At 32.1% G+C, this 144,179-nt stretch overlaps 21 protein-coding genes across 21 annotated transcripts in view; 11 read left to right on the forward strand and 10 right to left on the reverse strand.

Annotated features, from left to right (window-relative positions):
• TRIADDRAFT_26628 (uncharacterized protein) overlaps nucleotides 1-1,769 on the reverse strand; it is a gene marked incomplete at both ends in the record, with an annotated part of 3,921 nt that extends 2,152 nt beyond the window's left edge. Inside the window, 5 exons of the mRNA XM_002113637.1 lie at nucleotides 61-144; nucleotides 308-361; nucleotides 662-740; nucleotides 1,202-1,305; nucleotides 1,617-1,769. Of these exons, the coding sequence (XP_002113673.1) occupies nucleotides 61-144; nucleotides 308-361; nucleotides 662-740; nucleotides 1,202-1,305; nucleotides 1,617-1,769 (474 nt within the window). The remainder of the gene's footprint in view (nucleotides 1-60; nucleotides 145-307; nucleotides 362-661; nucleotides 741-1,201; nucleotides 1,306-1,616) is intronic.
• A 13,155-nt stretch (nucleotides 1,770-14,924) lies between these two features.
• Nucleotides 14,925-16,561, reverse strand: TRIADDRAFT_63312 (expressed hypothetical protein; the record flags this gene model as incomplete). Its single annotated transcript, XM_002113638.1, has 5 exons — nucleotides 14,925-15,209; nucleotides 15,314-15,397; nucleotides 15,488-15,674; nucleotides 15,750-16,113; nucleotides 16,349-16,561. 5 exons carry the CDS (start codon nucleotides 16,559-16,561, stop codon nucleotides 15,008-15,010), a joined length of 1,050 nt encoding a protein of 349 aa, XP_002113674.1. The 3' UTR covers nucleotides 14,925-15,007.
• Nucleotides 16,562-18,414: 1,853 nt separating this feature from the next.
• Nucleotides 18,415-21,435, forward strand: TRIADDRAFT_57341 (uncharacterized protein; the record flags this gene model as incomplete). Its single annotated transcript, XM_002113277.1, has 10 exons — nucleotides 18,415-18,526; nucleotides 19,208-19,302; nucleotides 19,502-19,573; nucleotides 19,707-19,753; nucleotides 19,869-19,906; nucleotides 20,214-20,278; nucleotides 20,413-20,589; nucleotides 20,668-20,793; nucleotides 20,934-20,993; nucleotides 21,316-21,435. The coding sequence occupies 10 exons, from the start codon at nucleotides 18,415-18,417 to the stop codon at nucleotides 21,433-21,435; spliced, it is 912 nt and encodes a 303-aa protein (XP_002113313.1).
• A 1,483-nt stretch (nucleotides 21,436-22,918) lies between these two features.
• On the reverse strand, nucleotides 22,919-25,569 carry TRIADDRAFT_50388 (uncharacterized protein; the record flags this gene model as incomplete). Its single annotated transcript, XM_002113639.1, has 10 exons — nucleotides 22,919-23,089; nucleotides 23,177-23,228; nucleotides 23,321-23,420; nucleotides 23,843-23,933; nucleotides 24,182-24,272; nucleotides 24,354-24,432; nucleotides 24,568-24,611; nucleotides 24,778-24,861; nucleotides 25,019-25,109; nucleotides 25,509-25,569. 10 exons carry the CDS (start codon nucleotides 25,567-25,569, stop codon nucleotides 22,919-22,921), a joined length of 864 nt encoding a protein of 287 aa, XP_002113675.1.
• Nucleotides 25,570-29,753: 4,184 nt separating this feature from the next.
• TRIADDRAFT_57343 (uncharacterized protein) lies at nucleotides 29,754-30,401 on the forward strand (the record flags this gene model as incomplete). The annotated part of the gene is made up of 1 exon (XM_002113278.1): nucleotides 29,754-30,401. One exon carries the CDS (start codon nucleotides 29,754-29,756, stop codon nucleotides 30,399-30,401), a length of 648 nt encoding a protein of 215 aa, XP_002113314.1.
• An 863-nt stretch (nucleotides 30,402-31,264) lies between these two features.
• Nucleotides 31,265-35,198, forward strand: TRIADDRAFT_57344 (uncharacterized protein; the record flags this gene model as incomplete). Its single annotated transcript, XM_002113279.1, has 10 exons — nucleotides 31,265-31,280; nucleotides 31,871-31,951; nucleotides 32,215-32,308; nucleotides 32,765-33,013; nucleotides 33,193-33,480; nucleotides 33,637-33,814; nucleotides 34,155-34,259; nucleotides 34,369-34,488; nucleotides 34,640-34,810; nucleotides 35,124-35,198. The coding sequence occupies 10 exons, from the start codon at nucleotides 31,265-31,267 to the stop codon at nucleotides 35,196-35,198; spliced, it is 1,377 nt and encodes a 458-aa protein (XP_002113315.1).
• A 3,647-nt stretch (nucleotides 35,199-38,845) lies between these two features.
• On the forward strand, nucleotides 38,846-39,478 carry TRIADDRAFT_26453 (uncharacterized protein; the record flags this gene model as incomplete). Its single annotated transcript, XM_002113280.1, has 1 exon — nucleotides 38,846-39,478. A coding segment is annotated over one exon (633 nt), but the record flags the coding sequence as incomplete, so codon positions are not given.
• Nucleotides 39,479-40,989: 1,511 nt separating this feature from the next.
• Nucleotides 40,990-43,000, reverse strand: TRIADDRAFT_57346 (uncharacterized protein; the record flags this gene model as incomplete). The annotated part of the gene is made up of 5 exons (XM_002113640.1): nucleotides 40,990-41,102; nucleotides 41,453-41,571; nucleotides 41,940-42,012; nucleotides 42,175-42,255; nucleotides 42,952-43,000. The coding sequence occupies 5 exons, from the start codon at nucleotides 42,998-43,000 to the stop codon at nucleotides 40,990-40,992; spliced, it is 435 nt and encodes a 144-aa protein (XP_002113676.1).
• A 1,513-nt stretch (nucleotides 43,001-44,513) lies between these two features.
• On the forward strand, nucleotides 44,514-45,152 carry TRIADDRAFT_27271 (uncharacterized protein; the record flags this gene model as incomplete). Its single annotated transcript, XM_002113281.1, has 1 exon — nucleotides 44,514-45,152. A coding segment is annotated over one exon (639 nt), but the record flags the coding sequence as incomplete, so codon positions are not given.
• Nucleotides 45,153-48,977: 3,825 nt separating this feature from the next.
• TRIADDRAFT_57348 (uncharacterized protein) lies at nucleotides 48,978-52,999 on the reverse strand (the record flags this gene model as incomplete). The annotated part of the gene is made up of 13 exons (XM_002113641.1): nucleotides 48,978-49,070; nucleotides 49,310-49,441; nucleotides 49,522-49,602; nucleotides 49,758-49,857; nucleotides 49,961-50,064; nucleotides 50,190-50,338; nucleotides 50,498-50,582; nucleotides 50,667-50,774; nucleotides 50,854-50,934; nucleotides 51,139-51,202; nucleotides 51,863-51,901; nucleotides 52,319-52,380; nucleotides 52,886-52,999. 13 exons carry the CDS (start codon nucleotides 52,997-52,999, stop codon nucleotides 48,978-48,980), a joined length of 1,212 nt encoding a protein of 403 aa, XP_002113677.1.
• A 1,149-nt stretch (nucleotides 53,000-54,148) lies between these two features.
• TRIADDRAFT_63313 (expressed hypothetical protein) lies at nucleotides 54,149-57,261 on the forward strand (the record flags this gene model as incomplete). Its single annotated transcript, XM_002113282.1, has 10 exons — nucleotides 54,149-54,202; nucleotides 55,693-55,776; nucleotides 55,883-55,938; nucleotides 56,024-56,109; nucleotides 56,210-56,267; nucleotides 56,387-56,465; nucleotides 56,558-56,674; nucleotides 56,803-56,931; nucleotides 57,015-57,110; nucleotides 57,199-57,261. The coding sequence occupies 10 exons, from the start codon at nucleotides 54,149-54,151 to the stop codon at nucleotides 57,259-57,261; spliced, it is 822 nt and encodes a 273-aa protein (XP_002113318.1).
• Nucleotides 57,262-59,265: 2,004 nt separating this feature from the next.
• Nucleotides 59,266-62,321, forward strand: TRIADDRAFT_57350 (uncharacterized protein; the record flags this gene model as incomplete). Its single annotated transcript, XM_002113283.1, has 9 exons — nucleotides 59,266-59,280; nucleotides 59,490-59,588; nucleotides 59,936-60,043; nucleotides 60,590-60,688; nucleotides 60,999-61,085; nucleotides 61,172-61,240; nucleotides 61,336-61,434; nucleotides 61,535-61,633; nucleotides 62,289-62,321. 9 exons carry the CDS (start codon nucleotides 59,266-59,268, stop codon nucleotides 62,319-62,321), a joined length of 708 nt encoding a protein of 235 aa, XP_002113319.1.
• Nucleotides 62,322-63,941: 1,620 nt separating this feature from the next.
• TRIADDRAFT_57351 (uncharacterized protein) lies at nucleotides 63,942-67,127 on the reverse strand (the record flags this gene model as incomplete). Its single annotated transcript, XM_002113642.1, has 15 exons — nucleotides 63,942-64,054; nucleotides 64,110-64,191; nucleotides 64,292-64,349; nucleotides 64,465-64,510; nucleotides 64,625-64,655; nucleotides 64,732-64,808; nucleotides 65,031-65,118; nucleotides 65,194-65,284; nucleotides 65,493-65,598; nucleotides 65,789-65,843; nucleotides 65,953-66,003; nucleotides 66,145-66,231; nucleotides 66,339-66,375; nucleotides 66,469-66,543; nucleotides 67,063-67,127. 15 exons carry the CDS (start codon nucleotides 67,125-67,127, stop codon nucleotides 63,942-63,944), a joined length of 1,062 nt encoding a protein of 353 aa, XP_002113678.1.
• Nucleotides 67,128-69,592: 2,465 nt separating this feature from the next.
• TRIADDRAFT_64000 (expressed hypothetical protein) lies at nucleotides 69,593-72,229 on the forward strand (the record flags this gene model as incomplete). The annotated part of the gene is made up of 10 exons (XM_002113284.1): nucleotides 69,593-69,666; nucleotides 69,922-70,187; nucleotides 70,320-70,402; nucleotides 70,654-70,789; nucleotides 70,933-71,117; nucleotides 71,242-71,318; nucleotides 71,417-71,552; nucleotides 71,638-71,735; nucleotides 71,818-71,929; nucleotides 72,044-72,229. The coding sequence occupies 10 exons, from the start codon at nucleotides 69,593-69,595 to the stop codon at nucleotides 72,176-72,178; spliced, it is 1,302 nt and encodes a 433-aa protein (XP_002113320.1). The 3' UTR covers nucleotides 72,179-72,229.
• A 1,837-nt stretch (nucleotides 72,230-74,066) lies between these two features.
• Nucleotides 74,067-77,663, reverse strand: TRIADDRAFT_57353 (uncharacterized protein; the record flags this gene model as incomplete). The annotated part of the gene is made up of 9 exons (XM_002113643.1): nucleotides 74,067-74,165; nucleotides 75,002-75,277; nucleotides 75,367-75,495; nucleotides 75,570-75,629; nucleotides 75,712-75,734; nucleotides 76,109-76,211; nucleotides 76,359-76,466; nucleotides 76,970-77,136; nucleotides 77,603-77,663. 9 exons carry the CDS (start codon nucleotides 77,661-77,663, stop codon nucleotides 74,067-74,069), a joined length of 1,026 nt encoding a protein of 341 aa, XP_002113679.1.
• Nucleotides 77,664-89,297: 11,634 nt separating this feature from the next.
• TRIADDRAFT_57354 (uncharacterized protein) lies at nucleotides 89,298-90,836 on the reverse strand (the record flags this gene model as incomplete). The annotated part of the gene is made up of 4 exons (XM_002113644.1): nucleotides 89,298-89,630; nucleotides 89,782-89,857; nucleotides 90,268-90,319; nucleotides 90,761-90,836. The coding sequence occupies 4 exons, from the start codon at nucleotides 90,834-90,836 to the stop codon at nucleotides 89,298-89,300; spliced, it is 537 nt and encodes a 178-aa protein (XP_002113680.1).
• Nucleotides 90,837-96,799: 5,963 nt separating this feature from the next.
• On the forward strand, nucleotides 96,800-98,490 carry TRIADDRAFT_57355 (uncharacterized protein; the record flags this gene model as incomplete). The annotated part of the gene is made up of 3 exons (XM_002113285.1): nucleotides 96,800-96,814; nucleotides 97,507-97,594; nucleotides 98,054-98,490. 3 exons carry the CDS (start codon nucleotides 96,800-96,802, stop codon nucleotides 98,488-98,490), a joined length of 540 nt encoding a protein of 179 aa, XP_002113321.1.
• A 5,589-nt stretch (nucleotides 98,491-104,079) lies between these two features.
• TRIADDRAFT_57356 (uncharacterized protein) lies at nucleotides 104,080-107,375 on the forward strand (the record flags this gene model as incomplete). Its single annotated transcript, XM_002113286.1, has 6 exons — nucleotides 104,080-104,178; nucleotides 104,757-104,839; nucleotides 104,943-105,087; nucleotides 105,458-105,850; nucleotides 106,243-106,411; nucleotides 107,197-107,375. 6 exons carry the CDS (start codon nucleotides 104,080-104,082, stop codon nucleotides 107,373-107,375), a joined length of 1,068 nt encoding a protein of 355 aa, XP_002113322.1.
• A 327-nt stretch (nucleotides 107,376-107,702) lies between these two features.
• Nucleotides 107,703-112,957, forward strand: TRIADDRAFT_57357 (uncharacterized protein; the record flags this gene model as incomplete). Its single annotated transcript, XM_002113287.1, has 13 exons — nucleotides 107,703-107,825; nucleotides 108,196-108,262; nucleotides 108,677-108,837; nucleotides 109,278-109,440; nucleotides 109,905-110,085; nucleotides 110,209-110,431; nucleotides 111,024-111,104; nucleotides 111,226-111,393; nucleotides 111,605-111,776; nucleotides 111,930-112,080; nucleotides 112,257-112,426; nucleotides 112,613-112,739; nucleotides 112,843-112,957. The coding sequence occupies 13 exons, from the start codon at nucleotides 107,703-107,705 to the stop codon at nucleotides 112,955-112,957; spliced, it is 1,902 nt and encodes a 633-aa protein (XP_002113323.1).
• A 1,321-nt stretch (nucleotides 112,958-114,278) lies between these two features.
• TRIADDRAFT_27324 (uncharacterized protein) lies at nucleotides 114,279-118,777 on the reverse strand (the record flags this gene model as incomplete). The annotated part of the gene is made up of 24 exons (XM_002113645.1): nucleotides 114,279-114,346; nucleotides 114,446-114,650; nucleotides 114,729-114,839; nucleotides 114,909-114,995; nucleotides 115,079-115,132; nucleotides 115,247-115,435; nucleotides 115,507-115,635; nucleotides 115,721-115,768; nucleotides 115,850-115,922; nucleotides 116,002-116,090; nucleotides 116,164-116,244; nucleotides 116,326-116,390; nucleotides 116,504-116,619; nucleotides 116,723-116,795; nucleotides 116,864-116,936; nucleotides 117,027-117,094; nucleotides 117,171-117,233; nucleotides 117,346-117,389; nucleotides 117,467-117,522; nucleotides 117,605-117,676; nucleotides 117,801-117,875; nucleotides 117,963-118,157; nucleotides 118,306-118,468; nucleotides 118,674-118,777. The coding sequence occupies 24 exons, from the start codon at nucleotides 118,775-118,777 to the stop codon at nucleotides 114,279-114,281; spliced, it is 2,301 nt and encodes a 766-aa protein (XP_002113681.1).
• A 3,819-nt stretch (nucleotides 118,778-122,596) lies between these two features.
• On the reverse strand, nucleotides 122,597-133,913 carry TRIADDRAFT_57359 (uncharacterized protein; the record flags this gene model as incomplete). The annotated part of the gene is made up of 25 exons (XM_002113646.1): nucleotides 122,597-122,680; nucleotides 123,192-123,229; nucleotides 123,395-123,470; nucleotides 123,630-123,716; nucleotides 123,983-124,068; nucleotides 124,207-124,291; nucleotides 124,413-124,479; nucleotides 124,631-124,694; nucleotides 124,877-125,036; nucleotides 125,255-125,360; nucleotides 125,535-125,638; nucleotides 125,756-125,867; nucleotides 126,071-126,138; nucleotides 126,278-126,401; nucleotides 126,526-126,682; nucleotides 127,056-127,161; nucleotides 127,345-127,416; nucleotides 128,123-128,335; nucleotides 128,517-128,587; nucleotides 128,852-128,932; nucleotides 129,095-129,169; nucleotides 129,295-129,639; nucleotides 130,347-130,766; nucleotides 131,653-131,740; nucleotides 133,851-133,913. 25 exons carry the CDS (start codon nucleotides 133,911-133,913, stop codon nucleotides 122,597-122,599), a joined length of 2,952 nt encoding a protein of 983 aa, XP_002113682.1.
• Between the last annotated feature and the right edge of the window lie 10,266 nt (nucleotides 133,914-144,179).

Consider the following 144,179-nt stretch of genomic DNA (forward strand, 5'->3'; position numbering starts at 1 on the left):
AATAGTTACAAATATACTTAGATTTCCATTAAGAAACATCTGAAGTATTACAGAATATACCTGGCCAAAACGTTGCGTAAAGATTCCAAATTTATAATTATGAATCAAATTGTGCTCCTCATACTTTGTTATTAGATCAGACGACTGTAAGGAAAAGGTAAATTTGTTGATTAAACAAAATTATTAACAAATGGCCACAATCGATATTTTTAAAAATTGTATAAGTGCAAAGAATAGAATCGTCAAGATATTCTAATGTTCAATCCACATCAATAAATACTGAATTTATAACGAAAATCTTGGTTACCCATGGCGAGATGATAACGTCAAAATCAGTATTCGAAATTTCCTCGCATATCATCTATATTATAAATAAAGTTTACAATAAAGTTACCAAAGTAAGCTCCACTCCGCACATATTAAAGTTTTGATATTATAAATTTTAGATCTCAAATCATATATTAAACATTACTTAATGTATGTTATATGCAGCACTGGATGTTATTTTGAATAGTATCGACACTTAATCAAAGGCTATCCTATTCACGCTTTTCAGTCTAGAAATAGCGTTTCGATGCTAAACTTGATGTTGGAAGGTATTAAATAGTACTATGGTGCATAGTGAGTATTTAAAATTCGATTTCGTAATGAATTGCCTTACCTTAGCTACTTCAGAAGGGGAAGGATAAGATACAAACATATTACACGGCAGTAATTGATGAATAAATAAATTTTTCGATCTATATTTGAAAATTAGAAGACATTAATTTTATTAGCAGAAATAGAAATACAAGATTAATGTGGATTAGAAGACTATATTAATTAGTATTATAAACTGAAACCAGTAATAAGGAATTTAAAATAGCTACTAGTGACTTAATACTATGGGCCTACCGTCAGGTTTGCCCTTCTGACTCCTACCTATAGTACGACGCTAAAATACTCTATCGTCAGGAGATTTACAGTAAGCAACTAGTTTCTCTTAGATAAAATTGAACCCAAACTATTTTGAAAAATCCGACAATTTACAGTACTGTTACAATAGCCTCAGTTATCGATAGATAGATGATATTATAAAATTATATATATAACGTTATGGATAGCGATATTATTAATAAATACTAAAAATATGCCACCTTACAAAAATATGATAAGTATCTACCCGCGAAAATCACTTCCTGACAGTTGGATTACTACAAACCGTAATAGCGCGCGAATACATTCACAGTCTTCAATAGTGTCCATCTTTAGAGATAGTAATACGAATCCTAAATTTTTGTCGTCTGTATAATAGTTATGATGTTCCTAGAAATTTTAATATTTATGATTTGAAACAATTTAATATGGTCTAAGTAGAGAAGATATAGATTAAAAATATGGAATCTATAATAATTAAAATTTATGAGAAATCAAATTATATTATTTGAGATATATACCGTATAAATGTTGCATGTAGAGATAGATAAGTGATGCACATAAATCATATGAATATATATCTACTTAATATTTATATAACTCTATTAATATGCTATATCTGCAATGTAGTCGCTAAATCTTCTATTGTAGAACCTTTACATTCAATAAACTAATATTGACGTATTCAAAAATAAAGTTACCTTTCCTTTGTAATGCTTGCGATAGGTTAAGGCTTCTTCGTCACGTTCATGTTTCAAGTATTCTTCGGAAAGCTGTAAATTATGCTCGTCAATATCGTAACCATTGATACCAGAATCGATCCAGTAAGTTGATTCTGTAGTTGGATATATCATAGGATAAGGTGGACCGCCTTGTAGCACCTGAAATAAAGTTATGAATAGTATGAAAAACAACATCAATTAATAATAAATTGAGCAAATAAATGACTATTAGAAATTCTGTTATTAATAGATATATTTTATTATTCTTCTATTATTCGTAATCTTACTTCATCTATAGATGATCTTTTCTCCAGCTAAGAACACAGTCAACCAAATAGAAATATGAAAAAAGTAAGAAAAATAATTACTTTGAGCAATAAAATGAATAGAAAACAATCGAAGAATTTTAAATTTATAAGCCACCCTTTCGCTAAATTTGTATCATTAAGAGTGTATTTGACTTAACTTGATGTCTTAAAACTAAAACTGTAACTCGGTAATGCTCTGAAACTTTATACTATCAATTACAGAGACAAGAATAGCTATGCATGATAAAATGAAACGTATAAGATAGGACGACTTTGTTTTTAATTCAATGAACTTTATAGAGGCTTTTATGGGATAAATTTTCGAAAAGAATTATCTACTAAGGAATTTGGAAAATTATGTACTACGAATGCATTACTTAAGAATGATTATAGTATAATTAAGCAATAAAACTATAGTTATAACTGGTACATCCATGCATTTAAATATTAAAATTTTCGGTGTAAATTTTTCGAAATGAAGTTATATAAAGAATTAAAAAAATAAAATGTACTACAAATCTATCGTTTACGAACCACTGTAACATATTTAGTCAATAAAGGTATATATATAACCTAAAATATTCGTTTATTTAAATGATGATTTTTTTCTGAGCTTCTTTACTAATGGTAATACATAAGAGTTAAGATACTGTATATAGGTAGCAATAAGTAGGCAAGCATCAGGATATTGTAACATGTACTAATTTTTCCTACGCAGCACTGTTACCTTTCGTGTCGTCGTCTTAGCAAATTGACGATGGCTGTGATCGCTCATTTCATTGTTCTAGATAGAAATTAAGAGTCTCATATTTTAGAAGAAAGATATAAATAGGGAAAATTTAAAAGCAGAAATGATCAGAGACAATAATGGATGAAGAAATTAGAACTAAATGCATTTATAAATATACGTCTTAATAGATGTGGAAATTTAATCATGAAATAAAGACCTGCAAACGCTGAATTTGGCTAAAATTACATTATCCATCTATATTTATAGTCCGTTTGGGCATATTTATTAAGTTACTTCGATATTATTTCCTCACATAATAGGATATTTAATATGTATTCGATTGTAATCAATATGATTTAATATAGGTTTCATTTTAGTGATTTGCCGTAACCAAAAATTAAATGCAAGGTAGCGAGAGGAAATAAGTTAAAAGACAATTGGAGAAATCCAAATTAGTAATTATGGTATATCACTGCAATTATCTAACACAGAGTTAGAAATATCTTAAAACAGCGTAAAAGAGGATTCTGTTAAGACAGAATCCTTACAATGATAATATACAAGTATGCTATAGGAGGCTCAAGAAGAAATGATACTAATAAAACCTATAGCACTTCCCAATGCTCTCATTGTAATGAATGATTTCCTGGTATTACGGAAATAATAATTCTGAGTAGCTAAAAATGAAGTGATGGACGTTGTCTAATTATGACTATTAAATTTAATAATATTAGCAAAAGACAAAAGAGTTACTAGCTATAGGAAGGATAATAGGAGAAGAAAGCGATAGATATATAGCTGTGAAAAGATTTCAGTATGAATGGAAATGCATCATGATCGAGCAAAGGGAGATTGCCTTAAAGTAATCTTAAAGTTGAACTTCTAACCTAATCTAGCTGAATTTGTTTATTAGAGTTATTATAGCGTTACCATTTTACTCCTTCAAGTAAGCGAATGTTGATATAATGGGATTATGGATATAAATTTACCCAAACAAAGAGTTATTAGAGTGGTTATAGTAGTCATATCGATAGGAAGATATTTTACGAGCATCCAGTAACACCAAAATGGATGCAAGCATGAAGTAAAGAATACGTCCAAATTCTTCATTAAAATACTAATTACTAAGAAATATACGTAGAATATATATTTTATGATCAAATATACTATCAGAAATTGAAATTAGAGTTTCAATTTTAAGATAAAATTGAAGGATTAAGTTAACTTTTAATGGAAACGATCTTGCAATACATGAAAAAGGCAGCTAAAATTCCGAAATAGTAATATGATTACCTGAAGTTGTTTGACGATATCGATAAACTCGTTGCTAGTACTCTAAAAGTTTAAAAAAATGTCATGAAAATAAATATCCACGTCGATATATCAAATCATAGAATATAATAAACAGGGTGAAGAAACAAACAGAAAAAGCAACCATTAAAATAGCTATAATCTGAGGCAGATACCATGAATAAAATTAATAGCTATTACGATAAGTGTTTCAAGCATAACGTCAATAATTTAATGTCACTCCCTAAGGAATAGATCCGTGAAATACGAATTGAAATTGTAAAGGAAGATAGTAGGGAACCTGATGGTGATTGAGCCAACGACGGATGTAGCCATAAGTACGCGATAAGTTATATAAATTTGCAGGCATGTTATCGATTATCAAGACAAGAGTTTTTTATTTGAACTTATTTAGTGAGCCAGAAGTTGACAGTCAAGGTGACAATAATTTATACATCAATAACTTCAAAAATGAATGTATTACCTAATACCTTCTTCTTTTTATATGCAATTATGGTAGAATGGCGCAATGCTGGTATTTACCGTCGTTAAATATTCTATGCTATTATTCTATCACTATGGTATCGACAAATAGGTTTTACTTTCAACAATTTGGAACAACTGCACCTTTATAAATTGCTTTGGGCTAACAGTCAATCATGATCTAATTCCATTACTTACTTGGGAACGTCCAATAACGGGCATGCTTAAAAGCTTCTTTGATCGTTCAATCTGTTATAGAATAAGAATTCGACATTGAGAGTTAATAAAATTGATTTAATCGGTTAGATAATAAGAGTTCTTCACTTGGCAATTTCATCGTTTATCAGTGATAATTGTCATCAATATTAGCTTGCACGATGAAATTCTTTGAGTATAAAATAATGATCGAACTAAATTAGAAATTAAATTAAAAGAAACTAGGAAGAAAAATAGGAAATTTAATTATCTTTTCAAGGTTGTCTTGATTTTCATATAAACAAAGTACTGTAGTAAAAAACAATCTACTACCATTTACTAGAAAGAGATAAATTGAAATGGGAATAAACTGTGCTGCATCATAATAAAGTTGACTAATAATGTAATCTAGTCCGATTTGAATGTTTAATATATTGTAAGGCTAATAATAGATTGACTCTGTCATATTGGAATGATTTCCTAAAATAAAAATAAAATGGAAATCAAGAAGATACTCTAATTAAGAAACTATATCTTCCAATATCAATGCACTCTTAACTTTATATTTTTGTTTCAGAGTACAACCGAATATAATTTAAATGTAACAATGTTTTACAATATTAAAAGATGATCCATTCTTTTATTTAGAATGACTTTTCTTAATTATATAAGATGGAAATTAAGAAAAGACACTGAGATATTATATATCCTATATCATCGAATTAAGTAACCGAGATAGTACTGTAGGATTAAAAAAGTAAAACGATTTGGCACAAATGGCTATTAAGGGAATAGATCACTAGTAACCCAATAATATGAACAAGGTGACCGCAATACAGGACTTTCCCCTTCTTTTAAGTTATAAGTAGGTTTTGGCTTTTCCTATTAACTCTTTAAGTTTTAAAATAATGCACTAGTTCACTCATAGTAGAGTCGATCTTAGAAACATGATCAATAATTGACAATAACGTTTTGTCAAGCAATTTTTCCATGTGGTATATCTTTAGCATAGTTATGACGATAGTTTAAAGAGTATTTTTAGGACAATAGCGTTCTGGAGTTGTACTTATTGTAATTCTTGAAAAAATATTCTACTTAACAATTGCCTATTCTACTTGGCTACTATAGACGTAATGAGATTGAAAATGAATCATTTATAATGGTCTTGAAGCTTGACAAAAACAAGTCATTGTCCTTTCGGAATTATTAATGATATCCGGATGTTGGAATTGCATTTCATCTTGCTTGGATATTCATACACTAATACTACTGATTCTACGTATTCATTCTTGGTTTTATCATCACTCTTTTCAAGATTAATTATTGCATGTTAAAAGTCAATATCAACGTTAACCTATTTATTATCTTATCCGAGAATGATTCTAGCTATTGCTTAGAGAGAATCTTTTGCCATAAAACAGCATATCAAGTTTTCCATAAGCATGTAAGATTGTTGGATAAGGGTGGTTAATCTGTTAAATTGATGTAACCATGATAAAACTATACTCTACGCGTATAGAATTGTACTATGTCTAAGTTAATTGGTTACTAATATATCCAACTGAATTTGACACTATAGATTATCTTTAATACGCTGCTCTATATTCTAGATATTATAGGTAGACCGATAAATTATTTATATTTTGGAAGATGTTTTTTTAATACCACAGTTTGTACGAAATTATTCTAAATCGTCATATTCTATTTTTGCTGATAATAATCATTGTTAGGTATGGTATTCGTATTAAGGATGGAAAATGATATTGCACATAGATTATTAAAATAGAAAGATTACATCGTACAAAATACCCCCAAAATAGAACGGATTAAAGCTGATTACAGATTAAATTTTGTACTATATTGGATACAGTACTATATACCAAGTGCATGTTATGTCGGTCAATTGCTTCTGATGATATGCTACTAGTAATAAATTCCAAATAATCCTACTACTAGATATACAGAGGGTTAAAAATTCTATTTCTTGCTTTCTCATTCGCTTGCTATGGTGTGTATTAAAATCGAATCTACTTTTTCAATTCATTACTCTACCTTTAAAGTACTGCCTACGCCATCTTTTTGACTTCATCCTTGCTACAATACGATTTTTATAGTCATTTTATGTGTCGTTAAGATAGTAGTATTAGCATATTCTAAAATAAATATAATAATTATTTATAAATTGTAATCCAAATTGCGTACTATAAGCCATTATTAACAAGAAGTTCAATATTCATTTGCTGTTTGTATAAGAACTTGATCGTATGTAGATTAGTTTACTATTCCAATATTTTGTCAATATCAGTTATACTGTCAATCTGTTATTATAAATCGCTAAGATCGTTCTATTTCTTGGTACTTAGGGGCTAGGCTTTTACATTATAAAATACCTATTCTTTCCTATTATGTGTCCAATGCAATTCGGTAAACTAAAAACGAGGGTATACTGTATAAATCATTATTGATATGCTTGATCCAGTTAATTTTTCAACCATTATCTATTCAACACCTGCTAAGCAGGTGACTTTAAAATAATTAATCTATTTCATATGAAAGATGGCCGACAGTAGAAGTTAGTTGACGACTTTGCAGTAGATGATTGACTATAGCAATAACCCGAATCGTAGAATTAATGAGAGCACGCGATATTTGCCCTATTCGAAGAAGTGCTGATAAGTTTATTGGGTAATTCCTATACTATTTGAAATTGGATTTTCAGTATCCAATTCAAGAATATGACTAAATTAGCAACTTTAGAATATTAATAGCTTTACGATTAGCCGTAGATGTATTTCGATTGTAAAGAAGTCGAAATAAAAAATTGGCAATGTTATTTACGATGAAATATTGATAGATTTTGTGTTTTAGCCTTTTAGCTTTAATCATTGTGAAATCAAAAAATTCGTTATATTCGAATAGACTTTTTCAATCTAGTCTATAAAGGAGTAAGCAATCGAAAATATCGTTGCGCGGTAATGGCTATGTCGTGATAAGTTACTTACTTTTACACTGTTGTTTCGAAGAGACATCTTTATGATAACACAATTTTCCTGATCTTTCTTCTTTTAACGTCGATAAGGATAAACAGGCTAACACAATTACTGGTATAGCAGCTTGACCGGCTTTGTAATACTTGGTTAGATGAATAATGATTAGAAGAAAAGGCTCTTGTTCTTTTTAAAGTTGATCACCTTACAATTGGTAATATTACCACCAAGTTATTGGAGTTTGTGCTGTGCTACCTGCGTACCAAGAAAGGAAATGAATTTAGAGAAATTATCAACTAAAACTTGTAGATTGGAGCTTCATCAAGCGTTCTTATCTAATACAGAGATGACTAAATTAAAAGATATTTATCCGTCGGGGTTAGGAAAAAAAATAACAAAATTGTTGGAATTTAGAACAACATCTGGCACATGCTCAACGTATCCATTTCTAATAAGAATAAATGAGTTGGAAAATATCCAAGATAAAATCTTAATAAATTGAAATCGTTGTTGTAATAGCCTGTATAAATTTAAATACTATCAAAGGCCAATCTCATATGCTGTTTATGATTAATATAATCAATATTAGGAATAATGATTGTAAAATATGTTCAATAATAAAAGGTATATGATTTTTCTTTCATTGATATACTATAAGTGGTGTTTCTCAATTTCCTTATTTATTTTATTCTTTCTTAAATAGATGATATTATAACTATGTACGATACGTTAATATTTATCGCTATTTGCATTTAGACGATCGTAAAGTAAATAACTATTAAGAATGGAAAGGCTAAAATATGGAGATATTAGTACTATACTGTTGATTGATCCATAGAAATACAATCATTTCTTGCGTATAAATAAATTTTGTATTTATTCAGTTTAATTTAGCACTTTAAATTTCCAAGTCGGTATATGGTAAATAGGGTACGAGAGTGTGAATAATGACTCGATTCTCAATACATAAAGGATAGACTATGTCATCATTAACTTTTTCATTGCTTACGCTAGTAACTATATTTTGTAAACTATTACGCTAGGAAGCAGGTAGATTGCTCTTGGATATCTTTTGATCTTAATTGCCTTATAAAATCGGAGACGATGTTTAATTCGAGTTTTTTTTATGAACGTTTCCAATGTCCCAATACAAAATTTAAATTGACATCAGTTTTAAATTGATTATTGGACTACAATAACTATAGACTGTCTATATATTAGCAATGCAATGATAGAAAATCTTATAGTAGAGGAGCTACTAGTATTGGTCAACTTTAATCACATTTAGCCAATTCTGCCAGTTAATTAATTTTTCGTACTGGAATGGCACTATAAAGCACGCCAGAAGCTATTTAGCGCTTTGTCTTATCAAAAATTTTCGATTTTAGCAATTATGTAAACTACTGCTAACACCAATACCTCTCATAGCATTAATTTAGCAGATATTTATCGCTATCGTGACGCTAAAGCATAACACCAATGTCATATGCGTCTGTTACTTGTTAACTATAAGACAGAAAGAATATAAATTTTTAATATAAGTGAATACTTCAACCCATGCTATATTCAGATATGGATATATTTCCATTTCTATGTATTATCTAGAAGTTATGGTCGATTTGGGATACTAGATGAATCTAAAATTTAGTTTTTATCTTTCTGTTGATCAAGCGAGTAAAAATATCTTTCATGCTGCGTCATTAAGATCAGAATAGCAAGTTTGTTATAGTATACAATTGGAGACCAACGCTAGCTATTTTAAAAATAATATGATGACTCCTAACCTACTACTAGCTTAGTATTGAAATAAATAACGATAGCGTAGTAAGCACTGCTTCTATGGATAAAGCAAGTCTGTTATAGTATGGAACTGGAAACCAACGATAGCTATTTTAAAAAATAAAGGGATGACTCTCAAGTAATTAATACCTTAGTATTAAAATAAATAACGTTACTATAGTAAGTATTTTCTATGGATGAAGTAAGTCTGCTATATTAACAATTGGAGACCAATGCTAGCTATTTTAAAGAATAAAGCGATGACTTCCAAGCAATTATTACCTTAATATTGAAACAAATAATTAGCATAATAAGTTCGTACTGCTTCTATGGATAAAACAAGTTGGTTATAGTATACAATTGGAGACTAGCGATAGCTATCTTAAAAAATAAAGCAAGGATTCCCAAGCATTTAAAAGCTAGTACTGAAATAACTATAGCATAGTGATACTGCTTTTTGATAAATATTATATCTGAAATCAACTGAGAATCCGTTAAAGAGTACAATTAGTTTTATTAGCAATGTACAATATTATTGTACATTAGTATCTTTTCAAGCAAAAATACCTATTATTAGATATAGTTATATTCCTTTAATACAATATCGAAGATACAAAGACTTTAAAAGTATGCTCATCTATGCATGCACGGACTGTAAATAAGCGACCCCGAATACGGGAAAACAAATGATATTTTTCGATTGTAGTTCTATTGAATTGATCTCGTGGCAAGTTGTTTTGATGTATTTGGGGGTAGAATGAGTATGAATATTAAAATTGATGCCAAAATGTGATTCTCCGATGCTATTTATATTTAACAAGAGAAAAAATAATTCTCCTTACATGACAGCCACAGTACAATACAGTCTCTATCTTTCTACTACAAGGTACCAGACCAAGTATCATAATAATTTTAGTTTGAACACTTTGAGAAAGACTACTACAAATAACAGAGACAATGAGTTTATTACTTTTTGATATACCAAGGTAATAGCCGAATCAGCCAACGATCTATCTATTTATTAATCGGTCATGTTATCGTTGACTAGTAATTATCTTTAATGGAAGGTGGAAGTATGATGATTATAAATTAATGAAACAAGTATACTGCATAGAGATAGTCTATCCATCGAATCAATACTGGTTTAGAATAGTGATCGATGTATAAATAAAATGAACCATATTTAACTCCTTCATTCAAGTCATCATTGCAGGTTAAACACTAGAGTTCCTGTACTTGTGAGACTCAAATTGAAACACTCGATGAAAAAACAAAAAAGTGCTTTCTATCTTTAAATAGGACTTGACAGGCACTTATAGTGTCTCCTAATGTTGATTTTAATGATGTATTCCTGTCCGTAGTGTATATGAAATGTAATAGAGGAAAATAGTAATAAACTTGTCATACAGCATTGTACATGTTGTAGCTTATATAATTCATTAAATACGGGAACATGAGTTGACATGGCTAACATGAATAGACCAATTTTACAACTGTAGCTTTGGTAACTTTATCAATAAACAGATAACTGAGTAAAAATGCGTGAAAATTAAAACTTGGAGAAATTCTATATAGGTACGCTATTAGAGATTGAAAAAAGAAGTATGGAGTAGCTCAATAACGATCTAAAATTAGTTAGCAGGGAAAATATGAAAGATTATTGCGTGTAATTACGATATCTTCGGAAAAAAAAAACTGGAGAAGAGTGCCAGAACAATATACCACTGTTCTGTCTTGATAGCATAATAAATGCTAATTTTTACATTGTTGTAACTATTAAGTCTTCTCATTTCAGGTATCAATGTAACTAGTAGGCTGTGAAAATTATTCAATCTTTCCGGTTACACTATAAAAATAAACAAGGATTCAAAATATATACATTTACTATGCTATTATAATTCTCCTGTTTAGATATAATTACGATAATTCACGTGTGAAGGAATCGAGGTATACCAAGCTTTGAAGTTAAAAAAGAATTTCTAGTTTAGTCGAAGTAAATAAATACAACCAGGAATCTGTTTATTACAATTTAATGCAATAATTCTAAACGATAAGATTTACTATGTGAATCATTTGGCGCTTAAAAAAATTTTAGAATTAAGATTAAAGATGCTTAATGCAATTGATGTAGACTAGACAGTGAATACTATATTTATGGCAGTTTAACGCAACGTTCTATGCGCTAAGATTTACTATGTCGATCATTTGACACTGGAAAATGTTTCAAAATAAGAATAATGATGAAGAGAAGGTCTTTTTATTCGAAGTAAACATGACTTTAACGTCATAATCCTATTTATTTATGAGATTAGTAACGTTATCGGCGGCTTGCTAATGAAATTAATCATGAACAGCATAAGCTTATCCAGTACAGTACTGTATAAAATAAAGCAATTATCGTGTATTTGAAAAATTTTAAATGCAATCTAATAGCAACCCTTGTCAGGAAGGATACAGTTCCTTCATTTTATAAAAAATTAATGGTGAATTAAGGCAGGAGCAGTTGCTTACTTACTAGTGTGATATCATACGGCAATCATTTCGAAGTCAAAATCATAAATTTTTCGTACCGTAGTCATCAGCAAAATAAACTGTTTAAAACTTTGTAGAGAAGACTTTAAAGAGATTGTAACACCGATCAAAGCTCTATACCTTACTATATAACGGATTGATGTTTATCGATTACTTTTTTCCATCAATGAGTAGGAGAAATTAGGAAAAATCTTGAAAGTTAAAAATCTTGATCAAGGAACTATGTTTCTAAATTAATTTAAACACTGAACAGCTTGTTTGCAACGTGCTTTTCTTAGATAAATCTGTAGTCGAAATGTGGGAAGGTATTGAAAAATTTAAACTTACACAAGGAGATATTTCGATTATAAACTACTACTTTATAAAAGAGAAATTTAGTTTCACTCGTTTACTGCATGCTGTTCTTAGTTGATCAACAATCGGTGTTTGGCTTAGAGTCGTTGTGTCAGATATACAGCAAATGTTGTTATGATATTTTGATAATAGTAAAAAAATAAGATTAATTGTAGTATTATGTAGCTACTCGGTTCAAGTCGAAATTTTCAGCCCATAACTAAAATGTACCCCATGGTGAATCATGTTTTGGAAAGATCTGGTCTTAATTTAAATGCCAAATATGAAAATTTAGAAATGAGCAAATAAAAATGATCGAGTAATAGTAATTGAATGCATGTTTGGTACACAAATTACCATGATTAAATACTTATTGTTTGAAGAAAAATATCAACGTTGACCACGCTAGTGTAGTTAAGAAATTAAAATAAACCGCACGATACTACCATAGATTATAGAGATCAATTTTGCATTAGAGTAAATTCATATCGAGTATAATTTCTGATTGAATCATGATAATTTTAGACACTTGCTATTGACTTACATTTATGTGAGATGTCTAGAATAAATCGATGTGTTTAGTTCACGGAACCTGAATTAGAATTGTAGTTTTCGCCGCCAGTAATTAGTGACCATCAGTTATCTTGTATCGATCGATTTGGAGTCTCCAATGGATGTTTCCGTAAATGAAATGGAATATTGGATAATCTTTACCCTACGAAAGGTACAGATACGCTTCACTATAGCCACTACAGTATGTCTCTAAAAAATCGACTCATAAAATAATCGATTTAGAGGCGAAATTCTTATAGCTGAATTAATTTCTCTTTGCTTATTGTATTGCAAACCTTTGCTAATGAAGATCCAAGAGGGTTGCACCGATCCAGTTGGACTATCCCTAAACTGTATACCAAATATACACATATATGCGAGTATTTACTGTACTGGTCGGCAGTAATCAATAATGAATGGCCTAATTTCAAATGAAATATTCGGACAGCACTCTTCTCATTATATCGTCAATGATGGTGATAAGTCTTAATACTACAGTAGTTCTTTATACATATATATATATATATTTTTCTCCCATACGCGATGGTGACTTTGTTTTTTACTAAATATAACAGTATTTTTTTCAAATGCTGCGGCCAACATCTGTTAAGTTTTAATGAGAGGTCACATGATGCGATTTATGGCCATAATTCTGATATTAATCTGTTATTATAAATTAAGCTATGCAGTATCTGGTGGAGAGTGCCATGGCTATACTATAGGAATTCCCATATTTATTCATAGGAAATTTGACATGGTATCCTATGTGCTATGGGTGTAAATTACAGAGGATAGACATACTATTTGTAGGAATATTTACAATTAACTTGTGGATTATAGTGTTAATATTATTTATCGTATCCTTATTAGTTATCTTCGATAACAGTAGTAATACTGCCCTATTGCATTTGAGTATTTAGATAGTTTAGTAAACTGATATGTATAGATAGTGAATATTGTATGTCGTATAATCGCCTTTACTTTGAACTAATTTTGGAGTAAATAAGTTATTTATGAATTATAATAAGAATAAGAGTAGTCAGGCGATAGGTAGAAATTTGAAACAAAACTCATGAGCGTGCAGTCAATTACTCAGTAGTATTACGATTGATAGAATTGATTATTTCGAGAACAATATTTGATTTCACTAGATATATTCTGAGTAGATTTGTTATTGTGATGCAAAAGTCCAATTTTTTAAAAGCATCTTATGGTATCAAACCGAGTGATTGCAATATAACGTAGTTGATTTCTAAATCGAAAAACTTTATATTAGAGAAACATGTAGAACAAATCCGTCATTGTATAGTTGTAGTTAGAGTTAGTCAAGGTAACTCTAGTAAGAATTACTCATATCGATTGCTTGAAATGTAGAGCATTCCTTTATACAAGAATATGTGTGTACAATACCGTTGACTAAACAAATTTACTACGGTAATGCAAACACTGTGATTGATCATAGTTTAGATCGAATACTGACTTGCAATCAAGTATATCCACACATTATTTAAGTCCAATATAGAATTAATAAATAAAAAACAATGATGTGTATAGCTAGGGATATATATAAAATCGTCCATCTAGAGCTCGCTTATTTCGCCTACCGTGCTAGTTTACGCTGTAATACTGTACTAGTAATAGTCTTTGAATATGCACCATATTTGTATTGACGGTTACATCTTCTGAACAAATTGCATTTATAACTTTTGGCTCTTACCTGGGTTAACATTTGTAACAGAAGGAGCTGCACATCAATAAAGGGTAGATCGAATATTATTATAAACATGAATAAAACCAATATACTGTAAGCTACTTGTAACTTGGGAAGTGTGTCATCTCAATTTATCCTGATTCTCCACTGTAATACTGTCGTCTTACATCTACAGCCTAACTTACCCGCTCCCATAATAACAATAAATTTGTTTGCAATCTAGCTCCTTAAAACTAGTTACTAGAGGATAATTTAGGCACGATTGCAATATGTACATCCTCCCAACGTCGAGATTGACTACAAATAAAACTATCAGGCGAAGGTGCAGTGTTGCGTTTACATTATACTATCATAATGCTACCGAGAAAAGACACGTAAACCATTTTAAACAATACGTATTTTATTTTTCTTTCATATAGATTGTGAATGCTTCGGTTTAAAACAAAATAACATCATCAGTTATTTCAAATTTATTTTTTGCCAGACTTTTTGCCACCCTTTGCTGGCTTTTTGACAATTTTTCTTTTCTTCTCCAAAAGCTCCTGCCTGGCCTTTTTATTTGATGCTAGATATGCCTGTCTCTTAGTCGCTGCAGAATGAGGGTTTAGACGTAGCATAACTTTCACATTCTTCAGAGGGTTCTTCTTAAGTATTGCACGTTTCGGTTTAGACCTATAAATAGTACAAGTCCGAGAAATGATATAAGATAATGATCATCATCACAACCTTTATAGACTATAAAGTAACCTAAATCACAGTTTACTGTAAGAACATACTTTGCGGGTCTTATGCTGCTTTGTACTTCGTTGGAATTAATGATTCTTGCTATGTCGCTAGTTGTCATAATTGAACGCGGTAAGCTATAGAACGAAAATAGAAAAATGTTTAAAATACGATAACTTCATGCTAAATGTAGCTGTTCTCAAAAATATCAAGCAGTAATAACTGACTTATAATTCGATTTTTCTTCAGACAATTTTCTCCATGTACCAAAAACTGAGTCTAATTTTTTAAATGCACTTTCACCCCATACACAAAATCTACCCATGTGGCCGCCTGGTGCTAGTGATAACAAATTTAATCGAGAAATTTGGGCTAGTTCTACTCCAGGAACGTTACGGAAAGCTTTAACGATTCCTGTTAAAAAAATTACGCATAATTAGATTTTTAAAGTCCATGCTTTTAACTGGGCAATCGTTTAGGAAATTTTACCGTTATCGGCGTTATAAATGATCAATGGGCCTCGGCGTTGAACGTAGCGACGGTTTCTCAACTTGCCTTTGCCAGTTCGTAGCGTACGCGAGGCTTTTACCTTTTCGACATCTTGATAGGCATTTACTCGTTTCAAGAAAGCAACGGCAGCTGAAGTTTTAGTGATAGATTCGACTGAGTCGGATACAACAAGTGGCACTTCTTGGATGTTCTCGATACGGTGACCACGCGCCATAACAAGTGCAGGTAATGAAGATGCAGCAAGTGCAGAGGCACAAGCGTATCTCCTCTGGGATAAATTGCTTTTTCTAGTCCATCGGCGCCAGACTCGTGTAGGTGCAAACATACGACCACCACGGCACATCTTTTTATCAGTCAAGGTTTATCACATTCACAATAACTATCATGTCCTATCAAAAAGCTAGTTCCACTATCGTAAGCACTCTTACTTTTCAGATATAATTAAATCATGCGATAATGTCGTCAAGTAGATCAATCTCCATTTCTCGTAATCATGCATTTCACATAACTGGATATCATTTAAGTAAGAAATTATAAACCAACATACTAACGTAAAAATTAATATTACGCAAAGATACGTTGCCATAAGCGGCTTGACCAGATCTGTGGGTACCACCACCGCGAACACGAGGAATCCTAGCAACAGCTCTTCCTGTACCCCAAGATTCAGCGCTGGTCTGATGTCCAGCTTTTGTAGAAACGGCATAAGGTTGTCTCTTATTTTTGGCCATGTTGGTATGGACAAACTGGACCAAATCTGGTCTGATTGGTGCTTTAAGCACAGCTGGCATAGGGACAGAAGTAGAAACTTCTCCCTGATCCGAGTAAACATTTACTAATGGTCTTGCAGCCTGAAAAAAAACCACATATTAGGTACCATATTAACGTACATCCGCGTCTATACGGTCTGAAGCAAAGTTGATGAAGAAACACTAGTCTATAAATCAAGACAGCTAAACTAATAAGCGTTAGGAGCTAATAATTGAGACAGTTTAGCTTAGCTGATTGCAACTACGGTAAGTATCAACTACCAATCCATACACATTCAACGATGCGGAGGGCATAGCGTTGCTATTTTCACACATTAAGAGTCAACGACGTGGTAAAATGCATTACTCAAGTTCAACCTCTATCAGGATATTTACATCTATAGCGAAATATCAACCTGTCCTACTGATCAAGATACATTTCAACCTTGCAAAGCAATGGCTAATGCAGCAAGCATAATAATAAGCGAACAGATAAAATCCATTACGCAAATTACAATTTCTATACAAGATATCTTATGCTGTCCATTTAGGGTAAACGAAAATCCAGTATAGTACTACCGGAATGGCCGGTATAACATCCCGATCAACTAGCATTGAATACAAGGGATCTATTCGGAAATAACACTCTTTTTCACATGCTTAGCATCGTTAACTACGCAGATTCCTCAGCTTCAAATAACTGTCAAGCAATTGTACTCTATTTTAACACAGTGATGGAGGAGTAGTCCCTTCTTGGCCATTGAGACCGTTGAAAGTCAGTTCTACGGAGGGTGTAAAAGAGTTGAGTAACAACTTTGGGCGAACACTAACATTAACATGACTATTTTTTGTAATGAGGCTTTTAAGCTAACGAAGTTAGTACACATTACTTAGAATAAGATAGAATGTGTAGTCTAGTATCCATGGACAACATATTAACTATCTAATGAAGACTATCGAAGTGTATCATTTTTAGAAATTGTCCTGTCAAGATGACCACTAGCACGAGCATCACTGTCCGACTTGCTAGCCCATTTCATTATCGATCAAATTTTATCAATAACCAAAGTAATGCTAATTTTAATTGGATGCAAAGAATCACAACGAACAAGAGATCAAGTTATCCAAGAAATAAGATCATTTTGAGCAATAGACAAGAATATATCGTGAAAATTACTCACCATTGATGCAGTCGATGCGCGAAAAGAAGATGGCTAGAAGAGATCACGACGAAAAGGGAGAATCCCGCAAGGAATGATGGGATGAATAAGCACATGGATGGCGGCTTGATGCTACAGTGTTTTGGTACAGTACAGTACAGTGTACTGTACGGTCCTAACGTGACAAAGTGTGTCCACCCGCCCTCCATCCAATAATAAATCTGTATTGGAGGTGGGTTAACTCTTACGATACGTTGGATAATAAAGTACAGTATAGAAATTTATAATTGATAGAGACATTATAGTATATACAGTATAGAAAATTTGAAAATCTGTTATTTCATCAAGGTGGCCGACCTTTCTGCACACGTACTGTAGTGCACAGTACTTGCTGTAAATGTACTGTACTTTTCCAGTCCAGTACCATGTACTGGACTGGACCGTACCGCACCGTACTATACCGTACCGTTCCACACCGAAATGTAAAATCCGACCCGGTCCGGTCCGGTCTGTAGAAGGTTCGGTTCCGGGGTACCGTACTGTATAGTGTACAGTACAGTACCATGACTGTGCGGTGGATGTTAGTACTGTACGAACTGTACTGTACGTACGCCATTTTGGAACAGCGAGATCGCGGTCGTGAACTTGACAAGGGCTATTGGTGTTGTTGGATGCCATATTGAATAATAAACAGTCAATCGAAATTATAAATGTATCTTCCATCTTGGTGTTAGGATGCCTATTGCTACTCATAAAACGATAGTCTATAAGACTCCAGAATTGACTACAACAACGTATGAAGCTATAAAGTCTTATATTGCACGAAAAAATAGTCAAGAAGGCACAGGTAATTTTGAAAGTCTACACGTATTTACTCTGTAATGTATGTATACAGGTTCGGCTGTGTAATCTTCATATCAAAATAAATTATTTCCCAGAAGATATTAGTTCTGTCCTTGTTGAAATACGCATCTATTACAATATGGAGAGAGTGTTCGATATCGCTATAGATTGTAATTACTGTAGGTTAAACTGTGGATATAGTAATTTTGTGTCTAAAAGTGATCGATGATATATCTATTTTGCAGTCCACTTTTCCATATTTCTTTATGCTACACGTAATGAACCGATGAAATTTATCTTCTCTATTAATGAAATGCAAAGTAAACAGAATGCTGCAGTAGTACTGGTATTATTTTCATCAAATGATCATCCAAGTAATTCATAGAATACGACCCTAAATTCATAATCAATTCATGTTCAGTTGCTCTACTTGCCAGTTGTGTACTTTTACTTGTTTACAAATACGCGCGTTTATACCGTCTATCCAAGCCTCAAAAATTCAAATTTGTCATCATCCTTATTACTAACAGATCCCGCACTCGTAATACTCGCGTAGTCCAGACAGTACTTGTACAATTTTGACTTTATGTACTTGCATATCAGTCGTATCCACTGAAAACTACTCACACATATATAATTATCAATGAGGCACTAAATCTTTCAAAAACTATTCCATTGTTATTAGATGGTAATAAGGAGGAACAAAAGGTAAGCCATCAACACTCCAACGTAGAAGCTAGTTCATCAAACAAGCTAGATGCGACCGTGATTCAACAACAGGTAATGGTATCTTCTACCTAGCGCTAGTGACTGTTGGTCTAATAACCCATTGAAAAGTTATAATATTGTAAATTGAAATAAGACCACATTTGAAACTTCTTCCTCATTAGTTGTAAATGTAATGTTCGTAAGCCCATAATTATATTGTCAAAGATATTGAAAGTTATTTAAATTTGATCTAATTGGTAATGTCCATCAGCTTCAGGCTTTGGAAGTGAAATTGGAGGTATTGAAAGGCAAAAAGCATAATCTATTTCTGGAATTAAAAAAGGTTATTCATTATGGAATCATAAGACTTCCTTTCTTACTGCGTTTACATTAGATAAAAATATTTCTTTTCGTCTCAAATATTATTTTATAAGGTATTTGCAAACTTATTATATACCGTAATCTATTTTTGATAGGTATTACATGGAGAAGATAATAATAGGAGAAATGTTAAAGAACAAGTGTAAGAATAATTAATATGTAGTTTTAATAACGTGTTTACGTATCGCATTTCATAGATCAACATTGATATAACTTACTTTTATTTTAATGGATTATATCCTCAATGAAACGCTTAGTAATGCTGATACAAATCCTTCGAAGCCTGCTGCTACATGTAAGAATCTGTGGATAACTCGTTCGTTTAAGATTTTGAGAATTGATACATTGCCTGATCATAATAACCTCGTCTTCGATTGATATCGTAGTAGTTTTTATACTAGCTGGAAGTAGCCCGGCTTCTATCAATTTAAATACCAATATATCGAAGTACTTTCTTTTAGTAGTAATGCCGTGGTTGCTAAGTAAAGCATTAAGAAATGATTGCTTTATTAGGCATAAATATGATAAATGCATTAAAAACCACAACAAGGTGAAGGTTATTATATAGTTTACCGTGACATATTGAAAATCTTCTTTTTCAGCAACTGAAGCGGAAGGCAACAGTAAGCCAAGTTCTGCAGACAGCGCCCATGGAGAAATTTCTGCGGTATCTACCTTATATACTATTAACGATTTACTATCTCGTGTACTTCACTAATGAGTGCTACTCTTTACGCTTTTACTAATAAATTTATGTTTAATGAACTAGTATAAATCGTAATGAATAACAATTTCTTACAGATCGAAACCATCACTACTACTGTAAAGCGTGAACGTGATGACTCTACTAATAATGATGTAACTCCATCGCATAAACAGATGAAGTATTCTATGCTGCAACAAAATTATCCTTATAGCCCCTTTTACATGCAAAACTATCGGCATTTTAACCATAATAAAAATTACCGTTCTCCACAGGTTATTAACACTAGCAAAAAATTATTATAGAGTTACTTGGTTCAGATTCCGATAACATACTCTTTCATAAACTATTAGAAAAATCCAGAGGAGCAGTCATTTACGAGACCAATACATGTCCACCCACACCTTGCTCATGGAATATCTCCATTCCATCTTCAACAAAGATTTGCAACCAACCCTCAACAACTTCTTCCTCAACAGGTTTTATATTTAGTAAATTGTATTGCGATTACATTTCCGATAGTTTTATGATAAATACGCTGTCGCTTCGGTATGGGCATAGGGAATGAGGTATCACAATAATACTGAATGGTTAAAAATAACTCTTGTTGATATTGTAGCCGTCTCCAATGTTTTTTCCTGGTCAAATGCATCCTCTACTAATGCCACAGATGGGACTAGTACGTAAAATTTTATTCACCTAATTCTTCTATGTTATGCGTTGGTATGATTATCAACGCTGTTATAGTTTCATGGATTTAATGTGAATGTAATAGCCATTATGGTAATAACAAATAAAATTAACAATATTATTCCTTTTGCAGCCGCCCAGAGAAATGCCTAATTTGCGTAAGTAATCAGTGGTATCAACACAAATTTACTGTATTCGATAACTACTTAGCCTGTAATCGTAAATACGTACATGAATGTTGTATGGGATTACGTATTTGTTAATGTACGGTTGTGTTATTTCTTACAATATGAATATTTTCCGACATGTAGCCGTCTATCCAGCAGTCTCTAGTTATCAACCAGTGCGAACAACTCCTCCGACCACCCAACATGACACCACCGTCAGTAGATGGCAGTCGTGATAAGCCCCCTTTCTACTCCATAATTTAAAATTTAGCCCATACTGTAATTATTTGACTATGATTACATGAATTGGGTAAATTTAACTGCAATTCTTTGTACTGTATATAGTGTTCTTATTTGTCAGAATAAATTAAATTTCGGCACTCAGCTCTGAATATCTCAAGGCGATGTTACCGTAGCGGTTGCTCTATCTCCGTATTCTTTATTCATTAAATCGTATCGAAATACTCAAATAATTAATTCCTACGATTAATAAAATTATTTGCGATCAGTATTTATGCTCATTCCTTCTTTCGTAAATGGATTGCTATTAAAAAAATCGTTAATTCTCAAGATTAGTAAAGTACTAAGTTTCAGGTATTGTAATTATTGAATTAAATTTATAATAGTAGACCCACATTAATTGTTAATATGCAAACAGTTTAAGTAAGTAGTGCAAAATTAAGAAAGAGGTACAGTTCTTTAGCAAAGTGCTCTTGTAGCATGATTAGGTGAATACTCGCAGCATGTTCGTGTAGCTTGATAATCTTACCATTAGAAATAGTATTTGAATAGACTTGATATTATTAAGAGCGAATTTCGATCACAAAATTTGCATGAAATTCCTTAAAAACGTACACAACGATATAAAGTATTTACAGTTGATGAAAGTTTATGCTTTAGTGCAACTTTATTTTTCCTATAATTTACTTCCGTAGCATTGATAGTTGTAAAAATTCGAGAATCTACTTCCAGAAGAATCTTGTCTTTTAGACTAGTAGAATTCGCAATAATTACATAGGTTAAGCAAACGCAATAAGATCTTATTTAATATGTTTTCAAGTATTATAGATTCTCGAATTGAAATGTTAATAGCAAAAATTGTTGACAAATCGAGTTGAATAATCTCCGGTGAATTGTAGATGAACTTTGATTGATGTCTTAGAAACAATTTCGTAAAAGATAATCCGATTAAATATTGTAAAATATATAACAATTATCGTACGATTAAATTGGAAATTCACTGAAAATTGTATCTTTAGTCAGCAATAGTTTGAATCGCCAGAGCAACACGCAAATCGATGTGTACTTGCAAGCTAAAGTTGGCATAATAATAAACTGTGATAAAGTTCATTATCCATTAGCATCCAAAGTGGAAAGTGCTATAAATATTGGCTTGTCTTAAAGTGTATTTACTATCATTCTAAAGTACATACGCGTATATGCTTAATAAATTTTCTGTACTATGATGTGATGGCATAAGAAAAATTAAAATATTTGTTATTGCCATCTTGATATATCTTGCTTAACAGTGCTGCGTCAGAAATTTTTAATATAAATTATACAGTAATAGCGGCATTATCACCCAATTTGTTGTGATAGTTTACATTTAAAATTTTTAAGCAATAAGATACGTTTTGTATGAAACATAGAAGTTAACCGTAGTCTTATTATAGAATTTGTAATCATTTTAAATTTCTGGTATGGTGGCATATCATGCATTTATAAGCGTTAAGTTAGTTCAAAGAATTCATAACTGAGGAACGCTATCAATACCACGATATTTGAAATAAGCCTTATTCATTTGTTCTAAAAGTATAAATGTTAGCACCGTGTGAGGACCTAATCTTGCGTAGTAAGGGGTAAAACCCTTCCACAGCGAAAAAAATCCTTCATTGCGAAGCACTTTCATAAATATATCCTAAGGAAAATTTATAGAGAATTCATGTAAGTATTCAGTTACTAGTTAATGATAGTAGCGAGCATCTCTTGACGACATCACACATACCAAGGCCCCATTAAACTCCGGCTTTCCATCGATTACTTTCATATTTTGGAGTCTAGAATAAAGTATTACAAGAAAAATGAATATTTCAAAGTGCTTAGATATATATTATAAACCATTTAATTCTTTCTGTGACAAGAGGATGACCTTGTCTTAATAATATCTACGGGCATAGAAGCAGCAGTTGTAGCAAGACCACTGATCATACTGGCAACAAAGTGACAACCAATACCATCCTTAAGGTATCCTGGTAAAAAAATTATGGAGTTATTTAAAAATTAATCATAACTCATAGGCAAAAGGTTAGGTTACTTTCTGTAGAAAAAGCAATACAAGTTCAGAAATACGAGTTCATGCGAGGTGATCTTAGGTCAAGGCTACAATGTACGGTAATTACTACAAAGGCTATATTCGTCACTCATCAGTTTTCTGTCACTAATTATAATTATGAGTGATGACTTATTAGATGCATCTTCATTCTCAGTTTGGTCTATCAATATAAGCCATTAACATTTTCTCTATATATCAGAATTCTATCTTGCAATAGTTTCCTCGTTAAACTAAATAGTAAGGAGTTAGATGATCAAGATAAAGATCTTACTTCTACTAGCGCTAATACTAAGCAAGCAGAATGTTGCATATTAGAAAATTTTCGCCTAGTAATAGTACCTGAGTTTAGTAAAGTTTGCTTTGCTTGCGAGTATGTGGCCAGTTGTGCAGCATTTACAACCATGGCTCTTCCAATTGTAGGTAGGCAACCCTAAAAAGTAATTAACAGACAATTAATTCATAACTGTCACACCATACCTACATAAACGCTTGGTCGTGTATTAGTAACTCCAATACAGATTAGCATTTGGTTTTGCACACCGGGTATACATGCATTATATCACAGAACAGCTAATCGCAAATTCGAATGCCGGTACAACATTTCCTATTGCATCTGTAGTAAGCCATACAAATATACAATTTGAAAGAATTTTTATAGTCTGATCGTATTATCCTTACTCTCCATAGGGTTAAAATGCCTTCCTCTCGTGTAATGCGGATCAAGGCGTTAAAAACATTCGTATAACCGCGCCGTTCTGCAGCTGGTAAACTTTTATGCAAAGTATTCATCAAATTATTAAAAATATTCATATCAAAAGGTAATTTGACTTTTTTCTACAGTGCACAGTACCTGCCGTCACCAGTCATGCGAATTAGCGCGAGCTCAGCCGGAGTTCCTATAAAAGCGCCAACAGCTCCAGCTGTTATCCCTATAGCAGATTAATCGATTAAAAAATATAATGTTATTTATATTTGATATGGTGAAGTCTAATGTTTTACAATATGCTTTTTCAGCATAATTCGATTGATAACAAGATTGACTTGTTTAAAGATTGCAATACTACCTATGGCACATTTATTAATAAATGTAGGCTGCCGGCCTTGTTTCCTGCGTTATAACAAATTTTGCTCATCAGTACGTACCAAAATGATGAATTTTATTTGTGTTCGAAAGTACAATAAAAGTAGGTATACATAATTTCAGAAGCCGCATGCAGTCAATGAAGCTTTTACTAATTAATAATTAATAAGTTTATTTGATTGGTGTTCATTACCCAACAAATCGCTCAAAAAGTGTTGAATAGACGCCAAGTCGAGTAGTGGTATACGTAGCTTGACGAAGTAAGCCAGCTGACAAACTAAATATTTCAATATTTAAGAATTATACGTTGAAAAGTCCGTTGCAATTAGATAGTATGCACTACTACTCTCCTATCGAGACGCATCATGTATTAATAAATATACCATTGTACTAAGGTGCTAAAAGTTTTCAATGACAGTGATTTTTAAACAAACCCATTATATAACGTAGTTATTCCTTCATTTCGAACTATTTTTATAATGACATCCAGTGAAGATTTATAGGCCTTCGTTTTTTCACCGACACCTATTAATTAATAAAAATTTGAAGTTTTTTTCAGGGAAATGCAACTGTGAAAGGATTACAGATAACTTATCCTGATAGTAGTTGTGGACTAATATCATATCTACCGTAGAATATAATATGTTAGCATCTGACTACCTAATATACTACATTTGTTGGTATAATGACTTCAGCTAATTGTAGTAGTACAGTAAGTTGCAAATTTTGGGATACGTAGGCGAACCAACAGTAATAGCTGGAGACTACTACTCGGTCATTACAGTTGATAATGGAATGATACCGTACATGTAGGATTATAGTGCACGTATATACAGATGCGCATATGTTCCTTTAATAGGAATAGTATATATATATATATACATTAATTAATTAAAATGATGTAATAGTTAGGTTTACGCTTACTGCTTAATTGCATGCGGTTCTTGACCAAGTCCAAGGGTTGAACGAAGAGAGTAGCTCCCATTCTGAAAGTGAATAGAACAAATAATAATCAAATAATTTCATGGCATTGAAATATATATGATACCATTAGCCGTGAACCGAAATTTTATAGCTTCAATGAGGGCAAATTTAACGGAAAGTATAGAGAACCATGCACTTTGCTTCATATCAAAGATAAATATCTAATCAGTACCTAACTATAAAAACTTGTATAGTACTGTATTATAATTACCGCATTATATTCTAATTTCAATACTGCGTGATTGAGCTTTACTTAGCGGATAACAATGACCACAGCAAAAGTTCTACGCATGCTGTATCATGGATTACTACAGTAAATTAGTTAATACATAATGCAAACCATGTAACTTTACAAGAAATGCGCAAGGTCAATTATTCGACAACTTTACTCATATGAGTTAGGAGTATTCTAGAGTTGTTGTTTCGAAGACTGGCTATAATTAATTAATTATAAGACACCATGACCGGTCAAGCGTGTCGCTTTATAGCGTGCTCTTGTGTGAACTTGGCCAATCCTAGGATTGCTAATTTGCTATGCATAAGTTGAGTATGAATGTAACGCTTCTAATCAAGAGGGTATTATTGTACTAAATGTTCCATGGGTGAAAGATTTATTAAATAAGCAGCCTTGACCATCATAAGAGTTCTATTTTTTGTAAGTGAAGCTTTTGCGTGTGCCGCTCGCCAAGAACATACTGTAGGTAATGCTGTATACGCGTCTCTGCAGATTACCCTTGAACAGATAAAGCACTAAAGAAATTGGACAATTTAGTAAAAAAATTTAAGCTTAGGAATGATGCAATCAACACAACTGGATCATTGCATAGGTAGGTAGTAGCAACTAGCAACTGCAAGGCAATGTTTTGCATCGATTGCCGAACAGAACAGTACTATTGCAGTCAGCTACGTATTCAGGAAACGTATCCAGTTTTGGTCGATTTGCTACGATCTACAGCGCTACTACTAGGCACCTTGTCACTACAATACTGATGCTACACTACAGACAATTCACTGTCGCCTATACATACCCTGCTCCACCACCAAATGCAAATTTAATGGCCTTTGGTACTGAAGGGGGAGAAGTATTTTTCGATGTGTTGGGTGCCATGATCGTGATTTCAAGCCAGCTGCAATTGAAATTTGGTAGTATAGGTAGTTGTAGTCTTTAATCAGGTCTTTTTGGTAGCTTCAGAATTTATTGTAAGAATTTCCAACAGACTGCATGAACGATTGAAAGGGTGTGTGGAGATTTACGATTTAATATTAATTGCTGCGGTAAGTCAACAGAAGACACAACGATAACCTAACCTAAATTCTGCATTGCCCAGCCAGAATTTTTTTAATTGACCTTGCCTTGGCTCTACCCTATCATCTTGATCATCAAAGGACGTCGTAGACGTACAGCGCTTGCTCAGTTATACAGTACATGCTGTACCGTAGAATGTACACTAGAGACCCTGTATTGTGTTCGTGTTCTGTACAGTGTACATACAGTACAGTACAGTACTGTACACTGTACAGTATGCAGCAGCGTTTGGCGAAAGGGGTCACGCTGGTACGGGGGTTAATATTAGTTAACCGGTATGGAGCAAATTATTCGGTGGGACAAACTGGTTTTTACCACTTGCATTAGTGTACTTTGGCACATCATGCGTTCATGCTATAGTGTACATCAGAGTCCTGCACAAGTGTAGCATGGAATTAGATCCCTTGCATTTTCTCTATAGAAGAAACTGTTAAAATGGAAATTTCTTATAATGAGAACTCTCCTTTACAACGATTGAGGTTACATAATACTAAAACAAAGTTAGCTAAATACAACCATCAAGACCTCAACTTCTTCACTGTGCTAAAACTAAATCGACTTTAACCATCTACATGACACAAATGTAAAACATCATCATCAACAAGATTTGTAAGAAATTTCCATTTGAACAGCTTTTACTATAGAGAAAATGCAAGGGATCATCAACCAGATTTGTAAGAAATTTCCATTTAAACAGCTTTTACTATAGAGAAAATGCAAGAGATCCAATTCGATCGATACACACTACTGTCGCGCAAATGGTACAGTACAGTACACTCAGTGAGTACAGTACAGTACAGTACAGTACAGTAGTGTGTACTGTACTGTACTGTACTGTACTGTGCTGTACCGTATGATGTACTGTACTGTACTGTACTGTATACTGTAGTGAATACTGTAGTACGTAGACAGATCACTCTTGGACGGACTGACTTTTAACATTTCCTTGCGATACTACTTTAGTATGCAGACGGCCGGTTTTAAATGAACTGATTTTTTTCCAAGTTGAAAATATTACGTTGAATCTTATTATCCGCTACTATGTTTGCATGTTGATCCCTAAGTTCTGCTTGGAAACAGACTGTTGATGTTATTGATTTAGAAATAAATTAGTACCACTGATTTTAGAAATTGTACACAGTACTGTATACTGTGGGGAACAAATGCGCATAGTTCGATTTTAATGCTGGCGAAGCGAGTACTTCAATTCGTAAATAAAGAGTCTCTATGTCTCCAGTAGAACAATTAGAGTACAGTTAGTGTGGACTAACACGATATCAAAGTTCATCTTATGAGTTATGGAGTTGCTTAAATTGAATAATCGTATGTAAATCTGCAATCTCTGTATTCACATAACCAACTTTCGAAGTAACAGAAATTCACTCACCACTTACTTATTCTGTATACATTGTAGTATTCTACAACTGTACATTTCATAGTAGAATTTGACTATAATACTATGACGACTAATAAGAGAATAGCATACAGTCTTAGCCAATTAACGAATTCATTATGATTTGGTTGGCATTACTTAATAGATTACCATGGGTTGATTGCTATGCAGTATCCATTTGCAAGTCATTGATAGAGCGATTTTTAAAATAAAACTATTTATACTCGTATGTACCATAATGTGTTACAGTGTCTTACAGCACCGTGGTACACTGTCTACAAGATTTACAAATCAACGATTAGATGTTACGCTTGCAATCGAACCAATGTTGTAATCAAACTCAATAAATATAATAATTATAATTATATATCCTTAAAGATATTGTTTTCAATTTCCGATTCATATTTTGTACGCGTTGCACGCGATTAATTGAATATTCATGAATTTTCCTTAATTAATTATTTATTTATCGGATAGTTATTTATATCAACTTATTTTGATACAGTAGGTTGGACCAACCGTTGGAGTATCACTGACCTTAATGCGATTCTGTCTTAATTAAATATGTAGTAATTATTTTTATCTTATTGTTTAATCTGTCTTTCAACCGTATACATTATACAGTAGGTATATTACTGATAATACAGTTGCTGTATGCCATACAGCGTACTGAATGTTATTCTACAAACTATGGTATATATATATCGTTACTAGGATGTTCCGTTTTTGGACATAATAATCTACGCCTATTTAAAAAAAAATGATTTAGTTATTAACATATAGCAAATTTGAGTTACAATGTACTCAAGCAACGTGTACAAATAATCAGCGTTTTAGCATGAAACTCAGTATGATCCCAAAGTGCCGATAGCCCACTAGAATTATCGTCAGATGAATCGTGACCGTTATCCATGTCTAGCCATTTTTTACTACCAACAATATGTAAAGGCGACAGTAATTGAATAACGAATGCAACCATGGAAACAGAGACTAAATTAGTACATGCACCTGTCATATAAATCCTTAAATTTGTATACAAAACTGTAGCATAGGATATTCAGTATCGGCAATACCACATTTATAAATATTTATTTCGTACAAAATTGTATTCTTACTAGTATAATTACGGTACCATATACAACTTGCGTATTAGGTATTAAAATTGTTAATGTTTATTCATAAAAATTTTCATTCGTATACACTGGCATGTACGCTGTAAAGAGTCATCCGGTTAAATAATAAACCGATTCGCTATAACGTAAAATCAGAAATCAGATACAGACGACTGAAATTTCAGTATAATCTGATTATGGAGAGAAAATTACCTTCTCTATCGTAGAAATGCCAAATTTACACTACCGACGTAATATTTGATGGTACACAAGAACTAATATTGGTGTAGTGAAGATTTATATATCTTACTTAAATTTTTCGATTATTACTGCCCAAATTACTTTTGGACTCTATTTAAAATAATCACGGAAAGATGACAGGCGGTTCTAAAAAAAGTTCCATCAGCGTAACTTCGAATAATGAGTCTATGCTTGTCTTCAATAAAGATATTTATAAAAGTCACGATGCCATTATTATAACTGACGAAGCCAGGAAAGTAATGTCCAAAGGATTAGACGAAGAACGCACTGAGAAAGAGTTACGTGCTCTTAGAGATGTTGTTGCTGGAATGAAATTAATTCACAAAGGAATGCAAATTATACAAGAGAGCTTATGTAGAGTTATAACTTACGAGAGACACAGCGCTGAAGAAGTTCTATATCGACAACCTTGGGAACAGTTTATGTCTTGCTATTACATATTATCAGGAACTGTTAGAATGCTGTACGAACAGCCAACAATGAACGTTAGATGTGGCCTAATCCATCAACATTTCACTGGAGAATATATTGGTTCGTTAGCATTAATAGAAGATGATCCTATCGGAACTGGTGCACCCTTACCGATGCGTATGGTCATTGTAGATGCATGTGAATTACTACGGATTGATCAGAGGCAATTTAAGTTGACATTGGAAGCAATACAAGAACGACATAAAAAGAAAAAAATTGAGTTTATGAATAATACAAGCGTCGTAAAGTCTTTGCCTGAAGCTGATATGTTGAGGATTATACCTCTATAACTGTAGTACTGAATACTCGTGNATAGAAGCACTAAATTTTATTTAAACTTGAGAATTCTTTGGCTAACAGCCGTACACTTAGCTTAATCAGACGTATCAATGGAACTAACTAGTAGTATATTACAGGCGCTTTTAATTTAAGGATTATTTATTATTTACAGTATCTACGATTCTATTAAGTACCTTACCGGTATATATGAAACTTAAATTGATATAGATTACGTATTGGTCAAAATTTATTTAGTATCATTAATACGAAGGTATAGATAATATGAAGAATGAGAAAGCAAATCATTGCGTTAGTTGTCAGTTTAAATTATGTAAATTGGAGGAATACCCTATTATTAAATGTGTAGTGTTAAGAAAATGTAGTGCCTTTTAGGTTTATCAGTACTTATAAATTTAATTTCATTCCACGAATGGAGTTAAGCGTCTAGTGCTACAATCTTAGAAATAATTACTGAAATAGCAACCGCTAGCAATTTGGGTTTCCAAGTCTTTTAAAACCTACAATAAATGCAACTAAAATTTAACTGATTTTTGATATGCTATAATATCCTAGATTTGACTTTACACTTCTCCAATGATTAGTTTTTGCTTAAGTCCTGTTTTTAGCTTAACTTTTAATTGTTAGGATTCCATGACTGTTTGATCCTAAATATTATAAAGATACTAACTATTGTCCTTATGTATGTATATATTGTATGCACATTTATAATAGCTAGATGTATACTCTAATAATATAACACTGTTTTGCTATTATTTCTATGTAAAGATCATTTCACATAGAATAGTGGTTATAAAATAATGGATTTTACATGTGAATGAAATTAATTTCAAAAACATACATAAACATATAACAAATGAATTATCGTAGAAGTAAGACATAAAATTTAACATTTTATTTGAGAAAAGTGAATATCGATAGCAGTAAACTTTAAGATTACTATTACAGTGCCGAGTTATCATCCTATAATACTAACTAATCAAATTTGATCTGGTAAATCAGTCACAGACTAACTCTTAACTATGATACAATCTATTAACCTAATAGGCATACCCGCCGGACAAACTCATACTGCACGAAGGTCAAAAAAATGTTCACCTATATTTTTTAATAAAAGGTACCAATAAGAGGACAATATGTGCCATTTATTTTTATCAGTCAATTTTTCTGATTGATTCTAGAGCTCTAGTAATTATTCGTTCCCTTTCATCTTATCTTAAATAAAAGACAAAAATCTAGCGTGGTCCTTATATTTGCTGCTATCGTTCTAAATATATTATATCATTATTATTCAATAATTATAAATTATTTAATTTGTAAGCGGTTTATTCTTACTATTGGATTGCAGTATCAACAGTATCGAATAATTTGCGATGATTCGGTCATATGAAATGTTATAGTACTTACACTTTACAGCTTGTAAATTATCTGATTCTGATGCCATGCTGTCTACTTAATGTAGGACGATGCACAAAGTATAAGAAAGTATTCGTCGAACGGAAACAGCAACATGAAATTATAAAATTAGGAATGATTCAAGAAGGTATAGTCATATTGATGGTAGTTTAATTATAGCATATATAAAACTTTGTTGTATAATTTCAGTCAGTTTTTGCTTAGATTACGAATACGATATTTAAATAAAGTTTAATTACAAGGAAAATCGCGTTGGCATGATTATAATAAAATATATTCCTTCATTGCGGTTATACTTTCCAATTTATCATTCCATAACGATCTTCACTGATTTAATGTCCTTCTTATTGAATGCATTCAAAATTTTATATAATTTATGAAACACTCTAGGTCATTTTTTTGGTGAGTGTTCCATATTAGAAAATTCTGCTAGTTGTTACTCGGTTTTAAGTGATGGCTTCTCTACTTGCTATTTGATAAGCCTGTAAGTAGCAAGGGTATATATTAGAGGTTAAAAGTAGCTCAATGCTATGTATTTAGACGCTTACGAGACTTTTATACCTTAGAGAATAGCATCTATTAGTATTTTGATACTATATACGGTGCATGCACTCGTAGATTGAATTGCCTTCGATTGCGATGCCATATTGTAGCTTTTAAATATTTTTATCAAGACGCCTATGTTAGCTGTTTTTGTGAGGGATTGCTCTACAAAATTTTCCTCTTAGTCCGTTTATACCGCACTCAACAAAAATCAGGAGTTATTGGTAGTACATGGAGGGAGTTTTTGTGTAGTATTCCCTACTTCTGCATGCTAGTTTTTATAGATTTAAATTAAAAATATCAAATACATATCCTCTTACTTTTCGCTTAAAATTAGCTAAAATGCCATTTCGTTACGAACTTAGAAAAATGTTTTAATTTAACCCTTGATTGATAGGGATGATATTCAAGCCTACGGCGGTGAAAACTTTCTACAGTTAGTAAGAAAAAAAAGAGATGACATTCCAAGTAACGTGAACATGTTGGATATTGTTAGAAGAAGTGAAGTTTGGGAACGTTTTAAGTCTGATATAGTGATAGAAATGATAGATACTAATCAGCAGAATCGTCAAGAGTCGAAAAGATACGCATTCGAATTTAAGGATACAAGGACTGCATGCACAAAAATACAAATTTTACCAAGCCGGTAACTTATTTTCCTAATATTTGCTACAAAATATTTTGATAAAATAAAAGACAGATATATGTCTTTATAATGAAATTACATGATAAGCCATCGCAGATCGTTACTTGCATTGCCTAAATTCATCTAACGATTTCTCGCATATCGAATTACTTATTATAAAGTTACATTTTAATAAATAGATATTCAAGAAAGAGTAATCGCCCTCTTATTTCACGTAATGGGCCTTTTAATGGATCTACTTCATCCAAAAAAGATCAAAATTGTAATTCTGACTTGAGCTCCATGCAGTCAAATCGTCGCGATATTGATTTAGCATCGACATCATTAACTAAACGAAGTTTAAGTCAGCCTTCTGTAACATTAAATCTTCAAGCAAATAGCCATAATAGTATTTTCTCTGGTCGTAAATCAGCGAGCACAAATGATATTAGAAAATTGGAAAATTTTTCAGAAGATAGTTCGGCTAGGTAATCGATTTTTACTTAAAATATAGATACATTTCATTTTATTTAGATAATACATTTATTTCCCCATAATTTGGGGGAATTTTCTGCATTATTAATGGTTATGATAGTATTAACAGAAATGTCAATAAAATTAAAATTTTATTTTACCCATACCAGTAGACACATTGTGGAAGCTAACGAGGAGAGTAAAAAGCAGTTATCTTATGCAGAAGATCGTATAGAAGATTTAAAAATTGGTCTCAGAAAGAAGTCAGCTGATGTTACGCGAGATAGATTGCTGTTGAATAATGCTTTAGATGAACTAGAAAGTGCATCCGTAAGCTCCACACCACCGGTAAAGCACTCTATCTTGAAAGATCGAGTTAGATAGATACTGCTTATGCACGTAGAATGAGTTATGCTACTGGGAATGACTTTTGCTATGCTAGTCTAATTTATACTGTATATGGGGTATATCAGTAGGAACTAATTCCACGATAGAGCTGTGTTGTATGCTACCAATAAAGTACGTTTACATTTAAATGATTTATATAGATGCAATGTAAATTGAGGGGTAATTTCAGGGTATTAAATTATTTAATTGGAAATATAGCATAGTGCTTTCTTGATTTACTACAAGTTCTTACAAGTGATTAAATAGCTAATGCATCGATTTATTATACGGATAAATTTAGGTCAATCCACAATCAAGTCACGGCCAAAGACGCAAAAATATCTTCGAAGATGGGCCGCCAAGTCACGTACAATTCTTGGAAGCAACGGCTCACATCCGAGATGCAGTAAGACACACGTTAGATAAATTATCACTGGTTATTTATTTATAATACACTTTATTCAAATTAAGTCTTTCGTCATATTATAAATTTATAAAACAATTTTACTTTACAGAATCAAGCCTTAAGGGTATCTACTGCCAATATTAATTCAGCATGTACTAGCTTCGCTCACGAATTAATTTTCGATTCTATTACAAAGAAATTTGTTCGTAAGGATAGCATTAAAGATAAGGTACAATTTAGCAAATTTAGTTGATTATATTATTGCTTTACGATTTTAAGAGCATTTCCATACTTTCTGATTTATTCCTTTAATAGCATGCATAAGGATCGTTGTTGTGAAAATTTCATGCTCAATTACTAATGATTTTCCTATCTTTCAGAAAAAAATAACTTGGCCAACTCGACCACAAACTGCAGATGGTATAACTAGAAAAAATAGCGGTAGAAATTCCGTCTTGCCGCAATCTCTGCGTCGACAGTTGATTATCAGAAGGAAAAAAAGAGTTTCAGAATCAGAATCTATACGACCGCATACAACCCCAGGAACTACCGTACGACATGGTATAGGATCATTATCTTTAAGCGAAGACTCTAGTAGTTCGGATAGTTGTTTCACTCCAGATGAAAGTGAAATTAAACGTATGACAAGAAGAAGATAGAAAATAGATAATTTTAATATAAAAATTCATGTAGCACTTTATCGAAATTTACTTGACAAAAATTATTGATACTTCACAATGGGAAGTACAAGCATAATTTGAGTATTACCTGATGGAATATTGACTAGTAAATTTCATTAGTTATTATTGTATCTATTACTCATATTATGAAAAGATAGATATTTTATTTTATTTTTATGATTAGTGGCTTTTTAGGCGTAAACCATTGGTCAATGGTATAGATCAAGATCAATGTGGGAAGAGTAATCATAACTATTAAATTTTTCAATGCACTTATAGTGATATATAATAAATATACAGTATAATTAGCCTTTTCTCAAATTGAACAGAGTATGTTAGAAATTATTAACTATATACAGATTTAATAGTTTTTAGGTAGCTGCAGATCAGGACACTGTATAAATTGCTATAAGATTATCAACGGATGATATATGTTGAGTTGCTTAAGGGTTAATATCTATGATAATTATTATCATGTTACTGCATCGTTTCAACGTCCTATGACATTATTGCCTTTGCTGCTTGATTAAAATCGAAAATTATGCAATAAATAATAAGTTATGATACTAATTTACCGATGATCATCGTTTAATTCTCGTAGTTGTTTAAAAATGAACCCGTTCGCCCATAGTGTAAACTTTAGAGATTCAAGTATTCAATGAAATCAGTAATTTATAATTTCAATGGGCCAGATGAAAGATAAACTAACGATTGTTTATCACCTTCTATACAGTACAGTATAGTAACCGTTTCCAAGTAAATTATAAGGTTGGATTAATTAGTTGTTTTACTACAGTAATAGCAAAATCCGCTCAGGCGCTGTTATATCTGTTAAATGTTCCACATACCTCTGAGAAGACCTAAAGAGTGCAATAGCATGAGATCATTGGCATGTAATGGAGGTCGTATACAGTGTTTGATATTCCACGTAAAGGAATGCTACCTTACGTTTCCTTACAACTGCTGCAGTTATGTAGCTAATATCGTACATCATGCTATCGTGTACTGTTACGTGAGTTACAAATAATTAGTATAAGGAATTCTGACAGTAAGCTACCCGTTATCAATGCTTATCGCGAAATCTTTATCGCATGTCAATAACCACTATCTAATATATTTATCATTATCGTTATCACAAATTGATTACAGTATCACATTTTTAAAAATTGATTAACCGTAAATACAGTATTATCATTGATTACTGTAATTATTATCTTTTTCCCAGTTAGATAATTTTAATTTTATTATACTGTACAGTACAGTATCAATAAAAATTCAAATTATCAGATATTTATAGAGCTTCACGATCGCATGTGCACTATTGTGCAGTATAATTTGCACAGTGAGCAGCATAATTTGGAGTCATATTAGGTAAAAAAGCGATATTTTTTCGGATGTTTCTATACACCGACTAGTCAGATACAGATAACTATACTATACAGTACAGTATAGTCGGTTTACGACTACAAATCTATCAATATAAGCTTCGTGTCAATGTATGGATTGGAATGGAATGTGGCATATCGCAATCTTTTCGAAAACTGATCAACTAGGTTGCTTACTGCTGTGCGTATTTACAGTATAATTGTACTAATTAATTAACAATAATGCTTTGTTTGGAGTTTTACATCACAACTATAAAAGTTACAAATGCAATCGGTCTCACTTGTACTGTTTTGCATATTGAAACTTTGCTATTTGCTGTTCTGCTGTACCTGTACTACTCTACAGTACAGTAGATACGGATGGATCATTTAATTAAGGTTAATTCATTAAAAAGACGCGCACGTTGCGTTTGTGATGAAAATTGACTGTTTACAACTATACAGTATATCGTCGCTAGTAGTTTCGAATAAGGCGACACCAAATATTGCGCCTCTTATCTAATCTACAACAGTTGTCATTGCATCCGTCACGCAATTTACTCGAAAAATATTTGCCAAAAAAACATTTTTGATTGTTGACGTAATTTCATCGGCTACTTGCTGAAATAGCACCTACTTACAAACATAAAGATTGCACTCTACAGCACCGTACTTACTGTTTAGTCAATTACTTGTACTGCAAGATTATTAACGTGTCTTATTGCGCTACATTTACTTATTTACGTTATTATTTTGGTTATTTACATTTTGATTTTATTTACCTGAAGTTCTACGTATAATTATAAATAATCAGTCAGCATACCCGTCGCGTTGCTGACTTAATTCGGTACATAGGTTATGGTTCATGTGCTCCCAGGCTTGCAATCGCCGATGCAAAACCATTTTACTAACATTACTGCGCGGTTCGTATAACATTTTAACATTTTACAGCCGCTTTTTTTGCATTTTCTGCCGCCACTCATTTGTATTTGAATCTACGGATTTTAGGCAAAAACGTTATGATCTTTATATAAAACTACTAACTAATAATTTTCTATCCACTGATGGAAATAAGTAGCTAGACAAGGTATTTTTCTACTTTTATTCAAGGTATTCTCTGGCGAACATAGACTTCATAGTACTAGAAATGTGCCGACATTTAGTAGTCCATGAATATGGACATAGAAAGAACTTTTCTTCCTCTACTGGACAGTACAGGATGCGCATTAGCCCCTACCTGGGGCTAATGCTGATGACAGGCGAACGCATCTGCTAAATGCAAGAGCTGGTTACTGCTAACAGGAGCTAGTCGAGCTCAAGGTGGATATGGACAGATGGACAACCCGAAATTTCCTGCCAGATCATTCGTTGTTTCGTACAGTACCTGTACAGTACTGTACTGTACTGTACCGTACATCGATAGTGGTAGAAGAAAATCTTTTCTTTTTACAGTAACAGCACAGTACAGTACTGTACTGTAATGATTCGTACTTCGTACTGTAAAGTGCACAGTAAAGTGTACAGTACTGTACTGTACTGTACGCTACACAATCTCTACTCACAGTCCATTTCATTACTACTGTACTGTACACTGTACCGGAACGGCCCGCATGGGCCGCTTCTGTACCGTACGTGGACGGTATACTGTTACTTTACAACACAGTACTAAACGTACTGTGTTAGGGACTTGTGTGCTCCCTCTTTGAAACGTTGAAGTAGAATAGGCTGATTTTGCTGTAGTCAAGGCTGTAGCAAAAGGAGACGACGAAGCCTTTAGCGCTTTCTGTAGGGATTTGAGAGTTTTTGATTACATTGGCATTGGTAACCTGAGGAAAGGGGAAATCAAGTTTATTTTATGCATTCTTGACCTTAGATGCCCATTCTTGCCTAAACTTTATTTAAATGTCTAGTGACTGAATGCATGTGGCTGTGAAGTTGTATGATACATATGCATAAAACATGGCTATGAGATTATTAGGTCAAATTGTAAGTTTTTCGAGATAATCTCCTTGATTATAGTAAATAATTATAATTATCACTCGCAGTTCCATCTTGATTTACTGGTTAATTGATTATTACACAAGATGCAGTATTATAGCTAGTCGTAATAACTTATCGTTTCATTCGTAGCACAGACTAGAGTGCATGCAGTAAGCATCCAGATTTATTAAAACTGTGCAACATAAATTTGTAGAAATGATTTACAACATGAAGTATTATATGACGCCTTAGATGCAGTGATGAGCTGGTTAAAGTTAATCACATGTCAATACTTATTGCTAATACTTTGTAGCTCTACAATGTATATGCTTGGGTGAGCACTGATTTCAGTTATTCTGCTATTTAGGTTAATCAGATAGTAATTGCTAGTAAATTTCAAATTGGTACGGTCTTGCCAAGCAAGGTCAATTCTGGGCTACTGCATTCTTCTGCCTTCTTACAAGGTCGTGCACTACTAAATAAGAAGAATATCTTTAAGAAGCTAAAACATGGTAAGGTCAGGATTAGTGGCCGTGATAGCACTGGTAGAAAGAGTGTTGGCTACCGTGGTGGTGGCCATAAACGCTTATACCGTTTGATAGATTTCGTACGGGCTCCACTCCTTGAAAATGCCAGCAAATCCACTCGTGTCACCGAAGATGTAATAAAAAGTAAAGTCTTAGCTATTGAGTATGACCCTAATAGATCTGCTCGAATTGCATTAATTGCAGACACGAAGAGAAAGTACATACTTGCTCCAATTGGTTTGCAGGCTGGAGATGTTATTACTGCATCTCGAGGTCGTCCGGCCAGCTTAGCTGATATTCAACGTGGCGATTGTTACCCATTGCAACATTTACCTATTGGTACAATTGTGCATAATATTGAATTAACCCCTGGTAAAGGTGGTCAATTGGTTCGTTCTGCAGGGACTTCTGCACAAATTATAAGAAAGGAATCCGGTGAAGTAAGACGCTTGAATGCCCATGGAACTTATGTTACTAGATCTGGAAAGGTTGTTGTTTTGCGTATGCCTTCAGGAACGAATGTACCTATCAATGCTTTTTGCATGGGTACCGTTGGTAGACTTTCGAATGAGAATCATAAACATCGAATTCTTGGCAAAGCTGGTAGAGCCAGATGGTTAGGCCGGAGACCGAGGATGAAGAAAAAGTTCGTTGTCAAAGTTCGCTAGTTCTGAAAGAAGGTTACGCGGAGGTGTTATGTTACCCACTTTATTAGTACTTGGCATTATTAATTGCTCTTATCCCTTTGCTCTTTGCAAAACGACGTCTGATTGCATAGTATGTTGTGAAAATTTTACGATAATTCTGAACTGTAAACATTTTATGCGAAAGCTTTTCAAGGTCGTTATAGTTGAAATTTATTCAGTGGGAGATTACCGTAACTAACTGAATTTTCTTATAAGACACAATATTGCAGTCCACAGTTCAATTAATGGACGGAACTGTATAACAACAATTGTTTCTGATGGATGTAAATACGAAAGAAACCACAGTGTGTATAAGAATAATATATGCGCAGTTCGCGTGCAAATGCACGCTTGCAATAAATCAATGTACACAACATTTTATTGAACGTTACATCACTGAATGTCCATGTAATTTTATATAAGTGTTACTAATAACGAAAGGAGAAAATGCATGTTGTACCGTCAAAGTGGCTGTCTTTACAATGTTTGTATGATCGTATACCCTGCAGATAATTTCTTTAAAAAATTTGCTTTGCGATATAGTGTCTGGTCTTTTTTTCAAGTTTCAGTAATAGGACTGACTGGGCAGGTTTAGCACAGTTTGATTTGGAACTTTGAAATTTTACATAATATTAATTTTTAATTGGGTGACTGCAATTATCATATCATAGACGATACACAGCTGAGTGTTGTAGTTGGTCGTGAAACAAAGTGAAGAGAAAGTATGATCACGTTTGCTGTGAATTCAAGAGTATTTTAGACATTTATAGTTATTACGGTGTTTTGTTAGAACTACTTTGCAATAGAATATCTAAATACTTGATACTACTCGCATTCTACAGCATGCAGAGTTCTAAGACAATCGTACACATAATACTAATTGATAGAAACTAAGAACTATTTCCTGCCAGATTGAAAGAATTTACGTAAGGATAGATCGAGTTCTTACTTTTATGCTGTAGTTATGAATGAATTGCTGTAAAAGCATATCTTTTGCCACAAAATGCTTGCACAGTATATCAAAGTATTGGAGGTAAATTGAAAATCGTAAAATGGTGAAATAGCCGACGTTATTTATGATTCTCTTGGGCTTGGTTCCTTAAAGCAGAATTAGTTAGCAGAAATATACAGCGACATAGTTACTCTGCCTGAGCTAAGAAATGAAGTCGTACATCAGCTTTGGGTCCATTGCATTGATTCGCAATTATTTATTGTAAAATAGCGCTGTAGATTATTCTATCTCGTAATAAAATTTTAAATTACTGCATATATACAATTTTTGATAATCATAATTTACTGTGTATATAAAATGCCTTACATAAACTCCAGTTCAATGGACAGTATAGCTTGGCTAGTCAGGTACTAATAGTACGTTACAATATTAGAAACGTTTTCTAGTAGTCTTCGCTATTGCGTAACTGTTATTGAGAACATCAACATTATAAGTCAGATTATATTGTACTGCACACTTGATGGGGAATACATAAATATTTCTATGATTGATTATAGCAACCATAATAACGCTCGTTGGTTATCTGAATAGGAATATCATACGGTGGTGGGATGTCTTGACTAATCGATGTTGGGATCCTTCGAGAAAATTCATCTAGTAGAAACATAGTAGAACATATATATCATTATTCTGTTGGTTCGACTGCATTCATGAAAGAATGGTAACAGTTAATTCTACCCGGTTTATGACTTGCGTTATTCCATTGATCATTGCTATGGACTAGTTCAAATCAAAATATTCTCTCTACAGTACTGTGCGTACACTTACAGCATATAACTATACATAATCAATTCAATTTTATTACACCAGTGATATAAAGACTTGATAAAAGTAATGAAAATCTACGGTATTGTACCTTTCTAGCAATTAGATCAATTTTTAGTTTGCAGAAATGTAAGTACTATTTGTAGTATAGATTCTGTAAATTCTGAAATGCTTCTCACCTTTGATTGTGTAAATTGAGTCCAGCGAAGGGGTATTGTACAAATTTAAACCAACATAGCTAGCTATAAATAAGACGAATGATACACATACATAGATTGGTCCAGTGATTGCCCAATGCCTGATGTAAAAATAAGATGACTTTTAATACGTACCCATTCGTAGTACTGTATTATAGCTCATCGTTTACTCTCTACTGTTCATATCTTTCGATTTTTATATATTGGACTACTTCCTTACAGTCTTTAATGAATTATAAGTACGATACAAAACGACTTTTGCAGATAGCTATTGGATTTTGTAGTCAATATTCTAGGAATAAAGGTGATGTAACGTACAATATAGTACGTAAATGAAGTAAATCAATTATAACTACTTTACAAATTCTAGGATGAAAGTAGTTACGTAAACTGTTCGTCCATGCTACTAGACTGTACTATACCAGTACTGTATATTGTATCGGCTTGCTATGCTCACTGCCGTGCTTACTTCTGTGGCCGGTAAGTCAATCCAACTTCTGTTAGCCATTCATCTGGAATGACGGCCCACAAAGTGTAGGTACCTTCAGTCAAGTCACAATATTTATGATTGATTACTAGTTGTAATAATTGCATAGTAGAGCACCATATCATTGTAAAATCCCATTGGAGAATTACTAGACTTGAGTGATGCTTTTAACTTTATTAAAATGTTATTACAATATGCAGTGTACAATAGAGCTCACCCAACAAGACATAAGTTGTAACATATAAGACGAAACCATAAATGGCCCGCGATGGAGTTGGCGATGGATGATGCTCGGGTGCTATTTTGATGTCCATTTTAAATTATTAATTGATAATAATTATTCAATCGACATGCTAATCACTCTACTGTACTGGAAAACATTTATCTTGTTACTAACTTGCATACATCTACAGACAAGAGCTAGAAATCAACATGAATCGGTCCATTATCATTGTCTGATTATCGTTAAAAATTAATACCGCTAATCAATTAATCAATACGGTACTGTAAATAAAAGAAGCTAAAATATTCTGAGTTTCATTTAAGAGCTAGTTGACGATAATGATGATAATTAATTAATTTACAGGCACACTGTCTGGTGGCCACTTATTGATTGAATTTTTGAAGGACTTTGACTCCGTATCCTGACCAGTATTTAATGCACTACAGTACTAGGCTGATCAGAATCAGACAGTATGTTGTTGTAGCGACATTATACCGTACTGTACTGTACTCGCTAAATCCACTTTTGACTATACGGTACAGTACGCACAGGGTATGGTGAGCTTACAGTCAGTACACCACTGACCTTCAACAATGTCTGCCTGCCCCTACGTTCAAGGTTACAAGTTTTGTAGCGTAGAACAGAAATACTGTCGTGCCTTTTTTGGTCTGTCAGTCTGGATAAAACGTCAATGTCAAACAGCAGTCACATATTGACAAGTTACAAACACCAAATATTCAAAAGAGACCCATTTGATAAACGGGACTGTACCGCCAAGAGACCACTTAAAAAGGAAAAGACGCAGTGCCGCCGCTGCCATAGTACATGTACTGAAGCGCGATGATCTACACCGTATGGACAAGTAGAAAATAGCTGCAACTCTATTGACTGTACCGTATCGTGGAGTGTACAGTACATTGTACTGTACGTACAATAAAGCACTGTAATCGATGCAGCCAGAGTAGCGGATGTTCAACATCGTTGACTGATGGCTGAAATAGTTAAGGGCGGACCCTTATACGGTAAACAGTGTCCGGCGCGACGAAAAAACCACTTCGTCTGCTTTTAAGTCATTTTTTATAACACTAGACTTAAAATATCGACGTCAAGTTAATATCATTAATATAATTGTAATTAAATTTAAATCCAGTCGTCCACAAGGGACTACACATCAATTTTATCTAGTTGAAGTGAATCCCACCCACAACACTACATTCCAATCATGTATTGTTATGCAATTTAAGACGTTGCAGTAAAAATAACAGAAAAATATGTACGTCAATACTTACACTGATAACTATTTACGCTTGACTGCTTAATACTACAGTCTATACGATACAGCGCTATCTCCGTATCAAACTCGTTCCGTACAGATTGCAGAAACAACTTTTTTTTTAATTGACAATGGGATACGTGCTTTGATAGGATAAATCCTTATTACGCAAGCGTGAAAGCAAGTGTGTTGATTTAAGTAGATTATCGGGCCGTGGAGTCAGCAGTCAATTTTTTCCAATGTTACTGTTCAACGCTAGGGGTAAGTCTATAAATGTCGATTAGTCTATTATTTTGTTGCAATCTTCCCTTTCTCATCGTTTTTACTGTTCTTTACTCCGGCTGTATGCTTTTCCAATAAATAATCCCATTTTCTTTCCTTGTTGTTAGCTTTTGTTAGTCCATGTTCAATAGTTAATTAGGAGTTAGAAGATTCGTCAAAAGATATCTCGTACGGTTTTGTCGTTTTCTGTCTTATCTAACACCAACTTGTTATTTATTTCTCCCTGGTTGTATCGGTTTACTCGTTTTTTTTTCTCTGTGCTAGTCTGTTTGACGGTGAGCTAGACGCTGTTGTTGGAAATGATTTATTTTTTAAGATAAACTCTAGGATAGACGAATACGTCTTAATAAGCTACTGTATTGTATTGTATGGTAGACGATGTTATATAAGATTAGTATGCGCAAGGAAAGAAAATTGAACGAGTAGAATGGTTGAATACTTTTTCTTCTTTTTCTAGAAACGCCTTTTTGCCCCCGTTTAGTACTGTACGTACGGTCGTAGATTGGAAGAAAGAATAAAACTTTGAGCGCGTTAACTTGATATAGTGTTGTAAAAAATGTTTCACTGCTATGGTAATAGCAAAATTCCCGATGGATATGGTAATTGTCCAGTACCAGGATTTGCCTATCCTGCAAATCGACCTGTAGTCAGATTGTTATTAGACAATTATCGGCAGGTTTCACATCGAACCATGCTGGTGCCACAGCCTCCGCGTATCGGGCATTATCCTTACAAATTCGCACCTAATCCTTACATTTCGTCCGACGACAGCACGTTGATGCCGAGTAATATTCCTTGTCCACCAGCGGCCACTGTACGAACTAATGTTATAAGGGTTCCTGGAACACGCGTCGCCGAGAATTCACTACAGAATAGCGTAGCATTATCAACTGAAATTGAAGATGAAAACGTCGCTGCTTTTAATGTTGGTGGCGAGAAGCGTTTATGTTGGAATAGCTTAATGGAAACAGTGTTGAAGAATTTCTCCGCTCATGAAATCAATAAGAAAAAGTCTGATTTAAGAATTTATACTGGATTTTGTAGTAGTAAACAACTTGAAACGTTACAACTGATCGGAGTGTTGCCTCTAAGTCAAACACATTGTTCTCTAATCAGTAAAAGTGATGCTGCTCGTTTATGTAGCGTTCTTTTGCGTCCTCCTGACAAAAATTGTAATTCCGATCAAACCAGTCGTTCTCGTGGTATTGACGTCAGCCATGATTGTTTCGGTGGTTGTTCGGGCACTTTTATAACTGAAAGATATACTCATGTTAATGCAAAATGTATCCAATGCAGTCAATGCGGTTGTATTTTCTCTCCACAGCAATTTGTCAGTCATAATCACAAAGGCTATGAAAACAGACTATGTCATTGGGGATTCGATAGCTCGGAGTGGCGCACTTATTTACAGTTGGCTGATGAAGATCCTACCGAGGAATTACAAAAGGAATGGGATAGCATCCTATCTATAAAATTCAATAATAGTACCGTCAATTATAAACGTATTGCGTCTGATGCTAGTGAAGGACCCCAGACCAAGAAATCACACGTCGAAGAGACGGCCGAAAATGATACACACAAAGATGTGAGCGACGTCGACGACAATGTTTATTGTAAAGATTTGTCTGAAAAGGAAGTAGATAGTCCTTCCTCGTCTATTGCCCGTCCACAATTTACGGGTAAAGTTGTCACTGAAGTCGTCGATAAATCAGAAGTACCGGCAGTTGATACGATTATGTCTAGGGATTCATCTGAGAAGAATTTACCATTGGTAGCCAGTGCCGGATTAGTAGACAACGATAATGCCAACCTGATCGGATTGGCTAATGTTTGCTCTGAAGTAGTGAAGAACAAGGGAAACGATAACAACGAGGATATAAAGCACGATGACGATTTGTCAGATACTGATTCTACGGTTCTGTCGAAAGCCTTGAGACGAGCCCAAAGAAAAATCGCAAAATTACAAATGTCATTAGAAAAAGCAAACGTTTCGTTAGAGAAAGCGAATATGGAAAAATTTAAGTTACAAGAAGAGGTTACACTCATAAATGATGGAAGAAAAGTAAGTCAATATGACCCTTAGATTACGTTGATTGTGGTTTTTATCTTTATAACATTTTTTATTTAAGTTGTAGTCCCTTTTGAAGTCATTGATCTTTTTTTGTCTTGTTTGCGACTACGTTGCAATTTTGTGCGTAGTTAAGGTTCATTTAATAATATCAATTTTTTCTGATTAAAATTTAGGCCTACCGACACAAGCGACGTTAGTTCGTGGTTTATTAAAAATACGTACGATAGCCAATATCGTACAAAATGAAACTTTAAACAGTAACTAAAATATTGTTAGTTTCTAGTAAAACGTAGCATTCGATATATTTTGTACATAACAAAATTATGATTTATGGTGAAAGAGGACTAATTTTTGATCACTATCCGTTTCTTTTTGTTACAATGGCGACTTAATTTCTAATTTTTTTTGAATGATCGCTAGAGAAATTGGTTTTATAAGACGGGTCAAGAATAGACACTGTAGGGTTTACTGTACCGCTTTAGTGCAGCGATACATTTAACGATAACATTTTACTGTACTTCGTAGTACGTATACGATGGATCGTAGCATCGTAGTAAACTGTATAACGTTGATGCAGTACTTTTATTTGTTGTAATGGACTATGATTCACCTTTATATCCATATAGTATACTAGTAGTGCACGTATTTCATAGAAGTAGACTTAGTAAAATCATTTTGTAGCTGTTGCTGGATACTTCTGTATTTGTATTTTATATGCGACACTGCTTTGATTGATTTTAATGTTTTTCGTAATCAGATTTTTCTTTCTTTGATTAGAAAGATAGTTACGAGTTTTTTTGTACAGTAAATAGATAGATGAAATATATATAGAAGCATAGTGTTGAAATCATCATAAATGACGAATGAGCTTTTTTGAGAAATTAATTTTATAAGCTGGATGCTTCAAAAAGTCAGTACTGTAACAGTATTAAATTACGGTAGATTCGTAACAATTTGACACATTTTGTTAGTCTTGTTCAAGTATTTTACAACCGTGATTAAGATGTACTCCTGTCCAAACTTTCAAATTGATAACTTTTTTTATTCGTTAATACTAGATATTGTAGCAACGTTTGTAAACGGTAGAAAGTTCCTCAATGCAGGAAGTTCTATATCCGTTGTTGAGCTAGTCGTGTAGTTTAATTAACCGGTTTCCCAGTGACCGGTACGCTATTCTGTGGCGTAAAAATATATATATATATATATATATGGTTAAAACAGTGCTGTCTTGCCGAATTTAATGAATTTATTATGCTGACTCTAGTAATAAAGTAAAATGAATAACTCACACATACAGTGTACATACGTATATTTTTATTTCATATTATTACTATGCGTACCTAAACAGTACAGTACTATATTTGATTTATTAATTGCACTATGTAACTATATCTGCCGATTTTTAGATTGTCTATGATTTTTGGTCTTCCTTTTTATTACTTTATGCCAAATAGCGATTGCCGATCATGGTACACATATTTGGGTGTCTGTCTAGACTAGAGCAAGTAAATCTTCATGGATTCAAAGTTGGAAGTTTCACGTTTGTAGTGCCGTAGTAGTTTACTAGTTTTTAGCATTCCTTTGCCATTACGCCCGCATGAGTAATTGTTAATACTGATTTGTTACATTGAGCCAATTAACGGGCAAACAATGGCGGACGATTGGTAGTATTGTTTGAGGATTAGCAAAACAGTGTAATAAATTGAGTACTCACAGTGTCACGAGTTACTAGTTAAGGCTGAATTGAAACAATGGCTACCGATTGAGCTAGAAATGATTTTTAGTCATTTGCACATTCCACTCCGCACGCCATATTATTATAATAGACCATGTAGCTATACATCCCTTTAATTAATTAATCTTGATAATGTAAAACAAGAGCGAACTGTTCTCAGGAATGACATAGAGTACGTATTTTCGTCCCCGGGGGTTCATAAAACTACAATGCTTGATCGGTTCTTCTTCTATGGACTACTAGCGCGTACCTAGTATTTTGGATTGTACTCTAGTACATAGCCTATGGTTCTGTACATTGTACGGCTTCGATACTTAGTCTACAGAATACGATCAAGTACGTTAAGTGACTAAAGCAAAAAAAATGAGAGCCCTCTTTTTTATTCTCTGGCCAAGTGCAGAGCGAAGTTCTAAAACATGTTCATTGTCCATCTAAGAAAATAAGAGCAAGTTATATAGATAAACTTTGAAGTGTGCCGCCCACTACAGTTACTACAGTACGGTACTGTACTTCCTAATACTGTACTGTATGTTTCCGCGCTGGGCGTTAATTTACTTGAATAGGTTTTATCATTAGTGTAACCCCCTGCTCTAATAATTATAGTTACTAATTTGCTAATGCAACATATTACAACGTAGCCCATCGCATATGTACTGTACTATCTCAGGCTATGCTATTAACTTAAAAAATGTTATCAGTATTCTTAATTAATTATGTAATTATATAATTATTTAAGATAAGATAACATACTATACAGTACAGAAGAGTACAGTACAGTAGAGTACTGATAATTATTATAATTAAAATAATTAATTAAAGAACAGGCCGCCGCAGTAGCGCTCGCTTCAATTCAAGGCATGCTCAAGGACTTGCTGCAATACAGCCTAGCACTATTTAATTTGAATAAAATCCTGAGGCGTTCAAGCAGTTGTTACGAGCGTGTCTATGAGTACGACGGCAACTTGGAATCTACGCTATATCATGGTTCTTAAACTGAGAAAAGAAACAGGCAATTTTCTCACATGGTACCATACCAAAAAATCATCAGTCGGACATCTGTTGTACGCGTGATTAGAAATTCTACCTATGCTATAGTTAATTATTTATTTATTCAATGACTGAATTTGTCGATAATTATAACTACTGTATTTTAACTAGGGCAGTTGGACTGATTGCTGATGAAAGATAGTTTCTGAGCAGCCTTTCCAATGTATTAACATGCCAGAACAGTTATTATAATTATTTGAGACAAGGTTGCAATGAGAAATGCACATATCGTGCATAAACTCTACATAAAAAGTTAAAACCCTTTTCTTTAGACTTTGTAGCATATTAAGATATACGGTATTTCAATACATAGATGCGTATGATCATCTCAGCAGAACAGGAAAATTAATCTAAAAAATTTAAATACGACAGACTATATTTTTTATTAATTATATTTGATATAAATTTGCAGTAAAGTTTGTATTCACTTTCGATGTATGTATCATACGATCACGATCGATCAAGACAGAGTTATCGGCGTCCTGAAAATGATAGAGAGATATCGTTAGTTCTTGTACTATACCTTACCTTATTAAACTGAAAATATATAGGTACTAATACGAGTATAGACATGTAATTAGATTTATTTTTCATTATTCGCGCCCATAGCTTCATGCAGGAATTTACTAGCTGTTATAAGTCGTGTCCTCTAAGCGATTAAAAAGCTAAAAGCTATCATTCTACATTCTAAATATGATGAATTACAAAACACGAGCATTACTTCATTCCAGTTCGAGAGTGTAATTTCTTTTACAATTTCAAAAGTATCCCAGTCATGTAAATAAACTACGCCTTTACAGGACAAGGTTACGACTACTTCCAGTTCATCTTCATAATCGATCATTAATAGTGCCTACAATTTCAAACATTGTTTACCACACAGTCATAGAATTTTTGTATATGACAGTGAAATGTTGGACAAGTATAAGTTACCTCATCGTTTTCATTAAAATTTACAGCTCCTAAGTGATAAACCTGCTTTATGGTTCTTCCTGATGACGTTGTATGACTAACCTACCCATGCAATGAGATAGCGTTATGTAGATATATTGTTATGCATGCTTTGAAAATTAATAAAATCTTTCCAAGTAAAACAATCTATAGCATAATATTGATTAAAATTAAATTTCAACGGTACAACTGAGGTTTCAATAACAAAGTAACCTAACCTGAGGTGCTTCGACATTGAGGATTTGCTTCATATTAATCTTTCCACACTCTACTAATTCATTATGGTCATTCATAGGAAAATGATGTACTTTATAAAATCTGATTTGGAAGAAAGATATCATTAAATGTATAACCGTAGTTATGAATTGTGAAACCTATTTGCAATAGAACTATATATATAACCCGATAATCTTTATCTTACGTGGCTCTGTCGGATTCAACGTGTAGTAAATGGTCATTAAATGAAAAATATGCACAGTCATTGTATAATTGAATATTTTTTGTATAGAAGATACCATTTTCAGCCTACATATATAGCAATAAACATAAAATGTAACATTTATCGTATATCCGAGTAGTTGTGCTATGTGATCTAATATATAGGAATGATATGATTGTGATAACTAAAACATTAATTTATTGTTTCTAACCAGTTTGTTATAGCAGAATGATCGAACTTCGTATTGATAAAGTTTCATATTAGGTGTTCGATTAACATAATGCCATGGGATCCCACCAAATGTAACTGTATGATCTTCAGACGTCTTTAGTTGAAATAAAGTTTCTAGAGTTTCTATTACTGTTTAACAAATTAACCAGTGCTTCAATTTTACATTCTGTGCATAAAATAACGTTTCAAGCATATCATATGTATACTTAATGATCTACAACATTTTTCTTATTAAGACATTAAACCTTCGCTGGCTTTAAGTAATTTTACATATTTGAACTAGCCTACCAGTTGTTATTGGAATACCCAAGGGAAATTTTCCAACAATTTCATTATTCAAACGATCGCCTAGCAATACAACCTCAGTGGCATTCTATCGATGGCGAGTACAGAATTTTTAATAAATATGAAAGAAAGGATCAATATTAAATAAAGTAGCATTTAAGTTACACTATACCATTTCTATTATTTTGTTAAAGTCATAATACGTGGTTACCAAAGACCGATGACGAACTATAAGCATACTTTCACAAATGTTGACATTGGTAATATTATGTCCAAACACCTACCATAAAATTGTATAGCATACCAGTAGATCAATATCTCTATATGCCTTAGTAACAAATTGTACGACAATGCAACACCTGTTTATCAATCTTCAACCGAGATACTAATTTTATCGGCCCTATTTCTAATATAATGAGGTGCATAAATATTGAGCTCCCCTATTCAAATGAATAAGTGTAATTATGATTATTATTAATAAACTCCGCTAAATTGTTTAAGCAAAAAAGAATTTGTTGGAAATCTTTAAAGTTAACAATTACACATCGGTTATGTTTCAAAGTATTGTTATTATTTCATTCTTCACTAATATACTTTTAGTAGAATGAGTCTTAATATATAAAATAAAATTAAAAATTACAAACCGTCGCCTGATTTCTTGCACTTTTTATAACTACTCTTTTATTTTCAGTTTCCCAACATAGTTTCCTGAATTAGATTTAAGCATGATTAAACAGGCTGAAGTTAACTCAATTTAAATACATATACTTATGTATAGCGTATTACAAGAACTTGGGAGCAGAGCCTAAGAAATAATTTTCCAATAATTTTCCGGTTGTTATTTCATATCTAAGTAAGTAGTTTCTGTTAGTAAGAGCAATCAGACTTTGTTTGTGGCTGCATAAATCATCTGGATTTATAATCTAAAGAAAAAATAATACATTTTAGCTGAGAGAAGATTAACTAAGAAGTCTAATAGATCGTAAAGCAGTATTACTTTTGGCGTCATTAATCGAATTGTCTACGAACTCACACAACGTGTGCAATTTTAAATTCACTATATTTAGTATAGAATATAAGTATAATCTTATAGCTGTATAACTGTGAAGATATCCGTATAGATATTTTTATCGTAAAATACGTACATTGTACGGGCATTCATAGGATAGAGCATCCACGATTCGACCATAACTCGGATTAAGTACGTACATAAGTTTTGGTTTCCCATCTATGAAATTGTGACTGGTAAAGGTAAATTATCAAAAAATTAATGATGTATGAACGCAAACATGATAATCTTGGAGTAGGTCAATTATCAGAGAAGATTTCGAGAAATTTTTAAGGGTGTATCTGCTAGCCCATACCTACCAGTCATACGCTTTTCGATAACTGTCATTGAATAGGATCCTATCGTAAGCACGTAAAGACGTTAAAAATATTACAAAATACAAGATCCAGACAACGCATACTGGTACTTCGAAGTTAGAGCCTTGCTTTATCTAAGTTATCTTACAGTAGACATCTCATATACGCCCGCCCTTTATTAATGATCTACTCATGATCGCTTTTTTGGCGCTGTAACGTATTCGGAACCCAGTATTAAACTGACGATATGTATATCTAGATCATTCTTATATATATATAGTTTAGATCAAATTAAAATCTGACTTGCAATTTCCTGGAAAATGAGAATAGAGCTTAACAGTTGTATGGTATAATTATAATTGAATGTTAATATGAATTTATAATTGGAATAAGGTTAATTTTATCTAACAGCTATGTCTTTTAAGCGAGTATGATTATACAGTATATACGATAACATACCTCTCGTAAGAGAACGGACTAGAAGCCTTTAATGTAGCGACCTTCTTAAAGTTGTTTCTAGGCTATATTATTATGATGGAAATTTTGGTTAGTTTATAATTATTCATGCAAGATGCAGGTAAATGTATGGAGAGAGGAGGAAAAAATGACTGAACTATATTGTATAACCGAAATTAATTACTACTGTTTGTGATTTGAAAAATGAGCCAATCATATAATTAGTAATTACATGGGCAGCATAACTGAGAAAGAATCTGCAAGGAATTGGGCACAAATAGCTACCCTGAAACAGGGATTAAATCTATATGCTACTTAAATCACTACGCTATAGTGCATGAGTACATAGTAAACTATAGTGTGTTGAAATCTCTCAAGGTGAACACTCTACAGTAGAGATCCTTGGAGACTCTACTCTACAGCATACAGTACAGTATACTGCTGCTGAAGGAATCAATTTTGTAAATAAAATAACTGTTAAGTGCTAGTGAAAGATTTTATAGAATGGATCGCTACACCATGTAGACATCCGGTAGAATCCTGTAAATGTACAATATGAGATGTACTTACACTAGTGATTACAGAGGTTAACATCTTGCAGGCTAATCTACAATTGCTGCCATATAGCTGCCTTCGAATAACATACAAGGAAACATTTAAATGTTTTTTAAGCTTTTCATTCATTTCCAGCTCTCAGAGTGTCATCAGGTGCATCGAATTGGGAACAACTCTTACGCTAGTAATAATATCAATGGAAAGTTTGATACTTTTCGAATTAAAACATTCATACTGTATTTGTAGTCCTACGCATATTGTATATCACCGTCGTGTTAAATACAATACGTGTAATAGAACTGACATTATATCTCTTTAACCTCATTCGTTATCACTATCACTGCTTTTGATGAACTAGATAAGCAAACTTTAATTTTTGCACCATGTCAACATCAAAATCTGCAGTATTCTTACAGTACTGTATACTGTAATTTACAGTACAATAGATGCCCGTGTACTGTACACTGTACTGTAGCCCTAAACTATTTTGCATACAGTACAGTACTGTTCATAAACTGTCAACGGTAAGTACAGTGTACAGTACAAGAGATGCTCCATGTACTGTACACTGTAGTCCTAAACCATTTTGCATACTGTACAGTACAATAGATGCCCCGTGTACTGTACTGTACACGGTAGCCCTAAACCATTTTGCATACTGTACTGTACTGTACTGTACAGTGTACACTGTACAGTACCATTTCATCGTCATGACTAGTCACGACAGTGAACAGTGTGACACTTCAATTCAAGTTCTGACCGTGGACTGTTATGCATCTCTATTCATAAGCATCGTACTGTACAGTACTGTACTGTGCCGCAACCCCCAAGTTTCCTAAGCTTTCTCACCATGCCGTGCGAATAAGAGTCATCAGTCTGATAATTAGAATAAAATACAATCTTTATTGATGTTATGGAGTGCTCAGTACAGTCAGTACACAGTCATAGTCTGTTACAAAGAGTACATAGAGTAGTACAGTACTGTACAGTACAGTACAGTACAGTAGACAGACACCTACAGTACAGTACTGTACTATACACCTTAGTACTGTACCGTACAGTATTCTTACTGTACCATACAATATATCACATGACCGCGTCAACCTTGGGATACATGGGTGCGCTATTGGGTGGTAAAAATGTTGAACCCCCATGCAACACCGGCACATACTGTACTATACTGTACTGCACTGTTGCGCTATATGTTGCAGTGGCAGCGCTGTGCTTATTATTGATGCTTCTAACAAGGATTGACAGGCAGAAAGATTAGTGGCAGCCATGTTCGTTGCTGGAAGAAGACTACAGAGCAGCTTATTGCTCAGCTCTCGTCTGGTAAGTTATTATTGCTGCTAAAGAACGTCCTTTTTTGAGTCAGTAGAACCAGAACTATTATATTAGATGTAATTAAAATGAAAACGAATGCCAATGAAGGAAGATTGAAGTTAAATCACCACTATTCTACACAAAGTGTTCATGGGGACCATCGGTAAATCGTTATCTGTTACCAAGATTGGGCTATTCGTCAAGTTGAACCCACTGATACAAAAGTGAATACTGTACAGTGAAGAAATAGATTAAAAGACAGTTTACACCATTTGTTTATATTCAGATAACTTAAGCTACAATTTAGTTGTCTTTAATTACAAATTTTTCCTAACAGCTTAAAATTGGTGTGTAGTGAAGTGTAATATGGTATCCGTTTACAAGTACCGTACTAAAAGATACAGGAAATGACTGACAATACGGACAGCGTTGCCATCGACAATGGAACGTATGTGACCGCTCTGATATCGAGTACTTTCTGCCCGTCTACTATATACGAATATACTGTATAGTTTTGCCGAGCATTGAAATGGGAACATTGGAAGATAGTAAAGCCATTAATGTAGCCCTATCGATATGCGTGTATGCTATTAAAAGTGTACTGTAAACGAATACCAATGAGTAAGAATTTATTAATAAATAGTCACTACCCACTTTTATAAGTAAGACAGTAAATTATACATGAATGATACAGTATATTATTGCTGTAAAAGGGAGCAATCTGACACAAATCTACACATACAGGGCTACCTGAGCCAGTCCAATAGACGCCTGAAGTTATCCCGCATGTTGCTCTACTTTAGACAAAATAGAAGGTGATAAGTGATAGCTTTTCCAGTAAGGCACTCGTACAGGGTCTTGATCTGAATAAATATGTTTCAACAAGTAATTGATATCTACAGAAAGGATGATCATTGACCAATTAAGGAATCTAAAGATGACGATCTATCACACTGTAACATGACTAAGCTAAGTCCTTGTGGGAATCATAATAAGTGTTGTTTCTGCGCTATCATGTTGTCGGTGCTGCGTCGGTCAATACGATGCAATCAGTGCAATGAATTTTCAAATTAATTTCGGTGGTAATATGCCAGCTACCTTAACGAGTATCAGTCAATGGATCGAATAGTTTTGGCCTTATCTTGTTCTATTATCGGCGTGATATATTACTGATAGCTCTTAATCTCTCGAATCTATCTGCTTTTCTTAGTAAGTACGCGTATTTATTGACAGGTTTATCTGAGGTAATTTTGTAGGGGCACATTAACGGAGACTCCAGTATACGTATATAAATATGTTATTTAAAGATTATATGAATTTCTTCTATATTGCACATTTTCACTAGTATCTCTAGTCATAAAATAATATATATTAAAATCCTTAAGTTCTACGATCAATATCGATCGGTTGAAACTAAATTATAAATTGTAGCTGAATTGTATCTACCATTAATAACCTTCGTGATGAACTTACTGATTACATTATATTCTGTATCAAAGGGAATAAGATGCGCTCAAGCAGCAGCAGCCGCCGAAAGTTCACGAAAACCTGAACGAATGAAAAAATTTTCTATCTATAGATGGGTAAAATCATTATTATGTTAATAGTGTCAACGATGCTGAATTATGCTAGCGTCGCTAAGTGTTTAAAAATCCTGTAGTATAGTAAATTCTATTTTACATGTACTAGAGTCCAGATGATAATACCAGACCAAAAATGCAAGAATATAATGTGGATCTAAGCACGTATGTTCTTGTTCTAATACAGAATACACAGTGCGAAAGTTTATCTCGATTGAACCTATCCTAAAATCTACTATTTTAAAAATAGGTGCGGACCAATGGTATTGGATGGATTAATCAAGATTAAAAATGAAATTGATCCAACCCTGACTTTTAGACGATCATGTCGTGAAGGTAGGCTCGTATTAGCTTGATTGTTTAATAATAGCTCTATTTATACCGAAATATCTAGTCGGTATCTGAATTATGCAGTTTTTATTATTTTGGTATTTAGGTATATGTGGATCTTGTTCCATGAATATTGGCGGTATTAATACGTTAGCTTGCTTAAGGTAACATCTCAATTTGCAGTTTGGCTTTAAAAATTATTCTTTTTCATTTACTGAAATAGCTGGTAGTTAACTGATGCTAGTCTACTGTATGATACTATGAGAGTCTTATTCTTTTGCAGCAAAATTGATCCTGATTTATCTAAACCCGTAAAAATCTATCCACTACCTCATATGTATGTGGTAAAAGATTTAGTTGTGGTAAGTATAGTGTAAATTGATTTTATACTTTATTTGCTTTTCTGAAATGGTTATTAGAAATTTAAAGTTATTTTTTGTATTTACGTTTTAAGGATATGAATAACTTTTATGATCAATATCGAGGAATAGAGCCCTATTTAAAGAGAAAGAAAGATACGACAATTGGACAAGAACAGCTGCACCAATCTGTTGAGGATAGAAAAAAACTGGTTAGGAAATAACTCAGCCATATCGTATAAATCTGGTTCTACTCGTATCTATGCCTTGAATGCTGTACTAATGATTTCAAAGTTTGGTGATAGTAATAAGTATATGTAAATTTTTTTAAATAATGTAGGATGGTTTATATGAATGTATCTTATGCGCTTGCTGCAGCACATCTTGCCCCAGTTACTGGTGGCATCCAGATAAGTATCTAGGACCTGCTGTGCTGATGCAAGCGTATCGCTGGATGATTGATAGCAGGGTATGATTGAGAACGCTTTCATCATAAGATTTTATTGGCTATTAATTGCAATAGTTCACAGGCACGTAATTTCATATTTAAAGGATGAATTCACTCAAGAACGCCTAGAGAAACTGGACAACGCTTTCTCCGTTTACAAATGCCATACTATAATGAATTGCACAAAAACCTGCCCAAAGGTATTCATAATTGGTGATCCTATTCATGCTTGTACCTATTTTGCAATTTTCAGCATGATTATAAACTCTCGGTTACTGATACGTATAGGGTTTAAATCCAGGATTAGCCATTGGAGAAATAAAGAAGAAGCTTGCGACCTATAGATCATAATATCGCTAATGTTATTTGTCGTTATAAGTTCTAGGTTGCATTTGTTTGCTATTGTGGCCTGACTGGATATTATCCTGGGATAATCGATACAGTGTACTCATATTAACATTTACTCTTATGTTGTCATCCGGGGCCTGATTTGCTTTCTAGCTTTTTCAATTTTATTTACCGATGACAATCAAATTATGCAGTCAATATGCGTTTTGTATAGGCGTTAGTTAATGACTATTTTAGTAAAATGTAACTTATTATACTCTTATATGTATGTTTTGCTCCAAGGCATTTATATTCATAAACAAATTTTGAACGCTAATCTGTATCAATGTTGTAATTTCTGCATAACTGCTATATTTGCATCTGTACTTTTTATTAGCTACAAAATATAGATCTGAGAGCTTGTCTTGTCGTCTACTGAACTATACTGTATTCAATGCACCCTTCACGGTGGAATGTTGACTGTGTGGGTTAATTTATCCTGGTAAATATACATTTGGCTCATTTTACTTCGGGTTAAGATAGGGTTATTTAATTAAAATGGCTACATTTTGAGCCAATATTAGTATTACATAACCAGCTTCAACATAAGAAATTATCAATTCTACAGTGTTTTAAGATGTAACGCGATTAGTGCATGTCCGATATTAACATACGACCCGAACCGGACGAGATTCTAGTGAATAATATTTGTTGACTGTTGTGAAATGGAAACATTTGATTAGCATGAATGCATGATCTTCTTCATATAGTCAAAACTGCATAGTGATATGTATATAAACGATGCATACTATGCTGATTCCTACAATTTACGATTATGTAACCTTGCGAATAACAAAATATATATATTTCATGTCCTGTTGAGTGTATCATACATAGCAGATCTACAAATGATGTGAAGATTGGTCTGAGACATAGTATTGTCGACATATAGTATTCGTATGTATATATGTAATAATTAGTTAGAATACTTTGAATAATTGGCTCTATCTTAAAACGTTGATTCGGAGGAAGACGCAAACTCCAAAGGATATTTTAAGAAACTTCAAAGCTAATTGGAAATGATAATTTAAGCTAACTTTTGCTAATCAGTATTGTAAATTCATAATCTGTTAATATCCGAAATATGAACAAACCATCAAAAATTTACTAATGGATTAACTCAATTATATACCGATTAGCAAGTGCTAAATTAATCTTTTATTTCTAGACCAAACAATGCTCATATAGCTTACAGTATTTAGATCTCTTTGGGTTTTAATCATATTGAAAGCATTGCAGTCTTTAGAATTCGTATTAAAATTTACAATTATTATCGACGATAGCTTCATTGATGATTTAAAATCAATGAATGATGATTGTAATATATTATAAATATCGAAATGCACTAAATATATGAGACTATATAATATATACGAGCTTACGCTGAAGTATGCGTATTCGTAGGTGTATGAAAGATACGTAAATTAACTTGATTCGAAGCTATTACACATTGAGTTTCTACACGTATAGTGTAAATAAAAAATTAATCAATACTCTGCAAGGTGGATTGAAACGAATAACTTGTTTATTTATTGTACATACATTTATTTATTTATTTATTTATAATTATATTTTTTGACTTTGTGACCTACTGTATTACCATAGAATGGCGTGATCAGTAATAGTACTAAACTGATATGGAAATAAGCACAATTGGTATATAAGATTATAATGCAGGGTGTCGACAGACTTCAACTGTGGCCACAGGTAGAAGTAATGAATATGCAATCTTAGCGAATAGCTTGATTCTGAGAAATCAGCTTTTTATTTATTCTAGTGTACTGGTATAGATATTATATTATTTAATTTTATTACCGGAAGAGTATATCAATACCTTTATATAGTTTATTCTTATTTTAAGATTTAAAGTCTATTATAAAGTCTATTATGTTATTTGACCTGTGATTGCACTTTTTGAGCAGCGCTTAGTAGATTTCTTTATTCTAGAGTTTGATCCAATTTTCCGAGATGTTTGAGATAGAGGTAAGCAATGTTTAATTTATCTCTGTTAAGGTTTTATTCTCCATAATAAAGATTACTGATAGCGCTAGCTGTGTTAATTAGTCAGCCTATATACTTACCAATTAGTGGAAAAATCATTTAATGAATCTTAATCCTAATATGCATTATCATATCTTGGTATTTTACGACGGTATGATGTTAGTCAATCAAACTGTATTGATTATAAATAGGTTTCAGCCACAAATATCTTAAAAGCTGCCCGTTGTGGCCGTCGTGATGTTCTTGCAGACCTTGTTAATAAACGATTAGATATAGACTTTCCAGATAAGGTATGGATTAGGACTAACAATATATCTTTGCGGTTAGATTTGGCTGTGCTATTTAATTTACATAAATAGAATGATAAAATTATGTATTTCATTCATGATCACAATTTTAATTCATTATGTTACCTTCTAGGTGATTGAGTAGTCGGTTACTCATTTACGATATCTCTCTTTGATATTCACTAGATTAAGCATAAATTTTAATAGCAAGTAGTTTTCATTCAAATTTAGCAATTGATAGTAGCAATTGATGATAGCTGTAGAATAATTCGTTTACTTTCATTTGTAATAGAAATAGATATACTTTATTTGATGCTAGCTTATGAAATCTGGCTTTATTCATTCCGCAGAGTGATTATAGTAAAAGTGCGCTACATAAAGCAGCAGAAGGTGGAGATATCGATGCTGTAAAGCTACTTATTAGTTATGGTGCCGATTTAAACTATCGAGATACATTGGTAAGAGAATGCTATAACCGTGGATGCTGTAAGCACGTGCTTGTAAATGAACTTATAGAGTTAACAAATGACTTCATGGCAGATAAAATAGGTTATCTTTACATATTTTATGTAGCTATACTTTTCAATTATTAGGACTAGTATGGGGCGTTGTCCGCTTGAATTTTTTATATAGCTTCTATCAAACTATTATGCATACTTGTATGATCAAAGCCGACATAATTTTTCGTTCATTACACAGCACTTGTAACTAAGTAATGATTAGTGAAATAGTTGCCTTAATCCAGTAATAAATTTCAGCCTTTGCGGATCTGTTCAGTATCTTAGAGATTCTTGCATAAGTTGTAATATTTAATTAGACAGGAATAACAGTTCTACTCTAAAACTTGATTCTCATCATTTAAAAATACGTAACTACAATTTCAAGTAAGAGAAGAGCAAATTAATTTTTGATATAATACTTGCAAATTTCTAAATTTAAGTTGTTATATACATTACATATTCACATAATACCTAGCGTATTTAGAATCCTGTTTCCAATTTCAGTTTCGTGCAACACCTTTACTTTTGGCTGCTTCATCAGGAAAACTTGATGTTTTAGAACTTTTAGTCAAGCGAGGTGGCGACGTCGATATCAAAGATGCAGTACGTATTACTTCCAATTTATAAAAAATATTGTGTAGATATTTTTTTTACTTTAAGTTCATGTCTGGATATAAGCGACTATTTGGTAAACGATTTGCTATAAGGAATTTGTATGACCAATTAAATTATTAATGTATCTAGGATGACAGTAACTTATTATTATAGTTTGCATAAACTAATTTAACTACAAAATTCTGCGCGAAAAGTGTATTTATAATACAGTCTGCTAGCCAACGTAGAAGTTTAAATTGTTATATTTGCAATTTAAACTTGCTTTGACTATTATATTACTGTTATTGATTCTATGTAGTGGCGTCGTTCTCCTTGGCACTGGGCTGCTGTAAACGGCCATACACACATTATTAATTGGCTATTCAAGTACTATAGTAATTTAAAAGTGAGCTTGATGAGATATCTACGACCAGCAGTAAACTCGCTATATATCGATAAAGTAGATATCAACTTTAATTTTATGATTACTAGAAACGCCAAAATATAAATGAGCAGAAGGTGATTGAATACATTGCAGATGAGATAAACTCGAGGGATTGGGTAAGAATTAATATGATATAACATGATTGTTTATTTTGGTAGTTAGTCTTTTCTGAGGTATTACAGCTAGTTAGAATATTCTGTCTTTACTGTAGAAAAAACGAACTTCACTACACCTTGCGGTACAAGGCGCCCACGAGGATGCTTCGAAAGTTTTACTCCAATATGGTGCAGAAGTCAATTGCTATGATTTGGTAAAATCGATAAGACTTCTATATAATATTTTGCATAACTTAGTGATTTATATTGCAATGCAATTTAGTATTGTTGAAATCTAACATTTTAATGATTTAGGAACGTAACACTCCTTTGCATATTGCTGCTCGGAAAGGATATAATGAAATAGTTAAGCAATTACTTCAATACAAGGCTGACGAAACGCTAACCGATAGGGTAATTCATGCCACACTTTATAATTTTAATTATGACTTCAATATTGACTAACAAGACTTTATTAGGCTGGAAAAACTGTTATGGAAATTGCTGAAGAGAGAAATGATATAGATATAATTAGAATATTGAATTTGGCCAGGACAACTGGATTGGCAGTCCCACAGTAAAGTTTGGTAAGTAATAATCATCTTGATAGTTCTTATCAAAGTTTATTTATTGTGGTTATGATACTAATTGGCATGACTAATCTTGGGTTTAACTTAGCAAATATAAATTTGCTTTAAATCGATAAATTAGCAACTTCTTATGATAATGTAAATTCTTACATTTATTTATACTAGATAGAGAATCAAACTACAGTTTATAAATGGTATTTAAACCGCTTAAAGTGATGAAAATATTGGGAAGATTGCTATGGATATTTCGATATTCTCAATTGAAAAGAAACTATTTTAAGTTATAGCTATCGCCAATTTTACGATCGCTATCTACATAATTTTGCAACGTAGAATTTTATGCTGTTATTGGGATAAGATACAAATGTCTGCACTTGGTTGCTTATAGCAAGCATTCGTTATTATACCAAATATGATTATCTTCCATCTTTATTTTCGTAACATATAAAGTTAAATTAAAATTGTTGATATACTGCAAGGTATGCATCGGTATCTTTATTGGTAGAGATTGAGCTGATTGAGCTTAAGCAAAAATTAAGATTATAAAGGTGCTAGCGGCTAAAAATAAAATCTGTCAGATTCTATTCAAAATAGACTGAAATACACGGATGTGGAAATTACATTGTATTTTTAATTATAATTAGTATTTGTTGGTGAATATTTTGTGGTTTCTAATTAGTTTGCGTTTAAGATTGTCATAAGGCAAATCCAAATTTCACTGTATATTTACATTGATAATTTAATTGCGATTAAAGCAAAACTATTTACAAAAATATAAGTGAACGTAGTCAATTTTTGCTTGCCAAGCAAGTACTAACACTTATTATTAACATGTTCCATTTTTTCGATTATTGCTAATAATTGCAATTAGTTTATGATTTTTAGCTCTATAATAAAAGCTGTATTGATATACAATTTATGATCAAGCTTAGAATCTTACTTAAACATAACCATCAAGAAAGAATTGCTCTCGTAAAGTAATCGGAATCTACGCAGTACAGTATACCAGGATGCAGTATTCTGGGCTTTCCTTGCTCCAAAGATTACTTACGACATGTTACTGTTAATCCCGAAGCCAAGTAAGCGTACATATACTCTTGTTTATTTCTTTACGTACTTACGCAGAGCGTTGAAAAATAATAATTTTAAAGACTTAACATAAAGGAAACAGTAAGTGTAAAACTAATTTAAAAGTTCATTATCGGGTCGGTTGTAGTTTATAGACTAACTTCGAAAACCCTCTTACACTTTAATTAAACGTACAATTATTTTCCGAAACTACATCAATGAATACAAGGTTATTGGCTCAATACATCTTAATGATATCTACGTCTAATCGGTGCCAATAGATTTTATATATCAACATCACATTAATTCTTGATCTATAACATACCGAAATTGGCCTCAACCATAACAATTCGTAATTAAAGAATAATTTTATTTAATTAATTGATATCATTTTAACTATTTCGTATTGACGGTTTAACCTTAAAAACACATAAGCAATAATATTTTGATAGATAGTAAGTGAATTTGATAAGTGCTTGATAGAAATTTAAATGTCAACTTGATTTAACATAAATAGTCACAACAGTAATTTGAAGACTTCGTTCTGGTAGGAATTGAAAGAGCTGATAATTAATAACGTCAGCATGCAATAGAAGGGAAATCTGTAGTATATTGTCAGTCTCAGAGATGATTCTTACATAATATAGAATTATTTTTTTCAATATTCTATGTACAGTGATACCTCCTTTATCAGTACGTATTCACATCGTCGAAATAAAAAATACGTAAAGGTCAAAATAGTATTAAATATGAGCTATGCTCTGGTGGTTAGTACTGGAGCATCCCGAACACGTCTGTAATGATTCATGCATTAGCATGTCGCATGAATTGCAAAAGTAATTTTGACATCTATTACAGCGAAAGGCCTAAGATAAAAGAAATCTATGTTAATGTGAGTGCGAACGTAAAATAGTAGACATGATTTAGTTATACCAAATCGGCGAGACTTTGCGTGCAGGCATGACAGTATCTAAAAGAAAGTTGATATCTTTGAGTTAAGTATGCTCACTTATTGAATTTATATATATACGGTATATTTATATGTACGTTTACGAAATAAAGCATTACAAGGGTTTCTCTGCATCCTTCTTATCAAGAGCTACTTCCTCAAAATCTTCCAATGGGAATAAATGTTGGTAGGATCTTGCTAAGTGTGGCGCTGAAACTAAGCTTAGTCCTAATAAATTGCAGATAATCGTTACTATGTTATTTAGATTTATCGTGCAACTTACGCATATTCCTAGTTTTAGTTGTTATGTTCATTTTACCACATATCTGACATTCTATCGGTAATTCACAATATTTTGCTTTACACTATAATAAATTTGATTGATTGATTAGTTTTGCCAATGCATAAAAAGATACTAAATTATCGAAATACAATCATTCATTAATATATTTTACTTGAACTTACCTGCGGACAAAAATAGCCGGTAGTGCTGAAACTTTTAACAACTCTACTATCTAAATGGCTATAGCAAATTAAAAAATTGATAAAAAATTCTATTGGTGCAACCAGTGTTCGTACCTACTCGGAAAGATAGGTGCTCAAATCCATGAGCAATATGAAATTGGTCATAAACTTACCATTGGCACATTGACGGGTGACTGTTAGTTCTGTATTCTGGAAATCCTGTACGGAACAACGATGATAAAGGGTAAACTTAAAAACAATAATGCCTTTTCGTTCAAGGGTAACATTTTATTTTTATATTCAAAAGCATACACGAATGAAAGGATACATTACCCATTCGAATTAACGAAGAACCTAACTTTCCCTGTAAAAGATAATGTTTCATATTCAATCTAGACGCTCAAATACAATACTGTAACAAATACAACATATTTATTTACCGTTGCAACTGGAGGTATAACATAATGAGTAAGAAGCTCTTTATAATGATGCTCGTCAAGTATAACTCGATAAGAGCCTACAACATAAAGTACCACAATAGTAATTGAAAATATTAATTTGTAGATATCATTGTATTATTTGCTCTCTAGCAATTGACTGTTTTTGGCTTAAAATATCCAGTTATTGACGAAGTGAATTGCATATTAAAAGCATATTAAAAATGGACGCGAAACCTAAAGTACCAAGGTACTAAAATTTCATAGCTTTTATTTATAGGATCGGTCAGTTGGATACTTACCCCCTGTTTCAGAAGCCAATTTTTTCAATATATACATTTCTGCTGACAGTCCAATAGCTGAACATCTAATGTTATCTTCGACTAAGTTCTGTATTAAGTATAAATAAGGGGTATTTTCGAAATTTTGGACAAAGCTGAAAGTAAATATATACAAGTAGCTAACCTTAACTGTAGCATGGATATCACTAGGGTCGCAAGAGGTTAAGCTTGCATAAATAACTAAAATTTCACGACTCGCATGACTAGGTACATGCCTGTAGAAATGCAAATAAATTATTAACTCCAGGTATTAATTGTTATGAGCAGAGGTTAGAGGAAAAAGTTAATATATGCTAATTGGTAAGATGGATACATTGGTATAGATCAATAGAGTACAATAAGATTGATGAATTAATATTATTTTGAGTAAATAGTGCTATTATCACGAGTAAACTGAAAAAACCTAGTAATTGATATACATACCTTAACGTTTGAGAAGCTAACTCAAGAGCATTCTGCAGCGAAGGCTCTCCAATGCATGGTTTACATGCAGCTTGTCGTAAAGCCGCAATATGGCGTCTAGGATTTCCTAAGTTAGAAATGGAAAATATTAGCATAAAAGTTATTTATGATTATAAGTTACACCATATCAGATTTTGTATTTAATACGTATATTTATGAAACAACGGACTTGCATGTATACTTCAGCACGACTACAGTACGCTGCATGGTAAATTGTAATTTATTGCTAATTTTAGTGGATAAAAATTTTAATTTACCTCCTATATCTGTCAATTTCTCAGCTCTTTTATTTCTTGTAATTATGACTCCTAGCTAAAAGTGATGATTTATATCATGAAAGTTACCAAGCGTACTAACATGGTCTATTTCTAGGTACCTAGCGTATCCTAATGGCAAACATTATTTTATTATCTGAAATAACCTGAGAAATCGGATTTTGATCGAAATATTCCGTTATGAAATCATCTAGAAGCTATGAATTAGGATGTAGGTAATTTTGAGTTAATATTATAACTTTAGTATTACGCGCACGTGTCTGAGCTGATATCTACATGATGAAACAGCAGTGGAAGTGGATGATTTGATTCACAAGCTATATAGTAGTAATCTTTACCTTCACTGTAGCTACTAGTCGATTAGGCTTTAAATCTATAATGGATATAGCTGATGACATATCAACAATGATATACATATGACGCATCTAGAAAGTAATAAGAATGTTCAGAATGTGCGACATCTAAAATGAAATGATCGACTATATTTACAGCCCAAATTTGTTCATCGCCTATATATTATGTTAGTTCTTACCAAGCCGAGTCGTACATTAGCCTTTCTATCAGCCACTCTGTTAATGAAGATGTTAATATTATTATCATTGCAATACTATTTCATTTAATCGGTTCAAAACTAAACCAAGTTGTATAGACACCCTGCTTACCTTCGCTTACGAGCTCGTTGGAGTTCATCGACAGTGCTCTTAAGAGATCCTTGTTCATCTTCAACAAGAACTTCCCTAAAATCGTTATAACCCAGCAAAAGAATAATCAGTCATAACAGTTACCATATATAGTCTAAGCCATTAATTTCAATGCTATCGTATTCGACACATTTGCTATTGGAAATCATGATGGACTCGATTACAGAAAGAGACCAGTACATCACTGCGAGAGCATTATGCCCTTCAGGTAGTAATAATACTGTCAACAAACAGATGGACATGATTGGCAAATATAGAATAGAGCAATAATAGACTACAGTTTAGTATAGAATAACGAATTTGATAAACCGATTGTTGTTTCCTTTTTCTGGATCTACGAATGCACGCTACCTATATTAATATTTGTGCATACTGCAGTACGTCGGGGGAAATCGCAGCAGTAGTTGCACCAATGCTAAGATTTGACTCTCCATTGATGACAAGTAATACTGCACGTTTATAGAAATAGTCAAGGTAAAATGTATCATCGATGCTATCCTTTGAACAGTTACGTATGCCTATAATTTATTTATTACAAGTATTGCTATTGCCTACCAGGTACGCTCGAATGAACTTTCCCATCGATAGCCAGATTCTACATCGTCGGCATCATCAGCCATTTTGCAAGGTCTTGCTTACTACTGTACAGTACTGTACCGTAGAGTTCAGAAAAAAAACACTATGGTACAGTACAGACTAGAAGGAAAGCGATTTTCTTGGAGTGGTCCGTCCGACTGTACTCTCCTTTTTGAACTCTATGCAGTTTGAAAGGGATTTGTCTCGGGGATATCGAGTGTGTTGTCTCCTATGCTAGAGCTAAATGATAGTGAACGATTAGGAGACAAGCTGGCGCATTTTTTTGCTCTAAACGCATCAAGGACTACAGTACTAGAAGAAGACTACTTGTCGTCCTCGTATACAGTAGTAGACCAGTCCAGTTTTGCAGGTAAACGCACTGGACGTCGTACACCGAAAAACACGCGCTGAAAAACTCCAAACGGACATGATATTAATTTCCCGGAATGGGCCAATTGACCGCATTCAATTGATTTTACGCTGTACAGGATTGTATGCTGTAAAATAGTCAATCCACCCTCGTAATATCAAAACTTGACTGCATTCCATTCATTTTACGGTGTATAGGATTGAACGCTATAAAGTATTCAATTCATCCTCGTCATATTAAATCGAGATATCATCTACTGGACATTGTACAGCGGTCCACGTCAAATTGTCCCAGACCCTATTTTATTTATTCTTTTACAGTACTGTATACTATTGTACTAGGGAGTTCGAAGACTATGACTAGTAGTCCTTCAAGTCCCTGACTGTACTGGCCACTTTTCCATTTCGAAGGTGGCAGTCCTGGGCTTTGATTATGGAAATTTGGAAGACTATGACTATTACTATTAGTCTTCAAAGTCCCTGGGTTTTGATCATGGACATTTGGAAGACTATGACTATTATTATTAGTCTTCAAAGTCCCTGATTGCACTGGTAACTTTTCCATTTCGAGGGTGGCCGTCTGGGCTTTAACCACCATGCAAATCGCCAAGTAGCAATGCGGTACAGTACAGTACTGTATTTAGTCTGCACAAAAGTGATGTCACTCTTAGCTCGAATAGACTACATTACTAGCTGCACTAAAAGGTGACATCATTTTGTACAGTACCAACCGTACCGTACACGTACTGTAAAGTGCACGGTCCATTGAACCACGACGCAACCCTCAAGGATGACAACGACACCAGTCGAAATGTATAGTAGAGATTCTGATACATGCCTTCATGACCTATACTAAACGCTTCAAATTAAAAATGGTCGTATTTAAGGGTGCACCGGTGGGCCAGTGGCACCCGCATTTTGGATGGATTACGCCCAGGGTAGGTCGGGGATTACGCCAGGGTATTAGGTAAGGCGTCGGTGATTAGGCCAGGGTATAGGCAAAGACTAGTTGATTAAGACTGGAGACTACTGTCATTGTACCGTTGGTTAACCGTAGGGTGGTGGCGGCCATTAAGGTTTCTCGAAGTCTAGCAAGGAAAGCGCTTTAAGGTATGTTGTAGTCGACTAACATTGTAATTTAAAGCGTTGATCTTATTAGTATGTTACTTATGCTTTCAAGAGTAGATTTTCTGCCCTGATAGGCTACCGTAACATGCATTTTTTTCAACATAATCTTCGATCGACTTGTTGCCGTCATTGAGTTGAGTTAACCGCATGTCTATCACCGTCAGCTAGTCGTAGCGCTACTGGGTGGTGGCAAAGCAGCGTAGTGGCCGAGACTAAAAGCCAATTTATTTGCCAATTTATTCTTGACTACAATAATATTGCGCTCAGTCTTGCTTAGACAATGTAATGTAGAAAGAAATCAACAAATTGGCTGTGATTGAGACTGCAAGGGCATTTCTACGGTGTCTTTTCACCATTTTTCACTGTAGAAAGCAATTCGACTCATTGCAACCGCGATAGTAACTTAGTAACTAGACTGCTGTAAAAAGGAGGAGTACAGGAGTAGTAATGGCGCTTGTATTTTCTCGACATACTGCAGCGCTACATCATTTTTGTACAGTTATACTATAAAGAAAAACGAAATAGGGCACACGAGTAGGCAATCATTCGATATAGAGTTATAATGGATTGGATGATTTTTAACCCGTGTTACATCATGAAGTTGAAGGATCACTATGGAAAATGATGCAAAGAAAGTTCTAGCATCATGTCCAAATTGTCAAAAAAGTGATCAGGACGATAGATCGCAGCTCGTGATGATAGACTTTTGCCCCCTAAATAAATACATATATATATATATATACCGTACTAAACTATTTCCATCTAGCCTACTGCATGTTAGCATCCTACTCCTTCATGGGGTGCTTTCAATTCTTCTGTTGAAAGGGTGACATGATAAAGCCCTGATGAATTATAAATGATCGTAGTAAAGCATGCTACAAGCTACGTCCTAAATTTCACGGAATCGTCAATACTAGCTTGAATTGACGTACTTCATGTAGTTATTCGCACCCTTGCAAGTGGAGTAAAATGCCTACTGATACTAACAAGAATTTAATTGACTACTTTCAGAATGATCGGCGGTATTTTCATTTATAATCACAAGGGTGAAGTTTTAATATCCAAAATCTATCGCGATGATATTGGGTAAGTTTCAGAGCAATGATAAAAATAGCTGCTCCATCTGTGATTGGCAATTTAATTTAATATCATTTTAAAATCGTGATTTTTGGTCTTGCGAATTTGTACTATAAAAGCGAATTATTATCATATAGAATGATAGAAATTCACCCTGTTGTTACTATACACGGATTTTACAGTTATGATGGCATTGATTCGTCATTTCTGTGCCCGATACCTTGGATCAGTAATAGTGATAATATATTTTTCCTTCCTTTTCAGGCGATCCGTCATTGATGCATTCCGCGTCAATGTCATTCATGCTCGTCAACAAGTACGTAAACCAGTCACCAACATCGCTAGAACCAGTTTCTTCCATACTAAACGTGGAAATGTTTGGGTAGCTGCAGTATCCAGGCAAAATTGCAATGCTGCTATGGTTTTTGAAATGATTAACCATTTGTGCAACAGTTTTGTCTCTTACTTCGGTAAAATTAATGAAGATTCAATCAAGAATAACTTTGTATTAATATACGAATTGTTGGATGGTAAGCCTGAATCATACACTTCGTTAAATTATTTTTGGAAATAGTTTTAAGATTATTACCTATTAATAGCTGTAGCAATAATATCTTTAGCTTTAAATTTGTAATTTCCACCTTGGTAATGCTATTTTTTAGAAATGGTCGATTTTGGCTATCCTCAAAAGACTGATGTTGGAATCTTGAAAACTTTCATCACACAACAAGGAATTAAATCAACTGTAAGATATAATACTGTAACTTTCGCTTCTAAAATCATACCTATACATTGTCAGACATGAAAATCTAGTGGTACTTAAAATTAAGAAATGTCAATTTCTTGCAACTAATCTAAAATTAACGTTATCGAATTCTTTGCCCAAGATAACTACGGAAAATATATTACAATTCACTTTAGTTAATAGTACGTTTGGGTAAACTTATTTATACAACATTAAATGTAATTGTTACCTCATTGCTGGATGTTTTATAGACGAGAGAAGAACAAAATCAACTTACTAGCCAGGTCACTGGTCAAATTGGTTGGCGTCGTGAAGGCATCAAGTATAGAAGAAACGAATTGTTGCTTGACGTTTTGGAAAATGTCAATTTATTAATGTCCGCACAAGGTTATGATTGTGTCCAATTGACTTATAGACTATTGTATCGTAATTATTGGATAGTTACCATATTGAATATAACAACACACAAATAATGCTGAAGAGTTAAACATATTGTATTTGAAAGATTTTGTTATCGTAATGTTGTGTAGGTCAAGTACTAAGTGTTCATGTATCCGGACGAGTCATCATGAAAAGTTATTTATCAGGAATGCCAGAGTGTAAATTTGGCATGAATGATAAAGTCTCTGTGGAAGGCCCAGCAGGTGATGCCAATGCTGAGCGAAGAAAGATAACGAAGCCTACAATTGCTATAGATGATTGCAATTTTCATCAGGTTTGAATCAATTTATTGCTCTGATACTTTGTGTCCGACGACTTCCATTATGAGTAAAGCAGTATTATCTGATGTAATGAATACCAATGAATTTTTTTAATTTTATATAATCGTCATTTGATAGTGTGTTAGACTTAGTAAGTACGAGACGGAACGGAGCATTAGTTTTATACCGCCCGATGGAGAGTTCGAGTTGATGAAGTGAGTATAAAGTTATAAAAAATTCTTTTCTAGCGGTTGATTGTCCATCCCATAAATCATTTTTTTTTTGAATCTAAACAAATATTATTTTGGTGTAGATATCGTACCACAAAAGATATTAGCTTGCCTTTCCGTATTATTCCCTTGGTTAGAGAAGTGGGTAGAACAAAGCTGGAAGTGAAAGTAGTATTGAAATCGAATTATAAGCCTCAACTTTTTGGCCAAAAAATTGAGGTTTGCAATTACATGATCAGGAAAGGGTGTAATTTATATGACATAGCGACACCTCGTAACAGATAGTTATACGCACATTTTATAGGTAAGAATCCCTACACCAAAGTCTTGTTCTGGTGTGCAGCTTTTATATCAGAAAGGAAAAGCAAAGTATAAATCGAGTGAGAACGCTATCTTATGGAAGTAAGTCTTTCAATTAGTAATATTTTATGATTCAAAGTTCAAATTCTCATGAATACAAATTTCATTCGCTATGCAAAAAAAGGATAAAGCGAATGGCTGGCATGAAAGAAAGTCAAATTAGTGCAGAAATTGAACTACTACCTTCGTCAGATAAGAAAAAGTGGAATAGACCTCCTATCTCCATGAATTTTGAGGTGATATCTTGTACTAGTAATTATTAAATAGTCATTATCTTATTATTTATAATTTAAATGGTGTTTTCGACTCTCCTATTCTATTATTGTTACACGGTATAATTTCTTTTGTAGGTTCCATTTGCTTGTTCTGGATTGAAAGTGCGCTATTTGAAAGTATTCGAACCTAAGATAGGTTATAGTGATCAAGATACTATCAAATGGGTGCGCTATATTAGTAAGAGTGGCTCTTACGAAACTAGAACATAAAGTCTACCGTAATCGATAATATAGCGAATAAATTTATGTTGTGCAAATTCTATTATTGGATTGCATGGCTTAGCACGAATGTATTAGTTATTCTATCGTTAAGTATTCTAAGTCACTTTCTTTGTTGATATTTCTTGGATTTATGTTTGCATTTAGTCAATTTCGATATGTTTAGATAAATCAAAAATACCATTTAGTTATGGAGATGTACAGATATTAATTTACCAGCCCTTGTTATTGTGACGTATCTGAATAATTGGAAAGACATCACATTTGGTTATTAGTACCTTATACTGTAGTGTAATGATAAGTAAGCTATTTCATAGAAAGCTAAAATGATATATGACGATTTAACCGAATGATGATATTTCTTTTTGCCGTAGTTTTACGTAACTAGCTGTTCACTAAATTGATTCAAATATTCTTGATATATAATTATATTTAACTGGCTGATTTACTAATTAGAACTATCTAAATAGTGAATATTCGATTTAGTTCAATGATCAATAATTTTACTATTGTAGTGATCCCAAATCAGCTGTAAGGTTTTCCATTTAACATGGTTAGATCGTGTTGGTAATTTGTAGTCTATTTTCAACTGTAAAATTAGCCGTGACGCTAAAAAATAAAATTAAGACTGGTCGTTACCATTGGATTCGAGAGTGCGTACTGTAATAGGTTAAGATATCATTAGATATTAATAATAACTCAGAAAATAATCATCAAGGACAAATTTAGCTGTTTTCCCTTATTATAGTAAGTTTAAGTAGTTTTATTTAATGTAAGCTAGCATGCTAAATTAATGGCTACATAACCATTACAACATACAAAACTTGATGAAGACATAAAATGGAAGATCAACAACTATAATACAGGCTGTTATAATATTGGCGCCAATAAAAAAATCATACAAGCTAAATTTCGACCCTAAAAGAAAGCTATTAATAAAAGTAAAAATAATATCAACCAAGCATGTCTAAAAATTAATTACTGCAGAATACGCGTATTTATCACTACTACAATTCTGTATTATTACTGTAAAATAAACATAAATGTAGGACTGTCAGCTAGCCATAAGTTATAGTATTTGTGAGAGAAAATGTTACAGCCATTAAATAATAATCAAAACAAGTCAAGGTGATCTACAATTGCAATCAATCAGAAGATGTCATTTATGAATTCAGATACCGGAACAATGGTGACCACGAAAATTGTACAGGTAGAACTGGGAAATACATATAGTTTACTTAATAATCACAATACCTTAATTCTATTTTTAATTATGCTATCTCCAGTAAAGACCTGTTTCGATGTTGTTGATAGAATAACACTAATAAAATTAAATAAACGTAATATCGACAGAAAGAGTGCAAGAAACAACGATAACATTTTTTAGTAACGGTAATTCTATTATAACCCATTACACAGATTAATTAGTACATGATTAAGGATCGGATTGAATATTCTTATACCAGTCAAGTTAAATGAGCTGTTAGATAGTGATGCTATATTTTTGTTAGCCTTGACTGCCATATTATTGGATGGTTAACTGATGTTACTGTTATCGTCATATGAGCATAGAATATGATTAAGGGCATTCTGGGATTATGATTACTTCTTATTGCAGTGTTATATTTAATAAGTTAGCTATATTTTCCAACCTTGTTTCAGTTTTAAGTTTCCCTTCACTAATTGATATTTTCTATACTAGAGTGCGTTTTTCTTCTCATTGCTTAAGGCAATGGGATATTATGTAATGGTTTAAGGTTGAGTATGGATGCATTTACGAATAGCTTTTAATATCACACTACGGATGTTGCGGATATAGAAATTAAGTATGATATCCTTCCAATCGTTTTAATAAGTATCCGCGATGACTTGAAAGCATTCAAGCCCCAACTAAATGGCCGGAAAATGAAGTTCTTTGTTGAACGGTGATTGAATGACCAGAAATATTTTCAACATAAATGCCAACTGTGTGGCCAGCCTATTAGGAGTAAGAAATATATAACTTAATTTAACAAATCAATTGGAACAGATGTTATACCACTATAAGGGCAAAAGTCATGACGGAAATAAGATAAAGGCAATCAGCCTTTTCTATATTGTGTACTTTTTCTTTTCAGAATCCTAAGAACATAGTATGAGAAGGGTGTAGAAAGGAAGACTAGTCACAAATGCTATAATGTTACAGATCAATACGGATACGTTAAGTGTATAAATGAGTTGTTCTTCGGAGGCAAATCTTATAAATCTGAGATCACGTGTAAATATGATAATATTACCTGATGGTAACAATATTAAGCAAGACTGAACACTTTATCAAGACAATTTGATAAATCTCCATTTATAAATATATAATTAATAGAAGTAAAAGATTTACTCGTTGATAATTTCCATTCAGACAAATATACAGTACTTGAAAACTAAAGAGAAATTGTTATTAGTACAGTTAATATCTTAAGCCTATCGTCTATTAGAAGGTTTTATATGATTAGCTTGGGTAGGCTAGTTCTCTAGGTCAGTCATTAATTTATATTGATATAAAATAGTGAAGTTTGGATAGCAATTAAAGTTGTCGTTTGATATTTGAAAAATGTTAAAATTTAGGAATACTCACAACTCATTGAGATTGGTGAGAATATGTTTAAATATAGTCGTATGATCTTATGATGTAAAATTTTAATTTAGATCTCAGTGACTTGTGACTATTCGGTACGAATGCTTGTAAAACTTAAATTTTTGGTAAATACTAAATGATAATTTTAATTGTGAGTACAATAATAGAATTAATATAGCTACTTCCACTAATGGGATGGTTACCTCAACGTATAAAATTCCGTCGGCATAAAGTGTAAACTGTCGGCTGTTAGGAGATATGCCGGATACGTATTTGATTGACCTATTACGTGTGCAAGAGAAGTCGATGCAGATATAAGCAGTAACATGTTCGTTCCTGGTGAGAATAGTTGATGGTGAAATTGAATGATGTAGATGAACCAATCCAGAGAAACGATAAATAGCTGAGTATGGAGCAATAAATAAGCCTTTTTTCACATCGACTCCATTCCCTCGCATGAAAGCACCACGATGTGATGGCTATTTAGTAAAGGAATAGGCATTAAAAATTAGGATATAATTTAATATTCTGCATAAATTAATTACAATAACGTATAGAATAGACTTACTTGAACATAGTTAGTTAATAGCTTTCGCGTGCCATGGTCAATATTAATGGAAGAATGTAATTCCATATGGAAAGCAGATGGAATAACAGCAATAGGCGCTTTACTGAAACTTAAATGATCTTGTGCTTTCTAAACGCAATTTAAAAAGTACTATTAACATGTATTACAATGTTTCTGTTAATATTTTAGAGTTTGAATCTTACCTTGGTTATATATGTGAAAATATTAACGCTGGATTGATTTCTTTTAACGCACAAGCCACACTGGACAATTTAAAATGTTATAAAAGTTAGAATAAACTTACTATGGCATCGTGATAATATTCCAATCACAATTAAGAATTACCTTTTCAGTTGCTGTAAAATATTCTGTATTGACAGGGTCAATTATTTATAACATTTGAAGAAAAGGTGAATATGAGATTTATAATAAAGGAAATTATATTAATCAACTCTAATAATTTTTTTTGCTACCAAATATTGGAGTATAAATTAGTTTATTCTGCTATGATTAATTAATAATATATTCGTTTGGATCTTACATCAATAATATCAGATTTTGGACTACAGCAGTGTAGAACAATTTGCGAGTAATATCAATTTGATCAAATTTAGATCGGTATAAATAGTGATATAATGCGATAGTAGATATGTAAATGCCTTGACTATACTAATAAATTAGTTTAATTTGTTTTGAGTTGGGTACGAATACGAGCAAAAAAATAAGTAACTGAGATACTAACCTTCGAAGACTTCACGTATGACTGCAATGACATCGGCTTTCGCTATATTTTTTCCAGGTAATCCCGGTGGTCCTGGTGGTCCACCAGCTCCCTTAGGACCAGCCTATTGATCAATTTAGCCAATATATGTACTTGTTAAGAGTGATACCACGAAAAGTATTATCTAATATACCACCATAATATTCTTGGAGTATTACAATAGTTTATTTTTATGTATATACAAGTTTTGAGTTGACTTGAATTTACTTACAGGACATGTAATCGGGCAATCTTGCAATTTTTTGCGTTCTTCTTCTTTTGCTTTTTCCAAAAAGTCTTTCCATGCGCTAAATGGGCTCTTGGTAGGTGCTTTTGAGCTCTAAAAGCCATGAAATAACGATAATTAATATATGATTGGTATTCTATCGTTAGTAGATATACTGATTACGGGTGATAAGATTGAATATCGGTACTATATAGCATGATAGTCTTTTACTCTCTATGCATTCATTTACCACCTGTGCATAGTCTTTACAATTCTATCTATTTAGGTCTATATTGTTACTGTATGTAATGTAGATATCCTCCAAATTTGGAGTTTAATAAGGATTGCATGCATAAATTGATGGTCTTTTGTTATTTCATGGTGTATTACCCAGCTGTAAAGCTTTATTATTGTGTCTATCTTATATTGGATGTTTTATTCTCCTTTCTATATCTGTTTCTCAATACAAGCCGTCGAGTTATTATGAAATCGTTAAAGCTCTCTTTTGAGGGCTAAAAACCTTAAGTATATCGACCGAAGATTAATAATAATGCAGGATTGCCATCATATGGACTACTCAAAATTACTAGCAGTCATTTTTCGTAACCTATGGCTACCACAATGATTATAATTTTGGTACATGTTCCGTCAATATTTTTACAGTGTCTGTTATCCCCTAATGCATCTATGCTTTTTTTAATATCTACTCTAGGTTTATGGAATAAAGGGCAGTAAAAAAAATCTAGAGCTCTCCAATAAAAGCCAGCTGCCATTGGCCTGTTGCCTGGATATGAATCAATATTAGCGTCATATGATAGCTATCATCATCATCAGTAATCTATACACGTCGACAATCTATATGGAGCTTTCTATCGTCTACTTTAGAAATAGTTTATAATGAGCTATTATAATAGGAGAAAAAGCTATTTTTATAGAGCATAAAGATAATTCAAGTTAATGAGGATTTAAAGGCATGAATAGCTACCGCTATTTGTGTTGAAGATATTATTTATAGTAGTTGTTATGATGTAAAAGGAATAAAGTATGGACTTATGTGGAAAAATTTTTTCTCTATTATTCTTAATCATTACAATCATGATGAGGACCTTTTACTTTGCCATTTCATCATTATTATCGTCATGAAGAGTTCACCTATTCTAGTGGGCACAATAGACGACAACTATAGGTTATAAGTTAATAAATTGTCTTGTTGATCTGCCCCATACCGATTATGATTGTTCGTATCTTACCGTAGGCAAAATTTGCTAAAATAAAATTTGGATAACAATCGTCATTGACTCTAACCGCCATGTCTGTAGTGACAATAGATAGCAAAGGAATAATGAATAATCACAGCTTTTGACTTGAGGATAATCAATAGACTCGAAAGCCACAAAGGTGTGATATATTGCCAATGACAGACAACATGAAAAATATTAACATGCAATGGTGTCCTGATAACGAGGCAGATCGTCAAAATCAAATAGGATAAATTCCACTTGATCGTGATATCAGTGAAGAAAAAAATGTGTTCAACTGATTCGACGTTCAGCCTTAGCCTTTTATACTTATTATTTTAAAAATTGAAAATGTATTACAAATAGAATAATTAGAAAAGAAAAAAATTGATTATCGAACGATTGAAATTCGATAATTATTTGAATGCCTATCGGTTTGCTGTAATTAACATGGGTAGATCCATTTTAAATGGAGATAAATTGGATATGAGTCTATGATTGAGGATTAATCCGTGAGAGATTAGCACTTCAATATAGAATATTAGCAATAATGGAATTCAAGCAGTTGGATTAGAAAGAGCGATTCATAACGGTTAGAAAGCTGATTTAAAAATGCTTTCACTGAAATCCTGTTGTTGCAAGTATCGATATCGGTTAATTATTACTTAATGAAAGTGATGATGATGGATTTTAAAGCTAAGATATTGTAATGAAAGATTTTATAATCATAGTTAAAAAGGTATTAAAATTGACTAGATATCATTTGAATGCATTAAAATCAATTAGAAAACAAAGCAGTTACTCGATAGTAAATGATTCCTCAGGTAGTTACTAGGTAGTAAATTCCTACAAAAGTGATTAATGTGATTGATGAAAGGAGAATTAATAATGGTAATAGCTCCAGCGAATCTACTGTTAGAAAACTAAAAAACGAAATTCCAATTTTGCTTGACATATTTATGTATTACTGAACAAGTAAGCGTTAGTTGAATTAAAGATGAAGAGATTTACAGTGTTATACTACTATAAAATGGAATTAAGCTGATGAATGTAGCAAATTTATCAGGATATTATTGGAATGTGATGGAGGAGGAGACTTGGTTGATATCACGTGGGAAAGTCAAGGATTAAACGTGGGTAAATGGCGAAGGATGAACTTGAGCTAGAAATGCGATAGACAAGTAATTGACGAAAAGACTTTGATAGAAGCTAAATCCATTCCTGAACTAGTTATCCTTGGGGAAACTACCGACACACTAGTCAGTTTGGAAACTTTACTTTACGTACAGTAAGGTAATATAGTATTTTAATGTTATACTGAAAGGATGAAAAATTAGTCAAATATCATTTTTTATTCTATAAAGATAGATGATATCTCATAAATGGAGATAGTCGAAAATTGTAATCAGGTAGAAATGATTCAATTTTCAACTGTCAAATAAAAAACTAAAGAGAATGAATTGAAGTGTAAAACTACGAATTTATCTATCGTTTTTCCCTTAAGGGGTTCGATGGTGAAGCCTAGGTGAAAATCACCTCATGGATAATTGTAGCCATTTCTCAATGCATCGATACAATCCAGCTAAGAAAATAAAACTATGAATGCTAACATGGTAATTATGGATAATTTGTAATCAATTAGGCACACATACAAAGAAAATCCTTTTTCAAGGTGATTGAAAATTAAAACAATTATTAGTGAATTATCTTTATTCATTTGTAGTTCTATTGACTATTGCCATTGTCCAATTTTGATCAAATTGACATATTGTGATGACTGTGTTATGTAATGTAGTCATAATTGACGTCTTTTCCCCTTCGCCTCGTTGCCTTGTATCAAAAATTGATTAATTTCTAATTTAAGAGATAGGATGATGAGCATCGATTGGAGAAAAATTGTTTCATCATCTTATTCTGATGGCACACCAACGCATTGAATAGAATGAGATCAATGCATGTCTAGGTTGAACAGTGATAAAATTCATTTTCCATAGCTGAGAGAAAGTGATTACAAAAAATTAAAATAAAAAAAAAGGAAAGAAAGAAAGAATGAAATGTCATTCTTGTCCATATTTGTTCTAGTCATGATGGCACAGTAGAGCATAATGAAAATGATGATCAACATCGGGTAAAAGACATTTCACGCTTTAGTGAATCAATCTCAATTTATTTTAGGTCTAAATTCGACGTTATAAACTAAAAATAAATCTGGAAAAAGTCCTAGGATTGAACTGGTGTAATTATTATCACCGATTGAGATGATAAAATTATTCTATAATGAAACTTTGATATATTTTTACGGACATTAAATACAAGTAGTCTGTTCTATCTTCACTTCCGTTTAACATTCTAAAACCGTGTACCATTGTTGGAGCTTTCTGTAAATTTACTCATCCTTGTCATTATCAATGGTAATAATTTATTGACCACGTTGTAAAGTTGAATGAGAGTAGGCAACATACAAATAAGAGGAATTTCTACGCAATATAAATTTAATCAAACCCCGTCATTCTGGGAAATTGTTGTTGTTGTTTTTGTTGCTTTTATTATTATATTATTATATTTTTTTTCGTCGACGGAGAAAATGTAGAGTATTACAAATAGTGAACATAATAGCAGAAATAGTTGATCTTGATATCATCTATTGCTTACATGAGTGGTACAATGATCTCAATGTAATTTTAGACTTGTTCATGAAGTTGATTCAACAAACATTCTTCCGGGGGATACAGCATGTACAGTATTATTGTAAGACTGAAAATAAATTTATTTCAAAAATTGGCTATTTACCTCAGTCGTTGCTTTCTTGCCTTGATTTAAAAATCGCTGAAACGGGTCTTGATCTGCCATGACGCAGTTTGATACCAACATTGCAATAACCATGATATAAATCTTTTGCACTAATGCCATCTTTTAATCTTTTACTTGTTAACGATTGATAATGTCGAAAGAAAGACAATAATTTTTCAAAGTCCCAATGATGACTATAGATATACTTTTGCAGTCCAGTAGTTTAGTTGTGAATTCAACCTTGTAGACAACAGATAAAATAATAAAATATCGGATCATTATATTGCAAATATAAGGGTAAATACAAATATATATATATATTTATATTTATATATTGGTGTAGTAAATTAGATTCGATCTGAATATGTAGATTAGTAAGTGGATAAATTGTTTCAATTTTATCATTTTATTTGAGATATAGCAATTAGCTATAATGTAGATAAATTGGTTAAGAACATGAAAATTGTATTAGAAATGGCTGTCCTGCCTACTTGTTAAACTGCAAATACTTTATTATGTATTCACGATAATTTAATACAGGCGGTTAATTGCGAAGATGGCAATCATTTAAGAAAACTAAATCAGACGGCAAAAATATTCATTTCAATTTTTCGATTGTATGCAATACTAAAATTTTAGGACGGTAAATAGGATATAATTCTAGCAACAATATGTTAACAACTTATTAAATTGAGGGAATACCGAGCAAATTACCATGGTAATTAATGGAGCGTGAAAGTATAACAAAGTTTGGATGATAAGATAATTAGCTAATAAGAAGAAAAAAGAGGGATTTCAGCCCCGAAAAGAAGATTTGAATAATAATTTGGTTGTTAGGACCATGAATTACATTAATTTACGTAGTACAGGAAGATACTCTATGAGCATTACCGATATTCAATTTAAGAAGGAAGAAGTAATGTAATAGTTAGCAAACGACTGGAAGAAGGATAGTCTAATTCTCAATATTAAACTACAGATTATTCATCCTCGGCCTTTGAATAAAAAGTAGAAAGTACGGTAGAGATTGCAATTTAGTAAAGCCAATTAAAGCCATAATAACATTGAATAAAGTGAAATTATGCCATGTTGGTAATCATAACAAGTGTGATAATTATCTTTATTGACTTCTAATTTCAATGTGGAGACTTTACTGTTTGTTCATGAGTCGTTAGAGGCCAATGGAAGTGAAATTTTACCGATATTACTGGACTACTAAGCTAGTAACAGTACTCTAACGCTGAGTAAATAGTATTAGGCCAGATACTAAGATCTCTTCCTATCTACTCACTTATATAGCTATTTAAAATACTTTCAATTCTACCATTAAATTCGATCTGCGTTTTGAATTAAGAAATACATTTAAGATCGTTATTGGCCTATAGACGATAGACTAAATACGATGGGTAAAATTATCTTGAAAAGACTCCTAATAGCGATTAATCTCAAGGATAGAATTGACGGATAAAATTCATCATTGATATTTGAATCATTGGCCGGTAGATTGCTAAAAAAGAAAACGTTGTAGTAGTGTAGGGAATAATTTCATTGAAGCGATTTTCAATCGTTATGCTGATATTAAATATCGAGTTTGAGGATGTGGCTAAATTGGGACTTTGGAAGTAGGGCATTTAGTCATTGTTCATCAATATTCATGGAAAAAAAATAGATAATGTTTGATGGATTATGTTAAAAAGATAAATACTAATAGTCTTTCATGTCTGTCGAGAAATGTTTTTACCTATTGATTAGCTATCGTTCAAACCTTTAGGTTCAATTTCTTTCAACTCGATCGGTTGTATTTCAATTTTTCTTCTGTGATCCAAGATAAGAATAAAAAGGAAAACCAGTAGGAAAAAACAATTTTTTATTTTTGAATTGAATTGTTTTCTTCTTGATAGGACTAATTTTAGTTGTAATTGATCAAGTTGTCGATGGATTGGATGCAATTTCCACGTTAATACTATGTTGGTGAGATATAACTGTTTCCTTTTGGAGATGGAAGGGTAGGCGATCAATGTGTAATTTGTTCTTTTTAATAATTTGAGTTGAAATAGACGTCAAAGGATCGCTGAGTCGTCGAAATCTTTATTCAAGACAAATGATGCAAATAGCAATAGTGACGAAAAAGTATTGACCGATTGATACTATGACTGTCTTTGTATATGCTTTCCTTTCTCCTTTCTTATATCATGATTGTAGGCAAATTGAACTGGCGCTATACGGGGCGCAGTCAATAAGAAGAAAGCTTTGACAAGCCCTACCATTATTAATGACTGTAATTTGAACAAAACATGAGCAATAGTAGCATGCATCCTCCTGAATCAATAGTATCGTATGGACATTTTGATACATTAGTTATGTATATCGTGCCTGTCGCCATCATGATTATGCAAGCTGGACACGCGCCCGCAACCCTTGATTTCATTGTATCTATCTAATGCACATCCATGTCTACGCTCTATGATCATCCTATACAGCTATATGCAGAATCTATTTTTAAATACAGTAGAGAGGGAATAAAAAATAGAGATGTATTGATTGATTATCTCTAGCTATAAAGCGAGAGAGGTTAGACTAGTGCAAATTTGCATCTACACCATCTCTCTGACGCTTGCATACGACAAAAGCTATTGAATCGTATCGACTTTTACCTTAGCATTAAGACAATCTCATGCAATTTAACTCAAGTCTATGAGTAGGTATTGTCTTCCACGATAGACTAGACTATTCTAATAAATCTTTCTTAAGACGATGATTGATTTATTAATAAAATGGGCTGGCGGTCGCCATGAGTAACCTTTTCAATCATACAGGTGATAAAAAAAGGAATTCAATCTGTAATATTAGCACATAATTAGACTCTTCGTCTTGTCAAAGAAGCTAGGCGGGGGGCAAACTGGCCGCTTTCACGACAATTAGGATTGTTAGTTAAATTCTTTCTTTCAACATCAACAATACAACCTGTATAACTTTAGCAAACAGTTGGCTGCCTTATTCTCTAAATAAAAATTCAAAAGATTGCCTTAGAATGATCTCGATTCGACTCTAAGCATGATATACAGCGCATCTTGGGTAGATATTATCCTCCAATCGGTCATTTATCTTGCTTAAAGATGGAACTCAAATCGATCCTACTTTTTCACCGATTGATCCAATCATGCCTAATTCTATGTTATCATTCCATGCGGAATGTTTATGACATTTCTTTCTACTTGACAATCGTTATTGTACGCTGTAATGCGTAATCGTAGCCTTAATTAATGAATAATATTGTTTAATAGACGTAAAAGGTACTATTGATCCATCTTTTGTTTCTTGATTTCGTCATTCAATAATAGCCAACTGGATGTTATGTTGGGCACATTTTTTCATCTGATGCCGAGCCATGTAATAAGCATATTAAAATACAGATAGTGGATTGACGTGATTGCTTTATTATTGATCAATCGCTATAGAATGATTTAAATCGGATTACAGGAATTAAAATGGTAAAAGATTGTTTCTCTTTACTTGACATCAAGTAGTTTATAGCACAATAATAATACATTGTAGAAGAATGGCAATGACACTATCAACTTTCAATAGTGAACAAGAAATAGTTCATAAAATCGATCTAATTGGCGATTAAATGATATTGCAAGTTTGGACTATACATTTTACCGTCATAATAACATTGAAATGAGTTGATCAAGAGATACATTGTTAAAACATAAATGTGATCAAAAATGGAAATAGTATTGTAATAATTACATTAGAAGATAAATTGAATTGATATGGAGGATCAGATTAGTTCATATTTTCATCTACATGATAGATATTTTTATTACTAGAGTGAATAAAAGGTCAAGGATAGGCTTACTACATAAAAGCAAAATGAAAAGAGAACAGCGTGGATAAATTGGGTGTCACGGTCGAGAATCTAAAACAGTCCATAATTCCAATATGCTATTATGGTAATGTATTATTGTTCATGATAGCAACATGTCTGCAAATTTAGGTTGCCATGTGAGAATAAAATAGATCACTATTCATCAGTAGATGTAAACAACTTGATTCCAATTGTCAACAATAGTGTGTAAATTCAACCAGTTTGTTCCATAACATATTATTGCTGTAAGAAAATCAAGATCATAGTCTATTTATAATTCAGCTTCAGAATGCAAATACAATCAAACAAAAATTCGAATTTTATTTATAATAGTCATTTTCTCCATACAACATAGCAAATAATAGATAGACAATTGTATAGTTGTTGACAACAAGGTCAAATCCATCTTCAGTCGGTATAGTAGTGAACTAATTGCGTTACTTTTACTAGTTTATATCTTAAATGGCAATATTTTACGACTCAATCACGCTTTTGATGTACTACCATTTTATTTTTATTATCGATCAACAATACAATCAAGGTGTTGATCGAATTGCTCATTAGCGCTCCCTTTTTGCGTTGATGTTGAAAGAATTCGATGCCGTGAATGTTTAGATAGCATTAGTTAGCGAGTAAAATTTTTCTTTCTTCAATCATTATCGCTATATTTGTAATCCTTATTGGCATTGTATTCAAACTTGCCATAGCTGTTGACATAAAGATAATGTAGAAACTAGTTGATAATATGGTCCCTCCCTCATTTGTCGTTATTGCCATGTAAATTTGGACAACATTAGAATGCCCTCCTCCTTTAAAAGCTCATTTATGTTGTTCTTGTCGATAATTTTATTTACATAATTGAGCTCTGATTTAGGAGACCTATAACTTTAGATCCGTTTGGAGAATTCCTATCTTACGATCCTATTTTGGACGGCTTTTACTGTCGAGTGATTTAGTTCAAATTTACTTTTAAAGTTACTATTTTTCCTATTTTATCTTGGCTACCATCATATTAGAGTCATCGGTTTCCAGAATAGCTTAAATACTTAAAGAACAAAGATCGCTAAGGATTATGATTCGGAGAATAGCTTTAAATATAAAAAAAATTACTAAAAACAAATAACATCGGAGTGTGTTAGAAGAATGATATATTAATGAGTCAATCCAATACTTGATGCTCACTGTAGCAAGTATAGGATAGGTTTATTATAATAGTATCGACGTTAATAAGTTACATATCAGCTGCATACAGATTAAATGGCTTAGTACTAGAGGAACAAAAATATTATTGCATTTAAGTTGTAGAATTAAATTTGTCAACTAATAATATTATTATTATTTGAACTTCGTTAACATGTAGCGATCCGGCTAAAATCATTGACATGAGAAATTTACTGATATTGTAAACGAAAACTGTTACTATTTGGACCGAATGTTAATTACTACACTTAAATTTGAAAGAATTGTAAATAAACAGACTCTACTTTTGGCCTAAACTTTATAAACAAGTTTGTAGTGATTGTAAAAACGAAAAGAGGAATACAAAACAGAAAGTCAGATTTAAACGCTTGTTAAAATTTAAAAATGTTCTTCTAATGTGCCTTCTATAGAGGCCTATAATTTAATCGAAAGTAGTTTCTATATTGCACATGTTATCTGTAAATATATTCATGAATTCGAAATTTCAGGAGTTGTTAAATAAACAATATACACAGGTGAGAAGGTAATCATAATACATTTAATAGCAGTTGCTCTCTCAGTTAAACTTTCATCAATTTATTAAATAATAATAACTGTTGATCTTAAATATGAGATCCTTAGTAGTATTTTTAAAATAGTTTATCAAAATGAAATGAAATGCCATTTAAGAGACTTGACATGAATATAATCATTCAGTCAATAACTAAGCTATAAATCAGGCGTAAATATTTGAATATGATAAAACTAACTGTGAAGGTGAATAAGCGAACAATATTTTAGTTTAGTAAATGATTATTTGCTATTACAGTTATGAATATTATTATCATCATGATGGGAATATATTTCGAATTCAACTATTAATGAACTGCGATGAATGAATTATCTTCTAACTGACATTTTTTCTAATTAGTAGTGGCATTAACCTGTGAAAAAATACTTGACAAATTGAAGACTATGGACAAATATGTAGTATAAATGACTTAATTCTCCGTAGATGGTAGTAATTAATTTGTTTATACTTTCTGATTTGAGAACAATTATTGATTAAATTTGCTAAATAGAATGTTAGGGTTATGTACTTAACACTAGAGGTATTTTATGAAGTAATCAATTATTTAATTATCTCTACAAATGTGATACTATTATTAAGACTTAGTAATACTAGATTTTGATTATATATTTTAGCTTACTAATTATTGCAATCAGATATCAAAGATAGATGTAAGAAATAAGCCCCTTGCCTGGATTAAATCATGATCGAACTGGAAATTACAGGATTCGCAAATTTGGTTTATGCATTATAGTAGTACAGAATTTGTGGCCGAGCATTTCTCAGCATCAAGAGAATTAATTGTTCAGCTTTACTTAAAAGAGATCAAAGATCAAATAAAGTTGTTATCAAGATTCCTGTTGATGTTTAAAATTAAAATAGATATTAAATGAAACAAAATACAATAAATACGAATTATCGACTATAAATTAGCAGCGTAGAATTGCGAAACAACCACGACTACATCACGATATATATGTCTTTGTCATGATAATACGAATGATAGCGATAAATTGATAAGATAATTTTAACGCATTGCAAGGGGTAAGCTTTCGTTACAGCTATCAATTCAAGTTGCATTCAAACGAAAGTACAAATAAATATTACTTGCCGAAAAAGAGACTCATGGCGAGAAAGAGCTGCCACAATCAAGATTTATAACAATTACAAGAATTTTACTGATTCATAAATAATAATCCACTTAGACATTAACGGTCGAAAAGAGTTATATTTTAGTCAAAAGGGCCAGTGGTTGATAAAAGTAAAATGTTCTAATTCATTTTGAGATGGAAACGCGACATAAACTCTTACTATGCGCTCTTAATTGTCCACTAAAATTAGATATCTCCGATTATCATTAATTAATTGTTTATAGATCTTTCTGATGCTGATTGCAATATAAAATTTATCACGTTATAAAAGTACTTCTTTTGAAAAATTATTATATATGCAAATAACTCGATATTATTATTTACCTTTACTATTCTATTATAGTTGCCAGTAGCATTTTTTACTATAAGAACTACTTTTCTAATTCCGATTTTTTTCCGTTAGAGAGTGAAGCTTACGGATAATTCTAACTGCGGGAAACATACGGTATATGTGCGTACTGCATATAAGTAATATTGAATAGGCAAAGTATTGTTTCTCTCAAATTGGATTAAAGGTTGAAATTTATTAATACGAGTATAAATATAATCAATAGATTACATTTTATTTATTGATATATTATGTTTCTTAAGTAATATTACAGCAATCAGATGATAAAATATCAGATTCTAAAGCCTTTAGGGCTCCATTTTAATTTATGAAAAACAGGATGTTGCAACTACCATTGTAACAGAAATGAATGCTGCCATTTCAATCACCAATAAAATTTTTCATTCGTCCCACTGATTGAGTCAAACACTACAGTAGTTAATTGAGTCTCTAAGCGTTTAAAAACCTCAGACAACTAAGTACTTGAGTACTGTCTATGACTACTATCCTAAGTCTCACACAAAAATAGCCAATAACCGTATACGATAACTAAAACTTATCGCTATGCAAACACGAATGTTCTCATGGACATCTAAATTGAATTTTATATTTATAGAAATCTTTAGATCAAGACAACCTAAACTGATTTAGGTGATTTATCCAATCACTCGATGACAACTCATTCAAAATGTTTTAAATACGACTTCACTTAACCTGAGTCAAAGGCAGTTAATTACTTAAATAGTATAAGCATTTACACAACTAGCTACAGCCTACATGCAAATTGCGTGATTATGATTACATTCATTAATCGGAAAGTGTACGACTAGTTTTAACTACACGTATAGCGAATGCTATAATTAAGTTAAGGTTATTTAGATTGTGCGAAAATGCTTCAAGTTGTACGTTAGAATCTAAAATATAACATATTTGGATTGTAGATTCTGATGCAGTAAAATTCAATAGTTGTAGACTGAAGGTAGATAGCCTTTGGTAAGTTAATAGATGAATCAATTTATTTAAATTAATTAATAAAGTAAATTTTTTATAAGACATTAAAATTTTAGTTATAATCTTTTAAGGTCTTTTGTCCTAATGATTTCATTTCAGAGTAGCGAAAATGTAGTTACTGTCAACTCTATCATCAATTGATATTATTTAAAAGATTACGAGTATTACTGCAGACTGACATCTTTAATTGCATTTAAATAGCCTTCACGGGCTATGTATTTCATCTCTCTGATGATTCATATACGAAGCATTCACAATATTTTAGAGTACTACCATGAATACTTTAAAGTATGCTATGTAAATTTATACTGTTGTGTAAAAATGACTATAGTATCTGCACGATCAACTATTTAGATTACCGGTAATTGTTAGCAGATTATAATATCAGTAAGATAAGATCTACAAGATGACATGCTAACTCCACTAAGTTCGCAATTTATAATATGGTTATATATAGTTACATGCATTTAAGATTCTATCGGGTTGGAGTCTTGCATTAGTATGGATAATCATCTAGGTCCATTACTTATTTATTAAAAGCTGTAATTGGTCAAGATTTGTCTATCTTGTAACAAAAATAGTATCGCAAGATCACTACTAAGTTAGGAAATTTTGAAAGTTTATTGTTGTTAATTTCAGTTGATCTTCATAACTAACAGTTATTAATAGCTATATATGGTGTCAGCATAAATGTAAATAGTGTTGAAGGAATACCAGCTTCAGTGTATTTTACAGTACATTACTGATATAGTAAAGTGTAGGCTAGTTGTTCAAAAGAATTGAAATAATTGTAATATCGTGCACATCTAAAAATCTGGATCTGATTCGTCGTTTGAATCCCAGCTACACGCATCAACATCGACTCTTTCAAATTCAACGTCTAAATCGTACTGGAAAGTATCATCTCCAGGTTTAATTCTATTAGCTTCAAAGGACACGTCCATTTTCTTTTTAATGCGATCTAGTTCGACTTCATCTACTTTATTGAAGTCTTCATTTAGTACTTTTTCATCAACAGTAGTGCTAGCGCGTTTAAATGGGTTATCCTCCTTAATGGCATTGTCATTTGAATTTATTTCAGTCTCCGGTTCTTCAGCCAATGTCAGGTGATTTATTAATTTACCTATCAGTCTTTTTAGCTAAGTTTGAAACGACAGAATAAATTTCATGATTATAATGGTACGATGAAGTATTTATGGAGGTTTAGTAAATGCTATTTTTACAGTTTAGCTGGAAAGTAAAGAAGTATGTAATGAATTTTTGGGTTTTAAAATTGAAGAATCAGCTTACTTGTGATTTTGATATCTTGCTTAGATAGTACGAATTCTTCGATCTTTGCATTAACTGATCGAGTAAATCTTCTGAGCTATAAGCATAAAAGGAGACCATTATGGTGTAGATTAAGGTTAAGTTATTGGCCATGGTATGGATTTTGCAATTAAGTACCTACAAGTATATCCTTTACTAGTTTATATGCTAGTGAACTAAATTAAATATGCTTTGTAATCGGTATTAACTTTACTTCATGCAATAAGGCGTAGCTTTTTATTTAACTTCTACATACTGTAGATTTGAAACTATTTGATAATCAAAAAATTTATGGAAAAGATGATTCAGACGAAAAGATATGGAGTTTAAACAATTTAATAAGTAACATCGAGCTACGTTTTCAAACTTTTTCTTGCTTTATGTATAATAAGATTATTGGTTCAATAAGAATTAACCTTTGGATTATTTAGATTAACGAGGTTGCATATCTAGTCAACATATACGTACTTAGAGCTTGAATTTATTCCACGTATGGGCATAGACCGCCGATGTGTGCTACCTAATCAAAGATCGATAATAATGATCAAGTTTAGAATTTAATAAGCTCAGGAAGTTTTACTCTTTTTACTTAGGACCTGCTAGTAGTCAGGCTGCATTGTGCATAGCTCATAATTTACGGAATCGAAGTCAGATATATGGCTATGATGCCAAAATTGAATGATTTAGAATTTGTAGTTATGAATTTTTCTTTCGTAGTGTCAACTAGTTAATCGTCAATTTAAAATGAAACTTCTCCGGTTAAACTGAGTCTGGCGCATTAAACTAGCTAGCATTTTACGATAATGTTCAGTATATCATTGATTAATATGCGGTCTACTTGTGGCAATGATGATGAGATTAGTGGAAATTGATTGTAAATGGTTGGAATACTGATACGCTATATAAATGATTCATCTTGAACCAATTTAGATGATATTTATTGGTTTAAAATTCGTCCTACCTGTCTCGTCTGATATATAAAAAATGACCAGTGTTGGTGGCGAGTATCGTATTCCACAGTGTTTGACCACTGGCATTTTAAAGGATGAATCAGCTGTAAAATCCAACTTATTTCAGTAATTTATTTCAATCATCCATCAATACCCGATATACGAGCAAATATAAGACAACTATCCAATTCTACACAGTAAATTCAAGCTTGACTTACGATGTTCTTTAGGATAATGGTATACTGTAAGTCTATCGATTTGTTTGGATAGCCACTACTCTAGCTAGCAAATTTGGATGAAATTCAATAGCATTTGCACCAGGATAGAGGTAGATGTAATTAATTCTTCAGAGATGTTTTCATCCTTATCCTACCACTACCACCTAGCCTCCAGTTCATTAGTAATTCTAATTATTTCAATCTAAGAGTAAATAAATTATTATTTTGAAATGATAAATGAACCGACTGAACCGTTAATCTACAGTACCGTACTATCTGGTTACAGTACTAACTGCGGCAGACTCGTACTGTGCACTGTAGCCTAGCAGACTCTCCTGAGTCTGCAGTCCTATCGCGCACTCTCAAATATAAAACACTACAGTAGCTGCTATCAAGCCTTTCAGACTGGCATCTCTATGCTCTGTAGACTAGAGACCGTATAATGTCAAGATATCATTTTGCGCCATTGCTGAAATTCAAGAATTAAATTCAATTTGTTATTTCTGTGTTTGCCTGACTCTACAAGTAACAACCATTTCATAATAGATAATTAACGGCGCTTGTGTGCGTACAAATGTCCCTTAAAAAAATGTTATAGAAGTTTTGCCCTTTCTGTCATATCCTGACACTACAAGTATTAAACATTTCATAATTATTGGCGCTCATGTATGTACAAATGCCTGTGAATAAAATGTTATAAGTTTTGGGGTCTCAGTCTTTGCTTGACTTTACAAAGTAGCAAATATTTCATAATCAAGGTTAACAGTGCTCATGTACGTATAAACGTCCCGGAATAAATTGTTATAAGTTTTGCCGTTTCTGTCTTTGTCTGGCTCTACAAGTAACAATATTTCATAATATAATTAATTAATTAATAATATAATTAACATCGCTCATGCACCTATAACTGTTCTTGAATGAAAGTGCTGTAAGTCTTGCCTTTAAATCGATAGAAAACTATTATTTTTTCATGGTACAGTTACACTGTACACTGATCGCTTCCCTTTGATATGTCATGATCGGTAGACTACATTTAAATAAAACGTATAAAAAATACAAGTCATGAATGTAATTAGGCATATCGCAACCATGCATTTTTGATGAATTTCTGATGCAAAATTGCAATATCGAATGGAAGGGGTCACAACACTAGTGTACAGTAGAATTGCAGTAGCCCGCGAACCGGTAGAAGCTTCTTTCTTTTTATACTCATAGAATTTTTTTGACCTCTTTGGCATTTCCTGCTCTATATGGCTCTAGCACTGAATGTAAATATACAATTGTAAGTAGTATGATCCGTTCAAAGCAAAAAAGAAATTGCTATTACACAACAGTGTGCATTGCCAGTACTCATTGCAATATCCTTCTCATTCACTCCGAATCCAAAATTATTTCATCTCGATCAGACTCCAATCCGAAATCCAATGTTTTTTAATTCAACTGCAATACAGTGTAGGTATGTCGTACACGAATCACGAATGCAGTATGATCTATTTTGAACTTTAAAGTGTATACTACTGTAACTGTACACTGTTATACCATGACACAGCCGGACCCGCTATGCACTGTAGTGTATAGTTAAGTGGACAGGGTTAATTTAAGCTGCCGTTTATTATTTAGATAAAAATACTACAAGATTATTTTAATTAAATATATATTAATTAGAATTTATTATTAGCTCAGTTAACAAGTATCCAGTTGTTATGTATGTACTTCGTAATACTACTTGAGTCAGGTAATAGTCTTGTATAGTGAGTAAATTGATCTAAAGTTTATTAGAAAGCTGGAACGTAACAAAGATAAGATAGATTTAGTGGTTATTCTAAATCTGTAAGCATAAATCAGTGACGTATATTCGTATTTGTAGTAATCGTAAGGTAAGTCAAGTATAAGCACAGAGTGAATGCAGATGTAACAGTATGATTAATGTGAAATTATACCAGTCTCAAGTCGAAAAGAATAGAATAAAAGAACTATTCAGAAAAACTTATTCAAACAACAAAAACATCCGCTAGCATAGTTACAAATCAGGCGCACTTTCCCATGAGTTACATGCATGAAAGTCTATTCTAGGCGAACATGAAACGCGTGCACTTGTGTAACAATAAGCGTGATCACTATATTATGTGCGCGTGATAGTACATAGATGTAGCAATGACATTATGCATGTTAACAACTCTAGATATGCAATATCTATCTAACGTGCTATCATATTGTAATACCACTTTAATCGAAGATAGGATATCAAACGGCCAGATGCGTTGGTTGTCAGGCTCTACATAGGCTATAGCTACTGTAAGCAAGCTAATAATCTGCAGCTGTGCGATCTATATGCTGAACTCGTCTTTGCTAGTTGTCATATCATACTATACTATATTTTCAGTCTACTACATTCACGCTGGAAAAATTTTGTGTCTACCTATAATTCACTGAGATACAAAATTGATAGCTATATCCACAACTAAATTTCGTACTTTAGTGTTCAATCTGTCTTTTGTGTTATTTAGCTATGTAATCAATCTACTGTATTTGCTAATCAAATAAGCTTTCCCTTTGGAATATAGACCACTATTGCAGACCACTATTACAGGGGCGTGGCGAGTCCTCTAAAATGATTGAAAGATGTTCAACTATAGTGTTGCCTTGAGTTATGTCTTTAAATTGTGAAGAAATGTACTTTAAATTTGGCTCCAATTCCATGCAGACAGATCAGTACAACCTTGAGCAATTGGCTCTTGATAGTTTGATTACTTTTTATCGCAGTATTGTATAGTTCTATTTCTTTCAAGTTTGTAATATAAGCTATAAGTCGCTGTTACATGTTTGGTCGATCCAACTATTTTACAAGTCATTTCGTAATATCGGTCTATATTGTCTCGTCGCATAAAAGTTGACCTTAGTAATTGGATCATGCTGCCCTTTTAAAAGTCAACGCTTTGATTATTCATCTTCTAGATGTTGCTCTTTATGCTTTTCCTTTACATTTAGTCTATCCGATAAATCTTCAATATCCTTTACATGTATGATATTAGACCGATTCCGAATACACAAAGTTGAAAAAAGTTGTGCTTCGACAGCGTAATATGGAGTAACATGGAATTGTCCAAGATTGATTTTTTTCGACTTTGTGCATACTGAATCGGCCTAATATATAAGAAACTGGCATTATAAATGCTAAGATGTACATTTATAATTCTATGTTGTATCAGAATGATTTTATCAGCATTATCATAATGCACTCCGTTAATATTTACGTACTTTGAATACTAAACCTTTCCGCTTTATCACTAACAATATCACTCCATGCAATTATACGGACGTGGGCTAGCTTCAATATGAAATTACAAAACGTAGACCATGAATACGAAATCTTTACGTTAAATGAAATCGACTGCTTAATTCCTTTCTACTGTTACAGCGAAGGAATCGGCAAGGATTGTTAGAGAGATATTATATTTTGCGATCTAATGCAATTAAGCAAGCTAAGGTACCATATCTAGTAGTAAATCTTTTAAAATAAAGAGCCTTACACACTTTCATTGCAGAGATTTTCATTATAAGATGGAATACGAAAACAAGAGAATTTTAACCTTAGCCTTTGTCTCATACATTAATCCTGTTTCAAGCTGGTCCGGATGTTAAAGGTTACGTCCTATTTCATTTTGATCAATGTATCTCTCACCGGCATCACAGTATCAAAGTATCAGTTGTGATCGTAGTTATAGATGTCAGTTAATGCAGGAAGTTAAAAAAAATGAACCAACTTCCTGCAGTCAGAATTGTGCTTTTAGGTATGCTAATTAAGATAAGTAGAATTATGCAGAAGTGTCCGTACTCTTGTAAGAGTTTGATTGTTTTAAGTTCTTACTGGTACTTAGAAGATACGAAGCAATCACATGATGTCATTCCCTGAAGTAAAGTATTACTATTCATTACTTTCTATGCTGATAAATACATTCTGATATAGAACATAGGGAAGGTGGCTTTGCTTGCTTACCGAACGAAATTTTTCGGTGTTATTATGAATACTTTACAAAAATAACTCTTTCGTTAAAACTTTTCATATTATTCAAGTGATTGCAACGGTAAAGAAAAACTTGTAGTAATAACCAGGAAATGATCAATTACAAAATTTATAATTATGGCTACCGGCACTAGAAATTTCTGCTCAAATTATGCAAACGGAACATCGGATGATGTAACCAACATTCCATTGGAAATCTTATTTAAACTTAATACTTGTTTTGGGCATAGACTGATGTATGTTCAACTCCTACAGTGTAGTTGGCACAGACAGTACATTCCAATCATTGTTGTCATTTAATATGATCATTGTCTATTATCATTCTACAGTAGTTTATACCAGGAATATTAACCGTCATTTAGCAATTGCGGCGCTATGATTTATTAATTAAAGCGATTGAAGATTGATTGGATATTTTTAAATAATAAAATTAACTCGCGAAAACACCAATATTACAAATTGCCTGTATTCAAGCTGAAAAACTGCAGCTAGGTATTGTAAAAGTAAAGTGCCAGTATGGTATTGGATGTAGGAGTACTGTACTAGTATTAAATTTATATATGTTACGTATATACGAGTGTGCCCTTACGTAATTACGTAAGCAACAGTAAAAATTACTGTATTATGAAAAATATATCGTTGTTTGTCAGTTGTAGACGATCATTTTCTACGGAATCATTTGCTAATAGTCCCGGACTAGGGATAAAGCAGTCAACCACGCGAAGATATTGGAGTTTACTGTCCTGTACTTATTCTTAAGGCACAAAATTTTTCTATTACAGTGCAACAGATATATCCCGTCCATATAGGCTAATAAGAGTTGTATCGTTCCTATTACTGTCGTTTAGTATTTCTTGATAGTCAAATAGCGTAATGTGTTTGCCGCTTCATTCTACCCTGTAAGGTATACGTTACTGAATGGGTAATTACACAAACACCCGAAATTTCGTACTTATTCTTAGGACATACACTTTTTTTTATATCGAGAGAGAGATATCCCGGTATGTAGACTAATAGAGTTGCATAGCTCCTATTGCTGACGTTTACTATTTCTCTAGAGTAAAATAAGGTGATGTATTTACTAGCTCAATCTGTCCTATAATGTATACGTTAATGTATAGACAATTATAAATACACCTGAAATTTCGTTACCAAGGTAATGACCGGTAAGCGATCGGCGCATGTCTCCTTTCAGGTAAACAGTAAATTGCATAGCAAGCGTCCACAATTGCGTTACTGTCAACTTGATTCAAGTTATCTCATTTATAAATAGGAAGAGCACTTGGCTATTATACCTGTATTAGAGTTTTAATGTAATACTGTAGTATTATAGAATTGGATATCATGGCTGGTGATACCGAGAGGCAACCTAATTAATATTCCGTTCCCACGGTCTTCTATTCATGCCTTGTCCTCTTAGCCAATCATTTGCGACTGGCACGTGCCAGACGTACACTACTATTGGTTAACAATGAGGAACATTTATGTTTACCACCATTCCACACTTAGCCACGTATATCATTGACTACATGTATTATGTTAGCAATTGGACTGGATCATTTCTAATAATTCTACAATAATTAACAAGCAAGATTTCTTAATCTTAATCCCTCTTGTTTTCATCTTGTCTACTTTTATTTGATCGACGTCAACGTTGAATCGTTCTTATCATCGGCTTACTAGTTGCCAAGAAATAGCTTTGATTGCAAGCTTATTCATCTCCATTAAAATTCTAATTGAATCTACAGCTCCCCAGTACTGTCTTGAAAGTAGAATTCCATTTACAATACACGACCAAACGAATAAATATGGCAAGCAGACGTGTAAGTGATTGATATGACAGGTTGTTTATCGTAGTCGAAGTGATTCTTATAACTACCGTTAAAATATCAATAGTTCGCGTGTACCGCGCGTGTAACTGAATTATATCAGGTTACCCGTGAATTACTTCAAAGTCTTGACATTTTTAAGTAATATTAGAATATTATGTTTTATTCTAAATAATTTTTATTGACCCTGACTAATATGTTGGATTGATATAATTTAGTCATCGAAACCTCTCATGGAAAAGAGGCGCAGAGCTCGGATTAATGATAGTCTCAGCCAACTCAAAATGCTCATCTTAGAGGCTGTGAAGAAAGATGTACGACATAATTTGTTTATATATCTTAGCGCAATAATTGATAATTCTTGACTAGCTTGCAGAATTATATTTAAATATTGTAATTTAGGCCATATAGAATTATAGTAAAAATCCATAAATTATTATTTTTAGTAATAAAAATATTAAATTTAAAAAAACATCAAATAGCAAATATTATTATTACTATACAGAACTCAAGTTAACGAGATTTCAATATTGCATGATTATATATCTATATTGCGTATATGCATACAGTTAGCTTATATATATATATGCATAGGTATAATTATATAGGCTTTTTAGCTCCATAATTTTGCAGATCTAATCATACTGCTGCCTTAATTTTAATGTCAATGTTATCATTTTAATTAGCCATCGCGTCATGCTAAATTGGAAAAAGCTGATATTCTAGAAATGACCGTAAGATATTTACGCGCGATGCAAAAGCAACAAATAACAGGTAAAAGGGGTATTCCGTAATGGAAAAAATTTATAAATAATTGTTATTATTAATTAAATATATTCTAATGAATTATCAGTCTGTGTTGATCTATCTGTAAAATAACGTTCGTCGATATCGTAAAATTAATGTGATACAGCCTAAAGTTGCTCATTTAGTTTCAAGTTAATATTTTTTGGAATTATATTAATGTATCCTTCCACACTATCTATCATACATAACCATAGTTATAGCTTTGACTGCTAGTTTCATTATATTACATACATATATTATTTACTAAAATACTAAATAAAGTCAGTTTAGATATTATGATCATAATATCTGCCTAATGATAGCATCGATAGATAAAAGCATTAAACGTGAAATTTTGCAGTTAGTGAAGATCTGATTAATTTACTCTTCAATGAGATACTTTCTTACTTAATAGTACTTATATCTAATATATTATTATCTATATAGCTGCAATGAATTCCGATCCTGGCGTCATCAGTAAGTATAGCATGGGCTATAATGAATGTGCATCGGAAGTAGCACGCTATTTACTAACAAATAACAGCATCGATTCTTCGACCAGAGGAGGAATATTATCACACTTAGCAGGTTGCCGTAACGCTCTTAATCAACTTACTAATAGCGACTTAGCACGTCAACAAGTATCTTATCCAAGTTTACCTATGGCTACTGCGAATGATCAGTTAAATATGGCATCTGCTAGCTTCCCAGCTAGTTACGCCGTTCCAACTCGTAATGAAAGAGCAGCTATGATTTTACCAAATCGTTTAGCATGTTCATCTCCTATTATTCCTGTCTACGCAGATTCATTCTATTCTCCTTTAAATCATTCACTTACAGCATTTACCGGTCGCTGTGACGATCCAGTTTGGCGACCGTGGTAGAAAAGATGTTATCTCGACGGCATCAAATGATACATATAAGTAATACTGCACTATATTCGTTGCTTATAAAAGTAATCACTTGTTTCGAATCTCATCAGTTTTATATCGTACTGTGGATCATGTATATTTACAGCGTACATTCTAAACTCATTTCAATCTGATACGATTGATTATCTCATGATTAATAATTATAATTATGAATTATGTTAACTGTAAGTTCTTCATGATGTGGTATAAATTGTATCTTATTCTATTCAGATTAAAGTTAATTATCTATTATGTTTTGATTAGCGATTTGACTGCTTTTGGATTTATACTATTGCTGGCAATGATGCATGTGATACAGCAACACTCTCTGTTGAACCTTCGCTTAACATAAATTATTAAATTTGTATCCTCTTAACTATCGTAATGTATATTGCTTTTGATATTTGTTAAAAGAAAAGATATCGTGATTTTCCTGTGTAATCTCTCTTATTTATTAGACTTGATGATAACTGTATAGGCATTGAGTGCAAATTTGTGTACAAGTTAGTCATCTGCATGATGTACAGGTTAATAAAAAGATCATCGCTTTGTCAATTAGTTTCATAAAATTGGTTATTACGTATCGTAATTATTATAAAAAGACATTCTTCAACGTCGAATTTTCTAGTTTCAATATTAATTTATTGTCCCTTACAGTGATAATTGCTCTATTAGGTGTCGATATTCGATTATAGTACAGTTTTCATATTGGACAAGTTCTACGGTGGAAAATAACACCATGATGCATGCATTCAACTGTAGCCTAAACCTGGAAAATTATAGAAATATTGGTCTATATAGTCTGCCCCTGGTTTTCAGTTCATTTATATGTAGATAATATAATTTTTTATCTTAGTTGTAATCTAATGGAGTTAGAGGTTAATTGCTATGAAAGGGTCTCTTGCGTATTGTAATTTAAAAATATATATTCTCTATTGAAAGACTCATGTTGTGACCTCGTGGCGACACGGATAATTCACGATTATCCGGAGAAGTTCGTGCATTTAATTATATGATGATCAATGCAGACAATTGTGCAATGTGATTAGTAATTAGAACATTAGGAAATAATAGGGTTAAAAATAATTTATTTGTCTATATAAAAGCAAGCTCAGAGATAACCTAAATTTCGATTAAGTGTTAAATGCGAGTTCATAGGTAACTTATCAATTAGATGGCCTAAAATTATCTGCAATTATCCTAGATTAAAGATTGCAAGAATTAAATCTACTGTTTAGGTCTTTTTCTATCTATGTTAGCTAAGACAGATTAAACGCATGTATTTTACATCAATATTAAACATAAAGAAAGATCATGAGAAATGATGGTTTCAATGTAGTTTTAATCGCGGTAAAGACTACGAACCAGAGTAAGCCTATAAGATAAGTGGTACTGCCTTAAATGATCTTATAGTATCCATTATTTTGAACGCCTGCATACATTAATTATGAATTTCAAGTCGAAAGATTTGAAACGAGTTATAGAAGTAGCGCTATGATTGATCGTGTATTTGACAAAACAGTGATCAAATTGCGTAGCAAACTTAAAATTTTTTAATAGCAATGTTAATAAACTGTCCTTTTGCGCATATAGTTTGCCACACAATACAGTAGACACATATGAAGCTTGCACATTCAAATAATTACAATGATTCGTTATTTCAGTATTGTGAGTATACTTAATTTTAGCCTTGAAAGTAACAATATGTTATGGTTTCTGGTGTCAGTAGGGAGGATTGAGATTAAAAGAAAGGATCACCAAGCCGGTACTCTCAATAGATTAATATACGCAAAATTAAAATTTAAATTAGCATAACATTGGTTGTGATCTTTGCACGATTGTTACCAAAATCATTAAGACAATTATTTAAGCTAATATCTTTGTAAAGATTATTTTCTCAATGGCAGCATTATATTGAATTATGTTATTCGCTAAATATTCTGTTACACAGATTCGTAATGACGACAAAATATTTTTCAATGAACTGCTCCTGTAATAGGACCATCCCACTTTTTTAGACGTACGATCATTGCAGTACCGTGAATAGTAATAGTGTAAGAAAAGGTTAGCTGAAGCTCATCAGCCATTGCCATTTTCTCACCTTTTTCATTCATGATGTCCAACGATAAATGATAATTAAGATTTCGGGTTTCCGTTTTACACATTACTTTTAAATTTTTAACTTCAGAACAAAAAATAATTTAGAAAAATCGATAAGTAGATTATTGAGTTTAATCTGATTTAAAATAGCTGAAGTTCAAATGTAGAAAAATTTTATTTGATGGCTTTTTTCTTGTGCTGACTAGTAGAATTTATTAAATCAACTTTATGTATTATCACTGAGTACGATAACGGAATCGTTATTTAGATGGTATTATTTTAAAGTATCTTTCAATCTAGAAAGAAGTGAACCATTTTAATGACCAGAAATTAAATCAAGACTATAATGTGTTAAAGATAAGATAGATAACAATTTAGCGAACAATGCTTAATAGACTTATCTAGATGGTATTACGTTAAAGTATCTTTCAATTTAGAAAGAAAGCGAGCTATTTTGTGGACCAGAAATTAAGTTAAGGCTATAAAGCATTAAAAAAAGATAAAATATCTATAGATAACAATTTAGCAAACGATGTTTATCTCTTATGCCTTCGCGATGATTACATTTAGATGCTTTGTACCTGGAAAATAACGTAACCATACACTCCGTTAATTATTGTAGATAAGAGCACTATATAGTAAGAACGAAAAAAGGGGACGGTGAGATAATTTTAATTGCTATTGTGGAATAAATAAATCAATCATTGATTTTAAGGGATGAGAATGACAAAATTTGGTGAACAATTTTTACTTGTTTTCTCATCATTGACTAGAATTATTACAAGTAAAATTTCAAATTGTCAGTTGAACACTTTATTATGACAATGAGAGAAATTCTACTAATTTTATCCTTTTGTATACCATAGTTTGGCAAACAGGATGGAGGTATGATCTAAAATGTCGATGCAGCAACTTTTAAAAAGTGATCATTTTATGAAACTGTACAGAAATTGTGATATCGAGTGGTTTCGAGTTGCCTCTGGTTCTAAATAACTTAGCCTTTTCACATGTAATCTCCTTAGTAAACTGCAAGTTGATACAACGCGGTGATAATATAATAAGGTACTAGCACATCGAATACAAGGTATTTTATCAGCTGGATTGAATCAATCTACAGCTCTTAAGCGTTATAAATTGATTTATGTAGGTAGTACGTGTTTGGTGAAGAAAAATTTGAGAGTGTCTAACTTGATCAGTTCGAGCTCATAACAATATGGTTGAGATCTTTAACTCAGATTAGATCATCTAATAATCAAATAGAAATTCTAATTGTAACAATTCAACATCAGAATTAAAATCAGTCGTACAATATTATTTTTGATCTGATTCTCTTATTACAAAGGATCAAAACACTGCAATTAAAGATTTCTACCCGGTAAAGTAGTTCCTACTATATTATTTTTTTTAGATACAGAAAATTTGAGATCTATATCCGCTAAAATAAATTTAAAAAATGTTCTCCAGTAAACAAAATTATAGAAAAAATTTTAGTTTCAGAGTATTTCGACTTGAATAAAGCTATAGCTATTGAAAGTTAATCATGTATAGGCAAGCAATTATCATGAAAAATCGGTAAATACTATACAAGTTTGGTAAAACTACAGCAGTACCAAAAGTAGGGACCATAAAACGTGATCCAATTTTTGCAGTCAACTCAAGGCTTAGCTACTAATTTGATAGATTAATTAAGCTAATTTTGTCATATATCATATGTTTCTTTATATTTTAGCAGTTGATACTATGTATTCTATCGAAATTACTATTCTGTCTTGTTAACTCTGCCATGAAAGGTGGCTACTGCTAGATATACATTAGGCAAAAATCTATCTTCAGATGCGACAATGTATTATAAAATTTATATATGTTATGTTATATACCATAGTTACATATGGAATAGTTTGAAAATCGGCTAATATACTTCGATAGCAAAATATGCGAGTAGAGCGAGTGCAATAAATTTACCCTTTCAATGAATGTCGATTATCCAATAATTATGTGCCCAGTTAAATCTCAATCTATATTTATTATCGTAATTAGAAATCGTGCATTTCAATTTTTACTAAAGTAGAATAGATTAAGTGTTATTTAATTGATAATAGTTAATGTACAGTTGATTATTTAATTAAGTCATTAGCTGTGACCGTACCACCTATTACAATAACGGTATTAAAAATATCCTTTTAGGATTAATACTAAAACCTATTGATTTTGCATCTATGCTACCTAGTATTGCTTCTTGATCAGCAGAGTTTTCGTTGTTTAATGTATAATTATTTACATCAACATACCGCTTCTGATATTTACCGTTTGGGTTCGCTGTAGCTTCTGTTGTAATAGAGAGATGAATCAGACACTATTATTCAGTTTTATTATAGTATTACTGGGAAAATGTTGATAATGCTGATAATAATTGATTTCATAACCTCGTTATACTTGACATCAGGCAAGAAATGAATCGCTGTAATAGTTTCGAAGAATTTTAGCTAGAAAAGCAAATGCATAAAGGACGATATTTAGAATACTTACTAATTTAGCTATAATAAATATTAAAGGTTGATTTGTCTTAATCCGGGTTAAATTACATCTATATCTGTATCTATATTCGTTTGTATACAGTGTTCATGAAGTGATATTTAACGAAAAAAGTAGTATACGGGATTTTAGTTCCGTATTATTGAAGCCTGAACGTGCATACGAGGATTATCAAATTTGCATAAATGCTCTCTTTAATCAATAGCTATAGCGAATAAATTAATTTGATAGTAAGTCAATTTTTGATATACACACGTTAGCATATATAGTAAGCCTTTGGAAAATTGACCGAGTTACGCATGTCCGTTAGAGTAAAATAATAGTGATTCGTTTATATATATGAAATATATGGTAACGAGTACAATACATATTATACGTATATATACATATGTTATATATATATGCGTATACACTATCTATGGTGTTTAGACGCAGTTTACAGCCATTTTAGCGAGCGCATCATAAAGATATCTTCGATTATTTAGCATTCGAGTTGGAATACGCTCAAGTGAGGACATAGATAGTAGGCCAAAGGAATTTATTACTATTAACAGGAGGTAAAGATAAACAAATTCTTGATATGTTGACCTATCCTGACATTGTTTTTTTGCTATCTATTGCTAGCTTTGAGACTACGTACAGGCTCTACTTATCCAGGAAATAAAAATAGTTTGATTATAAATATATGTTATTGTCTGCTGTCTCTGAAACATAAGATTGCATCGATGTTCCTGTTTATATCATAAATGCTCGTTCATTGACCGTATAATTTCCGTAATTTTTTTCAATTTCACCGTTTTATTATTACTAGGAATAGGTAGTTACCGAAACTGATTGTTGTAGATAGGAAATTATAGACTGCTGTAGCAATTTAAAGAGTATTTTATGATTCTACTCGTGAAGGATATGTTTCGGTCGCAATAACAGATAATGTATAGTAAATTTATAGATCGTCAATCGTATCCATATGATACTTACATTGCACGAAGTGAGGTTATTTATTGTTCTCGTATATCAGAGAATAGAAAGGTATTGTAACTACCTGTAGATACATTAAGTAATTGTCTTAATATCTTCTTTATCTTAAAAGATTGATCAGCATAATTAATACGAATGACAAATGGCATATTATAATGCTACTAAGTGTTCATGATCTTGAAATTGTTGCAGTATCCATCCTTCTAAATAAAGCGTCATGCTAATCATATATATTCTTTGATTTGACTTTAGTTTCTATTGACTCTTTTGAAATATTTCTTAAATAGTATCAAAAGTTCTATTTTTACAGGTAAAGATAGAACAAGCTAATTCTTAATTAGGTATTTGCTGCCGGATGAGTACGATGGATAAAGTAGATGATCCTGTAAGCATGATTTTAAGAGCTAAAGATTGACTATATCATTAGTTTTGATCACTTTCCTTAATCTCTGTAAAATATACTTTCATAATATAATTTATATAGCTATTTTTACGTAGAAAAAAATTACTATTATGGATATCGTATGCCTAATATAAGCTCATATCTGTGCTTGTTCGTTACCCTACATATTCATTACATCAACACAATAATTGTAAAATTATATATTATTTGAATTTTCATCATGAAGAGTATTTGCAATTATTTGCGTGAATTTAAAAAGAAATCCTGTCAAGCCTATAAACCGGACAAAAACCATACAGGTAGAAATAAGTAAGTGTTCATTATGAATTAAAATCTTGTCTTTCAAGACATTCTATAAGATTATTATCGAATTCATACGACATGATATAATTTATGTATAATAAACTTCCAGGTGTACTTGCGGATTATATAGAGAAGACCATGAATGTATAGGTCGATTTCCGCAACAACCTTCAGACCAATATGTTCATTTACCAACAGATGCTTATGGAAGTATAGAGTTTATTGATCAGGTTCATGGATTTCAAAATGCTAAAGTGAGTAAGTTAGACGTAATTATGTCTAAATTGAACTATGGGTCATTCATTGATGGTAGTTTGACGTTTATTAATGATTCCACGTTTTATTCATTCCCGAAATTTGTACTTCTGGATATATTCTTTAATAATATAATATATCTGTGACCGTAGTTAGATATGATATACGAGATATTGAAAGGTATTTACATCATAATTCAGTTAAGTGGAGTATCCTAATAAAGCAATTAATGATGCCCTTTTCTTTCAACTTATATAATAGCTGCATGGATTTTGTACGCTATATTTTGCACATATTACCTTTGAGTATGCTCATGATTTTAATAATTGCATTGAGCGATTTTAAGTTATTATTATCATTTCTTCATAGTACATTCGTTTAGCTAATGATACAAAAATGGATAAGGTGGCACGTTTGCTTCGTGATGTGTGGAAGTTAATTGATAATAAGCAGCTACCAGATGTTATTTTATCCATTGGTGGCGGAGTTAAAGAATATAGGCCTAATAAAATTCTCGAAGAGAAGTTCCATGCCACCTTGATCAACGCAGCTGAAAATAATAACGTGTGGCTACTTACATGTGGCGCATTTGTTGGAGTCAGTAAAAATGTTGGAGAAGCTATGTTCGAATCTTTCTTTGAGCAATGGGCGTGCAATGATCGCATTAAGAAACCGAATAACTTAAAGTGTATTGGTGTTGCACCTTGGGGTTACATAGCTGACTCAAATAAATTAATTAATGACCCTAAAAATAATCTTAATGTATGTAGGATAGGACTCCAGTTCAATATAATTCAATTCATATTCTGACTTATTAGAGACTTATTTTATAATAAAATCGTTCAAAGAAATAATTTTTAGCCAATTTACAAACATTTATCGCTTTTAGCTGTATTTTATGTCCATTTGGCTCTCATTACTTACTGTTTTTTTGTGAAAAAGGAAGTTTAAGTCTTAAAAATTTTCGATTATAAGCCACTATGGCTATTAGTATAGTCAGATAAAAGAAGTGACTGCATTTCGTAATCCATTAATCAATTTTATAGCTAACACTGAAAGATTAAGTCGCTAATTTTATTTCGTTGTGGGTTGATTTATCTATAATTATAATCAGAGGGTTACCGTCTAAAATTTTGCCACCTTTAAATATTTAGCCAAAGAAGTATTCCGTGAATGCGTTGGTTGAACGTGGAAAGCCAACTTCGCTTGATCCATATCATACTCACTTTCTCTTGGTAGACGATGGTTCCCATGGCCGTTACGGCACAGAAATCGAATTTAGAGCTATGCTGGAAGCTTATTTAACAAAGAACTTAGGTGAATGTTAGAATAGTTTCATTCTTTGAAACACCTACGAGTATCTCTTTTGGCATGCTTATTATTATCTAAGAAAAGCTCTTATGATCGTTTGATATCAAGTAAATTAGGTTAATACAGAAGCAGTTGTAATGGGTAATTAAAGTTAAATATCATTATTAATGAGTCATATTATAACTGTTGTGTACGTAAACTATCATGATAGTGAAGGAAGTTACGAGTATAAACGTCAGATACGTATGTAGTTTATAAACAGATTAGATAGATTAGACCTTATGCCGTACTATGGGTATTCTAACTTTCTATAACTAGGTCTCTCTAAAATTAGTTTTTATATCAATTGATTATCTTACGAATACTGTAGTCCCAGCTAAATAATCTAAAGAATGTAGCATTATACATCATTGACTTACTTACTTATTTTAACTTTAGTCGGATGCTTTGCCATTATATACAGATTAGTACACGAGTAACAATTCGTACTATATGTTCTTGCTTTATACATTCTTGAATTGGTTATTTTAACTTCTAGCCAGATGCTTTGCCATTGTAGTGTTTTCATTTGTATGCAGTAGCAATGTATGTAATTAATTACAGCATTTAGTGCTAAGGTAATGGCATTAATATTTTTGATTGTTAAAGCAGTGTAAATAACAGTATAATATGGGCAATAAATTCATAATATTACATTTTATAAGAAGTAATGATGCTTTCATAAATGATATATAGTGGTAGGTGCTGGCTATGACTATAAGAAGTTTAAATTTTCTATCGAACATTATCCATTACAGCAGACCAAGGTGAAAAGGTTCAGATTCCTACTGTCTACGTTGTACTAGAAGGAGGTCCAGACATCTTTACTGCAGTTGCTGAGCGACTTAAGCGCGAGGTACCAGTTATTGTAATAGAGGGAAGTGGTCGAGCATCCTCTATTATCGCGTATGCCGTTCGTTCATGTGAAGAAAGGTAAAGATTGAATTGATGACCACCACATTAAACTTTGTGTAGACTCACTTCACGTGTAGTCACGTTGAGAAGTTATAATTACTAAAAATTGAGTTATTAATAACTATTTAAAGTATAAAATGATACTAGTGTATACCCCTAATCGCATTGCGTTGAGAAGTTACGATTACTAAAATTTGCGTTGACTAATGTCTATTTAATACATAAAATGATGTTAGTACCTAACTTGAATCGCAAATTAGATATTAAATCATGCCACTGATTAGAGATTTTCTTGATTTTTGACTTTTTATTGTTAATGGGCAAAAGAAATAATGAGTACATACTCACTATGGATCAAGAAAGGCTATTAAGAAAGATGATAGGCAAGATCTTTAGATTTTTAAAGGATGATAACAGACGAATGGAAGAATTGTTGAATCAGATAAGAATTATTATAAAGCAAAAAAATTGGGTAATTAATGCTTGTATATTAGCAAATTGAGTATGGGGTATTATTCATTAGGTTAATTAGAGGTATCTAAATTATTATTTTGCTCGCTAATTGTCCGTGAAAAGCTAATACTCTATATATTGTAGTATCTATTCAGCTTTTCGACTAGAAAATATTAAAGACTATAAATAAGAATTAAGCGATTGAAATTTATTTCGGGCTATACCGTATAGATTATGATCTTGATTCGCTAATATTGACACGAAGCTGATAATAAAGCAACTCTTTGCCTTTACTGTATAAACAATACCAAATCCGGAATAGGCTGGATTAATAGGCTAGCAAGCCTTCACTTTTTGCCAAGTGACTGATAACTGTATTGCATTGATAGACTCAACTCGTTAATTTGTCTCAGAAGGAAGATATAGCCACTGCTATCGCCAACTTATGGATTAAAGGTAAGATACCAAGATCAAATTTAGTTTTCAAGCAGAAGATAGCGGTAAGCAATTTATACTGTAGTTTATTTAGTTTTTGTATAAATGAGCTTTCCGCACAAATACTTTCGATAATTTGATACAGTATGTGATTAATTAATCAAGGTGATTTATTATTTTTGATAAATAAGCTTTATGTATGACAATTAGGAATATTTTCGATAATTTAATACGATTTACAATTAATTAATCAAGATGATTTATTGTTTTGATAAATGAACTTCTGCACAGCTATTACCAATATTTTCGATAATTTAATACGGTATACAAATAATGATGATTTATTATTTTTTCGATAGACGAGCAGTCTGTATAACTTTTAGCAACATTTCCGATATTTTGTAATTAATCAGGATAATTTACTATTTATTTCAGTGAAAGAAAAAGAGTATTCGAATACTACTGAAAATAATAATTCGACTACTGCTGAAAAAAAGGATTCGATTACTGCTAAAAATCTAAAATTTGCCTTAAAATGGGGCTGCGCAAATTTAGCGAGAGACCAAATAGAGAAAATGAGCTCATATGAACTGTCGGTGAGAATATTGAATCAACGGCTCATATTTTAATAGACAGCCCATCATAGATAGCATACTCTGCGGAGCTTTTGGCCCAGACCAAATTTAATTTCTTAATATTGAAAAACTATCTGAAATTAGATTTGTGGAAGCCTATCATATTTACTACTTTTGCATTCTGTTTGGTTTTTTGAGGCTAGTCTGAAAATTGTTGGACATTGATTGAAGAATCCATCAGTAACAACCGAGTAGAATGTATAGCAGTATTGCTAGAGAAGCTTGTTAATATTGATGATTTCTTAACGATAGCGATATTAAAAAATATGTTAAATAAGGTATGGTACTTTAAGAAATTTAAATGGATAATATGTTCGTGCTAGGGTGGCATTCCTTGCTAGCTATAGCTGAGGATTATTGTTATCGATTCTATTTTTAGTAAGTTGAGATATTTTTTGTAGCTATTACTGCCAAATGGAGCGGCTCATGTAGATTACAAGAAAGCTTTCGAATTTCTGAAAATGATGAAATCGAGTCAAGATAATTATAATACATATTTGTACCCTTGGATAATTGCAGAAAAAACAGTACCAGATGGCCATAACAGAATCCATTGTGATACAGGTTAGTACGGATAAATGTTTGAAAGTACTGAAATGATGTTTGAAAAATGAATTAGATTTCTCCTATTGATGTTTAAGATTTCATTTCAGCAAGTCAATTAAAAAATAGTCTAAAGATCTATTATTAGTCCTCCTGTTGATGAGCCTTAATTAATTAGGCCACCAAGAGTAAGAAATAGCTTATAAATGTTTAGAGTAATTTGCCTTTTGCTCTTTAATCTTTATTCATTCCGACATGTCTGACTATTGATTATAGGTCAAATAAGAGCCTATAAATTATTCATATGTAAAGCAACAATGTTTTTAAAAGAATATAAGATTACATAAAATTGTGATTGAGAGATTTTTCAATCTGAGTAATTTTGTTAATATGCTTGGCAATCTTAATCAATATTGAAAGTAATTTTATCGCGCCACCTTTGCATATCGACTATGATAATGGATACTCTTTACTTGTAATAACAGATGTTTTCCATCACCTATTTGTTCTGTGTGTTTTGAGCCAACGCTTTGAAATGGCTATGAAGATATGGGAGCGTTCATCGCATCAAATAGCCACCGCTTTGGTTGGGAAAAAATTAGTTGATAGTATTATTGCGCAGATTAATTTTAAAAGGGACACATCGGAATTGCAGGAAATGTCAGGGTAGGTTGATTAAAATTGAAATAAAATGAAATTCAGATCCATCGTGATGATTAAGCTTAGTGGTGTAATTCTATCGAGTGAGTTAATATGTAATTTTGTGCATCTTTAATTATAATACTACAGAAAATTTCAAGATAAAGCTGTTGAATTACTAGAAACTTGTTATCAAAACAGACTTTCATTAACGTCTATACTTATAACTACTCCAATTCCGGCTTGGGGCGGCAATAACTGTCTAAGATTAGCAGCTTCTAGTGAAGCAACTACCTTTATTGCTCACGTCTGTTGTCAGCATTGGCTAGAGAATGAGTGGGTTGGCAATACTACAGCAAAGATAAAAGGAAGAGTAAGTTACTATTGACTACTGCTGGAGTTAGTAGTCTAGAATTAGCAAGCTTTGCATTATATCTTAGTTTGCTGTTATAAATTTAAAAATTCTATCTAGTAGAAATATTTATTGCTTGACTAGAATATGAATTATTTAAGGAACGAAGGGGATGGTGTAATAACTTAAAGTTATGTGACTACTGCGGTATCGTATTACTCTGTCATATCTAGGAGGAGGGATCATCCAAAGCAGATTTCAATTGCAATCATTTTAAAGATTCTTGTTTAAAGTCACTACATGAAATTTGGAAATTCCTAAATGTTCCTAGAAATAAATTTTTCATTAGCTGGGTAAAGAATAATTGAATAAAGCTGCTGTACTAGTTAAATAAGGACTATATATTACTAGTGTTGCCTCATGACAGAAAAGGCATCGCAGGTTGCAACTAGTTTTACATTTTTAAATAATTTCATTCTATGTATTGGATGGCAATATTTATATATTTGGTATACAATGCCTGAAATTAGCATGAATACTTTTATTTTTGGCTTTTATATAGCTATTTTATATTGGGTTCCTAGTATTGTACGCTATAATGATTTTACTACAGCAACTACAACCACAGATTTCATCATTGGAAATCGCTCTCTTAATTTGGCAATCTACGATATTCATCGAATTTTCCCTGAAGGTAAAATAATTGAAACAAATTAGTCGGTATATAATAAGTGATTTGAACTATAAATTATCGACGATTAAAGATAATAATTTAGGGCTAATTTCTTGAAATAATTTTGTGTTCTCGTTATTAGTTCCTTGGCTCCAACAAACTACGATCTAAACCACAAAAAAAAATTAAGAGGCTGTATAAATTAGAAACAATCAACATTCTTCTCTTTTGGCTCTGTTTACTTCGATTTTTTTCAAGTCTTTTTGAAGTTGCTCGAATTTTCTATTGCTTCAATTTTGCTGTATATACCGTAAGAATTTTATCAGTCTGCAATGCAAGCGTTCACTTAGGACCAAGATTACTAATACTAAAGTCTGTGGTAGGAATGAAAATCTCTTTACTGACACTAACTACTTTTCGTCACTCATTGTGTTGCATTTAAAAACAATTCTAATCATTCTCACGTGAAGGTATATCTATAAATTGTCTGATCTATCTTCTTTGATGCTCTCATAATCTAGACGAAAGAAATTGGCTTTTTTTTGTTGTTGCTAGTTATTTTCATGATCAGTTATAGTGTGGCTAACTTCGGAATACTACAGGCTTCACAAACGCCCCAGCAGACAATTTATTCTCTATTTGCTGTTCCATATTGGAACATGTTTGGAGAATTGGATATCGACAGGATCACAGGTGCCCTTCCTTTCATTTATTTACGTTATGTCAATAAAATAACTAAAAACTTCGTATGACAGTACAAAGAGAGTTGGAGAGTTGGCTTTATTATTTCTAGAGATCTCAAATGAAATCGATAAAAATAGCTATTACTGAATATCTAATTTTTAGGAATGGATCAGGGCTGTTTTTTAAGTAATAGAACTATTGGCATTGATGGTAAACCTTGTCCTCGCAATATATGGCTAGCTCTACTTATGTTGGCAATCTATATGATTATAACAAACGTTTTGCTTTTGAACTTATTAATTGCCGTGTTCAAGTAAATAATTAGTAAACTTAATAATGTTTAAAACAATCTGATTATACTTATAGATCTAATCATTTTAATCTTTAACAGTCCATAGTCTACGGTATTACAAGAGTAATTTTATTTGCTTCCTTTTCGAATTGCAGCTATAAAATCAATTGATTCGGATAATTTAAATTGCATTTTAGCAATATTTTCACAGAGGTTGATCAAAATTCTAAAGAACTTTGGAAATATCATCGATATGAGATGATTCTGAAATATAAACGCAAATCACCCTTTCCTTCTCCCTTTTCCATCATTGGTATCTTAATAAATTGTTGTCGAGGAAAATTAGGGGCAGTAGATCAAGAAGGGCGTAAGTGTAATAGATAATTGATAGTGCTGCAATTTCAATATAATCGCTAATGAAAGTTAGCAGTAGCACTAACAAAAATGTCCGATACTGAGCAACATAAGTAATCCATTCTCAGTCGAATTCGATAAAGGCTATTCTAATTCATGAATTAATAAATTAATTATTATCAAATACCAATCACTTCAGCATCCACAGCCAAGCAACGTGAACACAAGTTATTTCTAAAATTTGAAGTAAACTGCTATCGACAAATGCTAAGGAAAAATTTAGTAGCTTCTGAACTAGGCACGACTAAGGAAAATGAAAAATCTAGGTAGTATTTGAAAAGCCTATTAGCTAACCCTAATGATTCTCGTAGTGGCTATTCGAGAAATTTATTGTGTTATTCATATAGTTACCTTGTTTCTTTATCTTAGCTATGCCGATGAAATTGATGCCCAAGTAGATGTCTCAGATTCAGAAAATTCATCAGAAAGACAAGCAACAAACAGAGCAGATAATAATTCTAAAACATCAATAACGTGTGTTTAAGGAGTTGCAATGCTTTGTCTATCTCTTGATCAGGTGTCAGTCCTTAATCTTTGATTCTTTTAAATTTATTAAAAATTATTTTATGAGTTCTATGCATGATAAATCTATTATCACAACACTACATTGATAGGGGTACCTATGGACATTAATTTATACAGAATAATTTGGTATTTTTGTATAATGATGTAACAAATACACATCGTATAATTAATATTTTTTGAAAAGGAATATACACACTTCAATATGTAATTCAGAAATCGTAAATATATACCTTTAGAAATTTCATTTCTTACATTTTAGTATTTATTAATTTAATTTAAATCAATAAGATCAGCTTATCTTGATGGAGTACTTAAAATTAAAGTGAATGTCAGAGCAAACCTTAACTATAGTTCTGAACCTTCACATGAAAATCGAGGGTACATATTGATAGCTCTGGACTGATTTCTATAATCTGATAGATCACTTAAAAGGTATATTTCAAAAATTTTATTGGATTTAAGGAATCATTTGGTAGCTAGAACTCTGATGTACTTATGATATTTTAGATTAAATTGTTACAGTAATGCCCTATGAGACTTGAAAAAGAAATGTTGATATCAATAAATTGCCATAGTTGATTATCTTCTAAGCTGCATGCAATATAGATTATAAACGCAAGCTTTTATTATTAGTTTTTAAATTCAGTAGCATAAGTCCAACAGTCTACATGTTGAGTTCATGATGGCTACAGTTGTTGCTTTTGTAAAAGCCAGCAATACCTACAGGTATGCAATCGAATTGGTACACTGTGATAGTGAATTTCTATTTCAAATTACATTTATTCAGAATTAAATCACTGACTTAATCCAAAATCTGCTATTGACCCTTCATACATATTTGATGGATGACCGAGTATACGCACTGTACATTAATGTTGAGCATTCTATTAAAGGTATTTATCCAATCAGGTAGGTTATCTACCAATATAGATACCGAAAAGCGTGAATTTTTAGTAAATTATTCCAAATTTAGATGATGAAAAGCCTTCAAATAAGAGTAAAAATACCCATACATATCAGTACATAAACAGTAAATGCCTCCATAGAAATATCAAAATTGGCAAAGCCTGATTTGATCTAGTGTCTGGATATCAGTTTTCAGCAAAATAGAGCAATTTTAATGACCCGCTAAAACTATAATTTTAGCACATAGTACCTTTATACTTTTAAAATCCTTCAGTATAAATATAATATGCATACTTATTACAGTGCAGTGAACATGGAAAAATTTTATAGATATCCTAGAATATAATCTCCGCAAATAATAAATCATATTATGATCACTTGTTATCCTGGTTTAAGCATTTGACAAACTCTACCAATCTACTCTGTATGTGCTTGACTTTTTCTGTAAGATAAAAAAAATACAGTTACATCAGGATAGACCCTAATTTACAGTACAAGCATTTCAGAAAATATATACGGTTAAGGTAAAAGGAGGTCTTACTTAGTTTTTCAGCTAGAATAACTTGATCTCCAGTAAGAAGTTTCTTTTTACAGCTATCATCATCCTCTATTTCGTCAAGCGCTTGCTTCGCTTCTTCTTCTAGTCTTCCAAATTCATGGTTTACTACTTGTTGCCGTAAAAATCTGCTGCTACTGTTCAGCATTGATTGCATTCTCCAAAATAATACTACGGCATCGCATTGCAACTATAATTTTTAGAGTACATGTAGAGAATATTATTATTGTTAGGCATTGTTTCGCATACCTTCCCATTTATGTCTTACCTCATCATTTCCTAACTTCCGGTGAAAAAATGCACCTTTGCATTCTTGGGCTTCCGCTATAGCCATCTGCAAAAAATGCTTTCGATACTGCAAGCGCCATATCTCTTCAATCTTAATCATAATAGAAAGATATACTAATGAATCGAAAATGACAGTTGCTATACGATTACAAATATTTACCAGTTCTTCCGAAACCGTATGTCCTTGCGTTTCTAGGTTTCTTTTTACCATTATTACTTCATCGAAATCTAAGTGTGACTTATGACTCTATTAAACAATATATTTAGCGCATTAACCTAACAATTTCTTGAATATATGGCTTATAACTAATAAAGGAAAGAAAAGGCTACCTTTCGACTTTGTAGCAATTTTTGAAATTCTAATCCTGCTGCTTGTCGTAACAGCTACAAATACGATCGCAAGGCTAAATTAGCTAAGAGTTATCGTTTTATTGCTCTAAAACAGCTGATAATGCAAGAAAAATATACTGTACTAATCTCAATGACTAGTAAATATACCTGCTCAGGTGTGGTTGATCTCCATGACATCCACCTTTCAGTGAAGTTAGGGCCTGTTAGTTGGTTCCACTCATTAATTGCTTGCTTAAGTTTATCGTTTAAAGTTTCTTCCAAGAATTTAGCTGCAGATTCCCATTGTTGTTTGTCAGGAACTGATAAATCTTCCAGTGCATTTGACTGGATGACATGCTGCGAAGCAATAATGCGACCAATTACACATTGTGATGGTTCAATGAAATATAACGCTAAAACTAACTCACCATTTTTTCAATATTATTGTTTGAGATGGTATGATTTCTGTTACAAATATTAATAACAGCTTCTTTCAGATCATCAAATAGCTTGTTATCTACGCTAGACATTCCAGCACTTCGGGAGACAGCAACGTTCTAATGCCCAAGTCAAGTATAGCCAGGCGATATCTTAAAATTTTTATAGCAGGAAATCAATTACATAGTTAAGAGGTACTAATACCTTTCGCAAAGCAGCTGCAAATTCATCCAGTAACGTTTCCCATCCAATCTGTGTACATCCGGCATGGTAGAAACTTACATCAGATACATAGTAGAATATCAAATTTTAAATTAGAATAGTGCAACATACCGTAACACAGTTGCCGGATAAGTGGGACTTTGACCATTCTTTTAACTTGATATCGGCATAGGTATTAAATTTACTAAAATGAACTGATTATTAGTTTCCTTGCATTTATAAGATTACGTGGGATATGCTGTACAATAGGAGCACATTCATACCTAGATGACTCCGTTTGTGCAGCTGGAATATAAATATTTTCTACAAAATGTTCTGAAATGCTGAGCCATAGTTTATCCTTGAGTTTCGTCTCCCTATAAATATTTATGATAGATACATAAGCAATGATATAAAATAATTACAAATAAGTGACTTTCCAACACATACCATTCCATCGGTTGCAGTTGACTTAAAGTTAAGACCGTATCTAATATTTCAGCTTTACCTCGATCGAATAATTCATTCTATAACAAAATTATAGTATCGAAATATTTTACTCCTAATACGTATATAAGCAAGGGCCTACTATTATTTGCAAAACAAACCCTATCAAGCTCTCTCCTTCCAGGAAATCTATTTTTCCATTCAGTTTCTAAGTTGAATCGGATAGCTAGTCGAAATTGACATATGAAAATTGAATATTAGACGTTAGAGCAGTTAATACGTATAAAACAGAAGTGCATAAAAATAGTGAAACATTGGAAGTATTTCATGTAGACAAACCTTGGTAACTATCAGATTGTTGTTCTACTGATTCCTTCACCATTTTCCAAAAGCACTCAGAAACTGCACGGCTAAGATTTTGAGTATTCATTTGTGTAGCCTTGATAACGTTACTTCTGTATCATCATAGCAAATATACATGAGTAACAAATCACAAGATGCCAGTTTATAGTTTACAGTACTATAATAATTGAGTTACTCATGCAAGATATAACGAACCTAAATAGTTTAGAATTTCTGAAGTATTCTTCTTCATGTTGTCTAATAGTCTCAATGCTGTCTTCGGTGTTACCTTTAAATTTTTCAATAAGGAGTCAACGATTTACAAGACAGAAATGCACATCATTTTGTGATACTAACCTCTACCGGTAACAACAGCAAAATAACCTAGAGCCTTCATTGGAAATAGTCGTCCTTCCAAAGTTTTCTTTATCTGATCAACAAGAACGGAACAATTTTTAGAGTATCCGTGTAAAATAAATAAATATAATACAGCGCCAGCTTTGATTGCTTAATAACATACTCTATCTGGGTTAGCTAGCGATTTCTCTGCCAGATCAGCTTTAGTAAGAACAAAAATGGTCCTCTTTCCTAAAGTCAGACAGAAGACGCTATATAAGGATAAAAACTGATTCTATTGAAATTTAGACAATTCGACTTGCCATACCTTGCTTATCAACGGAGTTGACAAGGTCGGTAACTATACTTCGTTCAGCATCTACGGAACCATCTAAAAACGCATATAATGTATAAGGAAAATATAAATTCTTCTTAACGGCTACTATGCTAGCTATTACCGGCAGTAACTCTTTAATTGTTATACAACTACTCATTTTTGTTACCTTGAATACATAAAATGATGGAATTTGGATTTTTCATGTATTTTCTAAGCAACAGCATACAATTTAATGCTTAATTACAAATTTAGTAACAATATTCAAAATAAAAATAAAAACAACGAACTTGCTCATTTCAATAATGTCTTCTCTGGTACTTGTAGCCATTCCAGCTGTTACCGTCTGTAGTAAGGTGATCATAAGAAATGCCAAGTCATTAATAGATCGAAATAATTTTTGTTAATTAGCACAAACAAATGATTACACTAATTATTCCGGGCAGGTCTACGAGAACCATTCTCTGTAATCCAGGTCCTTTAACACTCATTGAAATAGTCTATAGTTGTAAGTACCCAATATATGCGAATTAATTGTAAGTTATTAGCTAGTGCAAGTGAGGTATCGACATTACCGATCTAGATACTAGCATCTACAATAATATACGCATAAATAGTACTTACTTCATGGCTAACTGTCTGCCCATTTTGAACGCTGGCTTTCATCCTTCTTTCAACTTCTTGTCTAAGGGCGTTCAACTATAGGTAATCCATCATAACGGATAGTGTTTTATAGTTAAATTTGGTTAGAATAAAGTGATAATACAGTATTGGCGTGGTATATACCTCAGGCTCCTGATTTAAGTCATACTCTCGGTCGTTGTTTTTAAATTGTGCAATATGGCGCGGACCTTCAGATAAAGTTACCATAACAGGAGATCTTGTCATCATTTCACCAGAGCCTCTGGGAAATATTCTTGCTCTTGCAATCATTTCTAGGACACTGGTCTTACCAGCACTTTGATCACCGACAACGACAACCTGAAATATATATTTCGAAATTAATACAGGGAATGTGGTTATGGAGAAATTCATCAAAAAGGAATTGGAAAACTAAAACGTAAACAAATTTTGGGTGATTATACGTGTATTACATATAACTAGCTAGTGGTAGAGGAAACTAATATACCCGGGGTAAGCTATCCTGGGTATCATAATTGGCGTCGTAGTCAGCCAATAAATCCAATACATCTGAATACATGTCAATCAGAGATTTCTTGATATATTTAGCTTTTTCACTTTTTCCCATCTTCAATATTTGCTGTCGTAAGTCTCTATTAGTCTTTTCAAGCCTAAAAGGAGCATTGAATGTCAGGAAATAGTATATTATTGTTGGATGCATACCTACATAAACTTTTCTACATCTATATGCGTAATTTATCTATTTCATATACGCATAAACACATAATTACATTAAAATTTGCTAACAATTTCTGCCAATGGAGAACTAAAATAACCATATTTATCATTCTTTTACACAGTATTTTCTATTCTTACTTGTCAATTTCATGTTGTAAGCGTTGTTGAATTTCTACTAATTCACGTTCGGCCTTATCAGCCCTTTCTTTTAGGCTTTCTTTATCCGCTGCATCTTCACTCATAAAACTGTTCTTAGGTACTGTATGGTCTTCATTGGAATTATTATTATTATCTTTGTTAAATACATCTGAAAAGATCATTTTTAAAGTAAGCCTTTTGAAGGAAACAGCAATCGATATCAAGATCAGATCCACATCGTCAATTCTTATTTAAATTTACTCTCAAGAAAGGACTTGCTGGCTTGGGTTTTGTCGCTATCGGCGGATTCTATCAATAATGCAAGAGCTGATTAGTTCATAACAGTAACAATTTAATTTTCTGGATATAGTGTAGCCTTATTTACTACTGAAATGATGTACATATCTATCTTGACGATAAGTAGATCAAATGAGTACGCTAATGGCCATAAACACTTATATACGAGTAATAATAACATTTTTGACTCTTCTAAGTAATCAATCATCACTGTAGTAGTTACAAGTTCGATTGGAATTTAAAACTACCATAAAACTTACGTAGCATTTGAGATAGTGTAGTTTTAATTCGAGCCAACGAATCGCTTAAGCCATTGGCCCAGGTTAAGTCAGGTAAAGAGCTTTTTAATGCGTCATATTTCTGTAGTGAATTAAATGGTTTGAAGAATAGTATTTTGATTAGTTAATTCGAGATACGAAACAGTAATTACTATTTCTGTTGCAACCAATGAAGAAGTTAATAACGGTATTTTCATCAACTCATTTAAAGTATGAGCTAGCTATCATATTAGTACCATTACCAACGAAATTGTTTAAACTATTTAAGCAGATTAAATCGGGTCAAGAGCTATTAAAAGAGTTTATAAACTAGTCTTATTTCTACAATAGATTGAATAGTTGTTAGGCAAGGTACGAGTATTGCTATTATTTCTTTTGGAGTGTGAGTTAACCATTTTAACTAGGCATTAACAACGTGTTATCCGAAAAACTGAGTTAATTATATGATCAATCGATACACTGTCAGTTGCATCCATTTACCACTTTGACATAAACTCCAATACCAACAGCGGAACCAAGAATAATATATCGTGGTTTGACCAGCCATAGAAAGGGAAAGGAAGTGGTTCCTTTGGTAGTCTTTTGGCTACAATATCGCCTTAACCATTGTCGTTGTCGACCATTACAAGGTCTGTGGTTATTGAGTACAGGAGTAGCGATGGATCTCGATCGCACCCTAGATAGAATATGGATCCAATTTCAAAATTACTCTACTATTACAATAAACGACGAACATTGTGTATAGCGAGTAACTTATTTCAAAGATTTATCAAGTTGACTACGGTCAAAAGTAATTATGGAGCATGATGCAATGGCTAAGCATATTGAATTTAATCGTCGACGCTACAAGGCGTAGTAGTGCTACGATGGTACCTATTATCGTTATAATTGAAGTCCTTTTTGTAAAATTTTAGTCTCTTTTACCGTCGTTAAAAGTAATGTATCATTTATGAAAGATATTTTATGAAGAATTGGATCAATATCAAAACGTTCAATCAAAGTATAGTGGCATAGACTAAATTATAGAGGCATATTCTCGATGCATGGGAAATTTGCAATGACATCATCAACAGTACAAGTATCTGGCCTATCGACTCGATATCTTATTGCATAACGCCTAACAGACATTATCTTAAGATCAGTACTCTACCTGCAGGTATAGGTGCATAATCTATACATTCGATTGGATCGATGTCACCAATTGAGCAGTGAATGATCAAGTTGTAAAAGCAAGAAAGAATAAGGTCAGTGCCTTCCCTGAAAGCACCAAGATGGAGGTCGTTAACCGAAAAGTCTCCAGTTTATCTAACAGTCAAGTCGAAGAGTTGTTATGGTGCAGTACAGTGTACAGTACAAAGTGAACCAAAGTGTACTGTACTGTACTGTACGTACTGTACGGAATACACGGACTGCACTGTACGGACTATACGGACTGTACTGTACAGTACAAACCGCGTGGACAGTACGGACTACAGTACTGTATACTGTACAGTACTGTACCGTGCCGTACTGTACTGTACTGTACAGTACAGTGCCTTCCAAAATACTGTACTGTACAGTGTACACTGTACACTGTAAATCTACAGCTGGACGGGACGGGAATTCCCTACCCATGGTACTTTACAGGTACGGTACGGCATAGTATATGGCTAATATTGGTCAGTAGACCAGCCATCGACAGGCCATGGATTTCTAGAAGTAGCTAGAAGTCCATCGCTGAGTGGAAACCTTGTCAAAATATCGTCAGGCCATCATTTAAAACTTGCGATATTAATTTGTTCATTCTGTGTTTACCTGACTTTAAAACTAGCAAATAAACGATGCTGTACGTCCTAATGTCCCTAAAATACTTTTATTGTAAAAATCGATAGTGAATGATTAACGTCAGCCCCGGAGGATTGCCAGTTGCAAATGAAACCACTGAAACCAATTTTCCTCTTCTTGTCATATTAAATGACTATACTATGATGTCATTGCCCATAAGTAGCGAAAGCCTTTACCCTACCTCTAAGCTTAAGCACTTAACCAGGCTTCAAAAGTACGAGTTGTCTATCACTTTTAAAATTGTCTTGTGTCATGCACAGGCGGGATAAGATATTTTTCTCAAGTACTACATCGATCTGATGCACTTTACTTTAGGTACAAGATATTTTGCATAGATTAGCCTCACTGGATGGTATAAGACATTTTTTCCATCAAAATGGATGTGTGTATATTACATATTACAGCATTCTCTTTTAGCAACAAGACAAAAAAAGAAGTCAAAAGTAAAGTGTCTACTTGCTAGTAACATTCTGATGAGTGCTTTTGTAGTTTAGTTATCTCACTGTTGAGTTACTACGGTATATACGGGTGGGTTGATTATATTATACTGCACACTCTGTACTATATTAATAGTACTGTATAGTATAAAAATATCTTATAATAGATCAGTTACTGATATTCTTCAACCAATGGATAGTGTAAAAATATCAGAATCATTCATTTTAGAAATAATTAACCAATAGACCATTTATTGATTCATTAACATTTTACACAGGATTATTATGATAGGCTTATTCAATATGTAAACGTTCTAGTGGTAGGTGAGTTATGATCGCCTATGCGGTATCGTTATAGATTTGCAGTTATAAGTTATTCTTACTACGCATATATTATATTTTCATCAGTGTATCCGAATGGCATTATTAAGAGCATTTATGAGCTACCAGCCGGTCACAGATGAAAATGAAGTTTAATCATGAAAATTAAAGATCCTATCTACCAAATGGACTGCAACCTATGCATGAGTATATTCGACAATTACCTCGTATGATCATGACTTTGACTTGCATGAATAAGCTACCGAACAGCTATGCGCAGTGAAAGCAAGCCAGTTAATTTGTTCTTAGCTTTGGAGATAGATAAAGATTTTAAGTACTTCAATCAAGATACTGCATATCCGTTCAACTCTGTAGTATGGTAACATGAAATCAAAGCCATTTGTTCTTTCGATTACAATTGCTCAGACTAATCAATCCATCTAAATAACATGAAGACCGATGATAATCTAAACGTATATGGTGCTATAGATAGGTTACTAGGCACATACGCTTAATAACGATTAGCTTATTTTTCCTGCTCAATTTCAGTATCTAGTTTACTATTTATATATAATTAGTAATGCATATATATATATGTACAAATACTAATTGGTTTAACTGCTACAAATAAGGAGACCGATAGCAAACTAAATAAACGTGTATATAGTATTGATGATTTCTTCGTTAGTACGGTGACTTATTAAATTTACTATACATTACTGCGATTTGCAAATAAAGGCAAATCTGAAACATTATGGCAGCGTCCTTAACTTCTTTCGACTTCGTGAGAAAATAATGCTTTTTGAATATATTCTTCTGGACAATAAGGTAACGCCACAGCATTTTGTACCTTCCGTAAAGTTGATAAATAGTTATGATATTGTAGATATTTTTGAAGAAATATGCCGTAAAATTTGAGCTCTGAAATACTTTGAATTGTACGGGTATGTGAATAGGGTAATTTTTATATATACTGTATATATATGTTGCTTTGTAAATAAAGTGTGCGGTACACAAGCGGGAACGAAAATCTATAATAATTGTATGCCGATTCAATAACTAAAGGGATAGATATTGAAATCACTAACAGTCCACTAGCTAGCGTTTATGCATAATTCTATCAAAATATTCAACCATTTGGAATTCACTAATTCTAGAAAGTACAGCTATTCTTTATCTGGTATCCATTATAAGTTCCCTATTGGCTGGATCGTTGTATTGATAGAGTAACTTTTATTTACGGTATTTTACAATAATCAAGTGTTAATGTATGCTTATAAATTTGTTAACCGAATCTGTTATGAGAGATAATCATTCCCTAGATGCTTTATTGATTTAATATTGCAGAGTATAGTACTTACCGTTATGTCAGTTGACATTGTGCTTTTTATGGCGGTAGCTGTTTAAAATGACGGGAATAAAATTATGATGCAATAAAGGTTTTAATTTGGCTATATGATGAATAGTATTTATAAGCTTCCGGTATGATATTACAAATACTTCAAATTTGGTAGTGATTTAGATAATATATTGATTGAGAATGGTAAAGAAGTCTTTGCTATACCTCTAGATTGGTTGGCAATACGAATGTCATCATTATCGCTTGATTTTAGAATAGATGAAGGGTTTGTCTTTCGTTTCTGCGGCGAAAGTAAAGTTTTATTGATTGAGAAGTGATGTATGAAATATAAAAAATTAATTATGAATTAATTTATCATATGTTATTTAATTTCAACGCAACGAGCTAGGAAAAAAATTACTCCGCCGCAATTTCATTACTAATTAACAAATTGATCAACCTTTCTGCTGTTAGCTTTCCATACTGAGCTATTCAAATGACTGTTTGTTGCATTTTTTTGCCGAAAGCTCTTCAATTTAGCTCGAACCTGATATATATGTAAACTGCAGTTAGAATATTATAGCTCAAGGTATAAATTTTATCGATAGTTAAAAAAAATTCAAATTTTTCGTTAAGCGGTTTACTTCTCCGTTAAAAACACAGTGAAAGAGGAAAATGAATAAACCCTATCATTAAAAGAGTGATAATATGAAAGGTGATTAATATACAGCTTAGCAATTGATTAAGTATTTGTAGCAATAGCACGCTAATTTAAACTTCTAGGTTGAATTTTTAGTTAAAAACGTTACACACCTGAAGAGAATTAAAAATTACAAAGAGATAGGAAAAAGCAATGGTATCCTCATCAAAGGACAATACTCCAAACACCCAAGTTAACCCTAGTAGTGGCAGCAGAATTACGCTAGCTTTCGTAGAAGACCTAAAAAAGTATCTATTAAAAAAATTAATCCTTTCTTAGCAGATAAATTGATACTAAGACAAGGGTACCGACCATATGTTGGTTATTTCCAATCTACCGGCGTCTGTTGCGTTCCCAGTTACTTTAGCTGTTGCTGAATGTAAGACAATCCTGACCACCATAAGTAATATAATGGTATTAAACTACACCAGCAGTGGATCAGATAAGATTGACGATAGATCAGTAAATTTTTTAATGCACGATAGCAACATAAATGTTAGTCTTCTTGTTTAGCAGTTTTTTATCAATTCGCTGATAACCTACCGAGATGATGAAAATTGCTGGTCCTATAAATGCCCATATAAGCCCACTAGTAATAGACAGCCAACACCTGAGAAACATTAATAACAGTAAAAGTAAGGTTAGGGGCGTTACCGCTGGATTTGATAAAATAAATATTGAACGCACTATAGAATGAAAATGAAGTAAAGATTCGCCGTACTTTGGTATCTTACAAATAATATATCACATCATTGCCTTACGAGTTTACTCCATAGTCTTGAAATTTAACTGCTACGGAGACACCGACAACTATTAATGGCAAGCCTATTTATAAAGAATAAGTTTAATTTGAATCTTAGAAAATATGCAGTTCAAGTCATCACCATATAATTAAAGTTGAACGGTATAAATGACTACAAGTTCGAAGAAAATATAAAATACTTCATTGTTTGTTATGAATTACCGTACCAATGATCACTCTATGGTTCTTTATGCTAGCTACTTACCCCAACCGATACCATAATATATCGCAGTCATACTCTTTCCAGCATTAAAAACACGAATAATCATAAAGTACAGATTGATCCCTTCTACTAACATCCAGGAAAATGCAGCCAAATAGAGATAGTGCAAGCTGATAGCAAAGATTTTACACCTTATACTGTCCTATTAAGTGTCAATAATTAAAAGATAATTTAAATGTTAAAAGATATATGAAATGTTTCCATGAATATGACATTAGTAGACTGCCATATCGAAGGTACAAGTACTACAAAAAAATCTGATGGAATATAGTAGGTTTAACAATAAAATCATTTTAGATGGTTACAATGTCACAAAATTAATATTTAAATAACGCTTAACATCATGCTAAGACTACTCACTGCGGCATCGTAATCGGACTGCATACTAGCAATATGAATGATTTGAGCAAGTGCTAAAGCAGCGATTAGATTTTTATGTATTTCAAATCGTTCTGATCTTAATGCTCTGTAATAATAGTTAAAATGGAATTAGTTTTGATTGTAGAATAATGCTATACATTAATTATCAAATATTTAACGATAAAAAATTGAGATTTATAATCTATAAGGGACACATTCAATAGGAGGTAGCTCAATAGCTATAAATCTCAACTATTGACTATCGCTAAAATATTCTTACCTAAATATTGTAAACAAAGTAAATGCAATCACCATTGCTACCAATGATATACCAAATCCAATGTAAGTTAAAATACTTAAAATTTGTTGATGCTTATCACTTATCTACACAATTCGGTGGAACAGTTATATCGTAAGACGCACAGTATAGCTTCACAATCTTTTAAATAACTAAATGTAAATACGTTTCATGATTCACATCTAATTCTATTTATTTTATACCGTAGCATTTGTAACTCGCATCATTATCGCGAAATGGGTCAAATGATTACATCGGCAGCTGGTATATGAGTAACGCGATCGGATTACTTGACAGCCATTGCTTAACCAGCGCCTATAAATAAACATTTAGCATGTATTTATTTAATAAACTCAATTTCATATGTAACGGATATAATAAATAAAAAAAAATGTAGAGATGGATGTTATAGTTATTTACTGACTTAGAAGTGAAGTTCCAGTAGACACATTCTACATTAGATAGTTCTTCTTTTTGCTAGATGTTGTGATCGCAATATTGAAATATTGAATTATTACTTTAGCGCATCGAGATTCATATTACCAGAACATTGTTTGCATATAATGGCAGTACTACGAAAATAAGGCTATCGTATATAGAATTACGCGGTGTTTTATGAAGATCTAACTATTACGATTCTTAACACTATATCAATTGACTCTATAGTATCTGGCATGAATCAATTACAACGGTTTTAAATGAGTTGGTCAAAATAATAATCCAACCATCTTATGTCCTAAGGAAAATTGATAATCAATGGATAAATTGGTTTCAGCTGTTGCAATCGCGCACGATAGAATATGCGTATTAACGGAAATATCGGCGTTAGTTTTAATATCTTCCGTTAATCTATGGCAACATTGAATATAAGAAAGAATGAATTTCGTTAGTTTATCACCGGTTAGTAAAAGTTGTATGTTAATATTTATTCTACTATAACCGTTATAGTTTGGTGTAGTACATCAATTCTTACCCAATTTCTTTATATAAAACCTTGACAATTGGTATAAGTTGTCGCTGAAGTTGGTTAGTTGGATCGCCAACTTGCATCCAATCATAGCTGCGATATCCGAGATTTAACTTTGTATTGTAAACTACTTCTTTTTCGTTAGGGACTTTTATTTCCAATTCTATTTCATTTAAAAAATCAGTCAGTTAGCCGTGTAACAGCTTTCTAAAGCTATATCGTTTACGCCGGATTTATATTGAATGAAGCAAGTTATTTTGAATTTTATTACTATAAACCAAAATACGACATTTTAACAAGATCATTCTGCCTGATCTACAATGTTATATCTATATCTTGGAATAATTTGCATCTATTTATTAGATTACCGATCTAATAGGCTATATCTTATATATAGAGAAGATGATGATAATAATAACTTCGATCTCGTTAAAACTTTTCGGTAAATGAGCTAATTCAATCAACACATATGTTACTAGAAATTTATATTGAATATAGTCATCAATTTTGATTATATATGTTTGTAAATAGCTTACCGATATTCTTTGTGACGACATTAATGGTATGAGATAAACCTGCTTGACCAATTTTTAATGCAAAATTTTCCATCCCACCAATCATATCTACAATATGACTTGAATCCTGTGACGTATAGAAAATTAAGTTATTAATAGTCGTTAACAGCTGGTTATCTAGTAAAATTCGGTCAAATCGATGTCCGATTAAGTAACTGTTAAATGAATAAAAAGTAATTGTTTTTAAAGATAATGTCCTTTGATTTATAGTATTATTTCCCCCTGCTGGTATAGGGCTTGTTAAGCTCACTTGATAACTATCAGCTTCCCATTCTTCTGCATTTAGGGGATCCAATAGGATATTTGCTGCATTTATCATAGACTGAAAAGAAATAATTACAGTATCAGTAAAAACAGAGAAACCCATTCGCATTGATTACTTCAGTATCGCTCTGAGAGTATCTACTGAGATTTGAAATATGTGGGCTTCGTGTTTGAAAAAAACACTGAGTAATAGCTGTGCATAATGATACATATATTCCTACTTATAAAATCATTACATCTTGCAGCATGCTATAGTCTAAGCACTTGTAAGCATTTATCTCTATCTAGGTATTCAAAGTAAATCATGATATTCCTCAGAAGGGTATGTCTAGTATTGAAGACATTTAGATGCATGACCAGAATTGAATCGCCACTACATATTGTAGTGCTTGTGTATTATGAAATTATAGCTATGGCAGAATAAATATCAATATAACCTACGATTATATTCTTTCAATGAACTAGCTTGCTTAGTATTTTACTGTTTTGATGTTATACTATGGTTAAAGTAAGAGAAATATTATCCATACGTTGGTTTGTAAATTAAGATATTCTTTAGAAGATAAAAAATTTTGTATAATTAATGGTCATAATCTACATCAGTAATTAATCTAGCTACAAGAGTACTGTGAGAATGAAATAGTCAAAATTATTCTTCGAAACTGGTTGGACTTTTTTTATCTAACTATATGCTTCTAGATTTGAAGGTGTTAAAATCGTATATTTTGCCCTAATTTTATCTTTCGACCTCTATATTGTATTACCTCTATCATGTTCTCATTTTCTAGTTCTGAGCTCAAATAAGCGTCATAATTATTTGCAATAAAAAAGAAATTAGATGCATAGTTTTTCAATGCAGCTGAATTCAACGATATATTGCTTGTTGTATTTTTCTGAAGTAAAGTATTCAATGCATGGACTTGATTTTTTATGGTCTTCGGCGTTGGTGTTTTCGGAGTAGGTTCGTTTGTTTTCTGCTATGGATAGAACGAATAGGACACTTGATTAAATAATGTTAAATCTACGCATATCATAATCAATTTCTGATTATGTTAAGAACATCACGCGTATATCATGTTGGTAGCATATTCAGTAAAATGAGCTGAGATAACAATTCTTAACAGTCTCCATGAACATATTCTTGTAAAATCAGCTTACGTCATAATAGGAATGATAAACCGTAGATTTTTTTACTGGAGATGCAGTAATTATATGTTCTGTTTCATTACCTGGAGGAAAAGAAGAAATAAAATTGGTAGTTTTACTTTAATCCTGATATGGAAATTGATATTACCATTCGATATTTTAATTTTATGACTATTATTGTCATATAATTAGTTAATAAAGTAGGCCTTACGTTATGAATATTTGTGAAGTATCTAAATATCTTCTACACTAAGAGTAATCTTATATCGGAATAATAACTGAACTGCAGACCTTAAATCTTTTGTAACTGTTAAACTACTCTATAATAGGCTGGATATAGAACTTACTTGTTGGAGATGAAGGATTATAAGTAAATTTCCATGTATTGGACGATTTATTAGAATTCACTGTATAGTCTGTGATTGTTTCTGATAAGAAATTAAAATCATTTTAGGTGACCTGATGATATTTATTGACGTGTTAAAAAATGCGACTCTCTAGTACAAATATTACTATATACCCTACTGAAATATCAATACACCCTTATTAAAAGATTCAAGGTGAATATAAGTTGCTTATAATTCAATTACCTTCACTGGTCACGAAATATGTGATATCAGCACTATTTGAGAAGAGATCGAAATTACTCGATGGAAATGAATCCTCTATCAAAGAAAATAAAATTTATATGTTAAAAATGCCTACTATGGTAAATGAATTCTTTAGTTATGTAGATTCGAAATTCTGCTTTCGAGCCAGCAGGTTAAAAATGTTAATAGCTACATCTTACCATCACTATAAAAAAAGTCCTCCAAAATGTCATTTCCAATTGACTTTGATGATTGCATAAAATTATCAGTGAATAATGCAACGGTTTGCAATGGGAATTGCTCATTTAACATAGTCTTAGAGGAATAAATTGATAAGCTAAGAGAACTTTCTCGTGATTGGGATATAGTGTTATGTAAGTTTTCAAACAATGATATAATTGAATGATTCAATTGCTGGATAGGCAGCGCTGTCAATAATTGAAGAGAACTATCAATAATAGATGTCATAGTAATTTCAGATATTCCTTTAGAGGCCAAATCAGCTGATAAGCTATCAGATGATGATTTCGATGAAGTATTTATTTCTGTTTAATTAGAGTAAGGATTCGTATTAAAACATTTTAATATCAACATTATTATTATTACACAATACAATATTAAATAGCATATATATATATAATTGATTGGGAAGAGGCTTTTATATAATAATATCGAATAGCTAAGTATTTTGGAATATCAGAATTATGTCATTAAAATGGAACGATCGAGGGCACATTTAAAAAAGAAAGTATGACAGTTAGTTTTTAATATATTAATTGGTTAATTAATGAATATATGTATAACAAATATATGACGTGATGTCGAAGTACTGCGGTAAAGACTCAGGTAAGAAGTAATACTTCTGTAATCTTTACAAGTTACGTTTATTAACTTCTATCCAAATAGAATTAGAATTACTCTGAGCAATGTAAGAGGTTATATACCTCTAATATTCTCCATAATAGATACCTCAAGAACTTCGCTACTTAGAGTGTATCTCCTGACACTAGAATCTTTGAATGACTGATTGCACGATATGCACAGTTATAAGTATTTAGTCTTTCGGCTACTGGTTGGTTACACAGGACATAACAGGACTGGACATAGTTCTCTTATGATAAAAAGTACCAATACAGTTATCCTATCTTATGTTATACGGTAGGATGATATCCGTGCGTATTCGTAAAAGTACTAATTTAGAGGATACAACATATACAGTACAGTATATAATACCAAATTACAACAATAGTACCTTTTTGGCAGAGAAATCGATGGAATAGAACGCAATCATAGTCGTACCACAAGTAATTCAGATCAGAACGTTTTAAAGCTACGCAACGATCGTTTAAAGTGTCTGGTTGACCTGATGCCCAGTAGTTGTTATTGTACGAAATATAATGATACGGAGGTACTTTCCATCTATAATCAAGTAAATTATTAATTCCTCTAGTATCGGTCAACCCTATCCAGATTGGGACAGTATAAAATGTTGCGGCTATGCTTAAATATTTTGTTAAATTTTGATGAAAATTCGCTGGAGAATCCATAACTAAATGCCCATTAAGCGATTGGCATTGCTGGTCAGCTGAGGCGAACTTGGCTTCAGAATTCGATAACCAAACACACCGGTCTTCTATTTGAACCCAGGGCGTATCGCAGGTTGAAGAAATATCTTTAATGTATACCATAAGATATTGAATCAGATATGAGAGAGAAAGACTTTGATAGCAAGAACTAAGTGTCATAATCAAGGATTAATAAAGAGATGGCTGCACGAAATAACATGTAAAGACTATTAATAATCGTACGTATTAGTTATATGTACAGTATATGAAAATGTTGTCATAGATAAGTACAATATATATTCCCGGATATTTTGCTATTAGTAATTAGTTCCATCGCATTTAGTAATCGCATACGAAGTCCACTGAATAGTATGTCGTATATTTGAAACTGATGGGCCTGAAGAGGACGGAATTATGTGCTTTATTAATTAACCCTATTATATTTATGAGTTCAGTTGCATTTAGAAATAGTACATGAAGTCCATGAAATAGTATATCGTATATTTGAAATTGGTAGGCCTTCAGAATACGGAACTGTATGTATTCTAATTCTAGCATTGTATGCTAGTAATAGTAAGTTCCAAGCGTATTAAAACTATCAGACTACATAGGATATTTACAAATATACTCATAGAACTTCAAGTACATAGAACTAGTAAACTATATTTTATATTAGTATTGATAAACTCTATTACATTTATGAAAAGAAAATGAATATATAGGATCTTAGACTGCATATGAAATTGACATTCTAGAAAGTTCAGTGCGTTTACTCATACAACTTTCTATTTACGCGCTCGTGCGATTGATATATTATCAAAAAATTGACGTATTTCTCCGATATAATTAATTGATTAATTAATTAATATATATAAATTTTCAATTTCAATTACTGTTCTATTGCTAAATTTATTACAATTACGATTAATTAGACGTTTAATAAATTCCTTTAATCAGTGCTTATAACTTGGCCTCCACTGAATTTTCAAATACCTCGGGCTCCACTTTCAGAGCTTGCACCAGCTTCGTTCTCAGAGCCCCCTATAGATACGCTTCCAGACATTGCCATTCCAAAGTAGATCTACAGAAGAATTAACAAATTTTACATAAACTGGAATTTCATAAGGAATAAAGTCTGTTAAATTCATACCAAATGCCTATATTTTCGAAAATTGTATTGATATCCTTAATAATATGTTTCAAATGATGATTGCAATCAGAAATATGTAAGCTGTTTCAATCGTAAGATACGGTAACTAATATGACAGCTGAGACATTTTATGATAAGAAACAGATAGATTTGCTTAAGCAGTGAAAAACTATATCAGTAACCCTTCTCTTATGAATATCATTGTATATATAACTATAGATGATAAAAAGTTAAGATTGCGATCGTTGAAATACTGAACGATATAGCATGCACCATCAGTGTCAGTAAATTAATATTAATATTGTAGTTAAAAATTTTATAATGGAAGACTTATATGCATACTGCATCTTATCCGAGACCCAAAATATTACTAACGGTAAAATTATGAAGCCTAATTGTTAATATCTTTAAATAAATTTTGATAAACTAAGTCTAAACGGTAAGAAGCTATCTCAAATTAAATTATAGGATACTTGCTCATAGTACATAGCGTAATGTACGATTACAAAACAAATTTGAGAAACCATAGTAGAATACAATGCTAGGAAACATTATAGAATAGTAAATTAACTATGAAATTCAAGTAGATGGCTTATTCTTATTTCCAGTTTAGTAAGAGATAGTACTTATGAATTAAAAATTCGAATTTTAAGAATTGATTACTTGTAGTACTTGGTTCAGGTATCAGTTTTGTCATATTCTATGAGAGTTCACTGCATTAAATACTGTGCTAGACTGCAGGATACCATATCGCTTAACTAGCTACTATTTACTGCTTTATCAATCAGACAAGTATTATTGACTACTTTTAAATTCATTCAGCGTCTTTGGAAGAAGAAGTATGTTTTTCACGTATTGAAGTAATATAAGAGTTAGCATTTTAGTATTGAGAATGCCAGAAAATAATTTTTTTATGATGATATCATATTGATTAGATTTTATACTGCAGCTACACATCTCATAAATACTGGTAGCATAAAATGAAAAATAGGCAGTTCATCAATGAATTTAATGAAACTGCTTGATATGTGAGTTAATTAAGTTGAGTTAGATTGATCTATAAAATTATATCTTAGGGCGTGAGGCACAAACTACCATTATTGAGGTTAATTAGCTCATCATTTAACTTAATTTGAGCAGTAATCACGTTTAGATTATGTTAGATGGTATTTTATTGCATTAAGGAAGAATTAGATGATAGCTTCTGATCTTACGAATTGACTTGTAAACAACATGATTCGGATACAAGCCATAAAATATTCTGTAATGGTATCACAGTTTTGAGCGATATATCTGTATCTTATACTGCTTCTTTAATTTGTGATAAAGAAAAAAACTGATTAATTTGCTATCTAGTCGCAACGGCTATATTGGCTTTATACATAATCTCAACGATCGATGTTAAATAAGAGATGAGGGAATAAATACTAGTTATCTTTGATTTAGGGTATGAATTTAAATCCTGTAGATAGATTTATCTACCATCTGTCAATTTGATAACATATTTTGATAAAAAGTGCTATTAATAAATAATATTGCTAATAATGATGATTATCAGAAACTCGAAATTTCAGTGCTAATCATAACTAATTTGTACTTCCCATGACGAAATTGAAACTTCACTTTATGTTGCTTTCTAATCGATTCTAATATTTGATTGCCTTTACTATATACACATCTGCTTTAAAATTTCACTAACTTATTTAGATCTTGATAAATACAGGAATCGATAGTTAGTGTAAGATAATAATACGTGAAACTAGTAGATAGGGAAGGTAATACGTTACCAGATTGACTCAGAAAGAGAAATTAGCGGATAGAGCGATCTGATTTATAAATACCGAAAAAGTCTGAACCAAATCAGGATCATTGCATATTGCTTAGAAAAATTTTTAGTAACAGTTTAGGTTTTCAGATAGCTAATAAGATTGGACTGAAGTATAATTGGTAACGATAAAGATGCCTTGATTTACAAGAAAATATGCTACTACGAGTACAATCTAAAGTCTGTTTACCTTAATAAGAAATATTTTGAACTTACCGTTGTCATAAATATAAGCCCAATCGTGTGTAAATACTTGTACTCTCTAGTCAAATAGTACATTGTTCTGATGGTTAGTTAATTTTCAAGTTTATTATATGTTCGACTGGATATTATAAGATATCGGTGGCGCTTGCAGTTATTATGAAACAGATATCCAGATAAGAAATACCTAGATCATTATTTATTACCCTCTTGTAACTTGAATAAACAGAATACTATTTAATAAATTAGCAATGAATATTCAATCTCAAATTGGACTATATAAAACCAGAAAAAGGGTTGATGATATCTTTTTGTCAAAGAGACTGATTTTTTCCCCTACTTGCTATACATTTATATTATTGTATTAGAAAATCTAACAATACGTAGATTTAGGAGTATTAATCAAGTTTTTATGGTAATCAATTCTGTGATATAAAAGTAATAGTAGAATCATAATTTTAATTTTATTTTATTTTCACGACTTTCATTACGATATAGTAATTGTATAAAAAGGAGAAAAGTTACTTCAGCGTAGTATCCAATTTATTAAATTCTATTACAATTTAACAGCGCCCTTGAGAACAACAAAGATCGCAATAGCAGCTGGCCTGTTTAATGTTATTGACATAAAATAAATTATAAAAGTGGATAATTACATACAATTAAGAATGTTTTTTTAGAGCAAAATACATAAGTATCTATTCGATAATTTAATTTATGATTGTATCAATAAACCAATTGTAAAAGGATGATATTGTAGACTTGCCACGATATCAACAGAATGTTGATTTAACTCTGGTGATAACGCTTGAAAGATGACTTAATGGTAATAGTTTCTATTGTTAGCTACTGATAAACTTTCATGCTCGACTTTATATTAGTAGCCTACTAACTGATAATTTTCTTACGGAAAATGATTTGTTGAATTTATTTAATTGCAGAGTAGATTAGTTTTCCTCGATTGAAATATAAATATATCTATTTTAACTGCCTTTGTTATCAGAGTTGATTTAGCAAACTTGCAGCCAATACCTTCTGCAAATAATGATTTAAAGATTTTGCATAATTAATGACTTGCATTAGCCAATTACTCTAGAAATTAATGCAAATATAAGTGGCATAATTATAGTAAAATGAATATTCTATAATCAGACTAGCAGCAGCCATTATACTCATTGTCTATAATTAGTGAAGTGATTTATAAACCATTTGCAATTAAATAACTGTACAATCTTAAAATTTGATACAAATTAATATAACATGCTATAATTACCGGTAATATAATCCATTGTACGATATATGGAATCATAATTAATTTAAGAAACGCTATTTCTATTTCTGTGCAAGGAAATGCTTGACGATAAAATAATTCTGTTCTTCAATTATAAGATTTTATTATGACTTTAAATTTATACTTGAAAGACTTATTGTAAGAAAATGGGATAAAAGACAATTAGAAAATTAAATCTAATACATAAGATTATTAAGATTGACGAATCGATCTTAGTAACTTCTTTGGAGAATGTTCACACTGAGAGATATGTTTAAAGGATCAGATTACACCTGTAATAATCATGATCAAGTCAAGCAATTATATACGTCAAGAATAAAAAGAAGAATTTAAAGACAATTCTTTTTAAAAATTTGTCAATTATTACTTGATAAAAGAATAAGTACTTTAATATGTTATCCTGCTATAGACTTATTGTTACAAAATTAGGTAATTTATGAAGATAGTTTAGTATGTTGCAAGTTTTTAATGTTCTGGTAATAGCTTTCACTTATTGAAGAGATAATTAATGTGTAAGTAATCTTCCAAAATGTGGAACTTAGAAATAGGTTACAGTCATGTAGAATAAATACAATGTTTACAGCAATAAGTTAAAATATTTCAATCGGGTTATTATTTAATTATACTTTAACAGAAAAAATTAGTTCATTGCGAGCAAAACTAACTTGGTTGAGGATATTTTAAATTTATAAGTGTTACAACGAGAAGACAAAATTGTATTACTAGTTTGATTTACATAAACGAAACTCGTAAAGGATAAAATTTAAATATTTCAATCAGAAAATAATTTATTTCCTCTCTAAAGGTCGAATAAATAGATAATCGAGAGTTACACAATACGATAATTGTTATTCTATGAGCTAAGTAAATGTATTGAAATAAAGAAAATAATTTTCGGCATCGTTTATTCTCATCAACTATATTGAGGACTATTTAATATTTTTTGACTGAGCTGTACAGATATTCAGTAAAAACATGCGTATATACAATGATATAAAACGAAGTAGCAAAGATAGCAAACTACAAATGTCACGTTTGGATTTTCATACTTGTCAACTGTATCAGTGTTATGTACTGTATTAGAGTACAAATATCTATGTTAGGATAATTCTGTTAGCCTATCCTTATTTAGTTAACTTCTAATTTGGATATACTGTGTTTTAATATAGCACTGACTTTTTATGACAGTGACACTTATACACATACTGAAATTAATAGTTATAATAGGGAATGCTAATCATCTACTTACAGTTCAAATCATTGTGATTGTAATTTACTTATGGTAGATTGTAAATTATCATGGAAATGTTCCGTGATAGGACATATCGTAATCTGACTATTCTGTATTAGTCATTACATGTCTATGTTCGTAAATACTGTTGTCTACATTAAGGGAGCAGTAGCTATAATTAATATCTAGTTCAGTAAATGATTCCGATGTTAATTGTATTAAATATGACTCATGAACTATTGAGGAATAGTATATCAATGCAGTATATCGTGAAATAAAGTAGATTCTCAAACTTAGTGTTTAATGTAAAATACGAGGCGTCTAAGTCTTTGTGTAGTCTGCTAGTAGAGCAAAAGTGTTTCTGATAGTGCAGACATCGTTCTTTGATACGTGGTTCAAGGAATTGACTTATTGATCGTACATTACGTTATCTTGTTGCAAAGCTGTTTTGTGGCATTATGTCACGGTACGAACTACCGTGAAGAAATAGTTATCTAAATTTGGTAAATATAATATAGTGATATCATATTATAACTAGTTACTTACAATACGAATTACTCTAATTATAAATGTGTTACAGTAAATTTAATGCTGTGCTGTAATGTGCACTGAAATGATTCTGTGAATGGACATATTGTAGTCCGACTGTGAAAAATTAGTTAGTAGATGTTCTCACCTAAGTATTTTTATAAGATAACTCATGAATGTTAGCTGCTGTAGAAGGGTATATAAGCCCGTCAGATAGTTGAATAAAGTAGTTCTCAATTGTATAGTTGTTTTAACTAGAATCAAAGGCGTCTAAATTCTTGTGAGGTAGTTAAGTGATACTGAATCCCGGAGACTATAGTAATTTAGAGGTTTGTTTTACGTTATCCTTGTCATGAAGCTGGTTTGTGACAACATATCAACATAACAAATACTAGCTCTATTTCTGCCACTTTGTCGTTAATCCATAATTTTAGATTAGGCAACTTCCTGCTAAAGATAATGGCCCATAAATATACATTTATTATTCGTAGTCATTAATGTATCACTGATGTACTTTTATACTGCAATTTTTGTCTCTCTCTACTAGTAGAAAACGCTATTTACTGCAATAAATTATGAGATTAATGCAATAATAGTATATAATCAATGTTATAGAAATGATAATTGATGTTATAAACAAGCCTGATATACGCATTACACAATTGAAGCATTACATCTGCGTTTTCGAGAGAATTTTTTTAAAGGTGATAATAAACTCAATAATTTACGTGAGCGATAATTGGAATAAGCCCTAACATGAGATCTTAGTTACTATTGCTGGCCAGAGATTTTTAATTATGAACAAATATCAGACGCTATATGTTTCCTCCCATGGCAAATATTATGATGCATAATGATACAAGTAATGTTAGCATGAAAAAATTTTTCTTACTCTTTAATAATATAAAATTAAAGTCACATTAAGCTCACAAAATTACATGTATAGTAAGTAATACAAGCAGTATACCTGACTCAAATCTTTATATATAATTAATCATAAAATTGTATTATGTCTTTAATTTTATCTTATTCTACAATAGCTATTATTACCGGAACTGAAAGAACATTCAAAGGAAGAGCAATTGTAGGAATAAGTGATCGTAAAGTAAAAGCTACCTTGATTTGCTTATTTTTTGTAGAATCGTAGTTATCATATTTCCCTTGCTAACACCTTTTTGGCACTTTTAGTTCGTAAATATATAAACTAGTCTGTTATATCAAACTTCACTTCACATAGTAGTGATTACAATATAAAGTTTGTTTTAATAAGCTGTAAAAATTTTGTTCATGCTTTATAATGTATTTTCACCTCTACTACAGATTTGTGCTTTTTAATTACTATGAGGTTGATGCTTCAGCAGTAATGCAAAACTAGTAAAGATGGCAATGAAATTTGGTAAATTGTTATTTTTATTACTGATGTCATAATTTTTGTTATTAAACACTAGTATTTTGACTAAATTAATTACTTGAAAATATTTTTAATTATTTTGATTGTTCTTTTACGTTTGAGTGTTCCTTCATTTTTTACAAATATTTATTTTAAATCTAATTTCGTTGCTAAGTAAAGTATATCGCCTAATTTTGATGGATTAATTCACAAATAAATCAATTCCTAAATTCTATGCATGTTGTTGTTTATGTTATATATTTACTGATAGATTATATCATGTGAGAGAGGAAACTTTGTCTCGCCCTTAAGAAAGGAGTGATATAGACTGGATTATGATTAGTTTATTAAATATTTAATACAATTGGACGTAATTTGAATACGATAAATATATCACTAAGAAATTTTACTAAAACTTAAGGTATGGCATTGTAAGACTGCTTAACCTTTCATATTAGTACGTGCTGGATTTTTATACTGGTTGTAAATCAATGTTGATAAAAATTAGGTATGATATAGGATCAGATATCTCTAGAGCGGAATGCTTTGGCTATATTAGCTATTACTGATAAATTGTGTAATAAATATTCCTGTAATTATGAAATTGAAAATTTTTAGCTAAATAATTATGCAATAATAGTTATGATGACGCAAATCATAAAAATTTCGGTATTTTAATTGATTATAATGGCAACAATATCATATGTATACTTGTATCCAGTATTCCAATAAAAGATATCTTTAAGCTTAAAGCTTGAAATATGGTATACTGCATGTACGCAGGTCAGAATCTCAGATCTTTCGCTTTCCTCTTGTAGTGGTTTTAGCTAATTACAGTAGTAATGTATTTTGCAGATGAATAAGTAATATGAAGTAAAACACTAAATGACGTAGAATAATTGATTGTTCTTAATTAAGTAATCAAAAACGCGGGCTGATACAACGGCTTTTATTTCAGCGCGATGACGAATAAGCTTTCTCTCATGGAAGGAATAAATTCATTTTTGAGTCAAGGTACCAACTGTCAAGCAGCCCCAAAATTGGTTAAAGATAAAAATTATAAGATTGTACGAAAATAGCTAAAGTTTTTCATACAATATAAATATAAGCTTGATTGAGTCTCTATTTATTGAGGATATTCACAGCATGTATTGTAATCCTTCTACAACGGTGGTCATATTAGAACTTTTGTAATTGTATGTATACGTTGTAGACAGGCCATTAAAAGTAGATAGTCTTTGGTATTATTAGAAGAACTACATCTTATGCGATAGAGTGAAATTTACCACTAACAACAGTTCTTGTTTTGATAGTTTGAAGATGCCGTATCACAACTACACATTAATGCGATGTCTTATATGAAAATTAAACTACGCGCTATGGTAGCGCATATTAATATTATGAAAATGAAATGTATCAAATAGAAAATTTGAATACTTATCCCCGTATTTTATATAATTATCGAATAGACATAAGTAGGCTAATTTCATATTTGGTTGGTACACGCCAAATCGTAGAATTGTCAATAACGCGTCGATAAGACCAGTAAGTGTCGGTCTACAGGTCTAAAATTCGTGAGGTCCAGATAAGCTGACGAATCTTAGTTAAATGCAAGATATGAAATTTTGTTTTAATTATTCCTGAAAGATATCCAGAATATTATATGATCTATTTGTGAGTGGTAAAAGGAATTAAAGTCTCGTAAATCACACAGTACATATAACTGCTAGTTAATCTAGCGTTCTAGGCCGCACATTGAAATAAGAGATTGCCCTGCATTCAAATGATCTCGTCATACATTTAACTGACAGATGAATATCTCTAACAGCTCTAGCATTTTATTTTGCATACTGGAAATAGGATCGCATACTAAACTTTCATTTGTACAGTGAGGATTTTAAGCAAAATTTGTGTTATTCTCTCGATGCTAGTGGCTTTGCTTAAAAATTGCTGAGTGCAATTGAAGCTAATGTGGCAGATCCGAACCCAGCCTACTAGTAAAAAGGAAGACTATAGTTTGGCTTGTAGTGGTATTGTGTCTGTATTTTTAGACTGATTGCGAATAAGTTATAGATTGCCTTTTTTATTAACGCTAAAGCAATATTTAGATACGGAAAAGGATAGTTTAAATAGCTATGTTTTTTCTATTTTTGTCTTAATCAAATCCAAACATATTTATAAATTCTATTGTTTAGAGATTGAAATACTGATTCAGTTTATCCAGATTCTGGAACAGTTGAGTTATGAACTGAAATATACTCACTAAAAATTAACCTTAGAGTGACATGTAAGAATAAGAGTAATTATTGTGTTTTAAAACATCAATTTTTAAATTTTATTGCTGCACTTATGGTATAGCTACAAATTTTGTTATACTCCCGTGCTCTTTTATATATTCTTAAAGACCAAGTTCAATTGTCAGAATTGATTTGTAATTAAATAAAATGCAAGAATATGAATATTAATTAATGAATCACAAAGCCGAGTTCCTGATAAAGAATAGCAGATTGTAAACGTTTAAGAATGACCCAACTAAACAGCACTAGAAAATTTTGCAACCGTGGATATTATTTTAATCCATTACAACGCATCATAGCATTCTTCTACATTTAGAGCATATGCCTCTTGGCGGGCTTTCTCTTGATATGCATAGAAATAGGTAAATACATTTAGCAGTAAAATTTACTATATTGAAATAAGGACGATAAAATAACGAAATATTTTCATGCGTATGCCGAAAAGCTATGGTCATATCTCTTTTCGTTAAGCTTTCCTTCTATAAGAGATATCCAATCTTCAAAAAATAAAATCTACTTCATTTCTGTAGTAGTCTGATACCGAAAACTAAAGTATTTGTTATCTTATGTTGAATTGGATGCTTAGATATTTAACGTAAAAGCTGATAAATTATGACATTTAATAGAAGAGTTTGTAAAAATTCGAACTTTATTTAATCACTGTACGAAATTGTTTATTCATTACAAAATAAAAAATTGAATTAATAGCAGATGAAATATCTGTTAATGCCATAGTAATTAGTCGAATGTCTGGATGTCTTTATGGCCAAACAGATCCTTCAGCTAAATTACTGTCACTAAAGCAAAATTGACCAAGAAAATGACTACCTGTGTAAAGCTTACCCAAATCGAATAATACAAGAAAGAGAACTTTCATTATTAATTATCTTCTCACCCGATGCTACTCCTTTAATCTATAAATGTCAAGGGTCATACTTGTTTGCTGACTTTGTAATATGGACGTAAATTAGTTGGCATATGTACTTAATAAACATGTTACGATATTTTTATATGTACTGTACTTAAACATTTACGATAGCATTCAAGTCGGACTCCGTAGAATGATACGATTTTTTGGTTACAAATATGAAGTATTAAAAATAAAATGAGCAATAGTGCACTAACTAAGAATATATTTCGTCACTATGGACATTTTTGCTGTTAATCTTATATTAAATTGACTTGTAAAACTAAGCCTTTCTAATATGTTGAAATTAGTCAGTAAAAATATAATGTATCATAAATAGAAAGAAAAGATACATTAGGTTGGTTTACACACGATGTGAAGGTTAATCAGAATTTTAGTAAGCACTGCTAAAGGTTTTATAGTATAGAGCAAAAGCATCAAATGCAAGATAATTTAAAAGACCAATTTTTACTAGTAACATAAGCAACAATTTTCGAAGATAAATTGCGGATTGTATCTCTAGTTAATTAAAATAAAACTCATCAGAGAGTAGAAAAAGAATGCGATACTTCGCTAAGAAGATAAAATTTACATCATTCACATAACCTCAACAATACTGATCTAAATATAATTTCTACTATACAAAATAGGAATCGAAACCATCTGACTTTTTTTTGCTTTAGAAGCCACCATTGCAAGCTTATGGCTGTGTTGCATATTTAATAATGTAGTTGAACTGATACAAATTGAAAGCTGTATTCCAATAATTACGAAGGATATAATTGTGGATATAGTGGCTGGCCAGAAATGGATATTCTCCCAAATGATACTCGGTATATCCAGATAGTGGACAATTTGTAAAGTAGATGGATCGATTGTATAGTGAGCGCTATCAACCTAACATAAAGAAAAGTCAGTAAAAGAGTAAGTATGATTTTAATTTATTAAATTAAAGTATTACAGTGTATTGAGAATTTAAAATTTCGTATATTGAATAAATAAAAATGGTTTTAAGTTGAGTAGCAGTAGTCCGAACAATTGCAAACGAAATTATTTTACATCAGACAACTAGAATTTATTTAGCCTAATTCAAGCAATGTAATTTAAAGGATATTATTTTTAGAAGGAATGATAATAAACTAAATAATCTAAGATATACTTAAAAGAAATAATATATTAACGTATGATAGCGCGGTAGATATTGCGATGGATATCGAGATCACATCGAAGTAATGCCTTGAATTATCCATGTTGATATCCAAAATGCGATGAGTATATAACGCTAATTAGCTAGCCTTTTACGATGACATAGTGCATATGATTGAAGATACCGAACTCTTTGAACAGCCAAATATCTCTCAAATGCTAATAATTTAAAGTTAAAGCACACAATTACTGTGCAATCTACGGTTACCCTTTTATAAATGTTACATGGCTTATAGTGTTGATTTTTGGGTAATAAAACGTTCAGAATCAACATTAAAACAGAAATGATACAATTAACTTTACTAGCTAATACCACAAGCTGCAAAAGTTGAAAATGAATTTTAGCAAAGTTAGGGCGTCTTGGCATTAATTTGGCGAATGAAAGGAATGCTATTATATTATCAATGAAACCAGTAGCACTAACGATAGTAGTTCATGGCTCAGTAGCTTGTAAAAGTCGATTACGGCCAAAACAATCGATGTAGCAATTAAATAGAATAAAATAAAGATTATATATTAGTATTTCATAGTCTTCATGTTGCTAATAAAGTTTCAATACAGCAGTTAATATGAATAATTGATATCCGTGGGCAACAGCTAGTCGTACCATAAATTATTTTTATACTGAATAGACATTTAGGCAAATATATATTACATTCATCAGCAATATTCATGTCAATGCTGCGATTAAACTGCATTCCAGTGCCATACTGTGGGCTCTTAACTTAATTGTGATGCTCACCGTGGCTTTTAAGCGGCCATAAAAGCTATAGATTTATTATATTGCAATAGAGACGCGTATTCCAATTGCAAATTTTTAATTAAAATTTGAATATTTTTGTATCACGAATGTCTTTGCGAGCTAGACGATTTAGGCCTAACGGATTGCTTATAATAAAACGCACTTTCAATATTTCGTATAGCACTATTCACTTAAGAGAATTATAAAAGAAAGGAAGAATGGAGCTATACGCGTATTATAGTATTTATATGTTTTCTTTGTCAAATTCGTAACAGTTTGTAATGTAAATGAAGATTTAATTGTTATTGTAGTACTTATAAGTATAGTATACTCTAGAAAACTTTAAGAAATTCAAAGCAACCGATTTAATCCCTTGGGTCCTTAACCGTCACGATTTACCAGAACTGATGTTAGGCTATGTTCAGATGGGAAAATAACGATAATTTTTCAATTCTTTAATCTGTTTTACAACGCCGATTTTAACCTTAATTCTATTACGCCGTTATCACTACCTTTTGCGATAATGGCAAGTTTTTCGATCCGTAGTTTAATTGCAACAGAGCCATGAAAATAATAATTTTTGTCATCATCTATATGGCGGATTAGATTTGGATAGAATATTAATCTAAAACATAGCATTTGGGTTTATTCGCTTGGACCGAAGCTAATAAAAAAGTTGCTATAGAAAATTAATTTCAACGTTAACTTATTCTCAAGAAAAAGGGTGTTAATCCATAATTGAATATACTATA

The sequence above is a fragment of the Trichoplax adhaerens genome, genomic scaffold (genome assembly GCF_000150275.1).
Source record: "Trichoplax adhaerens TRIADscaffold_6 genomic scaffold, whole genome shotgun sequence".
Classification (NCBI taxonomy): Eukaryota; Metazoa; Placozoa; class Uniplacotomia; order Trichoplacea; family Trichoplacidae; genus Trichoplax; species Trichoplax adhaerens.